A 119,238-nucleotide genomic window follows, 5' to 3' on the forward strand; every position below is an offset into this window, starting at 1 on the left:
CGAAGTGTCCAAAGATATTTTGGATAGTTTAAGGACAATGTATGAGGAGCAGAATCGTGCTACTCGTCAGAAGGTCATAAAGCAGTTTATGACCGCACAAATGTCCAAGAACCAGCTAGTTCACGACCATTGTCTTAAGATGATGGGGTGCATCAATGAATTGGAGGCTCTTGGATCTGGGCTAGATCATGTCACCAAAGTTGATGCCGTCCTGAACTTTTTGCCTCATTCCTTCAATCAGTTCATAATGAATTACAATATGAACAAACTAAATGTTAGCCTTTAGAAACTCAGCAATATGTTGCAAAGGGCCGAAGAACCGACAAATAAGGATGAGCCCATTGCCATGCTTGTTGATGGTGGCAAATCAGGCAAGAAGAAGAGGAAGGCAAAGAAGAAACCTCAGAAGAAAACTAGTAAGCCTAAAAAGCAGAGGAAGAGCAAGCCATCAAATGCTTGTCACTTCTGCAAACAGACCGACCACTAGAAGATGAACTGTCCTCAGTACTTGGAGACCAAGAAATAAGGTAATTTCGAATCCTTTGTCATAGAAATCAATATGTTGGTGACTTTTGCTTCCTGGTGTATTGAGTTCAGGGCTTCTACTCATGCATGTAACACATTGCAGGGGTTCAGGACAAGCAAAAGACTGAGTGACGATGAAGTGATTTTTTACTTGGGGACTTCTACAAGCGTTGTTGATACAACCGTAGGAACTGTAGAATTGTATTTCAGAGAAAGAATAATTACATTAAAAGATTGTCTTTATGTACCCAATTTGAGAAGAAATTTGATTTCTATTTCAAAACTGTGTGCGGTTATTCTGTTCTCTTTAGTAATGTAATTACTATCAAAAGAAATAACAAATTCCTCGCATATGGAGAACTTGAGAATGGTCTTTATGTTCTCTATCATTCTCTGGAATCAAATATAACCAAAACTACATCGCATAATAACCCCAAGAAAAGAACCCATGATACAGTTAATCCCATGTGCCTGTGGCATTACCGACTTGGCCACATTAACATAGATTGTATCACAAGGTTGGTAAAGGATGGTCCTTTGAATTTTCTAACTGTAGAAGATCTTCCAACTTATGAACCTTGCCTTTAGGGTAAGATGACGAAGCGACCATTTATCGGTAAGCTTGAAAGATCTATAGGTACATTTGACATTATACATACCGATGTATGTGGTCCCTAAATGTTAGGACACGTAACCAGCACATTTATTTTATAACATTTACCGATGATCACTCTCAATATGGTTACGTGTACCTAATGAGACACAAGTCTGAACCCTTTGAAACGTTCAAAGAGGTTGAGAAACATTTGGGGAGACACATTAAGGCCCTTTAATCAAATCGAGGAGGCGAATATCTCTCTGACGAATTCAAGAACTACTTAAAGGAAAATGGGATAGTATCACAACTAACTCATCCTGCTACACCACAGTTAAACGGTTTGTCAAAGAGAAGAAACCAGACTTTATTGGATATGGTCCGATCATTTCTCGTATGCTCGGAATTACCCACATCCTTTTGGGGTTATGCATTGGAGACTCGATATACGTTGTGAACCGGGTTCCAACCAAATCTATTTTGAATACTCTTTATGAGATTTGGACAAGTAAGAAACCAAGTGTGAGACACTTGAAGATTTGGGGTTGTCCGACACATGTTAAAAGAACAAGTGCTGATAATTTGGAATCTAAAACCAGTCGTTGCCTATTCATAGGTTACCCAAAAGGTTCTGTAGGGTATTTATTCTATGACCTAGGAGAACAGAATGTATTATATAGTCGAAATGCTCATTTCTTTGAGGGAGATTACATCGTGAACAATCGTCGTCCAGAAGTTGTTCTTGATGAGGAGAGCTCAGGAGTAGTGAGAGATGTTCCACAAGCTCTAATTAATAACCAACCTAGGAGATCTACCCGGGCATCCAGGCCTCTAGTTCGTTACGGCTATGAACAAGAAAGTTACTTGGTGGAAGCCATAACTAGTGAGAAGGATCCCGTGACTTATACGAAAGCTGTGTTGGACATAGGTTCTTTGAAGTGGGTAGAAGCCATGAGATCTGAGATGGACTCAATGGAGTCTGGACTCTAGTAGATCTGCCCCGTTGGGTAAAAGCAATTAGTTGCAAATGGATCTATAAGAGGAAGAAGGGCCTCGATGGTAAGGTTGAGACCTACAAGGCTCGTCTTGTGGCGAAAGGGCACACTCAAAAAGAAGGAATTGATTATGAGGAAACCTTTTCGCCCGTAGCCATGCTTAAATCCATTAGGATTCTGCTAGCTATAGCAGTATACCATGACTACGAGATTTGGCAAATGGATGTCAAAACCGCGTTCCTTAATGGAGATCTTATTGAAGATATCTATATGCAGCAATTGCAAGGTTTTATAGTTGTAGGTAAGGAACACATGGTATGTAAACTTAATCAATCTATATATGGACTTAAGCAAGCTTGTAGGAGCTGGAACATCCAGTTTGACTACTGTCAAACAGTTTGACTTTGAGTAGAATTCGGATGAGCCATGTGCTTACAGAAAGACCAGTGGGGATAAGGTTACGTTCTTGGTTCTGTTTGTACATGACATTCTACTCATTGTGAATGATGTAGGAATGTTGATTACGGTGAAAGTATGGGTTTCACAGCAATTCTCTATGAAAGATCTTGGAGAAGCCTCTTATATCTTGGGATTTCAAGCCTATTTTTCTGGTGAATTATTGAGATTCATGTTTTTAGCCGGGGAATTAATCAAGAGATATGCTGAACACTCTATAACCTTTTCTAAGTTTCCTGTTAGTTTTGCTCTAATTGTAACAGAGTGATCGAATTAATGAGTCTAAAATGATATAGTGGCCGGCCGCATTGTAATTTTTCACATCAAACTTGCTTTCTAGTTTCTGCTATAAATCAATGGGTGTCCGTTAATTATTCTTCTTTGAAGGTGTATGGTCTATGATCAGGACTACGAATGAAAGGAATAACCTTGGTCTCTTCCATTCCATACTTGGCGCCAAATCCAAATCTCCTACGCAAGGTATAACAAACATTTGATTATAGTTCCAGATCCCAGATAGATTCATACTGCTTCTACACATATATATACGTACTTTCCTGCAAATGCATACGTATACGTAACACACATGATACGCTAGCTGGATAATCCTTGATCGTTTGTGCAGTTTACGCGGAGGTGGCTCAGCAGTGATAGAGTGGATAGAGACTATGAACAGTGATGAAGAAGGGGAAGCTCATAACGTAATTTCACTTGTCGATTATTGTTTTCTTTTTTATCTTCACTGGTTTATCCAACTAATGGAGTTTCGTTTATGTTGACCAAGGTTTTGATTTCGAAAGAGATAGCGAAGAGGATGGGTTCTGATGAGGGCAGATTTGGCCCTCCAGTGAAATTGCAACACGTTGCACCTCGTGACAACTAGGCGACACCTAGGCAACAACTTACCAAGTTGGTGTCCCACCCGGACACCGGCCTGGCCGGCCTGGTGTGGCCTGGCGCGACTTGCATGCGGCATACGGGCGGCCTACACTTGCTCGCGTTCTGCCTGGCGCGCTGCTTGCGCGACTTGGATCAGCCTGGCACATGATTCGACCGACCTAGCAACCCATAAGACGCCCACCGATAACGGCATGCATACCCCACGAGCTCGATAGCTCACCAAGGAGCTCGCCAAGGAGCTAGGTAGCTCTCCAAGGAGCTCACCACCAAGGAGCCAGGCAGCTCGGCATAGCTTGCCACAAGCAGCTCGGCATAGCTCCCCCGGGCAGCTCGCCACTTGTAGGGTAGCTCGGTATAGAAGAGTAGCTTGGCGTATCGTAGGAAGATCTCCTGCCTGACAACCTGGCCCAGACACCGACCCGCCAATTGACACAGGCGCCGACCTGACAACCTGGCCCAGGTGCCAACCTAGCCGCCTGACACAAGCGCCAGCCTGACAACCTCGAGGAGTTCTCCACCGTACCCCGGTTCTGACGAGATGTGACGAGTCTTACCGCTTGAAGGTTTTTCACCCACCTAACCCGCGAGGACTCCATTATATAAAGACCTCACCCCCCAAAGGGGAGGGAGGATGAAAAAGGATGGTAACCCTTGCTCTCTAGCTCTCTCATTTCTCTCCAAGCTCTTTGTAATCCAAATGCTAACTTAGGCATCGGAGAGTCCCTGCCGGGTAAACACCCTCGGGTCCTCTGATTCAATTCTTGCAGGTCCCTCAGCTCCCGCCGCCTACAAAGGAGAGGAGATCACCTCATGCAGAGGGCAGTCGGGTTGCGCTGCACTACGGAGTTCCACCATCCTCTGAGTTGCAGGCCGCCTAGGAGCAGGTCAAATGACGAGTCCACCAAGGTAGCTCACCATTAGGGAACTCGGCATAGCTCTCCCCCGGGCAGTTCGCCACCAAGGAGCTCGCCACCAGGGAGTTCACCACCAAGTAGCTCGTCACCAAGTAGCTCTCCACCAGAGAGCTCGCCATCAGGCAGTCCTCCACCAGGGAGTTCGCCACCAAGTAGCTCATCACCAAGCAGTTCGCCACCAGGGAGCTCCATCATCCTCTGAGTCACAGGCCACCTGGGAGCAGGTCAAATGACAAGTTACTTAACCAAAAAAAATTGATACATCACAAAAATTGGTACGTGACCAGAAACGGTTATGGAGAAATTGGTATCTCGGCCTATGACATTGCATGGTTGGCTCTAGTCGAAGATATTCATGGAAGTGGTGTTCCTCAGTTCCCTTCTAGCCTTCGGTGGATCGTCGAAAATCAGCTCCCAGATGGTTCTTGGGGTGATTGTGGGATGCTCTCTGCTCACGATCGGATACTGAACACTTTGGCTTGTGTGGTTGCATTGAAATCTTGGAACGTATACCCAAGAGATGGGACTCGAAACACTTTGGTTCTAAACACTTGTGTGGGTGCATTGAATTCATGGGTGGCTCTAAACACTTTGGCTCCCAGATGATTCGTTTTCTAAACACTTCTATCGGCGGAACTTGAAAGAGTTAATGTCCGGTGGATTGCCGAAGGGGGTGTCAAGGGTTTGAAACGGCGTCAGGGGGTTCCCACTCTGGCACCTCCTGCCGGTATGGCCGTCGGCGTCGGCCGGTGGAACTCGAAGGGGTTAATATTCGGTGGCTGGGTTACGAAAGGGCCGGGGCGCCAAGGGTTTTAATTCGACAGTAGAATGGGAGAAGAAACTCTTTTGGGCGGGAAGAAATTAATGGACGTGTTTTGAAACGGCGTGAATTAGAGTCCGCACGCATTACACCTAATGCGCGTGTGTCATGACACGCGTTGCGCTTAAATTTGGTAGAGAATGTATAGGAAAAAGTGAATAGGAAATGTGGGTTCCATTAAACACATCCACGGCCTTGACAAGCTTATTAATTGCAGACACGTGTTGAACTCAAACCAACTATGACCCGCGGCAGAGAGGCACAGAAGAGGCCTTTAATGTTCCTCAGCCAGTGATATCAGACAAGGTTCCATTTGAGGGACCGGACGCCCTAAACTGACGTTGCAAATTAATAATAATATAAAAGCCACGAAGCAAGTGAGCTGGCAGGCTGACATGGCAACCTGGGACTGAGGTTCAGTATCTATGTTTAGAATCACCAATCACGAACTTGCATCCACACTGATTATGCACATGGGTGTGTAGGCAATCATATCCCATCTCTCTTTCTCTCTGTGGATGTACTGTGTGCACCGCATATTGCCTGGAAAGCTAGCAATGATTAGGTGAAAACATGTGAAGCAGCTCGCAAAAGGCACCTTCACCTTGTTGAGATAAAAAACGAAAAGAATGGTGGATGGGAATTAAAGAAAGAAAAAGCTAGGTGGGCGTAGAGGTGTTTTCCTTTAACATTTTAACTTTTATTTTTACAGTTGTGAATTCAATTACCTCCCGGCTTGCCTTTTTCAACTATAGTATATAAATATATTTGATAGCAATGGTCAATTCTATTAATCATCATATTTCGTGGAGGTTTTGTTATTGTACCCCCCTAGGAATTAGGATCTGTATTCATTACGTGATAGCAACCAATAAATAGCGTGATGACCTTGATATACTTTGACCATTGTTGTCTCGTCTGATTGCCTCTATATAGCTCGCGAATTAGCAAGAGTGGACCCCCCACACAGGGGAAGGTGGATGGATGCCATTGCCAGCTGATTGGATCGTCCGGATCATTATTTATGATACGCAATCAACATTTTGCTTTTATCATATCTAACATGTAATAAGCTTTCTTCTCTCCGTTCAATTTTTTTCTATTCTGCTCTTGGTCTTGGACCTCCTTCAAAACTTCAATTATACATCGGCTTCTAAAGGGACAGGTTTGTAATAGGTTACTTCACCAACATGACAGCCTTGGATTTTTTTTTTATTATTATTTATTGGCTATTATTATTGGATGGGAACCAACAAAGTAAGCTGACGTCATCTTTTCATTTTTATTATTTTAATTTTTTTCCTTTTTCTTTTTCCCTCTCTCTCTCTTCGTCATCTCAAGCTTTTTTTTTTTTTTACGAGTGACTCGAGATCGAACCCCGCCAACCCCTTATTTTAAGCAGCGTTTCAAACACGGAATAACACGATTAGCGATGTTAAATGTGCAATTTTGATATGACTCTGATAAAGTAGGAAAAAAAAGAGAAACTAAACTAATATTAAATCTTTATCCATAGCCTAAGTTCTATCAATCTCACAATCTGGGTCGTCCATCCAACAATGCACCAGCACAACTACCCATAAAAATCAGAGTTCGATTCGTCTACGGTTCTATTTGTAATATTTGGGTCAATTTACAACACCCCCACCTTGACTGCTCCATAGACGTGGGGCCCATGCATCAGGCTGACATGCTGAACCATGATTGGTCCAATATCCTAATATGTCACATTGAATTTGCATTAGTGGAAGTTTCCATCCGACCAACAAGTCTATTTAAATCCAGTGGCTAGAGAAATTGCAAAATGCAACTCTTCAGCATGCCGCTCTTCTGTAAAAACATATGATGCCGGAAATACGTTACATGATACTGAAAAGGTTTTGACCAGCCAAAACGTATAGAGTATCAACGGGTTGGATTTTGGTCGAGATAAGGTATTAGGATAAAATCATAGACCCAGATAGGGGTGCAATCGAGCCGGTCGAGCCAAATTTTGGTATGTCTTAATTTCGACTCAAAAGCTCAAAAATAAATATATTTGTATATTTTGCATATGATATTTTTTATAATATATAATATATTCTTATATTATATATTATAAAAATATATTTTTATAATATATAGTATATTTTTTTATGTATTGTATATATATGTATTAATCAGGTCAAGCTCGTAAGCTTTCAAGTCAAACTTTTTATTGGTTGAACTCAAGCTTGAATAACTAATTAAGCTTACTCCAAGATTTAAATTTAACTCAAATTTAATTAGAACTGAATTCAAATCAACCTAATCAGGTTTGAGCCTAATTATTCAATTATAGCTCGATTTAATTGCAGCCCTAGACCCAGAACCATCTTGGTTAATAAACGGGTTTATTGGATTAAGACCCGATTATACTAAAAATCATATTTGTTTATTTAAATAATAAGTTAAAGTTTAAATTTTGATAATATAACCTTAATAAATAGAAAAATACAAAATTGTTTATATGTTAATATATTAAAAACTTTTAACTAATATTATCTTATATATTTTTTTATCAAATTTATCATTTCAAATATAAGATATGATAAAAATTATAAAAAAAAAGAAAATCTTATATATATATGTATGTATATAATCGATTATGGGTCTGAATCGTTCCAATCAGGAAAAAAACAACGCCAACCCAATTAAAACAAAATTGTATAACTATAAATATTATAATTGATCCGGCTCCATCGGGTAGACCCGATTGATTGACAACCCTTTAAAACCCCTTGCGAATTTTGATAAAAAGTTAAAAACCCACCGGCTACATTGGCTACCATTGTGATGATGCCAGTTGATTGGTTATAAGCTTATTAGTATCATTTTTTTTTGGCATCATGAACCCCACACTTATTTGCTGGTGTGTCAATTGTTTTTGCTTTCTAAAACAAAATCAAAGAAATGCATTGATGAAATGGGAGGGCCTTTTAACTCATCATTCGACTCACTTTAAATAAATTAATCACGTGCACTACATTTTGATCAGCATACTTTGATCATAAACAATAATCCAAATTAATAAAAGGAGCCTTTGTGTGCGGATATCAATGCAATGATGGGACAGGATAAGTTTAGAGGGTGTGCACTGTGCTATGCTTTAAATTAATCTCTAAAAAGTAAAAATTAAATTTAACAATTTTTATGTATTATTTATTTGTATTAGGGAAAACTAAAAAAAAAAGAAAAGAAGAGGTCAAACCCTAATTTTGGGGGCCGGGTGTTTGCACTCCGGATCCGGACGGAAAGGCCCGGTTCTAACGGAGATCCGGACGTCGCAGAAAACGTCTACTTCATTGGATCTAAAACGAGCTTTTAAATTTTTAATCATTCAACCATCAATCGCCAACCGCCTGGATGTGTCTCTCACATCGGGCGTTGACGGTAGTCGGTATTCCGCCTCTATTCATGCCGGTTGAACCGGTCTTTCCAATCTCCCACATTACCATAGTCCTTCCTCAATTACCAACCTGCCCTTATCCTAATTTTCCTTTTATTTTCACTAAAAGTAATAAATTATTTTCAATGAAATCGGATAATATAGTTGAATTGAATTGAAGAGGCCGTACGTTAGCAAGACAGGAGGAGAACAAGAAGATGAAATAAGCACATAATTAGTAATTCACAGTCCACACGAGCCCTGGAGGCTGAAGCCCATCATAGAACGATAATAACCATTTTCATCATCCAGACCAGACACGTTTTATTTAATTTTTTTTAGATCGTTGACCACATTTTTTTCATTGACTGCCTAAACCCAAAATGACATAGATAGATCGGAGGAAGCATATTGAGAATTGATTCACTGCATGCGAGACACGCGGTTCCTTTGATGGCACTGATATGAGTTACATACAGTGACCAGTGATCAGTGAAAGGAACCCGTACAATCCAAACAGAAGGTAGGACCCACGGAGAAGCAACAAGGAGAGATGATGGGGCCCATGAGCAGCAAGTGGGCAGGTTGTGTCGTGATTTGTTGGACGCCTCGTCACCCTCTCAGTGAAACAAACGGGGCTCGTATACAAAACAAGTTGCCTCTGTAACATCTAGCACCGGATCTTCTCTCTTGTAAGTCGCCTTTCTTTCTTTTTAAATATAAGCGCTGCAGCTGCAGCTGCAGCTGGCCGACATGTGCGGTGGAAACTCTTTGAGCGCAATGAGCGAGGGAGAGAGAAAGGTGGAGAACAACTCGTCTGCTTAGGTATTTCCGAATGAGTATATTTTCTTAATAATATAAAAATTTTGGAGAAAGAATATTTCATCGACTATTTCTCAATTGATTGGGGGCATTAATGTCATTTAATTCGGCTAACTGTTCTCACAGTATTCGGAAATTCAGTACCATTTCCATTTAATTCGCGTAATTTTCTGTAACGACAAATACAACCTGTAATCTAATTTCACAAACTAGAAATGATTTCGAATTTTAAGAATTTAGAAAATTCGAAAAGAATTAAATAATTATATAAAATTGTTTTTTTGATATCAGCATTTTGTTTTTGCGTTTATTTATATATTTATCTGTTGATTTGAACTCAAGACAGGCGCCCTTAAAGCTATCCTTTCTGTCTTTTTGCTTTTTAGGATGATGTCGTTTTTGCAGAGTATTGAAGGCATGAGAGAATAGAGAGATAACGAGAGAGAAGGTAGAGTGTAGAGAGAGAGAGAGAGAGGGAGAGAGAGACTGAAAGAGAGAGAGGGAGTGAGGGAGGGAAGGAGAATCATGGAGTTTAAGGCTTTGGATTGGTTCCTCTGACTTATTATATCTGCAGAAGAAGCCGTAAGGTTTGGTGGGTATTTTAGATCTGTGTTTTTAATAACGTACAATCTGAATAATTTTTTTTTCTCCCCCGCCCTCTCTCCCTATTCTTCCTGTTTCTTAGTCAATCTGCCTAGCAAATCAGCTTCTATTTACGGGTTCTTTAGTGTTCAGAAGTTGATTTTATTTTTCATGGACGGGTCTGCCTCAGTCGCTTCCTTCTTCAGTTCTTATATATTTATCAGGTTACGAGTTTTTTTCCTGAAGAAGCGTTTATGGGTGCTTGCTCCTCCACTCTCATGAACTAAAAATTTCAGCGTTAAGCCCAACTTTTGCTTCAATTTGTTTGAAAAGTTGGTCTTTGTAACGGGTTTCTTCAAAACCATGAATAGTGTTTTCTTCCATTTCTTCGTTACTGTAAAACCATATTCTAAGCTCAGGGAACCCGTTAGAGTGATGTGAAGCTGGGATTATGATGCCAAGGTTTTGTGTTCAAAAGTTTTCATTTAAAAAAAAGTCTCTCTTTTTTTTTTTTGATCAATAAAAATAAAGTCTCTTCTTTATCTTCAAAGCTGATTTGGAACACTATTTAACATTCTTTTGATTCTAAATACTGGGTTCCTACTAGTTTCTCTTACTTATGATTGTTAGTAAGCTGAGAGAGTGCTTTTTTTCTTTGGTCCAGGAAATAAAAAAAAGGATTCTTCAATTTTATTCTCTTCATTTGTTTGAAGAAAAAGAACTCCTTTTCCATGCGGGTTGTTTGTTCAAAACTTCAAATCGTTTCTTTAAATATCTTAGTTCCAAATAAAGAAATAAATGCATATTTTGGTTGCTGAAACCGTTCTGCAATTGTTGATTCTGGAAGCTTTTTCTAGGGTTTTCAGAGCCTTCATGTTGTAGTTATCTTTCCTTAAAAAAAGCTACAAGTAATTAGGTAGTGTTTTAAAGAAGCTTATGCGCCTTTTAACGGTAAGTTCAAATACTATTTATGGTGTGAATTTCAGAATTCGAGAGAAATGATGCAGATAGTGGGAGTAGGAAAGGTTTTATTTTCCGTCTCTCTTTTTTCATCTCTACTAGGTTTTATGGACCGGGGTCTCTTTCTCCTTGGTTTTAAGTGTTGAATCCATTCATATCCTTCTTCTTTTACTAGATCTGTTACTTTATTTTGTTTGCCAAGCTGCAACAACCATTTTTCTTCTTTTTGACCTAATGTTATCTACAACTTTTTCTTTTCCTTGTTGAAGTTTTCGTTTCAGAGTCCCTGCTCGTAGGCTGTTTATCTTGTATTGTTGCTTTGTTTCTCTTTTGTCTTACAGGGAGATGCAGTGTCTTTTTTTGAGGTGGTGCTTTTTCAATTTCAGAGAGATGCAGTGTCTGTGTTTGAGGTGGTGCTTTTTCAATTTCTTTTTAGGTGAATCTCTTGTTTGTTTTGTATTTGGTTGCAGAAAATAGGTTTGAAATGGATTTTTCAGAGTCTACACGAGTTGTCTTCAATAGAATTCAGAAATTAGAGCCCGATAATGTGTCCAAGATTATTGGCTATCTTCTACTGCAGGACCACGGCGACCGGGAGATGATCCGGTTGGCTTTTGGTCCTGACAATCTGATCCAGGCCTTGATCAACAAGGCTAAAGCCGAGCTCGGTTTGTCCTCTAAGCCAGTGTCCTCTGCTCCAGTTTCGCCCTCTTCTATGAATGCGGCCCCTGTTACAGATTTACCCTTGCAGTTCACCCCTTTCTCGCCAGCTTCATCGCGCCCCTTTACGTCTCCGGCCACCTTCCGGGTCCCAGCTCCCTACTGGGACCCCCAAGTCACAACGGACCAGCAAACCATAAGTGGCATGGACTTCATCCCTCCGGCTTATTCAGATTCCATCTCCGATGAATTTCGCCTTCACAATCAAGCTCAGTTCTTGAGTTTAGAAGAACAGTTAGATCCAAACTCGGTGGGTCTGGACTTTTCTAGCAATTACTACTATCCAGAACCTGCACTGGGCGGGCTAAGTGCAAGGACAAGTAGGAGATCTCCAAGCCTACCTGAGTTCCCAGTGAAGGCTTGCCATTACTTTAACAAGGGTTTCTGTAAGCATGGAACCAACTGTAGGTACTTCCATGGTCAAACTATTGGAGATAATTTCTCTCAGATATTCACTCCAAATCCTAATGAGCTGGTTAATGAAGATCATCTCTTCTCCCCTGGGTCTCTTGAAAAGCTGGAGTTGGAGCTCACAGAGCTTTTGAAATCTAGACGAGGTGTCCCTGTTTCAATAGCCTCTCTGCCGATGATGTATTATGAGAAGTATGGGAGAACACTTCAGGCTGAGGGGTACCTTACAGAGAGCCAAAGACATGGGAAGGCTGGTTTCAGTCTGACAAAGCTTCTTGCGCGTCTGAAGAACAGCATTCGACTTATTGACAGGTGGAGTCTTTGATCTTTGATTTGGTTCTCAGTTTTAATAATTGTTTTAAGCTTTTAACGGTTGGATCTTGTGAATGAGTTTCAGACCTCATGGACAGCATTCAGTAGTTTTGGCGGAAGATGCTCCCAGATACATGGAATACAGGAGTGAGAGGAACGATCCTGGTGCCATTGTTGCTGGGTCTCGTCAAATTTACTTGACTTTTCCTGCTGAGAGCACATTTACTGAGGAAGATGTTTCCAATTACTTCAAGTATATCTCAATGCTGTTATCATGTGAAGTTCCAGCCATTTTCGGATTTTTCATATTGGAATTTTAGTGTGTTTCTCATGCTGGTTTCCTTTGTTTGTAGGAGCTTTGGCCCCGTTCAGGATGTAAGGATTCCTTGCCAGCAGAAAAGGATGTTTGGTTTTGTTACTTTTGTCTACCCAGAGACGGTGAAGATGATTTTGACAAAGGGGAATCCCCATTTTGTCTGTGGGGCTCGTGTACTGGTGAAACCCTATAGAGAGAAGTCAAGGATTGTTGACAGGTAAGAGAGAAACCCTCTTGGAATTAGCTGAATGAGCATAACCATGGCTGTTGAGTTTCTTTCCTGATAACCTTCATGTTTGCTGGCAACCTCATAATGGTAAAGTTATTTTGCATCTGTAAAATGCCCAACATCAGACAAAGGGCATTTCATTTTCTCACTACAGTCGTTTAGATTTCTGGTGAAACAGATTTGGGATATGATTGGAAGTTTTTTGGGCTATGTTTTTTTAACGGCCTTTTTCTCACCAGTTGATGCAATACTGGTGAATTTAGTATTTTTGAGAGTTGCCTGAATGAGTTCATTTGGGATGCGTTGGGTTCAAAACTTAGCTCAATTTGCAAAAATACGTGGGAGGGGGGAGGGGTTCCCAATACACCTATGCCCTGTTTGGAAGAAGGCATTTCCTGCCATTTCATGATTATCTTGCTTTGGAAGGAATTCCCTCTTCTTTCATTCATGTGCTAACTCCTTAAAATCTTACCTTTGAGAGTGTTTCTTTGTTTCAGGAAATATACAGAGAAAGTTGAACCTCCAATGTACTACCCTTCTCATTTGCTGGAAATGGATCCCGAGCTTCACTCAAGTAAGTATATTCACGTATGAAGTTGTGGTCTTCTGTAGTTATACTAGGATATATTGCTATATACTTAACACGCCATGAGAATATTATCTTGTCTTTAGTAGTTGGCACATAAGCTTGCACATGCAAGTTCTCGGCTCAAATCGAACAAAATCCCACCTAGGGGACAAAATACCAAATCATCTGATCTATCGCATTCTGGAATGCTTGTAAAAGAGGAATAACCCACAAAATTGCTAGATTGGAGGCTTTTGTTCTTTCAGTTGGGCCTTTTTGCCTAGTAAATCTTCATGGAGCTAAACTGATATTGAATACACCTTTCTTGCCTGATTGAGCATGTGCCACAGGCTGTTGGTAAACACTTCTTACAATTTACCCAGTGATTGCCTTTCTTTTTAGGTCTTTAATGACGGTCCTTTCCTGTCATATCTTATGTATATTTTTCTCCAGTGCCTCGACTCTGCGATAATTCCAGAATACTCAGGAAGCAGATCATGGAAGAGCATGAGCAGGCCCTTGAACTTGAGAGAAGGCGGCTCACAGAGTTGCAGTTAGCACCTAAAGCACTGTCCCACCAACCTTATTTTGGTTACATGGATGAGTTGAAGCTCTCAGAAGGTATGTCTAAATAATTCTTCTAGAAAGTAATTCAACATTCCTTTTAACCTTCTTTCTGTTGTGTACTGTTTCTCTGGTTATTTTCCTGACTTTTTTTTCCATTTTTGTTCTGCATTAAAGCCCATGCAGATCACAATGACTTTCCATCTGCAGACCGTTTCAATTATCTGCTGGATGTTCTGAATAATGGTTCAACAAGCGATGATAAAACCAGACACACAGGCACCAATTACAGTGATCAGGAAAGGTAAGTTATTTAGGGAAAAAATATGAAAAAATGCACGTCATGATGTCATTAACAACCTTCTGTAGCTCAATTGGGTTCTGCTTAGGTTATCTGTTGTTTGCATGTTTCTAATCCAAGTTATGGGCTTAAGAATTACTAGGTGTCAATGACCTGCACAATAAAAAGACATGTTTGTGTATGATATTGTGTCAGCTTTAAATTATTGGAATCAACTGTAGGCTGAGATTTTATATTCTAATTAGTAAGGGAAATTTTAGAATTGATGTGCTCTACAATTATATTTCTAAAGGTGAACCTAATGTGCTTGGTCAAATTTAGAGTTGATAAAAAAGATGAACCTTGTGGGGTCTAGAAACAAGCAACAAGAGGAAACATAGATTTTACTTTTATGGCACTAAATATGACAGTAAAAATAATGTTTCCTAATAGAATTAATAGAGGATTAAACAGTGATATTTATATCGATTGATGCTTCAAATCGTTTAACTTTCATGCTTTTCTAATTCCTGAACTTTTTTCTTGTTCTGATTTTTTCAACAGCCAAGGGATTAATCTCCCGGAGAGTCCATTTGCATCTCCAATAGCAAGCAGCATTTCTACAGTAATATAGAATTCAGAAACAGAGAAGAATTATAGAGGTAGACTACTGGATTCGAAAGTTAATTGGTTCGACTGGATACAAAAGCACCTTTTTCCTTTGTTTATTTGTCAACTTATCTCAATGGATAGATCAAGCTCATCGTGAGTTCATACTAAACTGAAGAAGAAATATTGAAGCTTCTCCTCCTGTTACTTGGGGTGGAGCAGGTTCCAAAGAAGAATGATATAGAAAGCTACATGTAACAAGTTTCTACACTTTTTTTTTTTTTAATGTAATCACAGAAAGCAAGCAAGAGATATGGGTCTTAGAAGAGAATGTAAAATATAGTCTGCCCTATTGGTAGGAAAAAAAATTACATGACAGTGCAGTGTTCAGAGAAAAAAAAGGTGTAGAATCTCTGCAATACTGAGAAACAGATGGAAATAATTTTACTTTAAACGGAAGGTAGTTTTTACTGTTTATCACAAGTGCATTATATAAAAGCTTCTTTGGATGTTAACTGATTATTGAAGATCAGTACCGTATCTGATCAGAGGGGTGTAACCAGATCGTGCCGCCATTCCCATGTGCTCGTGTGCTCAAAATTACCAGATTCTCGGCTCTCTGACTCTGATGTAATTATGGACCATATAGATAGATTGGTGTAATTTGACTAATTTCCCATCAATTTCCAATTGGGTTGGATTCGACCTTTCAATTATCCAATTATTTTTTAGTGAGCTGGGTTTTTCCCATCAGCTTATTGCTCCAATGATTACAAGTATAATACATTTGACGAATTGATACTCTGAGTCTGATAGACATGGGCTACGCTTGTTGTATCACCATGAATCATGGTCCGTGATCGTCAATCAACCTATAGTCCATAATGGGTAATAAAGAGGCTTGGCTGAAAGTCAAACAGGAGGAATGGTGGGGAGATGGATAAGAAAGTGAAAACATAGGAGAGAAAAACCCCAAGAAAAAAATTGACTTGACTTTGAGAACATAATAATGCCGGCAAGAAAGGGAACAGTGGCACTGATGATTTTATTTTCATGTTAAACGAGGATGATGGTGATTGTTGGAATGGCAGAGGCAGGCTACGGCACTTCTGTTCTGCTCTGTTTCTCCAGCTGGCTCGGGTCGGGTGTCCTTTATTTTCTTTCGATGCTAATGCTAAGCTTGTTGTTAAGAGTCCTAGAGAAGTGAAATTTGAATTGATGAGATTGCACAATCGAGGAGGTCAACAGTCAACACAGCAGTAAAGAGTTGATACTCTGTCACAGGCATCTAGGGAGATGGAGGAAGGCTATTTTCTGGCTCTGACATTTGATCATTTTCCAAACTTTCTCTCATCTCTGTGCCAATGGTTAGCAATTACATCATCACGTATTCATACTCGTAATAGATCAGTGAGATATTGTCCTCAAGAGAAAAAAGTAATCTCAAGTAGTAACCAGTAATGGGTGTCGATCATCTCGTAAGCAGCAATTTTGGCGACAAGTCATGAAGAATTACGACAGCGACAGTGCAAGGCTCAGCTCTCACACTGGGGACTGGGGATATTGGAGGATCCTGTTGATAGAATAGCCAACTAGCGAAGGTGGTGACCGCATCTGCCAAGGTTTGGCCGAGAATTAAACGTGGATCACAGATTACTTTTCAAATTCCGAACTGCTGCTATACAGGCCACAAAAAACAAACAAATGGGTTTCAGGGTTTGGCCACAAATTAAAAGAATGGAGCTTACTTAAATTCATGGTGTTACTGTTGTATTATCCAAACTTTAACCCGTTATTTCTATTTATTTCTTTTCTCTTGGCTCCATTTCCAAATGATCTTTCGAGTTTTAAGGGGCAGAGAGGTACTGGAAGTCACCCAGATGGAGATGGGGTTCCCACTGCAAAAGTTTTCTTGGCCGAAATGAAATTAATAGTGACAATCAATCTCTTAAGATGACACCGATCGATGCCCAACCAATCAAACCACCGTGTGGGGACGGGGAGGCTCGAACCGTAGAACAACATGCAGCAGAAGATAAAAGTTGTGGTATCCTTTTCACATCGGAACTCTTTTTATATTTTTTTATTTTTTGGGTAAAACACAGCGGAACATCACATGCATCAACATAGAGCGTGAAGTCATTTTCCGGGACAAGAAGCAAGCAAGCTGGGTTTATAACAAAAGGAATATCCACACGTTTGCCTTTGTCAATGAAATGACTTTCAAGTTTCAAGTTTCAACCAAAATGTTATTTTTTCAAGGGATTACTTCTCTCTCTCTCTCACTCTCGTAATTGCAATTTTGTTTTTTTCTTTTTTCCAACGGAAAGTGGCCTCTAATCAGGCATCAAAGGAAACTGAGGTATCTCAAAAGTTGTGCTTAAGAAAACTGTACATGGATCATTATATAACCTAGAACTTTTCAGTACGGAGAAGAGAACTGATCGAAGTAGAGAAGAAGGTGAATGTAGTACCGAGTACGTGGGAAAACAATTAATCTCACAAGATATTCGTAGTATTTGTCAAAATACTGTTGCCCAGTAGCACCACCAGTACCTTTAATACCTTTATTCGTACCCAACTTGACTCCGTGAATTGGAGTTTCCACTTTTCACCTTCTCTGTCCTTAACAAGCCTCGATATTCCACAGGCTTTTTTGTAAAGTGGGGTTAGTGCTTGCATAACATCTGATCTGCCAGTAAGTTTTTCAGTGAAGATAAATGGAACCCAGCCCCCAGCTCCAGGCTAAAATTTTAATTTACAGCAGCAGCAGCAGACAGGATTTTGCCATGCGAATTGTTCTCCCAATCCCAAAGGTTGATAGGAGTTTCAGGCAGCATTGAAGAGTCAGAGTTTGTCAGAACATATCACCGCAGATGGGTTTGAGCTCATTACATCTGTTTTAAGTTAAAACTGAGCGCTTGTTCTCTGCTTCTTTCTGAGTAGCACGATTGACTTATTAGCTAGTGCGATTATTAATTGTTGGCCAAATTTTTGACCTTGAATACTAGCTAAATGGGGACTTCTCCTTAGCGTTAGCTGGGAACAGCTTTGATCGGTGAAGCGGTACAGGTGGCGCCATGTGGAGGGGCTCCCACCAGGGATTGCTTGGTGAACAGGCTCTTTCCTTCTTATACATTTATATTCATGTTCTCTGATAAATGGTCTTTGACATTTGTTCTTGGAAAGCATGGTAGATCCTATACATGAAAATTGTAATTGACTGGTGGGTCTTTGAGAGAGAGAGAGAGGACTGGGGAGGGAGTAAAAAACTAAAGAGATTTGTACGTGAAGAACTGTTGCTTTTCCAGGGTTTCCTTGGTGATCTTATCTGGACTGGATAGCGGGCGAAGACATTGGGGTGTGTAATTAGAATTTCCGCTTTCCTCTCAAAACACTTTCACAATGATTTAATGGATAAAAGCTCAGAAATCCTTAGTGTCTTTCTGTTTCAACTCATAAGAATTTGGAAGTATAAGGGAAAGATTCAAAATTCAATCCAGTCACAAAGGAGAGCTAACAAAGCAGATCAGTCAATACTGTGAATTTAAACCAAAGGGAAAGTATGTCCATGTTTTATTTGCAGCAGTTGTTAACCCAAGCAGGAAAGACAAAAGCGGTAAGAAAAAACTGGGGACACCATTAAATGACTTTGATATTGTATTTCATTAAGTGTCCGTTCGCATTTATCCGGATAAATGCACTTATGCAGGTAATTGGTTTTTAGAAACATTTATCCGAGTAATTGCATTTACTCATGTAAATAAAGACAATTTCCATTTTATCCATAAAAATCTATTATTGCAAGGGACATTTTTGTCCCTTTCAAGTGTTGGCAATACCAATTTTACCCACCTAGGGGTAAGGGATACTCTGGAAAATAAATTTTCCCTGTTCCTTAGGTAAATCTGAAAAAAGAACATGAGATCTTTGGTCAATAGAAATCAAAATCCTTTTGACCAACTTTCCCCCCTTTCAAAATTCAGAAAAAGAACATCCCCTAAGAAAGAAAATGAGTTGAAAATAACAGCATAGAACTTGATTACATGACAATTTAGTAAAAATAGTACAACATTTAAATGGCTCACTTCCTCTTTTGCTTCTTCTATATGTTTTGTACGTATTATTAGCAGACAATACAATCAAGTGGACCATCTTTTTGCTTATTTATCATGTAAGGGTCAGCTTAGTTTACGGTACAGACCGACAAACTCATCTCATGTAATCGTCTCTATATAAATGAAGCTTAGTCAGTTTTTTTTTTTAAACATAAAATTTAAGTATATACATATACAACAACAAATCAAATTGGATTTTATCGGAACAAATGGGGGTGGATTCATAGTTGATCCGACCCAAATTCGAATTTGGATAAACGGATAGCATTTTAATTGCAGTCTTATCCGGAGGTCAACTACAAAAGACACACAATAGAAATGACATGATGTATAGGTCTAATTTGCCCAATTTGTCTTGTTGTTTGGTTAGCTTCTATCTAGTTGAAAATTTAAGCTACACCTACTACTTGGAGGGGGCCACGAATAAAGTAACAGGTGATCCTGTTATTTTTATATTGAAAGAGATATTTCATTTGTTATGGTGATTAGCAGGCATTTTCCACATCAGTAATCCAACTTTAATTTGGTGATTTTGCAGAGTTTAAAATCTGAGTAAGAGGTTTAGATGATTATGATGATGTTCCTGTCTACCAAAAAAATTAAAATGTAAAAAATCTTCTAGTTCTTTATCTAAGTCTTTTGAATTTTAATTCATTGTGCACATAAACAAGAATTTAGAAAGTTTATGTATGCTCTAAATTATATTATCCCCCAACCATGATTCTTAATATCTTCTTATACATCACAGTGGCCCCCACTATGTACAGGTCTACATTAGGTATATTTATAATAAAATATAATATATCCCATCTCTATTTTTCCTAAAAGCAAATCAAAGCATTACTCATCCACATTATGCATTTGTGGGACCATATATTATCTACAATGATCTTGGTCCAAGTAAAATCGCTGTTCTCTTCTCTCTCTCTCTGTTCTTTACTCACAACTACTAATACTGAGAGTTCATTATGGTTAAATACGAGAAGGGGCGGACATTCTATTGGGACCCCCACACTAGAGGACGATCAAGTTATCAGAGTTGCAGATATTTGATTCAAGAAGTCGGACTGTATCTGATGGTTGGTAAGATATAAATTCCAAAAAGTACTTCAGTAATCACTAATAGGATTGATCAAAACTTCTGATTGATCTTTTAGGCGATTTCTATTTGATGGGTATCATGGTGGGCCCGGATTCTTTCTAAATGGGAAAGGTGGTAAGTAAATGGACGACACCTCATGCTACTCATCACTCATCAGTGCTATAACGACGAGAGCACCTTCACTCTACAATGCTCCCATGGACTTTAGTGGCGTAGAGAGAGAGCAGAAGCTCGTATATATCAAACACAGTCCTTTTTTTAATCAGAAATCTAGTTCAGCTGCTGGTGAGTGGTGACTTGTTGAGGGAACCAGAGCGAGCGAAAGATGACATGACAACAACCGATTTGAGTTTAGAACTATTTTTTGATTGCGTTCCCACTAGAATTTACCAACCGTGGGGTATTTGGTTGTATATATATAAAAAAAAAGCATGATTAAAACCCCAACACCGTTGTATAATGATAATTGTTATAATCGACGATGACATAAATAATGGTCATGTCAGGACTGAGAGACATACTGTAGTTTATTCCAATCATGTCACACAAGAGTCCAAACTTTCTTTTCAAACAATACAAGGCCTTGAGCATAAAAAGGGTTGCACAAATGACTACGTGATTCACATCTGTTTCTTTGTTCTACAAGATCTCAATTATTTCAGAGGACATAGATGTAGCAAAATTGAGAACTTCTGGGTATTTTGTTGGTCCCAGGGCCAAAATTGAAGTCATGAACTCCGACTATGCCTGGAAGGAGTATTAATCAAATGATCCATTATAGGGATCGGAAGATTTAAGTGCAGCAAAGAGGCCTAATCAACAACAAAGTCATTGGATTCTTAACGATTGTCGAGCTTTTCTCAACAGATTGAGCAAAGATTTTGATCTCAATCATTCGAGTCTTTAGGAGGAAGGGAAGCAACACGAAGTGTTACACCATCGTCAACAAAACAAACCTATTGCAATTATCTTTTATTTGTTTTGTCAATTATCGTCAGTTTTATATTTAATTATTTGTTCTAGTTGTTCTGAACTAAGATTTGTAATTCCATTTAGTTAGCTGTTTTTTTTTTTTTTTTTTTTTAGATTTTGATAGGGGGGAAAGTTAGTCAATCAATGGGATTTTGGTTCCTATTGACTAAGAAACCCATGTTCATTTTTCAGATTTATGTGGGGACCCATGAAAGTTTATTTTCCTCGGATTCCTAGGTGGGTAAATTAACTTTCCCATATAGGGGAAAGTTGCCAATACTTGGATGGGACAAAAATGCCCCTTTTAATATAGAATTTTTATGGCTAAGATGCTCATTACCTTATTTACATGGGAAATAAAAGAACATGAAAAATAAAAGAATATGGGAAAATGCACTTACTCGGGTAAGTTTTTCTTGGGAAACACTTACCCAAGTAAGTGGCTTACCGAAAAGCGAACGGAGCATTAGTTTCAATTTTCAACTGTGATGAATATTTAATTTCAGCATGTTTAGTGTCTTTTAGTTCTCTTTGCTCTAGAATTTCTACAAGTTGATCATCCAATGTCAAAATTTCCTAACTTCTCATTTGTGGAACCCAAATTACAGTTAAAAAAGATGATAAAGAGACAAATCTACCCCAACCCATTAGAATCGCTCACTTAGGAGTGTCAATTGGACTGGATTTGGTCCAATCAGATCCAGACCAATGTGAGTCTATTATAAATGGACCGAGTCCAACCCAATCCAATAAATATTTTGGTCCATTTTGGACCGGTTTAACTCAATGTCTGGACCATCTAATCTGTTTAAATCCGTTTTGATTTAGATTGCTTTCAATCTAAACCCGGTCCATTGACACCTATATTCTTATCTTATATCAATGGACTAGATATTGGCTTAATCCAACCCAATCCAATATAAATTTATTACTGATGGACCATGTCTAATCCAATATAATAAATATTTTGGACCGGATTGGTCCAATCCAATATGTCTTGTTGGTCTGTCTAATCCATCCAAATTGATTTTGGACTAGATGGGGTTCAATCCGAAACCGGTCCATTGACACCCTTACACTCACTTCACTGGTAAACCAACATAATGGATGGATGGATGGATGGATCATTATTGGGATTTGTTCAGATTTTGATTTAGTTACGTCCCTTCTTACTTGCCACACTAAGCTTTGTTTCAATTATATGGGGTTGGCTAGGAGAATCCTATTTCCCCATTCTATTCTGTTTAATATTCCATTGTTAAATTATGAGACCTTAAAATCAATTTTTATTACCTTAACCCATGTACTTTTTGGTTTGCTCTATCTCTCTCCTAATCCCTTCAACTTGTGACAGATCACTTGTTCTTATGGATGTTATAAATGGTTTTCTATGCATCATACCCAAGGTTCAAAGTATCGATACGTATTGACCGATATGTATCATGACGGTGGCTTCCTGATACGCCCCTACAAGGGGTGTATCAGGGTTCTGACCGGTTCAGGGGTTGGAGGAATCTTAAACTGGCCCCCCTAAATTAATTTTGAAAAAAAATAAAAAAAAGTAAAAAAATACTATCGATATTGTCTGATACTCCCCTACTGGCATATCAGGTGTATCGATATTTTAAACTTGATCATACCAACTTATTCTGTTTTCTCTCATTATACCACCTATTAGAGATACACCTCGGTTCCTTCAAATGGGTTCACTTATGACCTTGCCATTTCTAAGCATCTTAACTCACCCACATATCTCAATATTTCCATTTCTCCAACACATTTTTTTTGGATATTTTGTCTCATACCCAATGCTTTGCTCCATCCGACATGTCTGGTCTTACAACTCTTGCACGCATGCCTTTCCTTTACTCACGGTAAGACCCTTTTAATCGTGACTCAAATCGTGGGGCCAACCAAGACCATCCGTCAGATAATCACATGGATTGTCAATTTGTTCATTACCAGGTCTATATCAACTCGGTATCTTACTATTGTTTTGTTTATACATAGTTACATACAACTGAACTGACAAGGGCTGAACGGCCCTTTATACGGATCTGCTACTGCCCACTACTTGTTCCCACATCCCACCCACGGGACATAACAGCCGCGCATTGGGAATATCTCCCTTTTCATTCATAAATTCATAGAGAGATGTGGGAACAAGTAATGGGTAGCAGATCCCATCTATCCGTTCACCTGAGATCAATAATATGCAATTTCCTTTTTCATTTGCGACTAATCACCACCAAAATCTGTATATAATCAAGACCAACCGTTTCTTTCTATTCAAAGATAATTTCACAATTTAAGGAATTTCTTGATAACAGATCTTCAATTTCAAGCCTCAAAATATCCAACGTATCTTTGCATATCGTACAATACATATCACTTTCAGGGTCATCGATATATAGAACTGGGTCAAATCAACAACTTCAAGTGTTTATAATCATGTTAATAATTAACTTTAAAAGCTTTCAGATTAAAGAAGTTGAAAGAAAACAGGTGAGTTGAAGTGTTTTCATGCTTGAGCATATTGATACTTTGAACCTTGTTTGATTCAAAGGGTCATTACTTGGTGTAATGGTAAAACCTCAAGCTGGCAAGCATGAGAACACTGGTTCAAGTTTGAAAGCAGCCACTTTGTGTGAAAAATTGTCTAAGGTTAGGGATCATAAACAGTCTACCCCTCCCAAGACCCTAAATAGCTGGGACCAACATTGGGTAATGGCCTTTTTACTTTTTTAGTAATCTTTGATTCAAAGTCAGTGCTTCAATTACAATAAGAAAGCCATTATAATATGGGCCAGAGAGAGAGAGAGAGAGAGAGAGAGTTTAATGATCATTGCGTATCTGATGTGTAACCCGTTAATAGAACACAACACCTAATCAAATGAAACAAATATGAAATAATTCCATTGGACTTGTGTGTAACAAAAACAATCAAAACAAGTCACTCTCCTCTCATTTATGATTCTAAGGTGGCCTAAGTCACATTTATGTAACAGAATATATAGTATGAATTAAATTGATAAATAGTAGTACAAGTATTCTTAGCCAAGATAATTTGCAAAGCACAAGTTGCTACTTCAAACCTTTTAAAGATGAAATCCCAAGTGATTGCAATTAGAACACAACCTGTACACATGAAGGTAGTTATATTACAAAGCCTAACAAGTCATAAAGAAATTGAACACAATTCACAAATACATCATCAGGAGCAGTTATAGATCTACATGCATTTCACTATCTCACTACTTGCAAATAAAATGGCATGTTTAAAGAATATAAAGGTAAGGGACCATTATTTGGTACAAAGGTAAAACCTTGGGCTAACAAACTGAGAACATGGGCTTGAACCTGAGAGTGGCCATTTTGTGGAAAAAAACAAAGAAAAGAAAAAGAAAAAGAGAGAAAATGCCAAAGTCAGGTCTGCATCCAGTCTACCCAAGGGGGTGCAACTTGGGATAGAGCCCAAACCCAAACCCAAAGTAATTGAAATCCTTCAACTCAGGCAACCCAACTTGCACCCTAAGTCTATCCCCATCCCCTTCCAAACCCAAATAGCCAAAACTATCATTGTGCAATGGCTCTTGGAAAATATGAGGTAAATCACTTGGCAGACAATAAAGGCAGGCTTACAATGGCAGAGGCATGTGTGGTGCACGTACAAGTTTATGTAATCACCTGGTTCAGTATGCTTTTGAAAGAAGGGGCACATGGTGCCCACCAAATGGGGTCCAATCCCCTGAGTGTATGCGACTAGCAAGCCAAATTGGCTCTCTTTTTAGATCTGTTGATTTTCTCCCTATTAAATTCATTTGTGTTCATCTCTACTTGAATGATCAATAATTTAGGAGCCAACCTCGTACTCTTAAACTGGCAATCTGACACCTGGAATCTCCAACCACCACCAATTAGGTACTGAAAGATAACCCACTTCTACATGCACAAATTGATTGAGATACAGACCGGAAATCTGCACAAATTATAGTGCTGACAATATGTAAGAAACATGTTAACAAGCCAGGAACTACATAATATATAATACATAATAAAGATACAAACCTATGTTTTGTGATGCAGTCGACAGGCTTTGAAGAATAACCACATATGTTGAGTAAATTGACTGAGATCCTCCACTATTCAAACCCTCGAGTTAGGACACCTAATACTTAATTGGAAGGAACTATAATGGCTACCTTTTTCTTTCATACTTCTTTGCAAACTCCTTGAGTAGCAAACTCTGCCTGAATGCCAAATACCTGTCTAAACTAGTTCCAGCCCACTGTTGACAAAAGCATTCATCTGTTGGAACCAATGAACTTAGAGGAAATGGTCCCTTTGGCGCCTTTTTCAGGGAAACCAAGAATCTATGCCGAGGCCGAATTCTCTGATCTAAAGACAAGCTTAAGTACATAGGATATTTAGTCAAGGACTGCACCTCATTCTGAAGTTCATTCACCAAGTACAAATACTTGGGCTTCAGATTCTCCTCTAGTGATAAAGATAATACCTGTGAAAATAGTTGAGATATTTACTCTTAGATTTCATTACATTTACAGGGAAAATGTACAGGAAGAAACTCAAAAATTCATTATAGAATTAAGAATCTTCTTCTGTTCATTCCTTGACTATGATCGGATTCAATTATACTACTGATATTTGATGAAAACATGGAAAAAGTAAAAGAAACCATGGAAGAAATTGAGTTTCTATAGATTCCTGTGCTGATTGCAATTTTGTAAATTTGGGTGATCACATATTCAGTCAATGAGTTTCACTGGAAGTTATTTTCTAGTTTTTTGATGTCATAGGAATAAGGTTAATTGTTTTAATGAATCAAATTTAGAGAGTTCTGATCATCACCCAAGTCTTATCTCAACTATATGGGTTGGCTACATGAATCTTCTTTCACCATTCCATTCTGTTTAATGCTATATCCATTGTTAAACTATTGGCACATAAATCATTTCTTACTACTTCGATGTCCTTTTTGGTCTACCCCTAGCCCGTCTAACCCCTTCAACTTGCAACTAATCACTTCTTATGGGTGCTGTTGATGGTTTTCTATGCATGTGACCAAACCATCTTAATCTACTTTCTTTCACTTTAGCACTTATCTCCTAGGGTCTTTTGAATGATTTCATTTCTCATCTAATCCTTTCTAGTTTTTTCACTCATCCATCTCAGCATACACATTTCTGCCACACTCAGTTTTTTTGGACACCTTGTTCTTTACTGTCCAACACACCATTCCATAGAGCATACCTGGACTTGCAACTACTTTATAGAACATTCCTTTTAATCTAAGTGCTATTTGCATATCACATAAAACTTCAGATGCACCTATCCATTTTTCCCATCCTGCTCAAACTTATCCACTTGGAAAGTTGAATATATAAAGTTCAACACTTTTCTTGCTACCCAAGTCTAAGAAGTCAAAAACTTATCCACTTGACTTGATTTTGGTGCAGTTAAGTAAAATTTTCAGTTACCCACCAAATGAGACCAAGATTTCATGAATCTAATATGAATCAGGAAACTTCCCACCATTTTGATAGTGACCATGTATTTTTCTATGTGAAGAAAAAGGATTAAGTGCAAAGTGAAATATGTGCCTAGTTCTCCTGAAGGTTTAGGCCAGTTGCATCCTAACACAAAATTCCAATAATTTACAATGTACTCATGTTCTCAATATTAAGAACTCCACAATCTGGGTCAAGACCTTTAATCTCTTCTCAGATTTTAAGGTTGGTGATTTTTTTTTATCTTGGGGGGCTATAGCTGACTCATCTTCTAGAAGACAGCTGGTAACAGTGGACTGGTCACCTCCATCTAGTGTCTGGCTGAAGCCGAACTTTGATGGGAGTTGTGTGGGCAACCCGGGCCCCTCCGGAATCGGAGGGGTAATCAGGGATTAGGAAGGAAACATACATGCATTTTTCTCAGGCCCAATTGAGCAAGGTGACATTGCCACAGCAGAATTCTTGGCAGCAGTTTTTGGGGCTGAGGAAGCCAAAGAATTGGGTTTTGAAAGGTTAATTATCAAATGTGATTCCAAAATAGTGGTGGACTGGCTAAAGAAGGGGGAAAGAGTGTGTCTTTGCATCTAAGGAATGATCTCAAATGGTTCAAATGGCTTTCTAAGGACATGTTCATTTAAGTTAATCGGTTAGAAGATCTGCCAACAGTTTGGCAAATGGTCTAGCTAAGCAAAGGGTTCAGACACAGTCTATGTTTTGGGTTCAGTTGTAATATTGGGGGGGAGGGGGGGGTTAGACTCTTTGAGTCTACTTGTTCTTCACAACTTCTCATTGTTCTGTTTTCTTATAATTTTAATAAAATTCTTTCTGAGTTATTGATCAAAAAGAAGATTAATAACTCCACAATACAACTATTTCTGCTCACCCCTGCCTGGTCAATGCATCTATTATGCTCTTTGCTGATCTGTAAGTCCATGTGAAAGATATCCATGGTTCCCTAGCTTCCTAACCAAAATGTCTGGCCTCTCTTAAAATGTGTCTATACTGCCATGTTCCTAGATTGAATTTTTAAGCCAATCAAGTACTACCACAAGTTCCCTTCCACTGCAATACCTCTGCAATTTAGGGAATTCCCCAATTCAACCCTTGAAAACTGCTAACAGTTCAGATCTAACTGAATTTCCTCGGCCAATAGGTCCCAAGATGATAGCCGTTATATTATCATGATCATTCATAACCACCCCTACCGATGTTGAACCGCCTAAGTTACCCAAACTACATACATCAAAATTTAATCTTATAAGGTCCAATGTTGGAGGAGACCAAGTGATGGCTACTTCTAGTAGATGAAGATGATACAACATATTGCCATCTCCTAAGGATGTCATATGTAGAGAAACAGCTAAAGAGGCTTAAGGTTTTTATACAATGAGCACCTTCATCTGCCTTCATCTACTAGAAGTAGATGAAAGTGCTCATTGGATAAACTGTTAATAGGGGTGGGAAACTATGGTCCCCTGCTTTGCCAAGCAATGGGGATTCTAAACTGTTAATAAGGTGGCTGCAAACAAAGAGGTTGGGTATATGGAATTTTAGACAGCAAATAAGGGAAATAATCTGCTTGGCAAGGGAAGCTGGAGTAATTTACAAATGGGTAAGGAGGTCAGCCAACTCTGTGGCAGATAGCTTGGCAAAGCAGGGGACATTCAGGGAAAACATTTTTTGGGCTGTACTGTAATTCTTGAAGTTGTTTGGGGTCAATACTCTTTGTCTGAGTGGTTGACAGTGTAAGATGTTTATTTGATATCCTTAACGAAAGCTACCGTTTACAATAAAAAAAATGATAACCTTTACTGAGATATTCTCAATTACCACTTCCTTGCAGATTGCTTCCTCAAGTATTCTATCATTTCTCCTCCAAAACCAGCCATATGACTACTGCCCTTGTGCATCTCTATATAATGTTCCCTCTCTTCTTTGAAAGTGTTAGAAAATATGCTAACCATATCCCTAGGAGTATACCTGTATCTACATGGAGAAAACTGAAAGTAAAAACTCACAAATTCTAGAGACAGAGGGGCAGGGGATTAATAAATGGGAAGTAGATTTTTGATCTATAACTGCAACTGAGTATTTCTACATTTGAGGTCTATTTTGGAGTTGCTGTTGGTTTATATAGTTTTAGTGGGATTGTTAGAGTTGTTTTAAGTACATATTTGAGTGTCCTATACTCCTATATAGGATGTCTATGGTTTTTCTTAGTTTTGAAGCTATTAGGTGGTGTTGTTTGATCAATCTTCTACTCAAAATTAGAGCCTGTAAAGGGAGATCATACCCCTATAGCAAGTCTATCAGGAATAAAGCATAAATAGTGGAATAAAAGTTTGTTTCGAAGTTACCTACAGGAAAGAGTGTGTCTTCCTCCACCCCCCTCTCTTCCCTCTCTTTTCAAGGTTCAATATTTTCTCACTATGTTTCTCTCTTATATTTGTAGAGAACTGTGCCGCAAGGGGCACTTTAGTCTTTTTCTTCTTTTTTATTTAGTACAGTCGGCCTACACTATAAATATAAAGTCTGGCGCTGCCAGCCTATCTTTTTGGCTCTCTAACATCTTTTTCCTCTTCTTCTCCCTCCTCTCTCTTCTCTCTTGATCGAAAGCTCTTCTATCTGTTCCTTTGGACTGAGAATGGAGGATGCTAGTTTGACCTAACCCTGAGAACACTTCGGCTGTCACTTCTTCTATTTCTTGATCGAAACTCAACAAAATAGATTCCAAAAGTTAGCAGATGATTGATTGAAGCTTCCTAAGAGTCCGGTGATTAATTTTTCCTCGTTTCTTATTATTTTCTTGGATTGGAACCTCCAGAAACCATAGTTTTCAAGGCGCCAAGGCAACAGGGAGGAGCCTAGTCACCTAGGCAATGGATTTTTTTATGTAGAAAACATAGATCCTAGGGTAGTTCCCTAGGTACCATAACCATATTTCCTTAATAATTATTCATAATTTTCATAAGAAAAGTATAGAGTTCATGTTAAAGTATAGAAAATCAACATATTAATGAGAAGAAGAAAAAGAAGGAAAAGAACATTCAAAAAATATAAGGGCTGAACCCTTATTTTTGTTATAGGAAGAAGAAAAGAAGTAGTAGAAAATGTGTTGATTAGACAAAATTTTAAGTTCTTCCTTATTGGTTCAGGTTTTAAAGTCTTTGAGGGTTCAAAACAGCATTTAGCAATGTTTGTATTGATTAAACCCTAACAAATAAGAAAATAATAAAAAGAAATTAGTATATAAACACAATGAATATTTTAGTTTAATAGTGCCTATTTTATAATTATAATGTCAAAAAATAAAGAATAAAAAAGTATTTTATAATACATAGTACAAAACTGCTAGGCGATTAGGTGAGGTGAGACTCAAAGGGTGCCTCGTCGCCTAGGCATCGGCTTGACAATTATGCCAGAAACCTCTCAGACTAAACGAAGACAGAAGATAAGCCTTTTTTTCTTGGTTCTTGGTATTGCTACCAAGAACAGGTTAAGGTCTGTCTTGACCAAATGGTATAAGGGGAGTTTAAACCCTCTTTGTGGGTCTGAAGATCCAGAACTGTGTGCATGTGGAACCTTTGTAGGTCATGAGTGACCTGGTCAGTGGGCAGGGTACTGCAATAGAGATATTTTTTTGATTGGAAACAGTAACTTCATTAAGAAAATTAGGATGTATCGAGTACAACTGTCAACCCCAGAAATAGGTGCTGACCCCAAAAGGCCTGTTTTACAATTCTACCCCAGAAACAGGATCACCCGATCCACAGTTCTAAAAAAAAACACCACAGTGGTTGCAGGTCATCCAGACCTCTAAAACCCACTTACCTGGGTACAAGAAAGGACCACAGGATTAAGAAGTCTTGCCTTCACATCATCAGAGTTCCCTTCTTTTAGGGATTTCTTGGCACACGACCAGGAAAGAAGAGAAGAGAACCTAAAAGAAAGCCCTTCAGATCAGTTCAACCTACTGCCTAATCAGATTCGATCCACAGTGGAGGAGGAATTGAGAGATTGAGGAAGAAGAAACTGAGAGGACTTTGTCGCACTGCTTCTAACCCCAGAAAACCTGCTCTGATACCATGTTTTCTGGGTTAGACATATAAAGAAACAGGAATAGAAAGGGAGAAGAAAGGAAGAGAAGAAGAGAATTCTGGGATCAAAAGTTGTGACTGGCGGCGCCAGTCATTAGCATTTATATTAGGGCATCCCAACTAATAATAAAAGAAAGTAAAATTACAAGAATGCCCCCTGTGGCACTAAAGAACAGAAATATAACAAGGAATTAAATTAAGGAGACTAACTAACTAACAGATTTCAACAATATCTATTCTTCTTTATCATATAAGGCTTTTCTCCTCCTATGCTACATCAATATTGCCATAGGATTTTTGCAAGAGCAAAAGAACCAATCACTTGCAAGATCTTTGGTTGCAAGAAATCAATTTTTGTTATTGTTAGAGAATATGAACCTATTCAAGGACCTCACCTAACAGCTTAAGCTTTTAGGTTGAATGGTTTCTTTGAGATGGTATCAGAGCCACTTTGACCAAGTGGTCTAGTGTTCGACCCTCAGTACCCCCATTATAATTAATTAAGTTTCAGCACAAGGTATGGGTGGGCCTGTGCTTGTTCACACTTCAAGCCCAATGGGCTTTCATGTGAGGGGGCGTGTTAGAGAATATGAACCTATTCAAGGACCTCACCTAACAGCTTAAGCTTTTAGATTGAATGGTTTCTTTGAGAGTTATCATATTTTGAAAATCTTAAAATATATGATTAGGAGCCTCCAAAGTGGTCACTATAATATTTAAAAACACTAGTAGGGATTCTTTTTCTTTTTGTGGGGGGGGTTACTAATCGTTACTGAAAATGCAGGTTTAAAGGAAATAAACACCCTGCTGTATTGATTCTTGTAGTTATAGACCAAGGTTTTTTTTTTTTTTTTTAATGTTGTTTTTCTCCTAAGGATGTACCCTTTGTCCTGATTGTACAAGTGTGCACGTAGGGGGGTAGAGGTGTTACAACATATGATACACAAATAGAGCAAAGACATGGCTGGACAGGACATTGGAACAGATATGATGTCTATGTACAGGCTTGCCCACTCTGTAAAGCCAAAAATTTGAATGCTGGATTTCAAACATTTTATTTTTTAGAGGGATATCAATCACTATGAGAAGATGAAAACAATTACCTGTGTAAGACTTGTTATTACTTTTAAGATGTCAGAATCGCACATCCCTATACTCCTAAGGAAATTGATCCTTGGAAGTATTCCATCTTCAATGCTGTAATGAAGAAGCTGGGGATGTTTTGTGACCATCTTAACTATGCAATCCTTGGGTGCTCCCAGTTCCTTTGAAAGAAAGCCAAAGCGGGAATTCCATGAGTTGTCAATTCGCTGAACCAGAATTTGAGGGCTCAGCTGCACAACTTTACTCAAATCCTTTCTTTTGATACCAACCTCTTCAACCAAATACCTGACTGTGGGTTTTAGGGAGTGCTCAACACTGTACGAAAACAGGGAGGGAGCAGCAGTAATTATTTGTCCTATTCTGGAGTCAGGAACACCCAAACCCTCCAAAAATGCAACATGGGACTTCAGATTGTTTTCTACTCTATACCCTAGAATCTGTGGCTGCCTCAGAAGTATCCGTTTGATGTCTCTATGTTTGACACCGACACTCAACAGAAACTCCAACCTTTCTTGTGCAGAAGCCACATTTATCTGAAGGGAAGGCATGTGTCTCTCATAGATTTGGATGAAATGTGATTCCTTAAGTCCGAATGTGCTCAGGTAATCAACAAGTGGAAAACATTTTTCATCCAAATCTAATTCTTCTGACAATTGGTGAAGCATACTCTCTGTGGATTTCCCAGTCTTTAGCTGCAATCAACAAAAATAATGTGAAACACTTCAATGCTGTCTCTAATATCCCAGATAATAATCAACAGACAATACCTTTTCTCGACCAGTTGTATCTTCAGAACCCATTTCCTGCAATCTGTAATAAGAATCTCTTTGTTTTCTCTTTTCTTCAGTATTCTTGCCATTTTTCACATCCAATTGGCTGCCTGTAACATTCAGATTCTGCCCAGTTTTTGATGATATTTCCTCCGACCCCTTTGAAGGTAGGCAACTGCCTGAAAGATCAAAAGAAAATTTAATTTTATCAAACTAGATCTTGATGGGTGTTCAAAGGTCAATCTGGGGGTGCTTTGGTAGTGGAGGCACAGTGGAGGTGGCAACAGTGTCAATTACAAGCCTTCTTGGGCATTTCAGAAGATGGAAACTCTTCTAAAGCTGAAGCGCCGCTGGCTCTAGAACATGCTTAGGTGGTTATTAAAACTAAGCATGTTTGTTGGATATCAGAAGATAATGCCTAGGGGGACACTTAACTTGGGATCAAGGTTGAATATTTAGCTCTCTTGGATCTCTAGAATGATGACTTGCTTGGAAGAGTTGCTTTCTAAGAATGGGGTCAATACAGACTAAAGACATTTTTAGAAAAATTGATGTTTTAGTCCTAATCTTCTTTCATTAAGTTCCCATTCAGGTTGAGGAGTTCTTTTTTGTATTTCTTTTCCTAATTAAGCTTTCCTCATTGACACAACATAGAAGGATTTGATTCTATTTATTCGCAATTTTTAACAGAATAATGGGTGGTGTAGCATACCTTGTTTTGAACTGGGTTTTTTCACTGACTGAAAGCTCCATGGATCAGCATTAAATTCTTCCATTTCAGAAAATCCATCCTGAGCAGAAACAACATGATTAAGCAGTTACCTCACTTTCAGAAACCATTTAGACCAAAGAATATACAATGTAAACCAGTTCAACATGGATAAACCTTTATGTTAATTGAGCTAGGCTTGCAAGTTTTCAAGCTGAACTTTTATTGGACAAGCTTGAGTTTGAACAACTAATCAAGCTTACCTCGAGATTCAAACTTGATTAGAATCAAACTCAAATCGACCCTAATCGAACTCAAGCCCAAACTATTTGATTAGAGCTCGGTTCGATTGCAGCCCTAGTCTTGAGCACATGGCCACTCTAGAGGATTACCTAGTTGTGAAGAGTTTAGTCTAGCCACATCATGAGGAAGAGGTGGGTTTTAAAACTTTAAACTTCACCACATAATGAGATTCTTGTCAGCATTGAATTACTCAACTAGTTCTTTCAAGGGTGACATCAAATCCTCCAAAATGGATTATTTTATTAACGAATTTAATAGTGGATGTCATGCCATTTCAAAAGAAGCTAATAATACACATGAAGAGACAACTAACATAATCCATAGATCCAGGAAACAAACCAAATAGATGATCAACAATGCAAACAATTAAGAACATCAAGCAATTGCATGGGACCTACCCGTGATGATCATACACCTTGCATAAAGGAAGTCATGTAGGATGGGATTAAAAACTTGGAGACGTGAGGTGAGGCACCACGACATATAGATGCATGAGATGTAAGCATGGAGGAACAGTGCTTAATCTTCATGAGTTACCACTTTTTAAGAGAAACATGTTACTAAATAAGGAAAAGCATTGAAATATGCACAAGAGCAGTTCATGTTTATAGAGAAGGATCATATACAAATGAACATATAGTTACCTAAACATGGACCATAAGGATATATCTTAGAAACCATTTAAAAACTACAGGAAAACTTTAAAAGCTAATATTTAAATGTAAAATAATAGCTTAAACAGTTTTAATACATTGAAGCATGTACACATGCACATACATACATATACATTAAGGCATCCCAAGTTGTTAGGAATATGCCTAATACTCACAAGCATGAACCTCAAGGCAAGACTCAAGACATAAACCTAATATGCTTTATAAAACACATTTAGATCTAGAATGACTGAAAACCAACACCCTTACTGAATGGGCTAAAATATATCTGTAACATACAAAGTCCAAGCCAGTACCCTGGAAATAAATGCAGCATGAACTTTATGTAATCATATTCCATGTTGGAGCTATGCATGTTCAATAACTTAGTAACACAAAATTTCCAAACAATAAAAATTACTAATAAACTCAAATCTATCTTACTACTTCACAGTTTGATTTCGCTTTGACAATACTGTTCATGGATGATGCAACACCATGCCAGTTTTGCCAACAAAATTCTCAGAATTATTGTCCATGTGTAATTTAGTTTGTTACAGAGCTGTAAATTCAGTTACACATACATCTCTCAACTTGCACATGCAAGCTGTCTTAAGTCGATTGTATATCTATAAATACCTTTGTAATCGTGGAAGGAAATAACGAACTCTTTTTCTTTTTCATTTCTTGTCTGAAAATTTAAAAAATCTTCATAATTCATTCTATCTTTGTAAAATTGGTAACAGGACAAAATGGCGAAGAAAAATTGTATCTCCTTCATTAAACTTATCAAATATATAGACATTTATTACAAGGAGCCAAGGAAGATGATGTGGCATTTACCAAAACAGACTCATAACAAACTTCATCGCAAGTGTAAAACTCATCGCAACATGCTTCAACCGGTATTCTCCTAATACCCCCTTTCAAGTTGGAACATGAGGATTAAAAATGCCCAACTTGGGTAATAAAGAAGCAAACCTATCTCATCCAACAGCTTTGGTAAAAATATCTGCAGGCTGAGCTGATGTAAGAAGATGAGCAGTAGTTATAGCTTTAGACTGAAGGTGCTCTCGTATGAAGTGGGAATCTATTTTAATATGTTTGGTACGCTCATGAAACACTGGATTAGTAGCTATGTAGAGTGTTGCCTTATTGTCACGGTATAACTTCATGGGTTGTGGATGAGAGAGACCAAGATTAGAGAAGAGTTGTTTCAGCCACAACAGATCACTGGTGGCAACTGCCATTGCATGATACTCGGCTTAAACAGAAGAGCGTGCCATTGTTGCTTGCTTCTTACTCTTCCATGACAAAGGAGAGTGTTCTAGAGTTGTGAGATAGTCGATGACGGATTTCCGAGTAGTTGGGAACCAGCCCAACCCGAGTCACAATAAGCTCGCAATTGGAGATCACAATCAGCCGGAAGAAATACTCCTTGCTCAGGTGTAGCCTTTAAGTATCAAATTACATGCATTGCAACATCTAAATGTTGTTATCTAGGATCACTCATAAACTGATTTAGAATATGAACTGAATACGTGAGTTCTGGTATCGTGATAGTGAGATAGAGAAGACGACCCACAAGTTGTCTGCACTGATCAGGTTGAGCAATTGGCAAGCCAGATTCAGGTCCCAAATGGTGTTGTTGCGCAATGGGAAACGTATTGGGTTGGAACCTAGCATGCCTACATCCTTAAGGATGTCAAGGGTATATTTCTGTTAATTGAGAAAAATGCCGAAAGAAGACCGAGAGATCTCAAGTCCAAGAAAATATCGAAGGACTCCGAGGTCCTTAATTGGAAAGCACTGTCACAGGTAGTCCTTGAGAGCAGAAATGCGAGCTGGGTCAATTCCGACAATCACCAAGTCATCAACATATGCAAGTACAAGAAGAATGCTGCCTGATTGTATTGAAGTAAAAAGGGAATTATCAACAACTGATTGCTTGAAACCCCGTTGGTGAAGAGCATGAGCTAGAGTTTCAAACCAATTGCATGAGGCTTGCTTGAAGCCATAAATGGATCTGTTCAAGCGACATATACGCTAATCCTTAGGAGGCAAAAGTCCAAGTGGAGGAACCATGCAAATTGCTTCATGGAGAGTTCCATGGAGGAACACATTGTCCACATCCATCTGATGTAGTTCCCAATTTCAGGTTGCAGCCAGAGCTAAGAGGCAACGCATTGTTACGAGCTTAGCAACTGGGGCATATGTCTCTGTATAATCAATGCCTTCAGTTTGAGTGTAGCCTTTTTCTACCAATCGGGCTTTGTAACGCTTAGCAGTTCCATTAGGCTTAAACTTGACTTTGTAGACCCAATGAGAGTCTTTCTCGATGGTAAGTCAGTCAATGTCTAGGTATAGGTGTGCTCAAGTGCAGCTAGTTCGGCTGACATAGCTTGCTTCCAACAGTCATATTTGCGGGATTCATCATAACAGGAAGGCTCAGGTAGTATAGAGGGGATTGAAATCATAGTTAGAAAATTGGAGATTGGGTAGTGAATGTTGCATGAGTCTGTTTGTTACTGAAGTGTTGGACAGATGTAATTAGTCAGGTGTGGAGGTCTCTTGGAGCGGAGTGGGCGATGGTTATGTGAGGTTGGTGGGCTAGCAACAATAGGTTCAGGAGTTGGCGAAGTGATAATGTCCATGTCACTAGTGTGTTCAGGTATGAGTTGTCACAAACTGGTTCAGTTCTAGGTGTTTGATTAGATATTATATTAGCCATTATATCATCAACGAATGGCAGAGGTATGGTTGAGGTGTAGATGGGTCCAAAGAAAATCACATCTCTAGACACAAATATCCACTTAGTAGCCAAGTCATATAATCTATATGCTTTTTTACCATTAGAATATCCGACAAACACACATTTAATGGCACGAGTATTAAATTTATCACACCCACGTCGGGATGTACTTGCATAGCACAGGTAGCCAAATGTATGGAAATCATTATATGGAGGTTTGTGGAAAAAAAAAGTTCATATGGTGATTGATTTCCTAGCAAGTATTGGAGTTAACAAGTGATTAATAATGTAAGTTGCTGTCAGGATACATTCTCCCCAAAACATGATTGGTAGGTGCTCTTAGAACCATAAGGCTCTTGCTATCTCAAATAGGTGTTGGTGCCTATACTCAACGACCCCATTCTGTTGAGGGGTGTCTATACAAGATGTTTGATGTAAGATTCCATGTGCTGTCAAGTAATCTTGAGCAGGTCTAGAGAGAAATTCGGAACCATTGTCCAAACGGATATACTCAGCTTGAGCATTGAACTGTATTTTGACAATTTCACAAAACATTACAAGAAAGGAACAAGCATCTAATTTATATCGCAACAAATGCAACCATGTAGATCGAGTACAATCATCTACAATTGTTAAGAAATAATGAACTCCAGAATGGGACGGGGTGCGATAACCATCTGAGCACATCCCCTCGTATGAAGTGGGAATCTATTTCAACATTTACAGGATATGGTTGTCCTTGTCATGCTACTAGACTGGATTATAAGTGAAGGAATGGAACTGCTATTCCTGTAAATGTTGTTTTGACTCATCAGATTACTAATCATTGTTGTCAAGACAAAGAATAGCAGTTCCCTTCCCTCACTTATAAGGAAAGGAACTGCACATTCTTCTACCATATTTTATCTCCCGCTAAATCCCAGATTCTCACCTATGGATCCTGAGTTTTATACAGGCCAGCATGTAGAAAACTTCCTCAAACATGCTTATCGACTCATCCGTTCAAAATCCAGGAAAATACGGATTAAACATGCTTATACGTACAGTACAAGTCTACAAGAAAATTCAGTTAAAAGTTGATAAAGTCAGGAAGCTTAATCCCAAAATTTATCATTACCTTGTTTTCGTTACGCCTCCAAACGCTGAATCTAAACTAAATTGGCTTAAGTGGAGGCAAAAATATGTAGAACGTTAGACAGAAATGTAAAGGCGGACTTGAGAATCTAGAGCTCAAAAGACGAAAGAACTATAGGGAAAGATTTTAAGAATATAAACTCACATCAGAGTACTCCTCGGAGTCTTCATCGTCCCCATCATCATCATCGTCATCACTATCGTAGGGAGAGAGGCTTTGTCCGTATCGAGATCTTCTATTAGATTTCAGTATCCTAGGGTTTGAATGTGTAGAGAGAGCTACAAAAACACTGGTACAATTTCGTCTTCCTTTGATTATGCTGTTAACGAGAACTTCACTACCGAAGTGAGACCGAGAGAGATTCCGAGCAGAGGAAGAATGAGTAGATGACGAGAGAAAATATGAGTTGAAAACATGGAGAGAGACAATAGCCATTGAAGATAAAAGAATATCCAGAAACCCTAATCCGAATATCCGTTCACGGAAATCCCCGCCTTTATCTTCTTCAACCTGTGCTCTCCTATGTTTCAAGTTTAAGCTTTCATTTTAGCTAAACAAGGAAACTAATGATAGTAGTACACTATTAGGCTATTAGCCGTTGTTACTACTTAAAGCAGAAAAATAAAATATCTAAAATTATCGCGGGAACGGGGAACCTCTCTCTCTCTCTCTCTCTGTAATATCTCTAACATGAGGTGAGGCCAACAGGACAAGATCAACGTTATCCATAAGTCTGTCTGCTGGCGGCAACAAGCCAACAACCAACAACTACACTATTACACACTACGGCCAAATGGGCCGTAATGGGCAGTGGTATAGCATATGACTCATATTTCTAAGGCCCAGCTTCAAAGCCCAAGCCCAGTGATACCATGTCTTGTATAATTAAGCCGACGTGGTCTAATTTGAACGACCCTGACTATGTGGCTCTGCTTACGCGCCAAAAGCTACAGATGAAGCACAGATCAGAGATGTTTTCATGCGACGAAGACTAAGCTAGAATAGCTCTTCTCAGACACTGGAACATGGAGACTCTAATGTCTTCTTCATCGGTTCTCGTCGTCAGGATGCCGAAGGGCATTTCCACAAAGGGTGTAACGGTAACCTCTGACACTCATCATTGTCAGAGAAACAGAAAAAGGTTTTCCATCGGAACTCGCAAGTTTCCAGCAAGAATCCGGGCGATCAATGACGTTTCAACAGCCGCAGATCCCGCTCAGGCGGTTGTCACTTGGCAAATTGTCGTGGGCACTATAGGTTCTGACTCTCTCTCAAATTGTTTTCTTTCTTTGATTTTATTATTATCGACTTCCTGTTTCTAAATCCGTTGGGAATTATTCAGCTGGAGTCACTCCTTTCGTGGTGGCAGGAATCGAGTTCAGCAAACGAATTGTAAGTTCAATAATATTTATGTAGGCAAAAATAAATTGACATAATATGATAATACTTTATCTCGTCTAGGAGCATTCTTGCATAATAGCTATTAAAGAATGGATAAGGCTGAATTTAAGTATTGATAGGAAAACCTTGAAAATTTTGTCCTATATTCTCACAACATTTCTCGTCGGTCTCTCCAATATTTGTTTCTATCCATTGGTGCCATCAAATGAGTGTCTTCCAGATGAAACAATGCCATCACCAGGCGTTGATAATAGGCACACAAAGGCAATCAATTAAGAGCAATGCCCATAAATCCAAATTAAAGGATCCTCACCTTTGACCTTGGAAGTTCTACACTTCTACTGAAACGGCTCTTGTATAGATTGATGGGACCAATTGAGAAGAGTTTTGTGCCAAATATTTAACCTTGGGGCTGTCATGTAACCAAGCTAATCGTGCCCCTCTGAATATCTTCTCCTTGAAGGGCTTGACCTCACTTCCATGAAATAGCCCGTAGTCAAAATAACTCAAACAATCCAAGCAATACTAGAATTTCTTGTAATCCTGTTTTAAAACCCAAAAAACTTGATCAATTGAACAAGGAGAATTCACTCTTATTGTTTCACGAATTGATTCTACAAATAGAACTCCATTGGTTTTTTTACCATCCAAATGAACTCTCTGGATTACCCATTATTGACTGAAATTTATTGTCTAATGCAATTAGAGTTAGAAGATAAACATTCTGACACCTGCCACAAGTTAGAACTTTTTTTTTGTCACCATGTTTAACTCAATTCAGTATGCCATCTGGTTTCCAAGGTCATACCAGAGAAAAAGTACATCATCCATCCACCATCAGATGACTGCTGAATGTTTGAAGTTTCTTCTACTTCTAGATACTCATCTTAACCAAGTCTTATCCCAAATTCCTAACTGTCTGTGGTCAGGCACATGAATCCTGTTTCCCCATTTCTCTATATCAATGACTGTATCGTTTAGCCTTAAATATGTTTTGCTGAATTGAAGAACAGTCTTTTGAGATCTTTGAAGTCCATAATTAATTTGCAATTCTGAAGTCTGAACCTAGAATGCATCTATTGGATCCACAAAGAGTCATTTTATGAGGTGCATCTGGCATATGCCTCAGTGTCACGGGGGTAGTTCTACAGCGGAAGAAACCCGTGCGGCGTCCAGGCCAAGGTAGGCCAGGACAAGCCTTTGTGTGCTGCAAGGCTAGGAGTTGCCCGATGAGATGGCTCCAACAAGGTCAGTAGCATTGGATCATGACCTCAAGTCGCATGGCCGGGGCACTCGGCTGGCTCTGGCCGGTCCATGGGAGGTGCCACTTACGTGCTAAAGGGGGACGGCCATGATGTGAGGCGATTGTGCACCGATGTGAAGGGTCTCTTGTATGCCGATGATGTGGGCACCTGTGTGCCATGATGAGAGGCAACCGCTTGGGCCGGAACACACCCGTGCGCTAGAGGCAACGGGGTAGCTCACTCAGCTTGGGCAAGGGGCTGGCATGGTGAAGGGTCATGCTTGAGCCAGGCCCGCATGCCAAGCCTCCCTTGAGTGTCAGTAGCGCAGTGCTGGTCCATGCACTGTCCCCATGAGCATGTGTGCGCCCATGAGGAACCCTGGTAGCCATGCTAGCCATTAACCAAGGCCGCCCCGCAAGGGAAGTTGGTCTAGGAGCACCAAGGTTAGGCACCCAAGGAGGTCGACCACCCCTCCTCAAAGTGTACGTTAAGCTTTTGGTGGTCTGCCTGAAGATAACATCAATTCTCCCAAAAATCTTACAGGCGAAAATGACGGTGATGTCCCTTAACGTAAGCCTGCCAAGCGTAGGCAAGGCTAAGCCTGTGTCAGACCGTAACATCAGGGCGTTTTGGGGGCTCCTCCCAGGTGTACGCCTCCCATGCCTTTTAAAACACTACATAGGAACTGACAAAAAATTCAGTACTTTGCACTCTCCCAAATTCAAAAAACATTAGCATAAAAAAAGCAGGATAGTTTGATGAATTAATCCAGCATAACAAAGAAATCCAAATTTCTCTCCTAAATTTCATTCTTATTTTATCAATAATTGCCAACACCCTAATACTGGATGTATTTCAAGATGCTGTTGTTGTGAATAGCTATCAATACCACTTTCTCCCATTTGGTTTTAGTTCTTTGCGTTCTCAACTATTCATTCACATGTTACTGTGTTTTGTCAGAGAGATAACTGAAACCAATCTACAATAATGAAGGTGATGAGGGCGGATTTGGCCCTTCAATGATATTGTGACACATGGCACCTTGGAACAACTAGGTGACACTCGGAACCACTCGGAACCACTTAGGCAACAACTTGCCTTAGCCAAGTTGATGGTGTCCCACCTGGCGGCCTGGCCCAAGCGCCGACCTAGCGACCTACGATACGTGCTCGCCAAAAAATTCGGCATGCTATCCTAACACTCCCACGATCCTTGGAAGTTGGCCCACGTATCGAACGTTCCGGAGGGTGGTCAACGTGCATGGCAGTTGCCTCCGAGAATCTCGAACCACTTAGACGACCTCGCGGAAATCTTGGATACGGTGCGTGAAGCCCACGCCAAACAATGCCAATATAAAGGCACCAACCCCAATGACATGGGGGGGGGAGTAAGCATATTCTAGCTCTCATACTTTGTGATTTTTAGCTCGCAGTCTACTATGAGAGTACTAACTTAAGCATCGGAGCGACCTCGCCGGGTTAGCCACCCCGGGTCCTCTGACATTGATTCCTTGCAGGTCTCTAAAGAACTATGAAGCTCAACAATTAATCCAGCTCGCCACTAGGCAACTCAGCCCTCTGGTCAGCTCGACAACTAATAGGCAGCTAGGCCCTCTAGTCAGCTCGGCCCTCTGGTCAGCTCGACAACTAATAGGCAGCTCGGCCCTCTGGTCAGCTCGGCCCTCTAGTAAGCTCGTCACCTAACTTGCCTAGCTCGGCCCAATCAGCTCATCACCTAACTTGCTAGCTTGGCCTAGTCAGTTCAGCACCTAACCTGCCCAGCTCGGTCCAGTTAACTCGGCACCTAATCTGCCCCCAGCTCGGCCTAGTCAGCTCGGCATCCAGGTCCTCATCCAGCAAAAGTTCACTTCGGCCTCTAAGTCATCGACCACTTGGAAGCAGACCAAATGACGAGGTACTTAGCACAAAAAAATTGATTCATCAATTGGCATCGTCTGTGGGAAACGCTACAAAAAGCTAAGTTCTCATCATTCGAAAGGCTAAGTCCTCCTCTTCCAGAAAGCTAAGTTCTCACCTTTTAGAAACTAAAAGCTCTCACTTTCTAGTTTCCATTTTTTATGAACTCAAAGACTATGCAAGTTGATGGCCAACAGACTAAGCAGCTCTACCAACTTTATTTCAACTCGGATAAAGCCTCACCAGTCCTCTTCGCGAGGTACCCTTTATAAAGATGAGCTTTTCTTGGCTTCTGTGGGAGTAGGCGGCCAACAGACTGCATGGACGCCCTTGCCGGTCGAGTCTTCCAAGGCTCCCGTGTGAGCTAATGACCTAAAGTCAGTAGTGCTGCCCCCGTAGGTCAAGCTCCTAGTAGCTTCTTGTAGGAGTGGGTAACCGACGTCACTAACGAGGCTGATGCAACATAGCCGTAGCTCTAAGGTGTCGAGCTGATAAAAGACCTCGGCACCACATAAGACCCAATCGCCTCTTCAGCATGGGCAAAATCAAAGATCAAGGAGAGTTGACTACGAGTCGCTCCCAGAGACTAAGGGCTAAAGTGTCGAACTAGCAAAGACTTCGGCACCATATAAGACCCAGTCGCCTCTTTGGCATGGATAAAATCAAGGGTAAGGAGAGTGAACTGCGAGTCGCTCCCAAAGCCTAAGGAATTGAATCGACGCTTACGATCTCATCGAATTAGTCATTTCAGGCCAAAATGAGCAATCTACTCCCTTCGCCAAGTTACTTTCAGCTCGGGAGTGGGGGGCAAATGATGAGGGCGGATTTGGCCCTCCAATGATATTGTGACACATGGAACCTTGGAACAAATAGGTGACACCCGGAACCACTTAGGCAACAACTTTCCTTAGCCAAGTTGATGGTGTCCCACCTGGCGGCCTGGCCTAGGTCTGAACTGGTGGCCTGTCCCAGGTGCGAACTGACGGCCTGGCCCAGGTGCCGACCTGGCGACCTGTGAGACGTGCTTGCCAACAAATTTGGCATGCATATCCTAACACTCCCACGATCATTGGAAGTTGGCCCACATATCGAACGTTCCGGAGGGTGGTCAACGTGCATGGCGGTTGCCTCCGGGAATCTCGAACCACTTAGACGACCTCGTGGAAATCTCGGATATGGTGCGTGAAGCCCACGCCAAACAATGCCTATATAAAGGCACCAACCCCAATGACATGGGGGGGGGGCAAGTAAGCATATTCTAGCTCTCATACTTTGTGATTTTTAGCTCGCAGTCTACTATGAGAGTACTGACTTAAGCATCGGAGCGACCTTGCCGGGTTAGCCACCCCGGGTCCTCTGACATTGATTCCTTGCAGGTCTCTAAAGAACTACGAAGCTCAACAATCAATCCAGTTCGCCACCAGGCAGCTCAGCCCTCTGGTCAGCTTGGAAACTAATAGGCAGCTCGGCCCTCTGATAAGCTCGGCACCTAATAGGCAGATCGGCACTCTGGTCAGCTCGTCACCTAACCTGCCTAGCTCAGCCCAGTCAGCTTGTCACCTAACCTGCCTAACTCGGCCCAGTCAGTTCGGCACCTAACCTGCCTAGCTCAGCCTAGTCAGTTCGGCACCTAACCTGCCCAGCTCGGCCCAGTTAACTCGGCACCTAATCTGCCCCCAGCTCGGCCTGGTCAGCTCGACATCCAGGTCCTCATCCAACAAAAGTTCACTTCGGCCTCTGAGTCATCGACCACTTGGAAGCAAACCAAATGACGAGGTACTTAGCACAAAAAATTGATATATCACCAAAAATTGATTCATCAGAAGGCAAGAAAAATGTCCGCTTGTAGTTGGCTCATTGATTCACTTTAAGCAATGGATCTTAAAGTGAAGTGCTTGAGTGGTAAATGGATGATATGCAGGGTTTTGTAATCATCTTAGCAAATCATAAGGAATCTAAACATAAATTTTTAATTACATAATGGTCAGTAGATGCGATTTGACAAAGATTAGGGGATTTGGCAGTTGGGTAAATGTAACAAATGAATACTATTACAATTATTCACCAAGGTTTTATTTGTCACTTCTTGTGTAAGATTGATTAGTCATAAGATTACACAGTTGACTTGATATTCTTCGCATATTACTGTAGGTGGCACAGAGAAGATGTCAGTTTTGTGGAGGCTCAGGACTTGTTTTAAGGGGCAAATACTACTTCCGCTGTCCTGGTTGTGGTATGTCTCAGAAACCCTTTTCTTTTTTATGTACTCCTAGCACTCTGAATATTTTGTCTATAATAGGGACTTCATTACTTCTTAGATAACTATAGAGATGCTTTGTTCTTTTTCTTTATTTTACCAATTTATCATGTCACTTAAATGTGGAATATCTTCTTGATGTATCATCTGCCTTCGGATCTTTTATCATCTCAGGTGGATTTCTCCCATGGCAGTCATGGAAAAGATTTTTTTCAGGTTAGCTGAATGAAATTTTCAATATTCTAATTTGTATTTTGAGTACCATATAATGGATTAAGTCAACAATTTTTTGTTGTAGCATATAATTCTGTATATATATTTTCTGCAAATAAATACATCCTGTGAGAATATGAACAGAAATATGTACCATAGCATGCTTGTGAGATTAGTATGCATGTATCTAATGCTGTTATAGAAGTATAATCAGGAACAGGTATCTAAACATTACTACCGGAACATATATGAATTATTTTAGTAGTACACAAGTACACATAAATGGTTGGATAAGTAAGAAATAACAATATCATTTTGCTCCAACCAATATTCGCATCCTCCAAATGCCCAAATCATCCACTGGACAAGAATGAGCTTGTGACCTCAGGCCCCAATATTGATAATTTTGGTGGAGGCATAACGAACTGGAGGTTTGAACCCTGCCCCCATAAAGAATCAAAAACTTTATTTCCTTCTTTTCTTTTTAGAGAATAATACTTGGCATTCTAGTAGTTTGCATGTTTTCACCTTACTAAGTGATGTATATGACTTGCAAATATTAAAACTATTGCAGTTACAAGTTTTTTTAATCAGCAAGAGTGATCAAGACCTTTATTGTCATCATCGTCGTTGTCGTCATCACCATCATCATCATCTAAGCCTTGTCCCACCTATATGAGGTTGGCTACATGAATCCTGTTTTGCCATTCCATTCAGTTCAGTGCCTTATCCATCATTAAATTATAGGAGCTTAAGTCATTTCTTATTACTTCCACCCAAGTCCTTTTCAGTCCGCCTCTCTCTTCTAGCCCCTTCAACTTGTAACAAATCAATTTGTCTAACAGGTGCTCAAGATGGTCTTCTATGCATGTGACAAAACATCTCGATCTATTTTCTCTCATTTTATCACCTATTGGGGCTACTCCTAGGTTCCTTATATGACTTCATTTTAGCCCAATCTTTTTAGTTTTAGCACTCATCCATCTAAGCATTGAAATAATTACCCCTCTTAGTAAATCCTAGTGAAACATTTTAACTGCTAAGCTTGATTGTGACATTATAATTCTGGATGGTAGCTCATTCTTTGTTTTGTTTCACTGAATAGGCTAGTGGCTTATTAGTTGGCTGGTATCCTTATCTTGGTAATTAGATGGAAGGACATTTCTGAGAGAGACTGGATGAATTTTTGTGTTACAAAGGGGTTAACATCTCTTTGCTCTATGTTATTATTTTGTTGATTAGCATTTGATATTATAAGAATTGAAGGTTGCAGTTGGGTGGGTCTTGTCCTACAGATTATCTCAAATTTATCTTAAGAATCATAGCAAAAACCCTAGCAATAAAGAGGAAGCTGCTGATGACCTAAAGCAATTGGGTTCTGGGAATAGAAGCATACAATATCACTTCAAGGGTATTCAAACATGAGCTCAGATCTCCTACCCATGTCTACCCACAGGACACTACAGCTGTACATTGGAAGCATCTTCCGAATTACATGTTACCATTCATGGAGAGATGTTCCCATTGTACAGTTGTAATGTCCTGTGGGTAGGTATGGGTAGGATTATTGTTGGTAGAAGATCCCGATTGCTCAAACACCCCTCTTCTAGTAAATCCTTGTGAAACATTCCAATTGATGAGCTCGACCTGTATCAAGCTATAAAATAAATAAAGAGATCTTTAAATGTGGAATACCAAAAACTTTGCTTCTTCTATGTGGTTAATAACTTTCATTTTATGACATCCAGAATTAGGCTTCCCCATGAACACATAAAACTATGAAACCTATGTTTGATTTATACATTTGGAGTAAAACAGAAATGATGAGATTCTGAAGAGTCATTAAAATTATAAAACCCAAGAATATGTTGGACAGTATCTTTCAGAATATGTACAGTTATTGGGTCCTATGCTAGATGTCTTTTCCCTCTCTTTACATGCATTTTTCATCAAGGCATGTTGGCACTCGGTCCTAACTATATTTCTTGCAATTAGTATCATGCTTATCAGAAGGGGAAGATAAGAAACCAACCATCCCCCACTATTATTGATCGAAACATAGTTTGAATTTCATTTCAAGTCCTATCTCTTAGATAGTTTGGCTGCCTCCTGGGCAGTGGACTCAAAAAGTTTAATCAAGTCAACATAATTATAGCTATTTCTTAAGTATCCTCAAGGTGACCCTTTACCACAATATCTTGAAAGTGTTGTCTTCACTGAAACCTAATATTCAATTCCTGTAGTGATGTTAAAGTTGCATAAAGTATTTGGAATCTTGGTCTCAAAACAATTTATACTGTAATTAACTGTATGCTGAATGGTAAAAGTCTTCTCAAGGTCTTAAAATGAAAGTCAGCATGTTTAGAACGCCTATATTGAATTAGATGGATATTCCTGATGGCCTTTTTATGGGGGTGTTGGACTTCTCAAGAAATTGACATATGTTTTAATATATTACCACCACATCATAATTAATATAAAATACCTTTCTTGCATGCTTGTAGTTTACAAAGATTAAAAAGATATTGAATTTTTTTAAATATTATGCCAATTGTGATGCATATTATTTGGTTATTGTTAGTAGGGGTGTCAAATTGGATTTGGACAGAACATTATAATTATTGGATCAGCCCAATCCAAAATAAATTGGTCCATATTATTATTGGTCTGAATTGGACCTAAACCAAATTCCCAATAATCTGATGAGGCCAAACCCTTGTCCAATTTGAAATGGACCAAAACTGAATCTGGCATAAAATTACTTTTATGAAAATACTTTTATGAAAACACTTTTACAAAAGCACTTTTACAAAAATACTTTTATGAAAAGTACTTTTACAAAAGCACTTTTACAAAAATATTTTTACGAAAGCACTTTTACAAAAATATTTTTACGAAAGCACTTTTACAAAAGTACTTTTACGAAAACACTTTTATCAAAGTACTTTTACACAAACACTTTTATGAAATCACTTTTACAAAAGTACTTTTATAAAAGCACTTTTATTAAGGAACTTTTACAAAGCACTTTTACAGAAGTACTTTTATAAAAGCACTTCTATGGAAGTACTTTTATCAAAGTACTTTTATGAAAGCACTTTCGCGAAAGTGATTTTTTATGCCAAAAGGGTATATTTTTTGTAATTTTCAGATTTTCTTCATTTTAATATGTTTTTGTAATTTTTATATATAATCTTTGGTATTTCATCCGGTTTGGTTTGGATCCAATCCAGTCCATTTATATTTTAATGGATTGGATTGAATTTGGTTTGTATTGGATTTGGACTGGATTGGATCCAGTCCATCTGTAGTGGACTCACATTGGATTGGATCGGGTTGGACTAAATCAGTCCAATTGACACTTCTAATTGTTAGGCAAAATCTATGGTGCATGAATTGCACAATGAAGCAAGAAACTTGAACCAGTGATAAAGCAACAGGTCAGAGGTGAATCTTTAATGTTGTTAAAAGTCTTTAATGTGCACCTTGTCAAACATGATATAACATAAGATTGGTTGAAATTTTGATTTAACATGCAACAAATATTCAAAATGCATGGCTGTTAATATCCTTACAATTATTCTAGCAATATTCAAAATAGTAGTGGCTTGAAAGTCTGACTAAAAAACTACTACAAACAAATTGAAAGAAGTCTAAATGAATGAATCTTAGCATGTACGGATGTGATATATTTGGAGTTTTTTCTTCTTAATCATGACTCATCAGAACAAATGAATGAATCTTTAACATGTACGGATTTAATAGATTTGGAGTTTTCTTCCTGTCCATGAGAACAATAGAAAGAACAAGAAGTCGATTTCATGTTAAGGCCAGGTTTTCAAATTTATGATGATGGTGGCAAATGAATTTTAATGGGAAAGTACAGTGTAGGCCAACTTTTACGTTATAATTCTACTTTAGGACAATCAACTTTAAATATATAAAAAAAAAAACCCATCTTTTAAAATCTAATTCTATGCAATGTCAAAAGAACACACGGCCAAATACGGGGTGCTTAATTTTTAAATATATTTTATAAAGTAAAAATACAAAATGACAAATATGTTTATAATAAGCATCCGTTTGATAGATTTGGCATGCATTCTTGTAAATAAACCATTTTTCTTCTCATATTCTTTAACCGACTTTCTTACCATTTTTTTTTTAATTCTCAAAATCAAATTCTGCTTTTCTATATTGTTTTTCTGTCGTATATGCACTTTTTATTGTATGATCCATATATAATTGGAGTAGTACATACTATTTTGTCCTAAATTGGAATAGATTCTAAAACATGTCATCTTCCTGCATGTTCAAAGTTGAACATATCCCAGAGTAGAACTAGACCTGTAAATATACAAAAAAAATCCCCATGTTCAAAGTTGAATATATCCCAGAGTAGAACTATGGAATTATATATTCGCCTCTGTGTCGTGTATACAACTTACAACTGCACACGACTCTCATCGCAAATTGCAAATTACAAGGAAAAAAATGCTCCCGTAATCCATGGCTTGGAATTTTGGAACTCGACAATTTGATACACATTTTCCTATTAGTTCGCTCCACTTCCACTAGCTGGAATGGCTAGACAATATCCAGTTTGTCTTTTCTTTTCTCCTTAAAGCAAAGCATACTGCTGAATGGTCAACGAAGATTAAAAAAAAAAAAAAAAGACATACTCAAAAGTAGACCTGTTCATGGGCTGAGTCGGGCTCGGGCAGGGCTTTCACTCTGTATTAACAGATTTTTCTAAGGCCCGAGCCCGAGCCCGGCCTGACCATCGGGCCTACAATTTGGGCCCGAGCCTGGCCCTTATAAAAAGTCCGAAGCCCGGGCCTGGGCCCGAGCCCAAAATTTAGCCCATACTGTTATTACTGTTGAAGCGACTGAATAGAGAGAGAGAGAGAGAGAAATTATACAGAAAAGAATAAAAAATGTATATATTAAATTATAAATATATATATATATATATATTTTAATAAATATTATATTATTTATATATTTCATATAATATATAAAATACACATTATATATTTTATAAAATATATAATGCTGAATTGGGCCAGACTTTTTTGACAAATCCCGAGCCTGGCCCGAAATACAATCGGGCTTACTGTGTTAGGCCCAAGGTCAGGCCCGCGGCCTAATTACATGACCAAGCCCGACCGGGATGCGGGCCAGGCAATCGGGTTACCCGGCCCATGAACAGGTCTAAAAGACTCCCATCGACCAGAGACACAGACAATCAAGATTCAAGCAGCCCTTTCGTCTTTTTTGGATAATTATCCAGCCGGGGATGCTTAATATAATACAGTAGCCAATAAAAGGGCACTACGTGAGTATTGAAATGAACTCATTACACCCTGCTTAAGCTTTCAAAGGTTTTTGAATCTTTAAGCCTGTCATCTTTGATTGTTGAGAAAATGGAAAATGAGTTACTTTGTTCAAATGTTGAAATGACCTCAGATCGATCTAGCTTAACAAAAGGGTGGGTGTGAGGGTGTGTCAGTGTCGAGTCTTGTTGCTTCTTGTTTGAATGGATCTATTTTTCTACCCAAAAAAAATAAAGGAAAAACTGTCAACGTATTCCAAATGCAATGGTAAATCGCAATAAGATTATTTCATTCCGGCCGGCTGGTTTCCAAAAGCCACTGTTAGTTTTTCTTTTCTTTTCTTTTTTGCTTACAAAAGAAAACATTTTCTATGTATAAATCCATCATAAGTATGAATACATTATAAAAGAATTAAGATTAAGATGAGGTTCATTTTTTAAACCATTAATCTCATATATGATTTCAAGTTTCAAGGAGAATCCAGAAACTATCTTATTTTGTCTAGGTTTTAATGCCAACCCATAAGTATCACATCATTAGCAATTGATTTAAATAAAACGATGGGGAAGAAAGAAACGTTCAAGAATACTGATCGATTGCTTATATGCACATTTACTTGCTCTGCAGCGTCAGTCAGTATAATAATAATGCCTATGGCATTGCTGATGATAGGGTGATGTCGGTATGAGCAGTCATTTTAAGACTTAATCTGATATCTTTAAGACTTTCGACTAATTCAAAATTGCTTCAGAAATTTCTTTGGTGTTGGGGGATTTTATCTATATTTTTCTTCACCACTCGAAGGACACCAAGTTGGACGTTTGGAGCCAGAGGAGACTTTTCAGATAAATTGAAAACTTCAGGATGTGTCTATGGAAGGATACTGCGTGAAGGTTGAAAGTGACCCTTAAATATCAACCTGACCCACAGAATGGCTCGAAGCCTCAAATATGACAAAACTGCAGGGACCCATCTCTGAAGCCTTTTACTTGGAAAAATGAAGACAAAAGCTGAGATTGAAACTCTTCTCTCGCAGAACTTTGGGGAGTCAATTTCTTAAAAGCTATATAAACTGTCGGCGAAAAGATGGGATGGGGAGTGGGGATTGGGGAACGCATTCTAGTCAAGCATGAAAATAGCTTTGGCTCTCTGCCCTCAATATCTTACACTTGGACTTACCCTCTAGTATCTTCTCTAACAGTGTCATAGTTTTGATTGATTTCAATCGAGTAGGTAGGATTTGAAGGATTGCAATCAAATAATCAAAACCAAATAAATGACATTTTGTTCACTTGCAGGGCCATGAGTAGGATTCCAATGGGAACTAAACACCAAATTTCATATGTTATATAAATTTTTGTTCAGGCTCAGTTTAAAAGGAATATGATACAAATATTTAGAGTGAAAAATCTTGTATTTTGTATTATGCTATATGTATTTACATTGTATATATTTGACTATTTGTATTGGTTTGTATTTTTTCTAAACTGAGCCTCAATAACAATGATTTGGTTAATAAACACAGATCCCAATGTCAGGATTCAAGCCTGGTTATGTAGGAGGTGTTTGGTATAGTGGCGTCAATCCAAAATGCAACCCCACTGCACCAAACACCCCATGGCTGTAGCTCAAATCTCCAACCACCGATAGAAAGGGATCGATGGATATTGAAGTGTGTAGATAGATTGAAAACATTTCTCAAAGTGAAAAGCTGTTCCTAATAATAACATTATAACAATTAACTATATCTTTAGGGCGCCCCAGTCAATGGCGGCTTTGTGTCAATTGTCCAACTAATTACCTAACATTTCTTCCTATCATCTCCCACAAAAGTGACTCTTTTTTCTTCACACTGTGGCTGAAATTTTTGAAATTTGTCCAAATTATTACTGTAATGTCTCCATAGTGACGACTATTCCGAAAATTGCTGCATGCATTAATGGTCTTGTATTTCACAAGGATGGGATTCTAAACAAGTTGGGTAGCTAAGTTATGATACAGAAAAAGAACCCACAAGTCTTGCACATCAGTGCTCAAACCAAGCTTTAAAAAGCTCCATGTTCTCCCCACATAATCTTTATTCGTGTAGGAGTGCTTAGCAAATTAACAAAGCCATCTTTAATATATTATGTGCTTAAAATAATCTTAAATTAATTACAACTGATTCTGTTGCTAAATTAATCAAAAGAAAAAGTGAAATTGTCTAAAACTCACCATGAGTTTTTAATATTTCTCTGACAACTTTTTAAAATGTCTAAAACTCACCATGTCAGAAATTTTTTTATTTTTCAAAATTCACCTTCCGTTAATGCTTCTTAACAGAGGTGTCCATATCAGCATAAATAACAATTTTCATGATCAAATTACCCTTGAATGGTGAGTTAGAGGAAAAATGGTCTTTTCAGTTTTCATTTTTCTTGTTTTTTCCTTTTGCATTTTTAGTATTTTGTTATAATTTTCAATGTTTTTTATAATTTCTTTTTTTTTACATTTTTCTACTTTCTACAATCTATAAATTTTCCTGTATTTTTTTATTTATTTGCAATTTCCATGTTTTTCTATAATTTTTTGTGTCTTTTTCTATAATTTTTATTTTCTGATTTTGTTTTTCAATTACTATAGTTTCTATAATTTGAAAATAATTTTTATTTTGTTTGCAATCTTTGTATTTTTTATGTTTTTTGTAATTTCTATGTTTTTATGTATTTTATATTTGAAAATATTTTTTTGAACTTTTTTCTTTTTTCATGTCTAAATATTAAAATGGTAATATATTAACAACCGTTAATTTATTTTGTATATATTTTATATTTTTCTATGAAGTTTAAAATGGTAATATATTAACACTTGTTAGTCTGTTTAATGTCAAGTTAGTGACATGGTGAGTTTTAGACATTTTGAAAAGTTATGATGAGTTTAAGAGAAATGTTGAAAACTCATGGTAAGTTTTAGACAATTTCCCAAAGAAAAATTACAGTGGTATATGAAGGCCCCGTTTGGCAATATTTTGTGAGAGTGTTTCTCTTGTTCCCAGCATTCTCGCAGAACAGAAACGTGTTTGGCAAAATAAAAATAAGAGAAATGAGTCATTCTCACGTGAGAACAACACCCAAAGAACATGTTCACCCAAAGAACACATTCCTAGAGAATATGCGGTTCTCACATCGTCCTTCAAATTTACAAACATGTATGCCTTGTTTCCCACATGAGAGCAAGGGCAATTTAGACATTTTTCCCAACCTAATAAACTCCACCCTAATGGATTTCCTCTTCCTTTGACTTCTCTCTACTGTGGCACAACCAAGGAGCAATGAGCATTGGATTTTGACTTTAGTGAGCACTCGATTTTGCTCATTGTCGACAGTGAACTATGAAGGTGAACACTCTTGTTTTGTACTGTTTTTGCTTATTGTCAATGGTAAACGCTGCTTTACTTGTCTTCCTTATCATCGTTTTTTCTTTGTTACTGGATACCCTGTTTTGCCTCTCATTTGATTTTCCTCTCTACTAGTATTATTTCAAGGTGAACGTTACAACAACTCTTTGACGTCTACTTACTGGCAACTATCATTTACACAGGTATGGTTTATTTTCCCAACTTCCTAATGATTTGAGCTTCCATCTACCCTAAAATTCCTAATGATATGAGCTTCCGTCTACTCCTTTTCTCAACTCCCAACCTGGATTGCGTGAAATGAAACCAGGTTGTTTTTCGTAACTCTAAATACTTCCTAACAATATGAAACTCTGTCTACCCTGAAATTCCTAATGATTTAAGCTTCCATCTACCCTGAAATTCCTAATGATATGAGCTTCCGTCTACTCCTTTTCTCAACTCCCAACCTGGATTGCGTGAAATGAAACCAGGTTGTTTTTCATAACTCTAAATACTTCCTAACAATATGAAACTCTGTCTACCCTGAAATTCCTAATGATTTAAGCTTCCATCTACTCCTTTTCCCAACTCCTAACTTAGGTTCCCCCTAGAATGGATCTTGTAGTTCAGTGTTCCTATTGAATATCTATAATGATTCATTATTTAATAGATCAAGTCAAATATAATTGGAAAATGAACCCTTATGATTCATGTGACTGAGACTCACAATGACACTTGTTTTTTGTTAATTTTAGGCTTAATGACTTGCAACAAATGCAAAATATGTTGATAGATTTGTAAAATTGATGTTAAGAAATACTTGTTCTATCCGAACGTTGTTTCTGTTTCTATAGAACAAAAATTTGTTCCCACAGAACAAATTGCCAAACACCTCTATTATTCTTGAAGAGCAAGAAACAAAATTCATGTTCTTTCCTCAAGAATAGAAACAAGTGGGAACATTGCCAAATAGGGCCGAGGCTGCCATGGAATAGAAGATATCTTCTCTCCACATGCATGGCTGAAGGAAAAGAAGTCATATTTGGATTAATTACATATCTGCTTTCCATCAATATTTGTGTTGGTTTTTGTGTGGGTTATAAGATTTAAATTCAAGGGCTTTTTTTTTTTTGGATTTTGAGAGGGGGAAAGTTGGTCAATGGGAATTTGGTTTCTATTGACTAAGATAATCATATTTTTTTTTTTAGATTTATGTGGGGTTCATAGAAGATTTATTTTTCCCAAGTAAGCGATACCCATCTTCTAGGTGTACAAGTAAATTTTCCACATAGAGAAAAAGTAACCGACACTTGGATGGAACAAAATTGACTCTTTTAATAATGACTTTTTATGGCTAAAATGGTTATTGTCTTATTTAGTTGGGAAATAAAAGAACATGGATAAATGCATTTACCCTGATAAGTAACTTCCCAAAAGTGAATAGGCCCAAATACTATATATTATACTAGCAGGGGCCCATGCGATGCACAGGATTGGGCACCCTTCCTTGTCCCTCACCCCTGTAAGTCAAGACACTCTACTACATCACTGCCTTGACTCTAGTGGTGGGGGCGGGTTCAGGGCGAGACACCCATTCCCCATAAGAGATGGGGGTATTTTATAAATGAAATTATGGGATCTTAGGATTATAAGATTATGAGGAAAACTTAGAGATATTTTAAAAATCAATATTAAATTTACAAATATTTTACTAATTTACCATTGAGTTCAAAGAATTATATGCAAACCCCATCCCTAATTTAGGGCAAAACTATTTTCCCTATCCCCACCCCGTCTCTACCCTATTCCCGTTTACGATTTGAGAAAACTTGCCCCATTTGGGACGAGGTAGGGTAGGGCCCCAATTTTATAGGGAAAATTGTCATCCCTACAATTCTAATAATTTTTTATAACTAATTAACTAACAATAAATTACAATATTTTATGATAATTTTCAAAAAATTATTGAAATTGCTATTGATTAGTAGTAATGTATATTAAATTAATTATTTACAATAACAATAAATTAATATAAATTATTTAGTTTTTAAGCCTAAATGGTTTACTATTAATCAAAGTAAATGCAATTATAGTAAATTAATGTAACTATGATAAATTACATTATTTCTAATTAAAAGTAAACCATTTGTTGTTAATTATTGTAAAGCCAAGTATGATCAAGGTCAACCAAGTGGTCTAGATTGGTGTAAATAGACTTTAATAATTTTCCTAAATTATTTAATAATTATTTATTGAAATAATAATAATAATGGATTATTATTTAAATAATTATGAAGCAATTTCTGATAGATTAATTTCCTAATTTAATTAATCTAATTTTTTTAATAATTATTTATTTGAATAATAATAATGGATTATTATTTAAATAGTTTTGGAGAATTTTTTATAGATTAATTTCTTAATTTTTAATTACTTATTTAAAAAAGCAATTATAGATTATTAGTTAAAGGGTTTCCCTAAATTATTTGATAATTGTTAACTATAATTGTTGACTTCATAGAAATTAATAAATTGCGTTAATTAGTAATATCTTTTATCAATATATTATTATTATTATTATTATTATTATTATTATTATTATTATTATTATTATTATTATTATTAAAATTTAATGAAAGTTTATTAAATTACAATGCTTAATGTAAATTACAATAAACATTGAAATTTTAAACATTGATTATTTATTAATTTTTTGTAGATTATTAAATTATTTAATATTTGTTAAATAATGGATTATTTCTGAAATAATTATTTCATAATTTTTGGTAAAATATTTTCTAGAAATTTCTAATAATTTTCATAACTAATGAATTATTTAATAGTAATGGAAAATTCCATGAATATATTGGAAACATCGAATTCCCCTTATTCCCCTCTTTGCTTGAAATCACGTTTATAGATATAAATATTGTTTGATTTGGAAAACCGAATCTTAATAAATTATGACCCTATTTTTATGGGAGAGTGGAGAGAATAGAGGGAGATTAGAGATAGAAGTGAAGGAGAAGATAAAACATATATTGAGCTAATTAAGGAGAGAAGTTAGGTTGTTATAGAAAGTGAGAAACATGAGTTGTGGGGGATGAGAGAGAAACCAATGAGAAGGGAGAAGAATGAAGAGAGAGGGTGCTAAGATGGCAAATTGGGAGTGAACCGTTTTGCTATATATATAGATGGGTAAAATACAAAAACCTCCCCTGAAGTTTCTGACAATCATAAAAATCTCCCTTATAATTTCACTTTAGCAAAAACCTCCCCTAGATTGTTAAAGAATTTGATAAAAACCTCCCTTCCATCAATGTCTAAGACGGAAAGCACTAAATGGAAGAATCATTTTTTCTAAATACCTAATTTACCCTTTTTCAAATTAGTTGCATCTATTTTTAGTTTTTTACTGAAATAATACCCTTGCTGGCATATTATACTCTTTCCTCTCCCGTTGACCTCTTTACCCCTGAACTCCACCATCTGAAGAATAGGAACACAACATTCATTTCACCAATCCAAACCCATTATTCAGCTCTCTTTTCTTCTCCTCCCTCCTCACCGTCCCTACACAACACACCGAATTGTCATCGGAACCTCTCTGTGGGGGTGGTTCGGTGTTGTATTCCAATGCATGAAATTAATCTAGCTCTCTCTTTTAAACCATGAGAACATGAAATTAATCCATCTATATTCCAACTAAATAGAACATGAAATCTAATGAATCTTTGATTGAGATTTGAGGGACCATATACTGCTATACTAGAAAAGCGGAGGTTGCAGCCTGCAGGTTAACCAGCAGCTGTCCTGCAAACTGCAATGAAGATTGAAGAATGATCATAACTCATAACATAACATGACCTCTCTCTTTCTCTCTCTTCGTTTGACATTTGAATCTGACCAACGATCATCACCATCGCTCTGAGTGTAAACTTGATGGTCTGTCTTCTTCTTTAGATGACACTTGGTTGGGAATGGCGACCGCCATGGCTCCAATGGTGGTGTTATATTCGTGGTGAAGATTCAGGCTATGTGGAGGCGGTTCGGTGCTGTGTAGGGACAATGATGAGAGAGGAGAAGAAAAGAGAGATAAATAATGGGATCCCTCCTCTTCGGACAGTGGAGTTCTCTACTGACATGCATAAAGTATGGTAATGTAGGGATTGGTCCGTTGCTGCTCAAAAACCATGAATCTTGATATGTTCCTTCTTTACAATTCCGGCCTAAACGAGGAATGTCAACACATTTTTCTATTGATCACCTTGAAGTTGAATAACTTGGCCTAGCTTTGGGTCCTGGACAATAGTACCATTTCAGCAAAATTCCTTCTTCAGATCCTTGAGTATTTTGAAGTAATTGAATTCCTCCCTCAAACCTTGCACTGTTAGGATTTTCCAACCACTTCTCTGCTATATACGCACATGCACATACTCCTTTTCCCCAGCACCCGAGTCCTCAGCATTTGCCTCTGCAAAGGGATGGAAGGCTGTAGGAATCTGGATGTCGTGTTCAGACATGAACCTTGGACGTTGAAAGTGGAAGACTACAAATGGAGTTTCAAAGGTATGGCCAATTGAAGAAGAAAGAGATTGATGAGAGAGGAAAAAGGGATAACATGCTGATAGGGGTAAAATAGGTATTTAGAAAAAATGATTAATCGATTTAACGTTTTTTGTCTTGGTCATTGACAGAAGGGAGGTTTTCGTCAAATTCTTTAAAAATTTAGGGGAGTTTTTTTTTTAAAGTAAAAATATAAGAGAGGTTTGTATGATTGTCAGAAACTTCAAGGGAGATTTTTGTATTTTACCCTATATAGATGGATATGATTAATGTTTACTTATATTCTTAAACTAGGGTTGGGGTGAGTTGAGGGAGGGGGATGGGCTACCCCCGTTGTGTAGCCACATGAAGCAAAAACGCAAAATAAAAAAAAAAAAAAAACAACCAACATGATCTAACACCGCACATCTCATAATGGGTCCTAGTCTCATGGTGAGAGATGTGTGGTGTTAGATGGTCGAGAATTGGAACGTGATTTGTTGGCAGAAAATCTCAACTCAAGTTCTGGCAATGTAGTGAGAACTGCACATGTAACAGTGGATGGATGCCATTAGAAGGACCCAGTTAATTTTTTTGATTCACTAACTGAATTTAAGGTGGCCGCCCCTCCACCTTAAATTTTGGGTACCACTGAAAAGCATCCTCCTTAAAGTGGCCTCCACCCTGTTGTTGCTATCTGAACCAGGATTAATACCCAAATGCTGCCGAAAGTTTGTGAGAAATGCTTCTCTTGCAACAGCAGTAGTATTCCTTGAAATTTTCAATTGCTGTATTAATTATTCTCCCTTTCTGAGTGTAGGAGGTGAAGAAAGTTTTATTAGGAGTCAGGAACCTTTGTTGCCTTGCTTCTGATCTGTGGGCCCTTGAAATGCTCCTTTAAACCATTAATCCGTGTTGAAGATAAGGAATGTGGGCCATATGATGCTCTTTCTTTAGAGCAGACAAAGAGTAATCAAGATTCCCTTTTTCCTTAATTAATGCCCCTTCATTGAGTTAGATGTCACATATTACAAACTTCATTCATCAGATTTCAGATCAGTAACGCCAAGAGGTCTTTAATTATTCAGCTTCAACTACCACTCCTGTACTGTTTGATCGATCTAAAGTCTCTTTTTTCCTGTTGGTTGCTGCCTTTTCTGGTTCATTTGATCTTAAAAAAGATTAATAATTCTAATATCAAGTACATTTTTTGGGTTTCTTCATCATTTGCAGTCAAATAAAATGAACCCATATGGGGATTTGATTTCTGTCATTGTATAAAAAGCTGGAATTCATGCTCAGTAATAAATGTATCTCAGTGCTCATTGAATTGCATGTAGTGATAGGGAATGAGCTTCCTTCCTTCTTCCTCTGCTTCTGCTAGTCTGCTACTATCCTTCTTTACTTCACGTGGTGGTGATATAAATAAGTAGGGCTAAAAAGCTTGTGGGTTGGGTTGGGCCGTATATTAAGTGTTAAACTTTGAAGGGTGTTTTCGTAAATATAAATAAAATAAAAATGCAGATTTTAGACTGAACCTAAAAGGTGACGAACGAAGGAACGAAGAAAGAAGTTGATGAAGTGGTGGAAGGCGCTAATTTCCACGTCGTGATAATAAAAAAGCAGAAAGGTGACAGGTGCTTCGCGGAGACGTGTGGTCAATGTCCCATCTTGACGCCATTATATCTATTTCCTTATCAAATTACCAAAATTCCAGTCGGGTTCCTCCCTACGCCCGTACGCCCACGGTTTCGTACGTAGGCTAGCTGCCCCTGGTTAGCGGATTTTTTTCCCTACAGTTGCGGGACCGTGTTTGAGAGCTGAATTCTGTCCAGTGTACTTGTGAGTTGTGACAGTTAAGTGAGTTAACATGGCATTCAATCCTACTAAAGCCGGTGAAGGCAGCTTCAATCACCATTTAAAATAGCCAGGTGGCAATTTTCTATTATTCAGCAACGTGCTCGCTTGATTGAGTTGAATAATTCTGTTGTTATTGGTGGCAAACTCGGCGGCTGGCCTCCTATACCGATTTATTTAATGTCATGTTCACCATTGCTATGGAAACCGTAGGGGATTATGGAGCCTTAAATAAGGGTAACCCCAACCCCTGTGAGTAAGAACCAACGTGTTGCGGTGTTGGTGCCTCTGAACTTGAAATTTTGACCGAAAGCGTAGTTTTATTCTTGTTATAGGCAGATAGATTCTTTATTAATCACGGGTAGGCACGTAGTTTTGGATGGAATTCAGGGGATTATGGAGCCTTATACCGGCTGCCGTTATACTGTCCTCTCTGAAACTCTCCTATGATCGCTGCTAAATATACCCAAACCTAAGAGAGTCCTCCCATACGGTATGTCAACTACCAAATGATTTGATACTGAAATTGATACATTCATTTCTTATTATCTTGTTTGTCTGTCTGCTTCTTGTTGCTTAGAGGGAATTTTAACTTTTCTCCCCTGTTTTTTTTCCTCTTCCTAGTGAAGGTGTTTGTTTTGAGCTGAAATACAGGGTTTGCTGTGATGGTTTCGGTTTTAATTGCAGTTGTTTTGGATGGGGTTGAGGATTTTGATTTCTAATTTCTGAGAGAACATATGATTTTCGAATATGGGTTGACAAGGGATTTATGAAAAATGGAACTATGCTTCTGAAATGAAATCCCTTCCTTTTGTTTTCCTTTTTCAAAATTAGTTTTTTCTCTCATCGTTATGAACATTTGGCAGCTACGCTGGTCACTTCAGTTTGAGTCTTCGGTTTGATATGCATCTCAGAGTACAATTTTGAAGTCTTCCTTTTCTTTTTTTTACTAGTTCTCGAATTTTCAGAAGTCTGAATTTTTGCTTTATTGTTGAATTTTATGAAGTTCAATATTGGGGTTGCAGTGATTTATTTCCATTTTTTGTGGAATGCTGCTTTTGTGAGTTTTTTGCAGTTACATGTTAATTCCAAATTGGAAGTTTTCTTTTTATTTTTCTTTCGAAATTCTATTCTCACCAGGAACTTAAAACTTGTTTTCTTCCCCTGTTCAGAAATGGCTTTGATCGACGAAATGACCTAGGACACCTGTGCTTGTAATTTCCTTTTTTTGCTCTTAATAAATGCCCTGCTTACTCTTCCCCCCCCTCCCCCCCCCCCCCCCCAAAAAAAAAAAAAGACTTTATCTGCTTATGTTGAAACTTGAAAGTGACATCTTGTTTTCGCCTCTATTTATATATATTTTTTTGGGTGAGGGGATTGGGGGAGGGGAGGGAAATTTATATTCTTATTTCTTTCTTTTTTGGAGTTTCAGTGGTCTTTGGATTGTTCCCCCTTTTCATTGTTATACTTATTCCATGTAAAAGCTGAGAGTATGGATAGTGCCAAATTATCAGGTGTAAAATCCCAATTTTGGTGTGGAAATAAGTTTTGAGCTCTTGTTTTGGCATCCTGTTAGGGTTTTCTATAGGGCTTTTCCTTCTAACCGATATATTCATCAGTCATCAGAGGGCAGAAAGTTGGTTATTGTACTTGCTTTAAACATGTCATACATGCAGGTGCTTTAGAATTTATATGATGGGTCTCATTTCAATGTTGTTCTATGTCATAGAAAGACCTTATCAGATGATTGTCCTTCCAAGTTCCAACCCGTTAACTTTTTTTGAAGGTTCAGTATATCTTTTTGACAGTGAAGTAGAACTCACTGACAGTATATCTAGGACCCAGTATCAGTTGGTGTAGTTGGTACTTTTGGCTTGTGGGATGTCCTGCTGATACGCACAGAATGTTGTACCTGACCCTTCTGTGTGTGTCACCCGAACATCCTCTGGATTTTTTACTACAAATAAACCAAATTCTTCTGTTGACAATAGGAAGGAAAAGAAATGATAGTGAGAACTCCTAATGACATAGTTGTACATTGTCCCTTGGTTGCCTACTATCTGGTAATACTAGTGCTCTTTCAGAATTCTTTTCTGCAATTAAAATCTTTATTTTCCAAGTTTCTATATAGTATGCTGAAATTAATAATTGATTTCAAGAATCTATTAGAGATATTTTTACCGGATGTGTAATTTTCCAAGTTTCCCTCAAATAGCTGTAAAAACATCCAGGGTTCCTACATCCAAGATTTCAAAAGGATGAAGGTGTTGCTGAGGCATTACGGCCCAAAGAGGTGAAACATAAGCTTCAAAAAACAAAAGAGTCATCAAACCTTATAAATGACAAAAAGAACATAATAGTAAAACATTATACAAGGTAAAAGCATTTAAAAACAAGAGTCTTAACATAAGCTATATGTTGTAGCATTCAACAAGTAACAAGTTGTCAACTAACAACCATGAACCTTCCACATTAGAGTTCCAAAATCCAGATTTCCAAATTGTTCAAATGACCAATCCTAAATGTTCTAAGCTCCAAGTAATTTTTGTCCATTATCATATTTGTGGTCACTAATAGGATCATTTTCTGAACCATCCATTCAGAATGGGCAAATTTGTCAATAAAATCAATGAAATTAATTAAAAGGAAAAAGGATGAAAATAGGGCAAATCATCAATTGCTTGTAGATAGCATATGAAAAAAAACAAGTTAGATTTCTGCTCACCCAAGGGTGTAGGAATGTCAGGAAAAAAAATGAATCAATTTGATTAAGAACAAGGAAAAACCATCACCCCGCTGACTCAACCCTATAAACCATGAAAAAGAGTTCTGAGACCCAAAGAATTCGACATCTTTTCTATTATTTGGTCTATAATTACCAAAACTACCCTGTCTATGCAAGTTAAAGTTTTAAAAATATTAAAAACGAAATTAAAAAAATTACGTCAAAGAACATCTCGGTCGCTAAGTTTTGATATTTAAACATTTAATTGCCTCAAGCGTTGAGGAATGAGGCATACACCTCATCTAATGGAGTGCTAAGCTTCAATCCTATACTTTGAGAATCAAGCCTTGAGGCATCTTCATTGTGCCTCACGCCCTCACCACCAGGCATAGCATGCCTCTTATCTCAAGGCTTGTCTTTTAAAACCATGCCTGCATCCTCTATTTAGGCAAATTTAGTCTGAACCTCTTGTAAGAACAAGTTCTCTTAATAACTATGGGGCACTTTTCTTTTAGTTAATAAGATCTTTATATATAATAAGAAAATGAATAGGCATTCACTACATTTTCTGTAAGTTGCTTGTGCTTTTTCATGTATGTATAGCCTGCCTAAAATGAATTGAAGAGTTATTTCAAACATCTTTTCACCTGAATAAGCCCTTGAAAATGATCCTTTCATTCTTTCAAAGCTTTGACGAATTCCTTAAGGGTATTATTTTGCTAGGCTAACCCAAAATCAACTGATCAACTTGACTTGTAGGCCAGGTGCCATCATTTTTTCAATCTCTAATTGGCCTTGAACTAGGAATTCCTGCCCCTTTACAATTTTCACTGTTATATAGTAGTAATTTCTTTGCTCAGTAGTTCTAAAGTTCTCCAAGTCTGGAACTAGGGGCCATTTGATAACAGATGAAGTGGTTGAACTGAATGACTTATTGTTTTGTCTTTTTGTGAATAAGTTATTAAGGAATCTCTGAGCTCCTTAATGGCTGAAGATGAAGTTGGGTTGATAACTATATCCTGAAATGTTTAGTGTTTAATTATTTTTATCCACTAAAAGACAGAGCAATAATTCATTCAGTTTAGCCACTTACAGGTGTTAGCAAGCAGCCCCATTAATTTGGTTCCAACTTATATGACATTGTAATTGTTATCCAAGCCTAACTTCAACCGATCAAGATAACCTGACCAAAACTGGACAGGTTTAAGTAAATTTCAGGTTAGGCACATCGCAATCAAAGTTTTGGTTCTCTTTCTGTTTGCACTATGGATATATGCAAATCATATATTTCTGTATAGGACATAATATCATACACCTTCAATATGTAACATATACATATTGAGGAAACCATGCAAAGTGCACCAGGAAATATCACTCTCACCTAGAGAATGCTTTGACAACCATGTTTTCAGCTGTTATTATGGGCTCCTAGCTTATCTCTACCTGCATGATCTCATATCCCTTCAATTCAACGAAAGCAAGTTACATGAACATTAACAGGGGGAATGCCAACAATCTTGTTGCACCAACTAGATCTCATAAGTACTTGTTCTCAATGTATCCAGATTGCCCCATATTTTTCAAGAAACCACAATAACATCAAAGATTCATCTGTGGTGCTCTGGACCACCATAATGTCTGATTCTTAAAGTATGGTTCGGTGTCTCAGACAACCTGTCTGGTGAATCCCTTATATATGGACAAACTAATTATTATGGACTGGCTAATTATTATTGGGATATCTATGGTGTTTTGTATTCTGGCTCTGCGTGTGCATAGTTCTCCTTAATCATTTTCACCATCAGATGTGATATGACCCTGTTTAATCTTTCCTGCAGGCTATTATGTTGAGTTGTTAGCTTTCCATTTTCAAGAGGCATAAATGGTATCGGAATAGGAGAATTATTTCTGGATCTGCTAATTCAGTGTGGTTGTGGCTTGGTACTGTACTGCTGTACTGGCTGTTTACAAAAAGAAAAGTTCCATGCTGAATGCACAAATACCAAATAGCACCAGTAAGACATGACCTTTTAACAGATGAGTTCTCAGCTAAAGTCTGAGAACATTTCTTCACAAAAGAAGTATCAATATTACTCTGGGTTTCCTGTGGCTGGGTTAAGTCAATTAGTAGGCTATTCTTCAATGCAAACTTCTCAGAAATACAGGCATTCAGTTGGGTCCCACAGCTCATATTATCAGCCTGTTCAGGAGGTTGGGTCCTATTGTTTGCCTCAGAATTTCCAAAATTTGGATCACCAATGCTCCAAAGCAAGCAGCCAAGAGTCCAACTTTCCCATTCAAACTTCTCATGAACAGTACTGTACCCTGGAGTCATCTTCGGCAACTGGCAGTTACACCGTTTATAGTTCCCCGTCTACTCTCAGTTTCTCACCTAACGGGAGTCCCATATCACAGCAGGATTCTCATTCCTACCCAGCAGATCCACATCATTCTCATTCCCCCGACTGTACTCATGGATCACCAGTAAGTGGGTCATGCATAACAGATGAGGTCAATGATCTAAGGCACAAACTGAGAGACCTGGAAACTGCAATGTTGGGGCCAGAATCAGATATTGTTGACAGTTTCCATGAAAACCTTGGTGGTGGAGATGACCAAGCCCCGTTAGAGATAGAGAAATGGAGAGAAATAACAGAGATGATCTCTAGAGGAGACTTGAGAAATTTGCTCATTGCATGTGCACAAGCTATAGCAGATGACGATTTATCAACAGCAGATTGGTTGATGGCTGTGTCAAGGCAAATGGTGTCAGTCTCAGGGGAACCAATCCAACGCTTGGGTGCCTACATGTTGGAAGGTCTGGTTGCAAGGTTGGCATCTTCAGGGAGTTCAATCTACAAGGCCCTGAGGTGCAAAGAGCCTGCAAGTGCTGAGCTCCTCTCATACATGCACATTCTGTATGAGGTTTGCCCATACTTCAAGTTCGGATATATGTCTGCTAACGGTGCCATTGCAGAAGCTTTGAAGGATGAAAGAAAAATCCACATCATTGACTTCCAGATCGCACAGGGCAGTCAGTGGGTCACTCTTATCCAGGCTCTTGCGGCTCGTCCTGGTGGACCCCCACAAATCCGCATCACAGGAATTGATGACTCCACCTCAGCCTATGCCAGGGGAGGAGGACTTCATATTGTAGGGCAGAGGCTATCGAGGCTTGCAGAGTCGTGCCATGTGCCCTTTGAGTTCCATGCAGCAGCAATGTGTGGAAGTGAAGTGGAGCTTGAAAACCTCTGTATTCGACCTGGGGCTGGGGAGGCTCTGGCTGTGAATTTTGCATTCATGCTCCATCATATGCCAGACGAGAGTGTGAGCACTCAGAACCACCGGGACAGGCTTTTGAGATTAGTAAAGAGCTTGTCACCTAAGGTGGTGACACTGGTAGAGCAAGAGTGTAATACCAACACTGCACCATTTGCTCCACGATTTATAGAGACACTGAACTATTATACGGCCATGTTTGAGTCAATTGACATGGCATTACCAAGAGATGACAAGCAACGGATCAATGTGGAGCAGCACTGCCTAGCGCGAGATGTGGTCAACCTTATAGCATGTGAGGGTGCTGAGAGGGTGGAACGTCATGAGCTTCTTGCGAAGTGGAGGTCTCGGTTCACAATGGCTGGGTTTACTCCATACCCATTGAGCTCGTTGGTAAATGCCACCATCAAAACTCTTCTGGAGAATTACTCTACAAACTATAAGCTGGAAGAGAAAGATGGCGCACTCCATCTTGGCTGGATGGACCAGTCTCTGGTTACCACATGCGCATGGAAGTGAATAATTCATCACTTAGTGCCACGGAAGTAAATGGTTATTAGCACTTAGCACACTGATCATCGACTCCGACTCCTCTTTTGCTGTCTATTATTAGTTGTAGTTCATCACTCAAGTAAAATATGTAATGTAATCTTCTTGCCTTCCCCCTTCAAAGAAAAAAACACTAGTGCTTTGAGTTGTTCTTGGTTTTCCAACTTGGATATTTGAAACTACTAAGTTCTGTCATTAAAATTTTGATGCTGTAGTTACTAGTTAGCCTTTGCCCAAATGAGTATATTATGGAAGGTGTCAGCTCTTTGAGCTTGTCTTTTCTTGCTAGGCAAATAGGTTTATTCAATAACCTGATGAAGGTTGATTTTGTACCAAAGCTAATTCATATTTATTACTATTACCATTATTAATTTTTTTTTACGTCATAAATATCATATAATACACATTACAAGGGGATTAAGGGGGTGGGGACAGAGAAGGTGCACGTGAGGTCCACTGACCTTACCAGAGTTTGCAGTTAGCCAAGTGATCATGAATATCTTCTTATTGTTCAGCAAGTTTGGTGAATTTGTAGTCTGAAAATTTATTAATTAAAGGTCCCCTTTTCCGCTTTAGGAAAATGTATTGCATTGGTATGGACCATATGGTATGATTCTATTTCTGGATAAATCAAACCTAAATTAATCTCCTAAATCAAATAAAAAAAGCTACCCTAATTAAATTTATGATGCGGATAATTAATCCAATTAAAGAAAATCAAAATATATGTAGGGTGGAGTTGCCCCCATACAACAATGGTAATTAATTAAGTATATCAAAACTTGGACCATTCATCGACCCAAAAAGCTGGCATGGCAACGGGTTTGGCAGTTCAACTGGGGTCGACTGTCAAGAACCAACTGATCAACTTCCGGGTAACCAGATCACCTTTTAACCATCCAGGTCAATGACTAAATGATGGTTTGAAAACAGTGGAAGGCATGCATAGTGTATTTTCTACTTGTTGAAGACAAGATTAATGGTATCTGATCTCCCAAATTGAAGTAATAGCAATTAGGGTTTTTCTTAGCAGAAACTAAGAAGTAAGAACTGTAAACAAAAAGGTAGCTCTTCTCTTAGCACGCTATAGTATACAAGTTCTGGGGTCATAAACTTTTACCTGTATACCCGTGTCACATTTGTACACATTGGGTTTTCAAAGGTTAATAATGGCATATACAATAAGAGGCAGCATTCAGGAGGAGAAAACACAGTTGCAGTAAACAGTTATGAGATACAGCAATAGGGGGATTTAGTGAGTTATATATACTTCCAACGAGATACTTGCCTTGGGAGAACACCCACAGTTCTTATTGTTGTTGGAACATGTAAATAAAACTTAAGGGCCCATTAGTAATTTTCCCATGTTCTGCTGATAGGAGTTAGATGAATGACTTAAAGGTGGAGCCTCAAAGCTAAAGTTTTCAGCTCTATCTTCTCTAGATCCATACCGAGCCACGCCATCATTTAAACCAGCATAATATGCCGAAACAGGGGTCGCCTGAATTATCATACTACAACCAGGATTGGTAATATTCATTTCAACACTTTGTGCAGGTTTAGCATCCAGTATTTGCTGCGTTTCATTTGATCTATTTTCGGGACTTGAGCTGATGCCAACCCCAAGATCAAGGCTAATATCGTTTTCTTCCACTCTAGAACTTAAAACACCATTTAATGTTGCACCATAATTGGTGCTTCCTGTTGTGTCATGACTACTAGCCCTTGCAGCAGGTACATCATGATTATGTTTTCCCTCGTATGTTGTAATAACTGCTTTTGGATCATGGGACGCCCTCTCCACATGTTTCCTAACTGGGCATCCAGCATTTGTACACTTGTAATAACTCCTACATGACATGAGAAGGAAAAGAAGCATCATGGACCCCAAATACAATCACAAAAACAGACATCACGTTTGACCAACTATCTTTCATAAGAGAACGATTTGGCAGTCAAGAAACAATGCATTCCTATCCAAAGTGAGCATGCTTAAAATAAAGATCTAGAGCCAGAAGCAGCAAGATGATAAAATTAGAAACAAGCACACATTTACAAAAATGCAGGTAGTTCAATAGGTTAAAAATATGTTAACTTAATTGATTCTCTTTCTTGCTTGGTGAAAAGAAAAGAACAATGATGTGTACAGCCTATTTGAGTAGGCTCTGACAGGATATTGAAACTAAGTTAAAGAACAATGATTGATGAAAAGAAAAGAACAATGACAAAGAAATGGAAGTATGGTTTCAATCTGAAGGAAAGTGGGGCGAGGAGAATAAAGGAAACCATAAGTTAAACAAGCAAGAAAGAGAATCAATTAAGTTTACATATTTTTAATTAGTGTAGAAAGCACTTCTCTGGTAGCTTACAAGATGGTGAAGCTGAAAGGGCTACAATGAGCAACAACTCAAGGAGAATGAAACAATACCTAATTGACTGAAAGAAGAAAAACACGGACAAAATTAAATCAATGTTTTAAAACGCAGAGGTATGACATGAGGCATTCCACTACCTGGAGGTGTGTGAGGTGTAGTTCAGAACGTCAGAGGCGTAAGCCTCCCGAACACAGAGGCACAAGAGGAGGGGGTGAGGAGGAAGGAGGGGGAGTAGGAAGAAGAGGAAGGAGGATCTCATTTTTCTTTATTTTTAATAAAAATCTTTTATACTAAGAACAAAGATGCATAACATTAGCTGAAAAAGGTGGGTCTTGTCTTCCCTATATTTCTCCTTTCTCTTTCCATCCCTTCCCTTTTCTTTTCCCTTTTTTTCTTCTCTTTCTTTCTTTATTTTTCTTCCCTTCCCTTTCTTTCCCTCTCTCCCTTTCTTTGCCTTTCCTTTCTCTTTTTTCTTTTTAGGTTTTTTTTGTCCTTTTGTATGAGGTGTGTGTGAAGTGCATGGAGGCGTACACCTCTAGCATGCCTCATAAAAAAGGCATATGAGGCGCACACCTCTTGCACCTGAGGCATATGCCTCAGATGTATCAACGCCTCTGGCAAACACCTTAGGGCATTTGAGGGGCACCTCACTTACACCTCTCACACCTTTTGAAACACTGAAATAAATGTTAGGTGATAAGGATGAACACTGAAGTTGTAAGCATGTTTGAACTGAAATGGTAACTAAGGCTGCATTTGGTAAGAGTGCAAATGCTGAACCCAAACAAAGTTATACTCCAGTCCAGTTTTGCAGGCATTTGCTAAGAACATGTTTTTGCACTGGAAATGACAGCAAATTTATTTTTTCTAACATATTTGCATCTAAAATAAGAGCAAAGTTTGCCTCCAATTAAAACTTTTTACTCAAACTAAACCAACCTTGCATTTTGATGAACCGTAGATATTTACATTTGCAATCTTACCAAATGCAGCCTAAAGGTCCATAAAGAGAACAAGAAGACATTTTTCTATTGTGTAATAGAAGTTTCTGAGTTATTGAATCAAAAGGAACATCCTCTAATATCCTCATGCAAGATGACAAAAGAAGGCCTCTGAAAAAGTTGTTATGACCACAAACCTCAAAACCCACTAAGACCAGCCAATCAAACTGTCTACCCAGTCAAACTGCATTAACTGGCTTAAAAAGACCAAAAATTTGAAGTCTTAACATCTATAAATTTTCTTTCATCAGAATCCATAACCAGGTCAATCAGTTCATCCCTGAATCTAGACCAAGTTGAACTAATCCACTCAACTTTCAGTTAGGATATTTAAAATACTGATTCCGTACCCTCTTGACAACACTCCCAATTTACTGCACTAATTGGACAAGCCAGATTTGCACACAAGACCTTGTAATTGCAAGCAAAAGTGAAATCATTGAAATATCCATACCATGCATATTACTAATATACATATATGTTTAAAATCTTATTAAAACATCATAGAATCATATGAACTTCATAGTTTTTGTAATGCACACAACATTTCTTGGTGTATGATGTAATATAAACTGATGCTGAGGACATTGTCTATGGTCGTCAAGGTGTTTCCCAGGCTGGTGCATGTTTGTCTTCTTTGCAATTTGTGATTTGTTTGTAAAGATTCATGGACCTTTGCTGGAAGTTGTTAAAGGGTTATTAATCTAATTAGACAATGCATGCAAAATCTAAATATTTTAACTGCGCTAAAGTCTCAACCCTGTTAGTCTTCCTACCAAATAAGCCACCTAGAAGTATCAAACCAAATTGTTCATCTTTTGGATAAATGTAGAGTACAATGTATTGAACTCCAATCTATTCCACAGCTTGGAAGACTGACTTTTCACGAGAATAAAAAATGATAAACAAATATAAGCCAGATACTCTTACACAAGCATTTTGCAACATGTATAGACTTTGTAGGTGGCATAGACAAAAGGCAAGGCACTAACCAAAAATGGAGCAGTTCTATTAAAATCCAAAATTTGACAAGAAAAAAGAATACTTGGAGCTCAGTTTTATGAGGATACAAGCATAGTGAAACTAGGAGTCATTGCTTGGTGTAATGGAAAAGATCTAAAACAAAAATCAGGGCCAAATCCAGTCCACCACCCCTCCCAAGACCCCAGAAAGCTAGGACCAACATTGGGTAATGGCCTTTTTATAATCATAGTGAAACTAGGTATCCCAACCTAAGACTTTAAAAATCAATAAAATAGTTTTCAAGTCAATTAGGCATCATCTAGGCACATAGGCATTGACATTATATGTACAAGTATTAAAACATATTGGCAGCTGAAGAATTAAGTTGTCGATGCATGAAGAGTGTATACATTGGAAAAGAAAAACAGAAGAAAAATATCCAGTTTACATAGAAATGGCTTATTACAGCAGTCACACTTAATCAAATTTTGTGCATGTGGTGCCATGCTAAAGTGTCCAAATTACATATGACATAAAAGAAAAGAAAAAGAAAACAAAGTTTAAATGTATCACAAAATGTGCTACCTTTGTTAAAAAGATTTGGAAATGCATTAAAAAATATTGAGGAAACAGCCCAAATCAAAAAAGTTATGAGCATGTTTTCTGGTTGAAGAAAGGAATGCTAATACACATTTGTCCAGTAGAAATATTCTGTAAAGCATTAGCAACCAAGGGGCCATTGCTTGGTTTCATGGTAAAACCTCATGTTGACACATGAGAACAGAGAGTAGAGTCTGAGAACAACCATTTCACACATTAGAAATGCTAGAGGTTAGGTATGTAACCAGTCCACCCTTCCCAAGACACAGGATATCCTGGAGCAGCATTGGGTAAATGGGCAATGGGCAATGGCCTTATTTAACATAAGCAACCAAAAGAATGTGCACAATCTTTACATTGATAATGCTTTTTATTTTTTGAGAAAAGGTAACGTATTGTATTAAAGAAAAAACACTGCTACTCTACACAACCAGAAACTGTGAACACAAAAAAAAAAAAAAAAAAAAAAGAAAAACATCTGTACAAAAAGTGATGTTCAGACATTACAAAAATAACAAAGTGAAACTCAAAAAAGAGCTATAAGGAACATCTGTAAAATTTCTGTCCATTGCAACCCAAGAGTGAATTCTACCCAGAATTCCTTTACAATTAAATCTTCTGAATTCTCCACCGCTTCAAAAATTCTGCTGTTTCTTTCCAACCACACAGTCCAAAATAATGCCAAAGGAATCACTTTCCAAACTACTCCCCTTTTTATTCAGGCCCTTCAACTGCCAACTTGTTAACAGCTCTAGCACAGATTTTGGAAAACAAAAGTGTAGCCCAAAAAAGTCGAACACTTTGGACCACACCCATCTGCAAACTAGCAATGCAAAAATAAGTGGTCAACAGATTCCACTTCCTCACTACAGAAAACGCAGTTAGAGTTATCAATTAGAACCCCCCTTTTCAGTAGGTTATCTGTAGTCAGACATTTGTTGAGAGACGCTGTCCACATAAGAAATGCAACCTTCTTCAAAGCAACTGTGCACCAAACGCTCTTCCAAGGGAAATTGCCCATCCCTCTCTCCACCAGCTTACTATAAAAAGATTTAACTGAAAAACAGCCATCCTTGCCCCACCCCCACACTCTTTTATCAACTTCCCCCAATCTGTTTGGTATAAAACTGTACAGTTTATGTTAGGGGTGCGGTGCTCACAGTTCAGTTAACCGAACCATGGGCCTATTTTCCAAACAGAAATGGTAGTACCGGTTTTTGGAAAACCAGTAACCAAAACCAAACCAAAGCCAATCGGTTCAGTTAACCATCGGTTTTTTGGTTTTTTGATCTTTATAATATATATTATAAATATATAATAAAAAACTAGAAATACATATAAAATACTATATTATAAAAAATAAATAATACACTATATATTATAAATTTATATATCTATATATAATGCATAAATATTCATTTATAATATAGAGATAATAAAAAATATATATAATATACATAAATATATATATACTGGTCGGTTCGATTAACTGCCGGTTTTTTATATTGGTTAACCGAGAACCGAACCAGTACCTTCGGTGTTTCAAAAATACCAAACTAATCGATTCAGTTAACTGGAATTTTCAGTTCGGTCTCATCGGTTTGGTTCGGTTTTTCGGTTTTCCATGATCACCCCTAGTTTATGTATTATATCAGCCAATTGCTCTACCTCCCAATCGTTTAAGTTTCTCCTTGTTAGTGAAGGGGTATTTCGGTCTTTGTACCTGTTGAGATTGCTGAGTTGTTTTATTATGTTAGTTCGAGTGCCTCTTACTTAAATAAGGGCACTGATGTCTTTTCCTATCACATTAATAATATAATAACAGGTCTGGCCGAAAGTAGGGTTTGATTTTTTCCTAATTTCGAACCAGACCTTTTCTCTCTTTCTTCCTCTTTCTTCCTTCTTCTTGCTTGCTTGCTTTACTTGACTGCTAACAGACAAACAGACTTCTAGGGCAGGCCGAACTTTAACATGGTATCAGAGCCAAATTAAACAAATCGGACTTGCCTAGAATTCTGTCTTCTATGCATTTGACCTAGGTTTTTCTTTGATTTCTCAGCTGTCAATTGGAGATTGGAAAAAGGGCTGAAAAGGAGTGATCGCCCTCTTCCCTTGGAGGTGTCTATGCCTTCGGTTGTGTCGTGTGTGGTCGGTTGCTGTGTTTTATCAGTCCTCCCCTAATTAATGTAGGGCTGGTACATGTGGTGCAGTGGGTGTTTTCTTTCTTCGTGTTGTTGTCCTTCAGGCGATGAGGTAAGGAGTTTCTTTTATGCATAATTTCTGTTATGAAGCACATAAGAGGTATGGTACAGATCGTATGGAGGGGTTTCAGGTTGTAGTGTGCTAGGGTTTATGCTGGTTTGTGTGTGATTCGAAGGGCAGTGGTGTTCACATAGTGGTGAAACTTCAGGTAGCTGTAGAGTAGGATCTGTGGTGTTGCAAGTGCAACTTTCAGCACTTATTATTGCTGAAATCAGTGTGCAGAATTCGGTGAAGTGTCCGTGTACAGTGTGCAGTGTGTAGTGTGCAGAATTCGGTGATAAAAGAATTCAGCAATGGGAGATAACAGTGATAGTAAACCTAATGTGATGATATCTACGGACTACCTGAATGTCCAAATGACCTCCATTAAACTGAATGGGGAGAATTATGTCCCTTGGGCTAAGTCTGTAGAGGTTTTTCTGAAGGCAAAGAAGAAGGTGAAGCACATAAGAGAGGAGAAACCCTCCACTACTTCTCATGAATACGAAGACTGGGAACAAGAAGATGCACAAATCATCACATGGTTATGGAACAATATGGAACCCAGAATTAGTGTGAACTTCATGTTTCTTGACACGGCTAAAGAGGTGTGGGATCATGCTAAGAAATTGTATTCTGGTCAGGACAATACAACCAGGGTATATCAACTGTATCAGGAATACTTCAATCTGCAACAGGGCAATCAGAGTCTTGAGGAGTACTATGCCAGTATGAGAAACATCCGTAATGAGTTGAATGTCTATCACCCTCTCACTCCTGATGTCAAGATTCAACAACAATAGAGGGAGCAACTTGATGTGACTCGGTTTCTGGTGGGGCTGAAATCCAAGTATGAACCAGTACGAGCCCAGATACTAGGAGGATCAGCCCTTCCATCCTTAGAGGAGGTGTTTGCTCGACTTCGGAGGACTTCCATTGGATCTATGGAAAACCCTAATGTCTCAGATAGATCAGCATTTGCAGTGTCGAGAGGTCGAGGTGTTAGAAGTGGAGCTCGAGGAGCCCAGTCTAGCCGTGGTGGTAGTAGTGGCTCAGTATATGGCCGAAGTGGTAGTGGTGGATCTACACATACCCGTGGTGGTGGTCGTACTGGAGGCAGAGATTCAGGGGGAGCTCGTGGTAGAGAACGTGGCTCGGGTCCACGGAGGTGTACTCATTGTGGTTTGGATGGACATACTATTAATTACTGCTATGACTTGCATGGTCCACCCTCGACCTGGGCCAATCATGCCATGACTAGTGACACCAGTTCCAGTTTTAGACAGGAGAACCGTTCAACTGATCAGATGCCTCCTACCTCTTCAGATGGTCCAGGCAAGGAGATGGTGAGTGTTCCTTGTGATGAGTATGAAAGGTTTGTTCAATCCATGTCGCAGCAGAACACAACTACTTTTGCACACTCAGGTATGGCTTGTTTGGCATCCACACCCAACCCCTGGATTATTGACTCTGGAGCCTCCGATCACATGACTGGAACTTCAGGTGTGTTTTCTTCTCTCACTCATTGCTCAACATCACAATCTGTTACACTTGCTAATGGCTCCACATCATCTATTTGTGGTGTTGGTAATGTTGACCTGGACCCTGTATCCCCATCCTCAGTTTTGTATGTACCTAAGCTTCCATTTAATCTTATGTCTGTTAGTAAACTGACCAAGTCACTTAATTGCTCCATTACATTTTACCCCTCTATGTGTGTTTTTTAGGATCTCAAGACGGGGATGAAGATTGGTGGAGGGCATGAAGCCGATGGACTGTATTATCTTGATGGTGGTGGAAAAATGTCAACAGCCCTTCAGTCATCTATCTCTCCTCTCCAGTGGTATTGTAGATTTGGTCATCCTTCGCTGCAAGTGTTAAAGTCTTTGGTCCCTTCGTTGAGTCAACTTTCTGTTCTAGATTGTGAGTCGTGTCAATTTGGGAAACACCATCGTGTTCCCTTTAGCTCTAGGGTTGATAATCGTGCATTGAGTCCTTTTTCTTTAATTCACTCAGATGTTTGGGGTCCAAAAGTGATGTCATATAATGGGTACAGATATTTTGTTATTTTTGTTGATGATTTTTCAAGGATGATGTGGCTCTATTTAATGAAGGAAAGAAGTGAATTATTTACCATCTTCCAGAAATTTTATGCTGAGATTTGCAATCAGTTTGGCGTTTGTTAATAGGTGTATTATATGTACTGTACACAGGCTTAGTACCCGCAGGGGTATTTTCGTAATTCTGTAGACATATTGTTATGTACGGCCAGAACAGTATAAATAGAAAGCTTCACTCGACTGAAGCTAAGTTTTGTTGAGGCCTTAACTCAGTTGCCACTTATTCTTCTTCCTCTTTTCCTTCTTCTTCCTTCTTCTTTTCTCCTTTTCTTCTTCTTCTTGGTCTCTTACTCAGGGGTATCAGAGCAAGTTCGTCCAGGCCTAGAAAACAACTAGCTGAGGTCTCTCTCTACTGCTGCGAAGGAGCTATAGTACTGATGCTTGAAGACAAGGAAGAGGAAGCTTTTCTAGTGTTGTGGTTAGTCTCCACTGCCGAGTAGGGCTCTGTTACAAGTATGCTGACTGTTCAACTTCCTAGCACAGAAAAAGGGTTCGGCTACATGTATTTTTGCTGGTAACTGGGTTGCTTCGGCTAAGAGGACTATAGAAATCCATCCCAGATGTTCGAAGGAAGGCTCTGACCTGAAGGGAAGTTCGAGTTCATGATTGTACTGCCTATTGCTGGTACTGAAATTTTTTTTTCTCCCTGTTTGTGGCTTCTTGCACGACTGTTAATGTTCCAGAATCTGAGTAGGGACTGTTTCCCTTCCTCCGATTGTATGTTGCCCTAGTCTGCTCTCTAAGGGGGTGTTGATGAACCCTAGAACTTGAGTGACTGTTCGGCTGCCCTGGAAAGTGGATATCAACCGATTAGGTGTGGTGAATCACCACTTGTACTGCTGCTCCTACTGTGTTTTTTTTTTGGGGGGCTGAGAAGCTGTATCAAAGTTGTGAACTGTAGGTCATTCAAACCTGGTTACACTGCATGTGCAGTTCGTATATTGTTCTGTGGACTCCTACACAGTGTAGGTGATAAACCCTAGTACTGCAGTTGCAGTGTTTGTGCTTGGTTCTCTGTGAGGCCGAAAATCAGCAAGTGTCTAGTTGTGGACTGTTGCAGCTCTGTAAGACTGTGCTATGGTTTTGTGTATTTCTAAACTGAGAATCATGAGTAGTGAAGATTCAGCTACATCCGAAATCTCCACAATGCTGAATGGAATGAGTGGGAACAGTGATCTATCCTTCCCTATGGCTGTTGTTCCTCTTGACGGGTTAAACTACCTAGAGTGGTCAAGGGGGATCAAATTATACATAACTGCAAGGGGAAAAGTAGGCTACATAAATGGAGGAATCAAAGAACCACCTTCTGGAAATGCAGAACATGATAAATGGGATCAGGAGAATAGTATGGTTATGTCATGGCTTTTGATCTCCATGCAACCGCAAATAAGGAAGAACTTCATGTGGGCTGAAACTGCAAATGAGATATGGGATCAGGCAAACTCCACATATTCTGAACTTCGACACTATGCCAAAATTTATCAACTGCAAGCAGCCTCATCTACTTGTAAACAGGGGGAGAGGAGTTTATCAGTTTATTACTCTGACCTGACAAGAAGGAGCTGGACCATTACCAGAATATTGAGTGGAAGTGTGAGGAAGATGCAAAATTGTATAAGAAACTTGTCTCACAGCAAAGGGTGTTTGCCTTTTTACATGGTCTCAATCCTATCTATGAACCCATAAGAGTACAAATTCTAAGTTCTAAGGATCTTCCTTCAATTCAAGAGGTCTATGCACTTGTCCAGTCTGAAGAGAGCAGAAGGAACTTGATGAACAGCACCAGAGGGGATGCAATTGTGTTGGCGGCAAAGGGGGGTCCCTCTACTAATGATGGACCTTCTTTCAAGAGAGGGGATCTCCAGAAGAAAGCACAAGATAAGGAAAAATTGTGGTGCACTAATTGTCAGAAGCCCCGACACACCAAAGATACTTGTTGGGATCTCCATGGGAAACCGAAATGGGCTCAGGATTTACCTAAGAAGCAAGGCTCATATGGTATTAGAAGACCCGGGCAACAAGGTACCAAGAAACACCACATGGCCAATATGGTTACTCGGGAGAATCAGCCCTCCACCTCCACTATGACTCAACCACCACATGGCCAACATAACTACTCTGGATCCGACCCAAGGGAGGCTATTGTCAACTCCTTCCGTGACCATTTGGAGCTTTATGGTAGAACAATTCGCCAGATGGATGCTCCTCCCACCACCTCTTTTGCATCCACATCAGGTAATCCTGCCACAGCTTTCCATGTTGCTTCTCACGACCTTGACTCTCCATGGATCATTGATTCTGGAGTGTCAAAACACATGACTGGTATGTCCTCTTTCTTCCAAACTTATCACCCTCTTTCCGGAAGAGATAAAGTAAGACTAGCTGATGGATCATAATCTCCCATACCTGGTCAAGGAACTCTCTCTCTTCCCCTTAGCCTTACTCTTTCTAATGTTCTTCATGTTCCAAAATTTCCTATGAATTTGTTTTCAGTCAGTAGTGTTACAAATTCCTTAAACTGCTCTGTGACTTTTTTCCCTTCCTATTGTGTGATTCAGGATCTGGCCACGAGGAGGACAATTGGTAGGGGTCGTATGGTTGATGGACTCTATATGCTGGAGAATACGGCTGGCCTTCTTGTTACAAAGTCTATGAGTCAATTCAGAAAGAGTAAAATGTATTTATGGCATTGTCGCTTGGGTCACTTGTCTTTTGAGTCATTGAAAGTTGTTTTCCCAGAACTGTGTAAGTCCGTGTCTGTTTCCAATTTTTCTTGTCAAACGTGTCAGTTAAGCAAGCATTGTAGAACTCAATTTCCTCAAAGAAATAGTAAATCTGAGTTTCCTTTTCACATTGTGCATTTGGATGTGTGGGGCCCTGTTACTTTACCTTTTGAGAGTGGCTACAAGTACTTATTACCTTCACTGACGATTATTCCAAATACACTTGGGTATATCCAATGCGAACCCGTGAGGAAGTACCAAAAATTATCCAAGATTTTTAGCGGATGGTCTTCACCCAATTTCAGACCGAAATTCAAATACTTCAATCAGACAATGCAAAAGAGTTTTTTCATAGCGACCTCACGGAGTTCTTTGCTTCACATGGCTCACTTCACCGGAGCTCTTGTGCCCGCATGCCACAACAAAATGGTGTGGCTGAATGGAAGAACCGTCACCTTCTTGAAGTGGCACGGGGTTTACTACTCCACATGAATGTTCCCAAACGTTTTTGGCTCGAGGCCGTCCTTTGTTCTACATACCTCATTAACCGAATGCCCTCTCGTTGGTTAGAGTACAAAGTTCCACATCAACTTCTCTTTCCTAAGGCCCCTCTTCTTTTTATTCCTCCTCGTGTTTTTGGTTGTCGGTGCTTTGTCCAAAACCTTTCCCCCACCTGGGGAAAATTGGACTCTCGTGCTATCCCGTGCATATTTCTTGGCTACTCATTCTCTCAAAAAGGGTATCGTTGCTTTGATCATGTTTCACGGAAATTCTATGTCTCCATGGATGTTACCTTCTTTGAGGATGAGCCCTTATTTCCAGTTTCTCCTCAAGGGGAGTGCAGGTATGAGGAGAAACTGGTTCAACTTCCTCCTCTCCCTACTCCTCCTTCTCCCCTTTCTCCCTCTGATCCTCCACCTTTCTGTGTTTTTTCTCGTCGTCGTAAAGGCCAATTAGGTTCAAGAGCTGAGGAGAATCCAGAAGCCGTACCTCAAATGCCATCAAATTCCTTGGGGGAAGATCATACTCACTCAGGTAACTTGACTCCTAACCTCCCTGTTGCTAATGATCTTGACCTTCCCATTGCCCACAGGAAAGGGGTTAGGTCGTGCACCACCAAACACCCCATTTCCAACTTTGTTTCCTATGAGAACATCTCACCTTCATTTCGTGCTTTTCTTACCTCCATTGACAGTATCCCTATTCCCAAGAATGTGGTAGAAGCTCTCTCAGTTCCAGAATGAATGAAGGCCATGAAGGAAGAGATTGATGCTCTTCATAAGAATGGCACATGGGAACTTGTTGATCTCCCTAAGGGAAAGGATCCAGTTGGTTGTAAATGGGTGTTCACTGTTAAGCATGGGGCTGATGGAACCATGGAGAGGTATAAAGCTCGTTTAGTGGCAAAGGGTTTCACTCAAGTATATAGAGTTGATTATGCAGAAACCTTTGCTCATGTTGCCAAAATGAACTCTATTAGAGTCATTTTCTCTCTTGCTGCCAATCTGAATTGGGATCTACATCAGCTTGACATCAAGAATGCATTCTTGAATGGTGACCTTGAAGAGGAAGTTTATATGGTTCAACCCCCCCGGTTTTTTGGCTCAAGGAAGTGAACAAAAGGTGTGTAAGTTGAAGAAGTCTTTATATGGGTTGAAGCAATCACCAAGGGCTTGGTTCAGCAGATTTCATACTGCAGTTCAGGAGAGGGGATACAAGCAATGTCAGCCAGATCACACACTGTTTGTAAAAAGAGTAGAAGGTAAAATGGCTGCCCTAATAGTATACGTGGATGACATAATTGTTACTGGTGACTAGAAGGATGAAATTCAAAGTTTGAAGGGCTTCCTTGCCACTCAGTTCAAGGTGAAAGATCTAGGACCCGCCAAATACTTCCTTGGGATTGAGGTTGCCCGATCAAAAAGGGGTATCTTCATCTCCCAAAGGAAATATGTCCTAGATTTGCTCAAGGACACGGGAAAGATTGGGGTTAAACCAACTGACTCTCCCATTGATCCCAACCATAAGTTAAGTGACAGTCAAGGTGAACCACTTAAGGATGTAAAGCAATTTCAGAGGCTTGTAGGGAGATTGTTGTACCTCTCTATGACTCGTCCAGACATAGCATATGATGTTGGTGTCCTCAGTTAGTTCATGCATGCACCTAGGTCCACCCATCTTGAAGCAGCGGAGAGAGTACTACGATATCTTAAGAAGTTCCCGGGTGCTGGTTTATTATTCCAGAAACATGGACACTTGAGGGTTGAAATTTACACAGATGCGGATTGGGCTGGATCTCAAAGTGACAGAAGGTCTACTAGTGGGTATTGCACCTTTGTAGGAGGGAATCTTGTTACTTAGAGGAGTAAGAAGCAAGCCGTGGTAGCTAGATCCAGTGCTGAAGCTGAGTACCGTGCAATGGCACACGGAGTAGCCGAAGGTATGTGGATAAAGAATCTATTGGGAGAGTTGGGTTTTCCAGTTGGTAAACCCATGACTCTACTTTGTGACAACAAGGCAGCTATCAGTATTGCTGCCAACCCGGTACTACATGATAGAACAAAGCACATTGAAGTTGACAAGCATTTTATCAGAGAGAAAATCATCATAGGCAAAGTATGCACTCCATACATCAGCTCTGAAGACCAACTTGCAGACTTATTTACAAAAGGGCTAAACTATTCCAGACATCAAGGTCTGTGACAAGTTGGGCATGATTGATATCTATGCCCCAACTTGAGGGGGAGTGTTAACAAGTGTAGTATATGTACTGTACACAGGCTTAGTACCCGCAGGGGTATTTTCGTAATTCTGTAGACATATTGTTATGTACGGCCAAAACAGTATAAATAGAAAGCTTCACTCGACTGAAGCTAAGCTTTGTTGAGGCCTTAACTCAGTTGCCTCTTATTCTTCTTCCTCTTTTCCTTCTTCTTCCTTCTTTTCTCCTTCTTTTCTTCTTGGTCTCCTGCTCAACAGCGTTCACATTAAAATTTTCCGTTCTGATAATGGCCATGAATATTTGTCTTCATCTTTTCAAGAATACTTGGACCAACATGGCATTATACACCAAACTTCATGTACTTACACCCCACAACAAAATGGGGTGGCTGAGAGAAAGAACCAACATCTTTTAGAAACGGCATGCTCCCTCATGCACCACATGAATGTTCCCAAACCCTTTTGGAGTGATGCAATGCTCACCTCTTGCTTCTTAATTAATCGGATGCCCACGTCTATCCTTGATGGTCGTTCTCCATTTAATGTCTTGTTTCCCACCATGTCTTTGTTTCCGCTTTCTCCTCTGGTATTTGGGTGTGTCTGCTTCGTCCATAATCTGGGTCCCGGGAAAGACAAGTTAGATGCACGATCTCTTAAGTGCATATTCCTTGGCTATTCCCAGACTCAGAAAGGGTACAAGTGTTACCATCCTAGTTCTCGTCGTTCCTTGGTATGTGTTGATGTTACCTTCTTTGAGTCTACTCTGTTCTTCATGGGGTCTGGTGATGCTTCTTCCTCCACATCACCTCCTCCTCTTCCCCTTCCTATGGCTGATCCTCTTCCTCTTGTTCCAGCCGTGCCTACGTCCCTACCACCGGTGCCACCCTCCGTTGACCGTCTACCTATCCGTCATGTGTATACACATCGCCCACATGTACCGGCTGCGACTCCTCCGGCTTCATCACCGTCAACAGATCCAGCTCTAGACCCGCCACTACTACAACCAACCTCCGACTTTGATCTTCCTATTGCCTTACGAAAAGGTAAACGCACTTGTACCCTTCATCCTATTTCCAATCATGTTTCCCTTACTCACCTTTCCGCCTCCTATCGCCAGTTCATCTCTTTGTTATCCTCGGTGGTTGTCCCTAAGAATGTCCAGGAAGCCCTTACTTCTCCAGAGTGGTGTCGTGCTATGAAAGACAAGCTCTCTGCTCTCCATCATAATCACACTTGGGACCTCACCGCTCTTCCTCCTGGGAAACAAGCTGTCGGTTGTAAGTGGGTTTATACCATTAAGTACTTGCCTGATGGTCGTGTTGAGCACCTGAAGGCGCGATTGGTAGCAAAAGGGTACTCCCAAACCTATGGTATTGACTACACAGAGACTTTCTCCCCGGTTGCTAAGATAGGGTCAGTTCGCGTTATCATCTCTCTTACAGCTATGTATGATTGGCCCCTATATCAGCTGGATATCAAAAATGCATTTCTGCATGGTGATTTGCTCGAGGAGGTCTACATGGAACAACCACCAAGGTTTGTTGGTGAGGTGGTCAAGAAGTTTGGTATGAAACAGTGCCAAGTTGATCATTCTGTCTTCAGTCATGACTCTCCAACAGGAAAAATACTACTGGTGGTGTATGTAGATGATATCGTTGTTATTGGGAATGATAAAATGGGCATTGACAGGTTGAAGGCCTTTCTACAGGAACACTTTCAGACAAAGGACCTTGGCAAATTGAAGTACTTCTTGGGCATAGAGGTAGCAAGATCTAAGCACTGTATTAATCTGTGTCAGAGGAAATATGTGCTTGATTTGTTGGAAGAAACAGGTTTGTTAGGTACGAAACCAACTGAGACACCTATGGAAACAAATACGAGGCTGAGCAGTGATATGGGTGAAGTATTTGAAGACCCTGGCAAATACCGACGACTTGTAGTCAAACTAAACTATCTAACCATTACTCGGCCAGATATTTCTTTTGCGGTTAGTGTGGTGAGTCAGTTCATGCAGAAACCTTTGGTCCCTCATTGGAATGCAGTGCTAAGGATTGTGAGGTATTTGAAAGGAGCTCCTGGCCATGGTTTGCTATACAAAAGTGGCGGGAAACTGGAAATATAAGGATACACCGATGCTGACTGGGCCGGTTCTATGTCTGATAGGCGGTCTACCACAAGCTATTGCACTTTTCTGGGGGGTAACTTGGTGACGTGGAAAAGTAAGAAGCAAACAGTTGTGGCAAGAAGCAGTGTAGAAGCAGAATATAGGGCTATGGCACATACTGCTTGTGAATTAGTGTGGCTAAGGAACCTTCTACAGGAGATAGGGTATGACATTAGTACTCTAATGAAACTCTATTGTGACAATCAGGCTGCAGTTCATATCTCTTCTAATCCAGTGTTTCACGAAAGAACCAAGCACATTGAGGTTGGCTGTCATTTTGTGAGAGAGAAGGTGCTGAATGGAGTAATAGAGACTGCATATGTTAATACGGGAAACCAGTGGGCAGACCTGTTTACAAAAGGTTTGAGTCGGGGGAGAGTGGACTACATATGTAACAAGCTGGGATTATATGATAAATACTCACTAGCTTGAGGGGGAGTGTTAGTGAAGGGGTATTTCGGTCTTTGCACCTGTTGAGATTGCTGAGTTGTTTTATTATGTTAGTTCGAGTGCCTCTTACTTAAATAAGGGCACTGATGTCTTTTCCTATCACATTAATAATATAATAACAGGTCTGGCCGAAAGTAGGGTTTGATTTTTTCCTAATTTCGAACCAGACCTTTTCTCTCTTTCTTCCTCTTTCTTCCTTCTTCTTGCTTGCTTGCTTTACTTGACTGCTAACAGACAAACAAACTTCTAGGGCAGGCCGAACTTTAACACTCCTGAAAGTAGGAGACCAAACTGTTGTCCCATTATGAAACAACAAACTGTCTGCCACCAAAGCTTCCTTGTTAACCGCCAAGTGAAAAAAGTCCAGGAAATAGGTCTTTCAACCTAGCATCTTCACACCATAGGTCATCCCAAAACCTTACTCTCGTACCACAGTACCATACCCAATATTGTATTTTACTCTCGTACATTGATAATGCCTTTTTGGGGGCAGTTACTAAAAAGCACAAAAATTATCTTGTCTCTATAAGGAATTACAACATGATATGACACATATACGAGTTGATACAAAAAAAAGAAGAAAAGAGAAACAAATTCAATACTTTCTCATGTGGGTCCCATGAGTCACCTATAGCAGTTCCCAGAGTTAGTAAATGTTCAATCTTCTAGACTTTTTTTTTATTTTGGTAAAAATCAAAATAAATATTCCGGTAATTTAAACTTAATATTTATAGAGATTTCCATAATTATTGTTTATAGTAAAACTATCATTTAATATTTCTCCTAATTTCTGGTTTCACCTAGATTAGGAAATGGTGCATTAAAGAGCTTGTGCAAAAGTAGTTCTTGGGTATTAATTTATCCTTGTCTTGGTCATTTAACTATTTGAGTTTGTTAAGGAAAGCCTAGGCCTAACCAATCAAAAAGGAAAGCCTGGACCTAGTCATTTAACTGTTTGATTTGTTGTATATATTGAGATAAAATAAAATTGAAGTATTTGATGTATAGTATGTTATGGACGCATTCCTCGGGAAGACGTATCGTCGCCACCGACAGCAACAGGTACCTGACCCACCGCCAGTAGCAGCAGTGATTCAATGATTCTCATCCTACCAGTTCGGCAACAGCAACCTTATCTAGATTAGATTAGATCATCTTGCTTGTTCTTATCTTATTCTATTGCTCTTATCTTATCTTGTTAGTGGCTTATCAGATTAGGATTAGCTTATCTTGTTAGTAGCTTATCATATTAGGATTAGCTTATCTTATCCTTAGCAAGATAGAACTGGAAGTCTCCCTATTCAGCAAGGAGACTCCCTTTGATTAGGACTCTTGTAATCTCCTATTTAAGGAGACCCCATTATTGAATGAGGATATCAAATTTCCAGTCAAGAAAGAGAGTAAAAGGAGAGTTCGGTGATCTCTTGGACAAATCACCCTCTAGGACGCCAAGATAGGTTCAACTAGGAAGGGGAGGAACAAGGGAAAACAGGAGCTTTTCCCCGTGGACCGACCCGTGACGCGATCCTATTCCCGGGCCCATAACAACTTGGTATCAGAGCCAACCGTCATGGAAGATCTGGAGCAGCTATCATCCAAGGTCCACGAACTGGAGCATAGGCTCGTGGAAACCAGCGTGGAGGTTCGTGAGGTCAAAGACGATGTCCGGGAGCTGCGACGCTTGTTGGAATCGTATTTCTCTAACAAGGAGAGGAATTCAGAAGGGGCTGTAACCACAAATAGCCGCCGACTAGACTTGACGGAGTCGTCCGGCGAACAGCAGGTCGTCGCCCCGGTAGTCGCAGTCATCCCCAAGTACAGCAGGCTGGAATCCCCGTCGTACAACGGCAACGGAGACCCCTTAGGCTGGCTGTATCATTGCGAGCAGTTTTTTCGGAATCAACGGACAGATGACCGGGATAAGGTAAATCGTTCTATATTGCTAGAAGAGGATCGTGTTAAAGCAGAAACAGAATGTGCTAAGGCACCAGTAGATTTCACTACATTGCAGCTCCACAATTTGATGTATGAGAAAATTCATTTTGTGAAAGCCATAAAGGTGCGCAAAGATTTCAAGTCAAAGTATCCGGATATTGAACTTGTGCTTGAGGAAGAGTTTTTCAGTTCAGCCCCTCAAAATATTAAAGGATCTGTACTATCAAAAGACAGTGCACATGACCTGATGCTAAAGTGGCTTAATTTTGAGCTTTTCCGGCGAAAAGAACTCTGCAAACTTCATGAGAAACTGGAGCAACACAAGAAAAGCCTTATGGAGACCATTGCACACCGAAAGAAGTTCCTTTCAAGTCTCCCGAAATCTCTGAAGAAAAGCATCCTTGCCTGTCCAACACCAACTAGGGGTTCTGCATACGAAGAAATTAAAGCAGCATAATTTAGCAGAATTACTGCCACCTCCACTCTATGTGATTTACTCACAATTGCTGGCTCAGAAGGAGGCATTTGGGGAGAGTATTGAATTGGAAATTATAGGAAGCATGAAGGATGCTCAAGCCTTTGCCCACCAGCAAGCAATTAAGGACAATGGTGTTTCTACAAATACAAAAATGAATAAGTTGGAGGATGATGCACCTGATGAGGAAGAGGAGGGCCAAAGAAGGAGAAAGCGGCCAAAGAAGGTTACTGGAAAAGAGAACCTTGACCAATCAGGAATCTATCGATCTCATCCTCTTAAAATTATCCTTCATATACATGATGATGAGGTTTCAAATCCCAAGCCTGCAAAACTGGTTACTCTGAGGTTTGAATACTTATTGCAGTTGAATGTTGTATGTGTTGGGATTGATGGCTCTCAAGAAGAACATCATAACAACATCTTATACAACTTGTTTCCTGATGATACGGGTACTGAGCTTCCCCATCAGTCAGCTAAGCTCTTTGTTGGTGTTGCTGTTGAAGTCTTGGCAGAATGGTGTAATTTACCATCAGCCGAAGCCACATGGCTCCCATTGGCAGAGTTCCATGCCATATATCCATAGTTCGAGCTTGAGGACAAGCTCGTAGTCCAGGAGGGGAGTAATGTTATGGACGCATTCCTCGGGAAGACGTACCGTCGCAACCGGCAGCAACAAGCACCTGACCCACCGCCAGCAGCAGCAGTGATTCAATGATTCTCATCCTACCAGTTCGGAAACAACAGCCTTATCTAGATTAGATTAGATCATCTTGCTTGTTCTTATCTTATTCTATTGCTCTTATCTTATCTTGTTAGTAGCTTATCAGATTAGGATTAGCTTATCTTATCCTTCGCAAGATAGAACTGGAAGTCTCCCTATTCAGCAAGGATACTCCTTTGATTAGGACTCTTGTAATCTCCTATTTAAGGAGACCCCATTATTGAATGAGGATATCAAATTTCCAGTCAAAAAAGAGAGTAAAAGGAGAGTTCGGTGATCTCTTGGACAAATCACCCTCTAGGACGCCAAGATAGGTTCAGCTAGGAAGGGGAGGAACAAGGGAAAACAGGAGCTTTTCCCCATGGACCGACCCGTGATGCGATCCTATTCCCGGGCCCATAACATAGTACCTACAATGTTTTAAAAGATGCACCTTGGGCATGTTTGGCTCATTGCTATGGTTTTTTTTTGGTAATAAGAAAATTTTTCATTAAATAATAAAGAAAAAATTACAATCAAATGCTGAACAGATTTCACCATACAAGAAAGCTCAACTTTTTCTATCCAGAATTATATGAACAAAACCATACGCTTCCTAAAATCCCACTACTTTAGACCAAAGTAGACTATAAATTAGATATAAGTGCTTCCCTTTCCTTATTAGTATCTTTAATTGAGCGCTTCCCTTCATAAGTGCCTCTCTCTCTCTCTCGAAGCTCTGAATTAGGCAGGTTCCTAACAGATTGTTATCCAGAAGGTCAAAATCAGTGATCAGTTAATTTTTCCACTGAAGATTGGATTTCGCAACTGAAAATTTTAGATGGTAAGTTCCAACTGAGAGAGATAGGTAAGAAAGCTGCTTTCATTCAGGAAATAACCAGAGAGACCCAGATGTGTAGCCAGAGGGGATTCTCTTGGGTTCTACAAATTAGAAAGTGAGGGATGTGAAAAATGAAATTCTACGTGAGATCAGGTACTTCAACAAAGATTTTCATGGTGTCAATGAAGTTGCTGAATACATTATTAGTATATTGCAGGGAAGAATCTGGATATGTCCCAGACTCAAGTGCAGAGAGTGTTCTTTAATTTTCTTCAGATAAGATAAGCCCAGGCCGCATGCATGCCTTACAAAGATGTACAGAGCTGATTGTGTGTACACAGCAGATCCTGACTCATGGTAAGATGCTTAGGGTAGTAGGAATTTAGATTAGACTGTTGATAACACAATACTCTAATTGATTGACACAATATGACAGTTTACTTTAAGAATTTAGATTTGCACATTCTTGTATGTTAAACTCTTATTTTGTTCTCCTTTTCAAAAATGGAACCTCAGGTTGCTCAGGTGCGTGTCTTGTGCGTCAAGCCCTAGGAAAACCTTGGGTTTTAAACTGCACAATCCTTGTTTTATTTTCCATAATAACAGAACCTAGCCTCCTTCCTCTCTAATTTTCCTTCTTAAACCTGCATTATAGATCTGAAATCTATTTAATCTTGGATTTAGATATTACAGAAAATAAGATCCCTTTCTAACCTGTCATTAAATCCATCCCAGATCTGAAACCATTCCCTTCATTAACTTCAGATCTAACCCTCACATAGCCCACAAATGCTGAATTGGTGGGACCGTGGAACAAAACTTAAATGAATATACTAACTTTTTTGCGGTAGCCCAGCTGAATTGTCACCCAGGTGCCAATTTTTAAATTACCCAGGCCAGCTAAAATGGCATGCTACTTGTACAAGAAATTGGTAGATAGATAGCTTGTTAAGCCAGTTAGGTTCCTCACCTTGATACCATGATCTAGTTTCAAGAACTTGTTTACTGCTTAAGTATTAACACACTGACCACCACTTATCTAAATAATTCTATCATAAAAGATCAAAAATCAAAATATGAATACGAGGCAAAAGAATCTCTGATCACTTGGATCTTTAGGGGAGGGTAGAGTTTTTTTTTTTTTGGAGAAAAAGTAAGGTAATTGTATTAATGAGTATAACTGTAACACATTACAACCTTTGGTCCACAAAACTCCATGTACAGCCAGCAACCATACAAAAAGTCAACAAAAAACCGGTCTCTCCCAACTACATACAAGAGACCCCCAACTAAATCAAGCAAACAAAAAATCCAAATCAAAGTATTGATGGTGGGGAATATGCTTAAACGAGTCCTTGGCTGACAGCCAGGAATGTAAAGTAGCCAATGCCCAAATCACCAACTCATCTAAGGAGCACCTTTGACCTTCAAAAATCCTACTATTTCTTTCTTTCCACAGGACCCAACACACTACATGAGGGATCGTACACCATAACACCTTACCCCTGATACTTAAGCCTGTCAACTTCCGAGAGAAAAGCAATTCAGCTAAAGACTTGGGATAGCACCACCTCACATTTAGCAGGGAGAAAAAATGGCAGAGCAGCAGATGGGCAACCTCACAATGAATAAATAGGTGATCCACATATTCAACTTCTCCATTGCACATCACACAACTTGTGGAGGGCAGCACCAGACCCCTCCTGATTAACTGCTCCTTGGAGAGACATTTACCATGCACTGCAGTCCAGACCAAGAAGGAGACTTTAGTAGGAATGTGAGGAAGCTAAATCTCTTTCCAAGGAAAAGCCTGAGCCGAAACAGCACTCAGATTTGAATAAAATGACTTCACTGAGAAAATCCCATCCTTAGTCCATTTCCAAATTCTGGAATCTTGCTGATTTGGGTTCAGTTGATAGTCCTGAATCGCTTGTAGCAGCTCTAACAGATAGAGAATTCCCAATCATTGAGATGCCTCCTAAACTTTGGACACCAGTATCCTGTATTTCCCAACCGCTCAAACTGATCTGCCACCACCACATCCCTGTCTTCTGCTATAAGGAATAGCGACGGGACAGTCTCCATTAGGGAGGCACCATTGCACCAGGTGTCTCGCCAGAAACTAATCCTCTTGCCATCCCCTAAATTTAGCCTAATCCCTTGGATAAAATGAGGATAAACCTTCTCAATTCCTTTCCAAACTGAGCAGCCAGCAGGTGAGGGTGCAGGTCCAGGGCCCCATCCATAGTTTCTAGTTCCAAGCTTTTCCGCAATTATCCGCCTCCAGAGAGCTTGGGGGCTAGAATTAAAGAGCCACAACCATCTACCTAGGAGAGCAGTATTTACCTGCCTAAAATTTCTCACTCCTAAACCCCCTGCCGAGACAGGTTTGCATATGGAATCCCACTTAACCTGCTGGATCTTTTGTTCACCATCCTTCCCACACCATAGGAACTTCCTTTCTAGCTTTTCCATCCTTTCAGCCACCTGTGTTGGGATTGGAAACAGAGATAAAAAGTGGATAGGTAGATTTGCTAAGACACTTTTCAACAGAGTAATCTTAGCTCCCTTGGACAAATACCTGGACTTCCCACCCCCCAACTTCTTCTCTATCCTTTCAATCACCGGGTCCCAAATGGATTTGGAGTGACATTTTGCTCCAACTGGAAGACCCAGGAACCTGAAAGGGAGTTTTCCCACTTTACACCCAAGCTCCGCAGCAAGATCCTGGATGTTATTGACCTCCCCAACTAGGATAATTTCACTTTTCTGAAAATTCACCCGTAATCCAGAGATCACCTCGAACCAAACCAGAATCATCCAAAGATTACTTAACTGCTCCTTTTCTGCCTGAACAAAGAATAACTGTAGTAAAGGGACCACGGTTCCTTCCTCTGCCACTCTAAAACCTTCCACACAGCCTTCAGCCGCAGCTCTTTTAGCTAATCTAACTAAAGTCTCCACCACACAGAAAAACAGCAAGGGAGAGAGGGGGTCTCCCTGTCGACGACCCCTCGAACTTCTAAAGAAACCAGAAGATGACCCATTCACAAGTACAGAAAACTTAGCAGTCACACTCTGACCCAATTCCTCCATTTCTGGCCAAAGTACATTTTCTGCAACACCAAGTCAAGAAACCTCCAGTTTACATGATCGTAAGCCTTCTCTAAGTCAATTTTGCATACCACCCCATTGCTGCCACTCCTTAACTTCGAGTCTACCAGCTCATTAGCAATAAGAACACCCTCTAGTAATAGTCAACTGGGCAAGAAAGCCCCCTGCACCTCTGAAATGATCTCAGGAAAACCTCCTACCAAACTTATGGGTCTGTAATCAGAGATACGCATCAGATTCTGAACCTTTGGAATCAAAGTTATAAACGTAGCATTTAAGCTACGCTCTAAGGATGCTCTTTTGTGGAAATCCAACATAGCCTTCATCACCTCTGGCTTTATGAAACTCCAACATTTCTTGAAGAACAGCATTGTGAACCCATCGTGTCCAGGGGTCTTCTCTCCCTCTAGACTTTTAATAACCCCCCAAACTTCCTGTTCTGAGAAAGGTTTCTCTAAGTCTTCTCTTTGATTGTTGGAGAGGGCTTCAAATAGGCTAACATTCAGATGTACCAGCCACACCTCCTTATACAGGTTCTTGAAGAATTTCACCACCTCCCTTTTAATAGAAGATTCCTCCTCAATAATCCTGTCTCCCACCTGCAGCTTCTTCAAAGTATTCTCCCTTCTTCGACAATTAGCCACTGCATGGAAATACTTTGTATTTCTGTCTCCCACCTTCAGCCAAGAGATTTTATTTGTCTCCATTTAATCTCTTCCTGATACGCTACTTTGTCAAAACACAATTTTGCCTCAGTCCTAGCTGCCTTCTCTTCTTCAGATAGGTTCACCAGCTCTTCTTTCCTATCCAGATCTTCAATGGTGTTTAACAACTCTCCTTTTCTTAGTTCTACTGCCTTAAAATTGTTTTTCTTCCAGTCTAGGATTTTCTCTTTCAACATCTGTAGCTTCTTTGCAAGAATATGAGATCCTGAGCCTTCTACCCCAAAAGATCACCACCACTCCTTCAACTTCTCTTCAACCCCAACCTCCTTAAACCACAAGTGTTCAAACCGAAAAGGACCTGGTTTCCTCCTCAGGCCCTCCCCCCTAAGAAGAATGGGCCTATGATCAGACACAGATCTTGGTAGGGCTTCCTGAAACAAGAATAGGGGAGGGTAGAATTTTGGAGCTAGCCCTCAGCATCCTTGTTGAGAAGTGCTTTTATATCTTCTTATTTTCTGTTTTTACATCTCTATTCAAAAATATGGGGCAAGAAAACATTGTTGACAATCTTAAACACATCGGATGCGCATAACTGCATACAAAACCACCTTCTGCACCAGTAAGATAAAGTTATTTAACACAAACCAAGGGTTCTAAAAGAGCTAGAGAAGGTCCATAAGGACATAGGTTTAACCAGTGTTTACAACCCACCGTTGACCCAGCCGGTCGAACCGTTTGAACCGCCACCCAGCCAGGATTCAGGGTCCAGCTCAGTCAAAACCCACCAAACAATCAAGAACCGTTTGACCCGGCTGGTTCAACCGTTGACCTGTTCGACCCTGTGAATGGGTCGGGGGTTGCACACTCGATGCATTCAAACTTTCAGAGGCCATAACTTTGCACTCCGATGTCCGATTGAAGTGATTTTTTTTATTTTGGGTAACTTTTCAAGATCTATGTGTCCCAAGGCACCTTGCCCTGTTATTTTCGTGAAAAAACCCCTTTTCTGGCCTCAAATTGCAATTTTTAATTTTTTATTTATAAAAAATTAAAAACTGAATTAGAAAAGCATAAATTAAATATAAAAATACATATAACATACTTATGTATTATTTATTGATAATAAATATATATATATATATATATATATATTTATACACATATATATACTCTAAATTACAAGTGGGACAGTTTGACCCATTTGATAGCGATGCAAGCGGATCGGATCGGGTTCAAATCCAATCCAAAGATCCGATCGGATCTTATAGGACTCAATTTGATTTTGAAACCTATTGATGATAAGTCAGATCTTCGGATCTGATCCGATCCGAATTGTTTTCTTTAAAAATTAATAAATTATTAAAAGAAAAATAAAATATACTAATTTAAATAAAGTAAAAACAAAAAATACAAGTATTTTTTAATTATTTTCATCATATATATACATTTTTTTATAAAAATAAATAAATAATATAAAAAATTTATAAAAATATATTTATAAATAAATAAATAACATATATATATATGTATGATATATATTTATATTTATAAATATATAATATATATCGAATCAGATAGGGGTGATCCAAATCCGATCCGATTTCTGATTGAATCCTATTATCTGATCCAATCTGAAGATTCGAACAGGGGTGATCCAAATTCAACCAAATATGATCAGATCTCGGATCGGATCGGATCAGGATCGGATCCATTTGCACCCCTACCGTTCAACCCGGACAATCGAACCTGTGACCTACGACCTAGAGGCAAAAACGGTTCGGCCTCTGTTTAAATAGTAATCCATGGCATCTTGCATAGACTTCCTCAAGGTTGAGGCTGAAAAAAGAGATTGAGACATTGATTTTGACCTGAAGTTTCTGAACCATGATCATGGTAGAGTTTAGATCCCATGGATTACTCACTTAACATTGAAAACTGCAAGATAACACCAGAAAGGAGGAAGAATCATGTTAACCATTATGCATGGCCAATGGATGCAACTTTAATGACCACACACACTGGACTGATAGAAGAAAAACCAGAAATTTTTCTAAGTTTCATCAAGATCAATTAGCAAATCATAGAGAAAAGGTGAGAACCTATGTTATCCAGCTAGGGCTGGATATGGCATCGGGTATGAAATTTACACTAAGAATTGATGCACCCAACATAGAACAGCACCCTTGTACAGGTATCCAAGTATCATAGGTGAGAATGATCAACATTTCAGATTCACAAAAATATTGTTTCTACATGAATACATGTTAGATAGAAAACAAACCTTGGATTAGGATTTCCTTTCACCACTTTCTGTCCATATTTGCGCCAACGATATCCATCATCCAATATATCAACCTCACTTAGAGTTTGAACTACAACACGTGGTTCCCGTGTTGGTTTAGCCATTGGAGTAACATCTACACAACCAATGTCCTTCTTCCTGATTAAAACATTTTGACATTTCAATGAAGGTTAGCACATGCAGTCATGGATGCACTGTCTTATGGAAAATACAAAAAGCCCCTATATCAAAGTTAAGGCACCTTCGCTTTGACTCAGGATCCTCATCATCATCAAAATCATCCCCAACCCTGTTAGAATATCCAACTGCACCTTCTACGTCATCATCACTCACTGTGACAGGAGAGAGCTCAGGGGTACCATTTGGCTCAATATGATGAGTTGTCTGGCCACGTGGATTGGACGACTTATCTTCAATCATGACCATGTCAATATGGGAAGAAATATCAAGCACTACATTAACAAAAATGTATTAGAACAACAAAAAATCAGTGAAGATTTTCTGTTACCTTCTGAGCTGGTTAAGGAAGAAAATATATCAGATTTTTCTCCTTGGATGGACAAAATTGTACCAGATGCTGATCGGCGGCTAGATTGAGGTTTAGGATGATAATGGCTACCTTTATATATGATCTCCGTAATTTGCCTGTCATGAGAGCGTTCCACTTGCTTTTTCACTAGGCAATTAGGATGTGTACATTTGTAATAGCTTCGTGGAAACTCACTTCCTTTCACATGTTTCTGCCCATATTTTCGCCAGTTATATCCGTCCTCTGCTGTTTTCTCAGCTACAACAGGAGGATTATTTCCTTTATGATCATTATGAAATACCTGGAACCCACTATCAGAGCCTTGTTTGTGCTGCAATTCATCAGAAGCAGTTTGAACCCCTGAAGTAGCCAATTGACCTGGTGGGTTTGGTACAGTTACAGATAGTGTCAATTCATGTGAGGAGACAGCTGAGTTCTCGCTTTTAGCCGAGGATAAGGCTGCAAATGAGTGAGACTGATATTGACCCTGGACTTGCACAAGTGGCTCACGTTGCTGGTACTTCAGACCTGCAGAAGCCTTGAAAGAAAAATCAGAGTTAGGTTGTATACACATACAAACTTGAATAAATAAGCAAATGCTTCTAGGGGGACCAAAAGAAAAGGGTAAAGTAGAACACTAAGTCCAATAGGAAGGCTTATTTCCACATTGTTGTATCCTTGTGCAGTTCAACTGGAAATAACTTTATGGTGGAAGTAAGGTTATCAACTTTTGCCACATATATAGCTAAAGACATACTATATAAATAATACCTTTTTATTAAGGATAATTTTTTTTAAAATGAGACAGAATACAAAGATAAAAGAAACTACAAATGACAAGTCTAAAGATAAAAAGAACTATAATAAACAAAATCATCCTAGAAATGGAAACCAGGGCCCACTACTAGCGATGGTAAGATCAGTTCAGAGTGAAAGGAATATAAGAATATACCAGATAACCCATGGCCTAAAAGGCTAACCCAGTACAGTTGGGGGCTCAAACAGCTCATTCCTGGCACCTCCTCTAGGAACAATTGTTGAATAATAAAATCAAAATAAATATAAATGACCTCACCACAAAAAAATAATAAGTCCACCTCATTGCTTGCAGCATTGATTTGACAATTGATATCAGATTGTCTCCATAAGAGGGCAGTGCTGGTGCCTATCAATTAAGGGAACAAATGTTCCATAATTATTTAAATTACAGTTACTCAAGCTAAAATTGTTTACAAATTAAGCTTGTTCCTGACCACTGTGCTCCTTTTGTAAAAGTGGAATGAGAAGAAAGGACTCCAAGCATTTTATCATCACCAACATCTCATAGCTTCTATCTGGAGTTGTCTATGATTCCTGTCCACTGAGTTTACTCTATCTTAGACCATAAAAAACTGTCTAAAGCCTTTAGAAATCAAGCCAAGGCAGTTGGGGCTTTTCCTCACCCATTTCAGGTATTTCAGTTTGCATCGAGTCACTATCTAATTGGTATTATTGTTGGTTTTTGTTGCCCATGACTAAACCATCTAATAGAAGATTCCTGCCAATCAATTTTGGGAAAAGAAAGTGGGGGCTTAAAGATCACAACCCTCTGACCACAGAGAAAATAACAGTAAAGCAAGTATATTCTCCTATGATATTGTCCTAAGAGGCAAGATTATCACCAGCTTGGTTAGTTTGGCACCATGTAGAAATGAACTTGCAACTTCAACCTTGGTAGATCTCTAATGCCAATTAAATTTGGAAGTAAATGCATCTTATTTGATCCTCAAAGATGTCTATTTATACCCACTGGAACATGATTGCCATGTTTGACTCCATTCCCAAATTCTCTTTACCAAATCCTCATTCTAAGCCATTATTTCTGGCCTCCAACAGGCATTGCATTCTTATTAATAGAAGTTATGATTCCCAAGTACAACCTAGGTTTGTTGTTTTGAGACGTGCGATAAGACAAACACATAAACCTGCTTTTCTTACTTTTCGAAACAAACCTGTGTATGTTTTAAGCAACTAAGAATCAGCTAATGACCTCCAGTGTTGTTGCAAGATGAACAGGAAGAGATGCCATTTCTTTTTGGGTCTTCTAGCCCTTGAAAGGTTTCCAAAGATGGGCCATAAAAATATTGAAATAATGGATGGGAGTGTAACAAAACTTGTCAGCTAGTGCTATTATCCTCATTCTAAAATTTGAACCCATATTCTCGAACTTGCCAGCTACTGTTATCTACTCATCTCCTCTTGTGTTCTGAACTATGCCTCACACCTCTAGGTAGTGGAATGCCTCACATGATGCATCAACATTTTAAAACATTGAATGGAACAACCTTCTTACAAATGACTAGATATCATAAAGGACTACCAGACCATCAATCACATAAAACTCAGTTAAACAGGACTACTGTGTCAAAGTCATAAAGATCTATCTACTCAAGGCCTACTAGATGCTGGACTAGTCTCTTAGCACAGAGTAATCTCTCAATGTTATTAAAATCATTGGAGGGAACTATTTAGCTAGAATATATTCTTAGTGGAGGAGGCAAACTTATTAGGATCATTGGTTAAGGATGATAATTTTTGCAGTCCTTGTATACTGGAGACTTTATCTGATTTGTCCAAATTTGCTGGTTACTGAAATTCTCCAATTAACTTCTTCAAGGTATAAAGTTTGTTGGGGCAATTATTGACATAATCACTACAAGGGTAACACAATGGGTAAAATCTTTGAAGTTATTTGAAGATGTTTCTACAAAAGCCCTGCTAAACAATTGGAAGGAAGTGGCTTGTTCAGCTCCTATAAGGAATGTTCCTCATCCATTGTGGTCTCTTCTGGATCCTGGCTTTACAAAGCTGAATTTTGATGGCAGCAGTGAAGGAAATCCTGGCCCTTCAAGCATTGGAGGGCTCTTTACGAATGAGGAGGGTGAGATTATTGCTATGTTTTCAGGCCCAATTACGGAAGGAGATTCTCTCAGAGCTGCAGTTATGGCTGTGTTGGAAAGTGTCAGAAGGGCTAAGGAACTCAACATTAACAGCCCGATTATTGAAGGTGACACTAAATTGGTAATAGATCTGTTGAAAAAGGATGAGAGTAGCATGTGGAACAGTGATTTAAAAGGCACGCCTAGGCGCACAGGCAAGGTGCATTTTAGGGTAGGTGCCTCGCCTAGGTCCTAGGCGCAACACTTTCAAAAGGCACATGCCCGATGTGCCTTGCGCCATGGCCCAGGTGTGCGCCTTTTGAAAATTGTATGCTTCTTTTTCTTTTTCTGAACCTAACGGATGGGCCGGGGAATACGCCCCTCGATTGGCATAAAGGCAACTGGTACAATCAAGAATGTAATATGTTTTACATTACATTAGCTACTTGAAGTTAGGGGTGAGCATTCGGTTTATTTGGATAAAAACCGAACCAAATAAACCAATTTTTAAAAACCGAACCGAAACCAAATTATTAAAAAACTGAAGAAAAACAAAACCGAATTTTTTGGTTCGGTTTTTGGTTATTTCGGTTAAAACTGAATTTTATTAATATTACACTAATACATATTATATTATATATATTAATATATTAATATATTAATATATTTATGTATATTATAGTATATGTATATGTTAATGTATTTTATATATTTAATATTATATATAATATATATTATATTATGTATATAATAAATTTCTGTTAATTCGGTTTTTTTAGTTAACCAAATTTCCAATCCTGAAAACCAAAACCAAAACCGAAATTTTTTAAAACCAAACCAAAAAACTAAAAACCGCAAAAACAGAACCAAACAAACCAAAACCGAAAATTTCGGTTTTAACTGAACAATATGCTCACCCCTACTTGAAGTAATGCAATTGAGGAAAAAAAAGAGATTGTGGGCTTTACATGCTGGAAAATGTTTTATATGTTTGATTTTATTTTTAAATTTTCATTTGAATATGCTTTACATGTTATGTTTATGTATATTAATTTTAGATTATAGGTTTTTTAAACAATTAATTTTAAAATTTAAGTTTATATTTCTTATTAATATTATGTTTAATATTTTTTCATTTTTTTGAATTTCCTGACTTTTTTATTTTTTAGCAATTTTTTTGTATTTTTGCACCTTGCTTCAAAAAGGCGCATACCTCGCCTTGCACCTTGCACCTCAAGCACAAATTGGCCCTTGCTCTTTTGAAACACTGATGTGGAGTTACTTAAATGAAAAGAGAATCTTTAAGTGGTTGACTTGGGATATGATAGTGAGATTGCAATGGGTCAAGAGGTGTGATAATTCTTTTGCAGATGCACTGGCCAAACAAGGGGTGGGAAGAAATCATTTGTTTTGGGCTTATCTGTAATTTTTTAGCTTATTGGGGGAGTTAAGAAAGTTTATCTCCCCCCTGCCTTTGTACCTACCTCTTTTTTTTCTTTAATGAAATGATTCTGTTACTCGTAAAAAAAAAATAGTTGTTACTAATAAAATTCAGATAAGGTGTCTATATGATTTCAAATAAGAAGAAGGAGAAGAAGAAGAAGGAAGAGAGGAAGAATAGTCTTAGCCGAACTAGAGAGAAAAACCATCTCTAGTCGGCCACTCTTTTATTTATACTTTTCTAAAATAGACAAGAATTACTATTCTGCCCTCACTTAAGTGAGAGCCACATCAGCTAAACAACTAATATATAACTTAATATAAAATGTCTATACTACCCTTCTACAGTCGACTCTTAACACTCCCCCTCAAGCTGATGAGTATATGTCATATAGTCCCAGCTTGTTACATATGTAGTCCACTCTTCCTCGATTCAACCCTTTGGTAAGCAGATCTGTCCATTGGTTTCCTATGTTCACATATGTTGTACTTATCACTCCACTAAGCACCTTCTCACATACAAAGTGGCAATCAACTTCTATATGCTTCGTCCTTTCATGAAACACTGGATTAGAGGAGATATAAACTGTAGCTTGATTATCACAAATTCACAACATAGCTTCATAGGAGTGTCAACCGAGTATCCCATCTCCTCTACGAGATGCTTCAACCACACTAGTTCACATGTTATGTGTGCCATGGCCCTATATTTAGCCTCTGCACTACTTCCTGCTACCACTGTCTGCTTCTTACTTTTCCATGTCACTAAGTTCCCACCAAGAAAAGTGAAATACCCTGTAGTGGACCTTCTATCAAATATGGAACCGGCCCAATCAGCATCCGTGTATCCCTCTATCTCAAGACTTCCTCCACTCTTATATAACAAACCACAACCTAGAGCTCCCTTCAAATACTGTACAATCCTTAGGACCGCCTCCCAATGTGGAATTCGAGGATTCTGCATAAACTAACTCACTATACTGACCGCAAATGAGATATCAGGTCGAGTGATGGTTAGGTAATTAAGCTTACCCACCAACCTTCTGTACCTTCCCGGATCCTCAAACTCCTCACCTGCATCACTACTCAACTTAACATTTGGTTCCATGGGTGTTTCAGCTGGTTTGGCACCTAACAACCTTGTTTCTTCTAACAGATCAAGAACATATTTCCTCTAGCATAGATTAATACCATTCTTGGACCTCACTACCTCTATCCCTAGAAAGTATCTTAATTTGCCAATATCCTTTGTCTGAAAGTGATCATGCAAGTAAGTCTTCAACCTGTCAATCCCTGGTTTGTCACTGCCTGTAATAACTGATAACAATATCATTTACATATACCACCAAAAGGATCTTCCCAGCATTGGATTCATAGCTGAATACGGAATGGTCAACCTGACACTGTTTCATTCCAAACTTCTTCACCACTTCACTAAATCTCCCAAACCATACACGGGGAGATTGTTTAAGTCCACAAATAGCCTTCTTAAGTCTACATACCTTCTCACCCTCCCCCTAAGCGACAAACCCTGGTGGTTGCTCCATGTACACTTCCTCAAGGAGATCACCATGTAAAAAACATTCTTGATGTCAAGTTGAAACAAGGGCCAATCAAACATAGCAATAAGGGAAATCAAAACACGAACTGACCCAATTTTGGCAACCGGAGATAAGGTGTTTGTGTAATCGATATCATATAGCTGTGAATAACCTTTGGCAACTAACCGAGCTTTCAACCGTTCAACACTCCCATCAGGTAAGTATTTAACTGTGTACACCCACTTACAGCCTACAACATGCTTACCAGGCAGAAGAGTGGTGAGGTCCCACGTATGAGTACGAATCAGGGCCAAGAGTTCTTCTTCCATTACTTGGCGCCACTCTGGAGAAGTGAGGGCTTCCTGGACATCCTTGGGAACAGAGACAATGGATAACATAGAAACAAAGTGGCAATGGGAAGCCGAAAGGTGAGATATAGAAACATAATTGGAAATGGGGTGGAGAGTGCAACTGTGTTTACCTTTCCGCAAAGCAATAGGGAGATCAAGGTCAAAAACTGGGGGTGGGACTAGGGTGGTAACAACTACCGGATCCGTCGACGGTAATGAAGCTGGAGGAGGAGTTGGTGCTAACGATGTGTATACACTTGCCGGATAGGTAGTCGTTCCGCAAGTAGCTGCACTGGAGGCAAAGACTAGGTCACAACTGGAACAAGGGGAACAGGGTCCTCAACTGGAACTGGAAGAGGAGGTGATAGCAACGGAGGAGAAAAAGCATCCGACCCGAAGAAGAAAGGAACAGACTCAAAGAATGTAACATCAGGACACACAAAAGAACGCCGAGAACGAGGATTATAACACTTATACCCTTTTTGAGTCCTGGAATAGCCAAGGAAGACACACTTAGTGGATCTAGCATCTAACTTGTCCATTCCAAGCCCAAGATTATGAACAAAACACACACATCCAAAAACTCTGGGAGTAAGGGGAAAATGAAACAACGTGGGAAACAAAACAGAGAAAGGGGACTGACCTTCAAGGATAAACATGAGCATGCGGTTAATAAGAAAACAGGATGTAAGTACAGCATCACTCCAAAAGGGTCTGGGAACATTCATATGATGTAAGAGGGACCGAGTAGTTTCCAAAAGGTGACGGTTCTTTCTCTCAGCCACCCCATTTTGTTGAGGGGTGTAGGTACACGAGGTTTGATGGATAATGCCATGTTGTTCCAAATATTCTTGAAATGGTGTATAAAAATACTCACAGCCATTACCAAAATGAAGAATTTTAATATGTACACCAAATTGATTACGAATCTCAGCATAAATTTTTTGGAAAATAGAAAATAGTTCACTCATTTCTTTCATAAGGTAAAGTTATGTCATCCTTGAATAATCATCAACAAAAATTACAAAGTACTTGTAACCATTATAAGACACTACTTTGTTTGGACCCCAGATGTCTGAATGGACTAAAGAAAAATGACTCGATATACGACTATCAACTCTAGGACTAAAGGAAGCACGATGATGTTTCCCAAACTGACACGCATAGTTTTCAAGGCGCCAAGGTGAGGCTGGGCGTTAGGGAGGCACCTTGTCGCCTAATCGCCTAGGCGATGGATTTTTTTTTATATAGAAAACATAGATCCTAGGGTAGTTCCCTAGGTACCATAGCCATATTTCCTTAATAATTATTCATAATTTTCAAAAGAAAAGTATAGAGTTCATGTTGAAGTATAGAAAATGTATTGATTAGACAAAATTTTAAGTTCTTCCTTACTTATGGGTTCAGGTTTTAAAGTCTTTGAGGGCTCAATACAGCATTTAGCAATGTATGTATTGACTAAATCCTAACAAATAAGAAAATTATAAAAAGAAATTAGTATATAAACACACAAAATGAATATTTTAGTTTAATAGTGCCTATTTTATAATTATAATGTCAAAAAATAATGAATAAAAAAGTATTTAACAATACATAGTACAAAACTGCTTGGCGATTAGGCGAGGCGAGCCTCAAAGGGCGCCTTGTCGCCTAGGCGTCGTCTAGGCACCCGCCTAGGCATCACCTTGATAACTATGCTGACATGACTCACAATTCAAAGTAGAAAGACGACTCAACGATGGAACAAGTAACTGAAGAGCTCTAAGAGACGGATGACCAAGTCTACAGTGCCACTAATGAGGGGAAAGAGATGTCTGAAGGGCTGTTGTCGAACCACCTCCATCAAGATAATATAGTCCACCAGCTTCATGCCCTCCACCAATCTTCATCCCCGTCTTGAGATCCTAAAACACATAAGAGGAAGGGTAAAATGTTATCAAGCAATTAAGAGACTTAGTCAATTTACTAACAGACATCAGGTTAAAGGGAAACTTGGGAACATATAAAATTGAGGATAAGGATAATGAGTATGTGTCAATACTACCAACACCACATATGGTTGATGTAGAGCTATTAGCAAGAGCAATAGATTAGGATGTGGAGGACGAAGAAATGGATGAAAACACACCTAGAGTCCCTGTCATATGATCGGAAGCTCCAGAATCTATAATCCAACGGAAAGGTGTGGATGTCAGACAAGTCGTACCTGAGTGTGCAAGGGTAGCCGTGTTCTGCTGAGATGTACCCTAAATGAACCGCTCATACTCACCCCGTGAAACACTCACCATCTCCTTTTTGGAAGCATCTGTAGATGTAGAGTGGATCTTATCAGTAACTTGAGATTCTTGTCTCAAGCCACCACCATTTACAGCTGCATGATTTGCCTAGGTTGAAGGTGGGCCATGTAGATCATAGCAGAAGTTGATAGTATGTCCCTCCATACCACAATGTGTACACCTTCTCTGAGTATTACCACGTCCTCTACCATGGGCTCCCCCTGAGTCTCAACCTCCAACACGACCACCACCACGACCATACATGGGTCCACCACCACTACCACGGTCAAGTTGACCTCCTCTACCACCACGACCTCCCCCACTTGTAAATACAAATGCAGACCTATCCGATATAGTGGAAATCTCTGTGGGTCCAACTGAGATCCTCCAAAGACAAGCAAACACTTCCTCGAGAGAGGGAAGAGCAGATCCACCTAGTATCTGTGCCATTACTGGTTCATATTCATGCTTTAGCCCTACTAAAAATATGTTCACATCCAACTGCTCTCTCTGTTGTTGCTGAATTTTGACATCAGGCGTAAGAGGGTGATACACATTCAACTCATTTCGCAGATTTCTCATACTTGCATAATAGTCCTCAAGACTCTGATTCCCCTGTTGCAAATTGAAGTATTCTTGGTACAATTGATAAACCCTAGTAGTGTTATCTTGTCCAGAATATAGCTTCCTTGCATGATCCCAGACCTCCTTGGCTGTATTTAAAAACATGAAGTTCACACTGATTTTGGATTCCATGCCGTTCCATAGCCATGTCATAATTTGAGCATCCTCTTGCTCCCACTCATCATATCCCAGAGAATCAATTAGGGGTTTATCTTCCCTCACATGCTTCACTTTCTTTTTGGCTTTCAGGAAAACTTCAACAGACTTAGCCCATGGGACATAATTCTCACCATTCAATTTTATAGAGGTCATCTGCACATTCAAATAATCAGAAGGCACCATCACACTCAATTTGCATTCACTGCTATCTCCCATGACTGCACAAGGAAAAAGAGAAAAATTCTACCACTAGGTTGTCACTCTACTACACTAATGAATCACCACACTACACACTAATAACTGAATACTACTAGGGTTCCTAGTATCATAGGTTTCAGCAACAACACTCACAACTCTTCACCACTGTTGCCATCCACTGTCAGCACTATAAACCCTCGCAATACATCTCACGAATAGGATATTCAGTTCTGCAACATATAAAAAAAAAAAAAAAAAACTCTGCTACATAACACAATTTGATTCAAAGATCATGTACCTGCCAAGTAGAGGGTACCAAATCTGCTGTCACCATCACAAAACCAGCCCTCTTCAAACTGCCGAGTAGGTTTTCTACCAACCACACAAAACCACAACAGCAACACTCATTGGAGACATGAAAACCCCCAGAAGGAGAAAACGACCAGTCCTTTTCCTTCTTTCTGAGAAACTCCTAGTTATCAATGGGAATTCTGCAAAACCCTAGAAGAGAATACGCAGAATAGAGAAAAGAGGAGATGACTGATCTGAACAGATTATCGTGGCTCTGATACCATGATAAAATTCAGATAAGGTGTCCGTATGACTTCAGATAAGAAGAAGAAGAAGAAGAGTCTCAGCCGAACAAGAGAGAAAAACCATCTTCTCTAGTCGGCCACTCTTTTATTTATACTTTTCTAAAATAGACAAGAATTACCATTGTGCCCTCACTTAAGTGAGAGCCACATCAGCTAAACAACTAATACATAACTTAATGTAAAATGTCTATACTACCCTTCTACAGCCGACTCTAACAGTTACTATATAAGTTATGGTTTCTAATAATCATTCAATCGTGTACAATTTAAGTGTCAAAAACTGCAGACCCAAGATGATCCATTCTGGAATCCAGAGTAGTGCAACGGAAAATTTTCTTCTTCTTCTTCTTTTGCAGTGGATGAAATAGTAAAGGTTACTTGTTTAAGGTTTACTTTTTTCCTTGGCTGGTGCCAATCAATATCCAGCATATGTTGGCTAATTTCAAAAGAATTATTTCTTAGTTGTTTTCCTTCTTATCTTCTCTATGCTCATTAGACTTATCATTTTTTGTAAGTAAACATAAAAATTATTAAAAGAAGAGTTCAAGGAAGGTGACAAGAAATCATCCGAAAGGAGAGGGGAAAACATCTCAACAATCAGCCAAAGCCCAACTCCAAACCCTCAAAATCACCTCTAAAACAACTACATCAAAAGAGCATTAGACTTATCATCCATGGTGGTTTCTGAAAAATGCCCTGTAAGGGATTGGATCTCTTCCCTCTAAAAGAACTATCCTACATGGCATGGCCATTGTGAAGTTGGAAAAAGGCTTATCACAATATTGTTTGGTTCTCAGACTTCGATGATTTTGGGAGTGATTCTATGGCACACATTCTCAGTATTAAAAAAGAAAACTATAATTTCCCCTCCTATCTCATCAACATTTTTTCATTTTTAACCACAATCATGAGATTTTAAGAAAGGGTGCCATGTCATGTTGGAAACTTCATCTTTAGTGTAAATTTCATACCTGACACCTTGTCCAGCCATGTCCTTGCTGTGTCTAGAGCATAAAAGAGAAGACAGAAACCCCAACTGCTGAGAGCACCAGCAGAACAGACTACAGCCTACAAGAGGACAGAATGCAGACACTGAAATAGCACACAACCAACTGATGCTCAGCAATTTTTTTTATCAATAAACTGATGCTCAGACCATAGGCCTACCTCTGTTGTACGTATCCATCTTATAAATACTCAGCAATCTCCTTCTATCCCATCAACATTCCACCACACTTGATCTATAATTCATGTTTGACAAGATGACAGTCCTGTCCAAGAAAAACTTCAGTTTTCTTTCACAAATCCACTCTTCTTATCTCATGCCCTAGCCTAATAATTGATCTCCTCTTTGTCTTATTTGCTTTACTATCATTGTTATTATGAGATTAGTTACAAATTTCTTTTATCCTATCACTGCACCAAATCATTATTATGAAATTAGTTGCAACTCTGCCAGTGTGAGTTTGTCTTATATTGTCAGTCCCAAGCCTGGAAAAAGGAGGGTTGTGGTAGCCTTCACTAAAACTTTTGCCAAACTCTCATGGTCATGGATGCTGATTTGTCTTGTCGTGCTCATGCAAGGGCATTGATATAACCGCCCTTAATGTAATGATGGATATGGCACTGAACAGAACTGAATGGAAAAATAGGATTCATGTAGCTGACCCCATATAGTTGGGACAAGGCCTAAATGTTGTCACTATTGTTGATAATGATGATGATGATGACTGCACCAAAACATTACCTTGTTTCTGTTGACCTTAGAAAGAAGCATTTATCTCACTTTCTCTCTCCCTGACAATAACAATTTCCATTCCTGCAAATTTTAGTCCTACAATTTGAATTAAAAAATGCTATCACCCAATGTTGGTCCCTACTATCTGGGACCTTGGGAGGAGTGGATTGGATATGTACCTAACCTTCAGCATATTTTGCACAAAGTGGCCAGTCTCAGACTCAAACCCATGCTGTCATGCTTATCAGCCCAAGATTTTACCATTTCACCAAGAAATAACCCCTAGCCCTACAATTTAAATTGTAGTGGAACAATTTTTGAGTCCTTGGATGGAGGCAAGGATCTCTCTTGATTTTATTGCCATGATGGTAGGGCTGAAATAAGAGACTATATCTCCATCTTCATCATTCATGGAAACCCTCCACTCCCTAAAGGATCTAGGATACCAAGAAAAAGAGCTAGATCACTGCTTCTTTGGCACAACATTCCTAAAGAACTTAAAGGCAACAAATTTCATGATTCCGTCCCAGGATAGGATGTTTTAATATTGTACACCTTCAACAGAACATACAAAACTCAGTCTAGCCATTCATATTTCAAGAAATTCATACTTATAAAAAACTAGTGGATCCATTTATAAGTTTATAAAGGGTGTTATGTTCACTGAGCTATTCATTTTCACTTACCAATTCATGTTACTTTGTGATATTATGTTGAAAGACAACTAAAGCAATCATCTGAGAAGTTCATATCTGTACTATTATCTGACTAAAGACAAACCTAAAAAGCCATCATCTGACTAAAGGTATAAACTGAAGTTAATAATACCAATTCTAATAATGTTTTTCAAATGAAAAATTATCTGTTAATCAATGGCATAATAAAACCACTAGGAAGTTACCGAAGTTCCCAAAGAGGACAGGCCTGAACTCTGGATTGATTTTATATGGGGTTTAAACTCGAAATCACTAGAACTTCGCTTATCATAAGTACTGTTATTGGATGCATCAATTGTAGATGAGAATGTAGCAGAACCATCAGGGCCATGCATGATTTGAAGCTTGGATAAGGTACCAGTAGTAGGAGAAGGCTCAGCCTGCAAAACCAGGAGGCACACATCCAAAAAAGTTGGACGAAATTATTTTTCCTTTGCACCTGATGTCAAATATGGATAATGGAATATTGGAAAACAACCAAAAATGCCATGATCAGTAAAGGACAATCTGTGAAACCATGATTTTTTAAAATCTTTATTAGCATAAGCATTTTCTCAGTAGTTGGAGGTTTGGGAGGAAAAGTAAAGAAACAAGGGATGAAATCCAATAAACCTCTCGGTAACTTTCCAACAGCCAACAAGAAGCAATTGAAGTAAAGAACTAGACCAAAAATATGCAATCAAATTACCTATTCATTCAGTACCTTCATCTTTCTGCGCACTCTTCTACCAAAACCTCATACCCATATAGACCACCATTCCGATTGCAGACACCAAGTATCATATATTTAATGCCAGACTTGGGCAAAGACAAAAAATAAATCTATACGTCACAAAATAGGAAGATGCATTTTGCAGAAAAAATGACATTTCCTAGGGAACAGTAATAAGTTCAGAGATTTAATAGAGACATATTCTGGTACAAGTCAATACTAAAGCAGCCATTTTGAAATTGTCAGACGATAATATACCAGCATAAAGGAGCCAAAACAGAATAACGTAAAGCGAGCAACAGAATCTAATTAACGGCTTTCGCTGAAATCCGTTCTTTTGGCAATTCACACTGTAAAAGAAATAATAAACAATGACATTATATATAGATGTACAAAATCACGTTTTCTAACAAGATTCGACTAAAGGAAGACATTAACATAAATATATGTATGTATTTCGGGTTTTGATTAGTATATTTTATAAAGAATTTCGGATTTTAAAATAAGAGAATTAAAAGAACAATATCCAAAATTTTCTATTAGAATAACAGTTCTAAAAATAGAAGGTTCGACACAATTAACACCAAATATTATCAGTCACTACTATATAGTAGCAAGATGTGTGTATGTATGTGTGTGTGTGTGTGGAGAGAGAGAGAGAGAGAGACAGAGAAGGGGGGAATCCGAAACACAGTTCCCGCTCGAAATTCATAATTATGAAAAGTGGGGAGGCCGATTTGGTTAACCACTACAGTCTACAGGACATCAATTACGTCGCAAAAGCTTCAAACCTTCAGCTATGAAAGTGAAACCTTATTAGGAGGGAATTTTTCAGATATTTCAGTTAAATAAAAAAGCCCTAACCTTTATATTCGAGAGAAGAACAGGAGAATCAAGCAACGTTGTCGGGCTCAAGCCAGGAGGGATAGTCAAGCACGGCGACCGCGTAATCGGAAGTCTGGCAGGCGACAGCGATTTATACTTGGCAGCGTTGGATCCGGCACAAGAGGAAATCCTGGGGTTCGGTTTAACGGAAAAATCGTCCCTTTTCGGGAACCCGGCACTGAAAAAGTCGTCAGAGCTAGAAATCAAACCATTATCGCCATTAGAGCCATCTATTCGAAGCTCAGAAGCTCTCGCTTCTTCTTGATCATCAGCTCTTGACTGAGAATATCGGAGCTCATAGTTAACATTCTCCCCCTCCCCCATTGCCGATTTCAGAACAGAGGAGGAGAGGAAGCAACTGTGGCAGTGCGCGTGTGAATACGAATTACAAAGACGAAGAAGCTTGTCTAGTTTCAGTTTATAGGGGTAATATTGGAAATTGAGGGTGGGATTGTGTGTATTAGGAGATTGTCAGAGTGTTACAGAAGGAATAGTTTGGCTTGCTCGCTTCACTCAAAATCAAATGAGGGTCCATTTGACGAAATTGGCCTCAAGGCTTACACCACATGAACTAGGAACTATTTATTATTCTCTCTTTCCAGTTCCATTACGAAAGGAGTAACCAAAGGAAAGGACGCCCTCATCGTTGATGGATTTAACAGCTGGAAGTCTGGACTCTGGAACCGCATCTGATCTGATCTGCTACGACCAGTACTGGGAACCGGGAAGGAAGGCCTACTTTACTATGGCTAAGGTTGAGACTACTAGAGTCCGGATCCGGTCCTCCTAACAGACATTGCAGCCATACATCGGGAGCATCTCGCCATGAAGGACAAAGGGAGATGTTCCCGATGTACGGCTGCAATGGCTCTTTTAGTTTTGGACCAGATCCGAACTCGGGCATCTACTACGCCTAGGCGGGTATCACTGCACCGCATCAGGCTGGCACTGGCAGGCTTGCACAGTTGCACCTTGACCTACCACCTACCATGCAAATTTGTTTCTTGTACGCCAGCCTTTGCGAATTGCAACGACTGCCGTAATCCGCATCATGAGTGGGAACCGCAGGATAACAACCAATCATGATGAGCCACGTCATTATGTCAGTGGACCCCATGTATATGGAGATGACGTGGTGTGATATTCCATGTCAAAGTTGTAAAAAAAAGGGGTTTTATTGTTGAGTCCACCTCTGAAATCCTACTTCCATCTTAGAGTTGGGGAAAGTATGGGTGTTATAGGTGGAATTGTTCATAAATTTGAATTGTTGTAAGTATGCATTTTAAATCTGAATTCTGAGGTGGAGTGTGTTATGGGCCCGGGCGTAGGATCGCGTCACGGGTCGGTTCACGGGAAAAAGCTCATGTTTTCCCTTGTTCCTCCCCTTCCTAGCTGAACCTATCTTGGCGTCCTAGAGGGTGATTTGTCTAAGAGATCACCAAACTCTCCTTTTACTCTCTTTCTTAACTGGAAATTGAATATCTTTATTTAATAATTTCAGCTCCTTAAATAGGAAATTACAAGAGGTAAGAGTCCTCCTTGTAGGAAGACTCCTTGATAACTAAACTACTTACAGATAAGATAGATAAGACTCCTAGATAAGACTCCATACTCAAGAAGGATAAAACTCCCTAAGATAAATCAGACTCTATACTAATCTTTATTGGAATAGATAAGATAAGAGTAAGAAAGCAGATAAGATAAGGATAAGGTAAAGATAAAACTCCCCACGAATGCATCCATAACAGAGTGTAGTCTAAAAATCCCTAAAAATAATAGGGGTCTTTATATAATAGCCCCACGTATTGAAATCGGTTTAAGGCCAAGTTTCAAAGTGCTTAGGGCTTGTTTGGGAGGACCTTTAGGATGGGCTTCTTGTGTTTCAAGCTGGACCCCATGTGGGAATGTCATAAGCTATTTGTTCAGACAGTGTCAGCTGAAGCTACCACGTGGTCGCTTCCATAGTTGTTGTCTTTGGACTACAAAGAAGTGAAGTCCCACACGGATAAGGAGACGTGTCATTGCCGAGGAGGGCGGAGCCTCTCGAAAACCTTGGTGGGCAACCTCATCTTGACAACCCCGTGGAGCCTATCCGGCTATAATATGAATATTCACCTATTTAAAGGCATTTCCCTTTCAAGGTAAAGGATTTTTCAACTCCCAACTACCTTATTGCTCTCTTCGGCTCGAACCAACACGCCCTCTAAAGCTTGGCCCGATTGACTTCATCCTCTCACTACTAATTTGAGCAATGGAGTACCTTCCTAGGTATTCTCTTCCCATGCCTCTTCTATGGTTGCAAATCACCTTGGTGCATGACTTTGTCCTTCCAGTTCGGATTCATCTAGTTGGCAAGATATTATCTATTGTGTGTTCGGTTCAACACACTTCAGATTGTACAACATCAATGACATTTGATGAAAATCCAAAAAGCTTGCCATTGCATTATGAATGCCATAGCTCACCTCTAGGTTGATTCTTTATAACGAAAGTGCCCAACCACTATGGCTCTAGCATCGTAACTCATCTCTAATACAGAAGTTGTACCAAACTAGCTCTTAAAACTAAGCTCTTATTAGACCAAGACCACACCAATAAGCACTTACATTGCATTTGGCATTACTTGTTTTAAAGATTCATCTCTTTTTTTTTACTGTTAAAAGGAGATAAGTCCTTAAAATAAGGAATGCCACATGCATATACTACCCCTATTTGACACAAGTGATTTTTCACCTGATGCTCATGAACACTTATTAGAATAAGCATTCTCAAACTAAGCCAAAAACAAATTCTAAAGAATTCATTTTTGTCACAACACAAGGCTAAAACCGAGAATAAAGGCCTTTGATGTATTGCATTGATCCTATCAGGTAGGCATCTTTCTACCAAGAGATGCTCACAACACTATCCCAAGTAGCCATTCATGGGGAGATGTTGTGAGTATTTGGGACAATGTTGTGAGCCTATGCTGATAGTAGCACACTATTCCTTCTTTTTTATCGAATCGATCATAACCACTACCTACATTCCACGAAATTGTGCACCACAAAAAGGAGCTAATTAACAGACCTGCGATCCCATAGGAAGACATCACGATTCCCTGTGGAAAAAAAATGATTTGCTGAGACGGAAATAAGAGCAGGAGGGATTCGCAGATCCTCCAGACGTAGAGCACGTAGGGCTTTGAACCCAAATACATTACCCACAATGGAAGTAAACATGTTGAACTCAGCCATATCAATAAGGTCACTTCATCTAATCAAGGTGAAGCCATATCCATCAAAAGCCTTGAATTCATTGTTTCAACTCAACGCTATGATAGGGGTAATTTTATATTCTAAGAATTTGTTCTACTCATTAGGGAGCAGAATTTTGTAATTTTAGATGAATCAATAAAGGGTCACGAAAAATCTCAATTATGCATGAATATTGATCTTTCACTCCACTACTTGTGTGTGTGTATATAAAGCCTATTTGGTTTTATTCATCTATTGTTAAATTACTATTGCTTTGTTGAACCACAATTGAGAAGTGGAATTTTGACATTGTTAAACATAGGCTTATGTTCCAACCTATTAGCAAATATAACTTTAGTACAAAGAGAATAGAAGTATGATATATGATAGAACCCCAAGACAAATGTGAAAGTCGAAACGACTTCTATGCTGATACCATAGGGATTCGATTAGCTGATTACTTAAATGAGACTTAGACCTGTTCATGGGTCGGGTAACCCGACGGCCCAGCTTGGTCCTTGAATGGGCTTAAACAAGTTTTTAAGCCTCTAGGCTTGACCTTGGGCCCAAAACACTAAGCCTAATTATTTTTTGGGTTGGGCTCGGGATTCGTCAAAAAAGCCCAGCCTGAACCCGACCGAACCTATTATATAATATAATAAAATATATAATTATTTATATAATTTCTAAAGCCTAACCTGACTTACCTTTTCCCCTTTCCCTCTCTTCTTGTTCTCACTCTCAAAGGGTTGAAGCAGCATCCACCAGCACCAAGTCATCAACGAACTAGCAATCTCCAACGAGGCAATGACAAACATAGGCTAGTAGCGGCAAGCGGAAGCCATTCTTTCCTTCTCTGGCGAACTCAAGTAGCAACGAGCCTTGGTTGGTCCTCTTATCAGTCATCTCTCATCTATTTTTATCATTCTCCGATGAGGTGGCGATCTCACCTCAGATTCTTAGATAGTAGCGACCGCCAACCAGGTCCTCTCTTTATCTATCAGTCGACTATCTGAACTTTGTTTTTTTTTTCATTTGATTCAGCTTTGATGAACTCTGTTTCTTTCGTTTATTTTGACTGTCATTCTAACTTTATTTTTTCAATAGCCAAAATAACTAAGGCTAACACAATATATTTTTTTCCATCTCACGAGTTATTTCAAATATAGGAAATAAAATAACTTATCTCTAATGCTAGCAATTTTTGGGTAGGTGAATTTTATTGTCTTCAATGCTGCATTCAAACTACTGCTAGCAACTTGCCAAATTATTCAAAAATAGTCTAACTGGTAAAATATTTAGGAATTTAGTTTTATTATATATTTATTCATATGCTTGGATATATTAATATTTACAAATGTACATAAACCTTTTGCTTGCTGAATTTTTGTTGTATGTCATTACCATCAATGTTCCCAACCAACATCTAAAATTTAATTTCAGAAGTTGTATGCCCTTATTAATGGTGTTGTTTGGAGCTTATAGAGGTGCAAAGTGTTTCTTTGGATTTTGTACTCTCATTTAGACCTTTAGATGTGAGTTTGGTTGCAACTTGGGTTGAGCTCAAGTGACTTATCCACCCTTAAACTTTGAGTTGGACATGTAAGTCCACTCTTTGATTTTAACCATGAAGATGTCAATTTTATAAATGATGTAAGAACAAATAAAAAATGAATAATAAGAGTTATTTGCCTCTATTTTTTTCTTTTAGTTTTTCTATTTAATTATGCTTGTCTTATTAACAAAATTGGAACATATCATACAAGTTATTTCATATTTAATAATTGGCATGTTAATGGCAAGTGAAAATGCGACTGCAGGAGTAGATATAGTAGATGATGACTATCAAGAGTATGATCAAACTTCCAATAAGAAAATATTGACATTTAAGGTGTGGGAAAAAATGGAAAAGATTAATTCAAAGAATGCACGATGTAAGCACAACAAGAAGATCTTACAAGGCAAATCAAGTAAGGGAACTACTCACTTAAAGCGTTATTTACAACATTTCCCTAGACATACAATTCTGGATATTAGACAGTACAAAGTAACTACTCAATCAAACATTAATAGAAGTACTTCTTTTAAAAACTACAAGATTGATCAACAAGAGTCTCGTAGGGCACTATCAGTTTTTCTTATATATGAAAAACACCCTTTTACTATGGTTGAAGAACCTAGATTTAGATTCTTTACTCTATTTAGAAGTCCTAAATTTAAAAATGTGAGTAGGCATATTACTAAAAGAGATATCATGTCTAACTATGTGAAAGAGAGAGAGAGGGTGTGAAAATTGATTTATCTAATATAATTGGTCGAATTTGTTTAACTTCTGATAATTGGAGAACTGAACATACTGATGATGAATTCATGTGTATAACTGCTAATTAGATTGATAACAATTGAAAGTTACAAAAAATAATTATTCGCTTTAAACCTTTGGCACTTCCTTTTGATGAACTTTCTTTAGAAGTGAATGGAATATTGATCAGAAAATTTTTAGCATCATAATAGATAATGCTAGTTACAATGATGTGATGGTTAACTCCTTGAAATTGAGATCTTTAATTTATAAATCTTTGGTGTGTAGTTGTGATTTTTTTTAAGTTCATTGTTGTAGCCATATTTTGAATCTTATTGTGCAAGCTGTTTGAAACTTGTTGATGATGTTGTTGCTAAGATGATAATGTGAAAAATATAAAGAAATCAGCTACTCAAAAGCATAAGTCTTATAAACTTGTTGAAAAAAGTTTTCACTTGAACACAGCTAGAAGATTGAGATTAGACATGTGTATGAGATGGAACTCAACTTATTTGATGCTTGAACATGTCATCTATTACAAACAAGTCATATAACATTGGGGGTAAAGGAATAATGCTTTCAAAATGTTTATACTTTTAGAAGATTAATGGAGAAAGTGGTATAAACTTCACAAACTCTTAAAAGCTTTTTATGATGTTATTTGCATGTTTTTTGCAACCAAGTACCCTATTTCAAACAATTACTTCAAGAAAGTGTGGATGATTCATAGGCATTTAATTGCAATAAGGAATCTCATAATTTTATTATTGACATAATTAGAGATATGAAAGAGAAATTTGATAAATATTGGGTTGAATATAGTATGATTTTGTTTTGTGCTACTGTGTTGGATCCTCATTGCAAGATAATGTTAAGAGAGTATTGTTTTAATAAACTTTATGGTGATAGTGCTGAGGAGTGTGTTAATGCTATAATTAGAACTCTTCATTATTTGTTTGGTGAATATAAAGAAAATTTTTCCTTGACCTCCTTTGTTGGACCGTCTAGTCAAGTTGACATGAGTGAGAGAAATGATGATGATGATGGATTTGAGGATTATGAGCAATTTTTGAGTTCGAAAAAAATCTCAAAATGAAAAAACTCAGTTTAACCTTTACTTTGAAGAACAAAACCTTGATATCAAGGTAGGCATTAATGTTTTGGAGTATTAGAGTAAGAATTCACTTAGTTATCCTGAATTGACATCAATGGCTCAAAATATTTTGGCTATTTTCATTTCTATAGTTGCATTTGATTCAGCATTTACCAATGGAAAGAATGTAATCAATCCTTGGAGAAGTTCACTTAAATCCAAGATAGTTCAAGCTTTAGTTTGTCTTGAAGATTGGATTCGTGCATAAGGCTTTGTATTAGGTACTTTTTTATCTATTGCTTACTAAAATGTATGGTTCCCACACATTGAATTTATTCTAATAGTTTTTCCAATTGTACGAAGGAGGATCAATCTTGTTAAGGGCTCCTTTAGGATCTTCAAGTTTGTTAGAAGATGATGAAGGATCAAATATTAGTGATGATGATAATGAAGATGTTGAACTTGATGATATGTTTTAGGTATTATACTAACAAATCTTTCAATTATTTGTTTATTATTTGACATGATAACAAATTACATATATGATATAAGCAATGAATTTATCTCTTATTTTCTTTTTTATGATGGTTTAAAACTTGGAAGTTGGAATATTCAATCTTATTGGTGAATTCAAAAAGGGAAGGAAATGGCTAAAACAAGTTTTGTATGATATGGGCAATGAATTTGTCTTTTATTTTCTTTTTTATAATGGCTTAGAACTTGGGAGTTGGAACATTCCATCTTGTTGGTGAATTCAAGAATGGATGGAGAATATGTTTTATGGATTTTGTTTGTTTTATTCAGATTTTTTTTTTGTTATGATTTTGGATGAACATGAAATTATATGGATTTAGTTTTAGTGTGCTATGCTATTTGTAGGAACATGAATTGAAGTTATATGCATTTGCCTCATGTGTTTTTTTTTTCAGATTTGCCTTGTTTGGAAAAAGTGCTGGAAACATGGGGATTCAAGCTTTAATTTTTATTTGCTAATATGTTTGCTTAATTTTTTTTCTTTTCTTATTCACAAATCACAATAGATATCACTTTTGACTTTTGAATAAATAGGAATTTTTTTTTGTATAGAAACAACAAAAAAAACAGTGAATGTTTTAAACAACCTTAAAAGTTGTTGAAGAAACATAAACATTTGACTTGAGAAGCTAAGATTGTTGCAACCTTGTAGATGATAAACCGGCTAAAAATAGGCTCATTGTTGGTGGGTGTTCATTTGAGTAGTTTCTTTATAGGAATTAAAATGGATTGTGTTCATTTGAATAGTTTTTATGATTTAAGAATGTGAAACGGTTTCTTTGTAGGTGGTGATTGGTGAACGTGTGCCCTAAAATGTAAAGGAAAACCACAATGAAATCTTTCATATAAAAGAAAAATAAAATAAATCTATTTGCAAGGTCAAAATTCGGGCTTTTTATGAGGGCCCCACTCGGGTCCAAGTTGTAGGCCCGATGGTCGGGCGGGCTCAAGCTCAGGCCTAGAAAAGTTATGTTAATGAAGAGTGAAAGCTCGGTCTGGCCCGATCCATGAACAGGTCTAATGAAACTCATAAGGCTTTTTTTTTGTTTGTTTGAAAGATAACAAGGCTTTTCATTTAGGATGTGTTTGATTTGAAAAAAAAATAGGGAAATGAAGGGAAAGGTTTATATAAATTTCCTTACTTTTTTTATACCTAACACAGTAATCGGATAACTGTGTTTTATACCAAACACAAGGCAAATAGGGTTGTAATGGAGTTGATTTCGATCGGATTACTAAAAACTTGCATCCCAATCTGATTGGATTTGAAAACTTCATATTTGAATTCTAATCCTAACGGACTCGGGTCGAATTCGGATTTAATTTGACTTTGCTTTAGTTTTCTTAAATACAAAAAATAAAAAGTTAATTATTTTTTAACTTTTGCATATAATAAATTAATGTAAATATAACATAATTAAACTTAATTTATTATATACAAATTCATATATCACATAATATAATATATAAAGCATATTTTTATAATTATAAATATAATTACATAAAATTTATATATTAAAATCAATAAATATTATAACATAATTGCATTTGGACTTTAATTGGATCGGATGGGTCAAATTTGAATTTGATCTGATTATTAATTGAATATAGATTATAAAATCCATATCCAACCTGATTACATAACTACATCATCTGAATCTGAGATGATTGAATCAAATGTTGGATCATGCCTCAGATTTTCGAGTATCAAGCCTAAAGGCAAATCTATAAAACTATGTCTTTTTTGGAATATCCTTATCTCTTCTAGATCATGTACCTGCAACAAATAATTCCTTACTTGTTATCACTTTAATTTTCCATATATTGGGATTGCTCCCAAGTTTTTTTAAGTATGTTCATTTCTATTCCTATTCTCCTAGGTTTTTTTCAATGTTTAGAAAATTGGACCGGATTGATTGGTTAGACCAATTGGATCATGACCCGGCTCCTTGGCCATTTAGGTTATACCCCTAAAACCACATTGTATAAAAAACCAACCAAAATCATTGACCCAGTTGATCGAACCGAAAAATTGATGACTTGGTCCCGGTTTTAGAAAACCACTTGGTTTTTTTATTCTTTTTTTAGCGCATAATGCAAAGTTCTAAAGGCCATAACTTTGCGCCCAGATGTTTGATCGGAGTGACGTTTTTTTATTTTTATTTTGGATAACTTTTCAAGATCTACATGTTTCCAAGGTGCAAAAGGTTCTTTGCCCCACTATCTTTGCTAAAAAACACCTTTTTGGCTTTAAATATTAAATTTTAATATAAAAATTTGAAACTAAAATAAAAATATATATGTCATAGAAGAATATAATTATATATTTTGAATATATGCATATAATTATATATCATATAATTGTGCATTTTATATAATATATATTGTATAGATTATATTTCATAACAAAATATAATTATATATTCTAAATATATTATAATCTAATATATAATTTATTACACAATATATATATATATATATATCTTATACACACATACAAATATTATATAAAATAAAAATATTACATATAAATTATCATCACGGTTGGACCTTCGATTGGACCCCAGTTGAACTTCTGACCCATGAACCTCTCCCTTTTCTAGCCCAGTCCAGTATGTTTTCTTGCCACTCATTTTTCTTGATATGTTCCCAAACACCATTTTCCATACAAATTTGACAACCTTATGAAAGTTCTATAAAATTTTCTTCCATCCTCGGTTTTACTCTCTTTCCATGTGGAACTTGGAGTGCAGCCTTCTTTAGATATCTCTTGATCCCCACAATCAGGGGCAGAGCCAAGTATATTTTGGGGGGTCCTTGCCCCCTCCCCCAAACTTTTAGTTAAGACTAGAGGTGTAAAGTGGGTCGTGTTGGGCACGTGGGCGGCTTGCGCAAAGTGCAGGCCGTGCCATATTGGCTCGTGGGCCGTGTCGTCCTCCCCAGTGAAAAAATTGGGGGTTGGCCCGGCACGACCCATGACCCAGGCCCGTGTGGGCCCATGCCATGTCGTGTCGTGGGCCGAGCCTTGGGTCAGGTCGGGCTGTGCATTGAGCCAAAGCTATTTATTTAAAAA

The 119,238-nt window shown here is 38.6% G+C and overlaps 5 protein-coding genes and 2 pseudogenes across 20 annotated transcripts; 4 read left to right on the forward strand and 3 right to left on the reverse strand.

The window, feature by feature from the left end:
• Positions 1-9,772: 9,772 nt before the first annotated feature.
• Positions 9,773-15,461, forward strand: LOC104594206 (CCCH-type zinc fingerfamily protein with RNA-binding domain-containing protein). Of its 4 annotated transcripts, none has more exons than XM_010254398.3 (8): positions 9,773-10,025; positions 11,446-12,418; positions 12,504-12,671; positions 12,772-12,951; positions 13,461-13,537; positions 13,985-14,152; positions 14,273-14,399; positions 14,940-15,461. In XM_010254398.3, exons 2-8 carry the CDS (start codon positions 11,460-11,462, stop codon positions 15,007-15,009), a joined length of 1,749 nt encoding a protein of 582 aa, XP_010252700.1. In that variant the 5' UTR covers positions 9,773-10,025; positions 11,446-11,459; the 3' UTR covers positions 15,010-15,461. The 4 variants fall into 4 exon arrangements, with proteins under 4 accessions (XP_010252700.1, XP_088755406.1, XP_010252701.1 ...); XM_088899280.1 differs by lacking the exon at positions 9,773-10,025 and adding an exon at positions 10,028-11,340; XM_010254399.3 differs by lacking the exon at positions 9,773-10,025 and adding an exon at positions 10,037-10,239.
• Positions 15,462-24,070: 8,609 nt separating this feature from the next.
• On the reverse strand, positions 24,071-38,866 carry LOC104594205 (Mitochondrial transcription termination factor family protein). Of its 7 annotated transcripts, none has more exons than XM_088899316.1 (8): positions 38,372-38,866; positions 38,210-38,245; positions 33,388-33,466; positions 32,673-32,854; positions 31,905-32,597; positions 25,245-25,692; positions 25,042-25,070; positions 24,071-24,314 (listed from the first exon to the last, which is right to left on the reverse strand). In XM_088899316.1, the coding sequence occupies exons 1-6, from the start codon at positions 38,660-38,662 to the stop codon at positions 25,375-25,377; spliced, it is 1,599 nt and encodes a 532-aa protein (XP_088755442.1). In that variant the 5' UTR covers positions 38,663-38,866; the 3' UTR covers positions 24,071-24,314; positions 25,042-25,070; positions 25,245-25,374. The 7 variants fall into 7 exon arrangements, with proteins under 7 accessions (XP_088755442.1, XP_088755440.1, XP_088755436.1 ...); XM_088899314.1 differs by having other exon boundaries at positions 24,864-25,070; XM_088899310.1 differs by having other exon boundaries at positions 24,864-25,172.
• A 268-nt stretch (positions 38,867-39,134) lies between these two features.
• Positions 39,135-51,915, forward strand: LOC104594204 (uncharacterized). 4 transcript variants are annotated; one of them, XM_088903347.1, is made up of 5 exons: positions 39,135-39,484; positions 39,570-39,619; positions 44,940-45,021; positions 45,220-45,261; positions 47,254-47,324. In XM_088903347.1, the coding sequence occupies exons 1-5, from the start codon at positions 39,253-39,255 to the stop codon at positions 47,307-47,309; spliced, it is 462 nt and encodes a 153-aa protein (XP_088759473.1). In that variant the 5' UTR covers positions 39,135-39,252; the 3' UTR covers positions 47,310-47,324. The 4 variants fall into 4 exon arrangements, with proteins under 4 accessions (XP_088759473.1, XP_088759482.1, XP_010252696.1 ...); XM_088903356.1 differs by lacking the exon at positions 47,254-47,324 and adding an exon at positions 51,893-51,915 and having other exon boundaries at positions 39,136-39,484; XM_010254394.3 differs by lacking the exon at positions 47,254-47,324 and adding an exon at positions 46,364-46,550 and having other exon boundaries at positions 39,136-39,484.
• A 6,019-nt stretch (positions 51,916-57,934) lies between these two features.
• Positions 57,935-58,542, reverse strand: LOC104594203 (protein translation factor SUI1 homolog pseudogene; annotated as a pseudogene).
• A 2,037-nt stretch (positions 58,543-60,579) lies between these two features.
• LOC104594202 (scarecrow-like protein 21) lies at positions 60,580-67,150 on the forward strand. Its single transcript, XM_010254393.3, has 2 exons — positions 60,580-60,865; positions 64,936-67,150. The coding sequence occupies exon 2, from the start codon at positions 65,135-65,137 to the stop codon at positions 66,893-66,895; it is 1,761 nt and encodes a 586-aa protein (XP_010252695.1). The 5' UTR covers positions 60,580-60,865; positions 64,936-65,134; the 3' UTR covers positions 66,896-67,150.
• An 865-nt stretch (positions 67,151-68,015) lies between these two features.
• On the reverse strand, positions 68,016-109,651 carry LOC104594201 (putative WRKY transcription factor 20). 4 transcript variants are annotated; one of them, XM_088899397.1, is made up of 8 exons: positions 108,980-109,648; positions 108,374-108,465; positions 108,107-108,201; positions 107,589-107,783; positions 94,827-95,385; positions 94,560-94,728; positions 94,298-94,456; positions 68,016-68,775 (listed from the first exon to the last, which is right to left on the reverse strand). In XM_088899397.1, exons 3-8 carry the CDS (start codon positions 108,110-108,112, stop codon positions 68,265-68,267), a joined length of 1,599 nt encoding a protein of 532 aa, XP_088755523.1. In that variant the 5' UTR covers positions 108,113-108,201; positions 108,374-108,465; positions 108,980-109,648; the 3' UTR covers positions 68,016-68,264. The 4 variants fall into 4 exon arrangements, with proteins under 4 accessions (XP_088755523.1, XP_010252693.1, XP_010252691.1 ...); XM_010254391.3 differs by lacking the exon at positions 108,374-108,465 and having other exon boundaries at positions 108,980-109,106; XM_010254389.3 differs by lacking the exons at positions 108,107-108,201; positions 108,374-108,465 and having other exon boundaries at positions 108,980-109,646.
• Positions 85,854-87,279, forward strand: LOC148803358 (THO complex subunit 5B pseudogene; annotated as a pseudogene).
• Positions 109,652-119,238: the final 9,587 nt, after the last annotated feature.

Source organism: Nelumbo nucifera, chromosome 1 (genome assembly GCF_055504915.1).
Source record: "Nelumbo nucifera cultivar China Antique chromosome 1, China Antique-T2T, whole genome shotgun sequence".
Classification (NCBI taxonomy): Eukaryota; Viridiplantae; Streptophyta; class Magnoliopsida; order Proteales; family Nelumbonaceae; genus Nelumbo; species Nelumbo nucifera.

Coding starts and splice junctions, on each gene's coding strand:
- LOC104594206 (XM_010254398.3), top strand. CDS start 11,460: ATGGATTTTTCAGAGTCTACACGAGTTGTCTTCAATAGAATTCAGAAA. Junction 12,672..12,771: donor GATGTTTCCAATTACTTCAA/GTATATCTCAAT, acceptor CTTTGTTTGTAG/GAGCTTTGGCCCCGTTCAGG. Junction 14,153..14,272: donor TGAGTTGAAGCTCTCAGAAG/GTATGTCTAAAT, acceptor TCTGCATTAAAG/CCCATGCAGATCACAATGAC.
- LOC104594205 (XM_088899316.1), bottom strand. CDS start 38,662: ATGGCTATTGTCTCTCTCCATGTTTTCAACTCATATTTTCTCTCGTCA. Junction 38,246..38,371: donor ACTCCGAGGAGTACTCTGAT/GTGAGTTTATAT, acceptor AAGCCAATTTAG/TTTAGATTCAGCGTTTGGAG. Junction 33,467..38,209: donor GGAGGCGTAACGAAAACAAG/GTAATGATAAAT, acceptor GTTTCTGCTCAG/GATGGATTTTCTGAAATGGA.
- LOC104594204 (XM_088903347.1), top strand. CDS start 39,253: ATGGAGACTCTAATGTCTTCTTCATCGGTTCTCGTCGTCAGGATGCCG. Junction 45,022..45,219: donor CTTCCGCTGTCCTGGTTGTG/GTATGTCTCAGA, acceptor TTATCATCTCAG/GTGGATTTCTCCCATGGCAG. Junction 45,262..47,253: donor ATGGAAAAGATTTTTTTCAG/GTTAGCTGAATG, acceptor TCTTGCAATTAG/TATCATGCTTATCAGAAGGG.
- LOC104594202 (XM_010254393.3), top strand. CDS start 65,135: ATGAGTTCTCAGCTAAAGTCTGAGAACATTTCTTCACAAAAGAAGTAT.
- LOC104594201 (XM_010254389.3), bottom strand. CDS start 109,324: ATGGGGGAGGGGGAGAATGTTAACTATGAGCTCCGATATTCTCAGTCA. Junction 95,386..107,588: donor TGTCCTCTTTGGGAACTTCG/GTAACTTCCTAG, acceptor TTTTCTTTCAAG/GCTTCTGCAGGTCTGAAGTA. Junction 94,457..94,559: donor GATCCTGAGTCAAAGCGAAG/GTGCCTTAACTT, acceptor TGTTTTAATCAG/GAAGAAGGACATTGGTTGTG.